Source organism: Nelumbo lutea, chromosome 8 (genome assembly GCF_056320005.1).
Source record: "Nelumbo lutea isolate HS-2025 chromosome 8, American lotus-T2T, whole genome shotgun sequence".
NCBI classification, from domain to species: Eukaryota; Viridiplantae; Streptophyta; class Magnoliopsida; order Proteales; family Nelumbonaceae; genus Nelumbo; species Nelumbo lutea.
In genome coordinates this window covers 23485784-23607226 of record NC_142691.1, presented here as the reverse complement: position 1 = coordinate 23607226, position 121443 = coordinate 23485784, and the positions used below count along the sequence as shown (strand labels likewise).

The following is a 121443-nucleotide window of genomic DNA, read 5'->3' as shown; positions in this document are numbered from 1 at the left end:
ATCACTAAGGCATGCCACCACCGGGTCAAATGACGAGGTACTTAGCCAAAAAAAATTTACATCACAAAACATTAGTACGTGGCCAAAAACGGTTACATCGGTTTCCAATACATGGCAAAGATGTACTGTAAGGCATTGTGGGGCGGAGATGTGATCTCATGTGACTTGCTTGGGCCAAGGTAAGTGTGGGCTCGTTGAGAGCTGTGAGGGATACCATGGACACGGAACAACAACTGTAGTTTGTAGGTACCACAACCTCTGTAATCAACAGTAGTAAACCTCACGCAGCCTCTTAACTCCTAAGGTTCAGTTTAGAAGGAGTACAAATGCAAATATGTAGAGTATAAATACATACAAAATAATAGAAAATGTAAGATTTTGCATTCTACAATTTTATATTTGTACTTCTTCCAAACTGAGCCTAATTTTCATTTATGGTGTTAAATCCATCAGTATCGGACCCGAACCCGGCCGGTGTCTGATCTCCATTGGTATTGGGTTGGGGAAGGAGCCATTAGTTGATGCTAAAGGTAGGCGTGTCAACGGTATTTGAAAATTCTAATTTGAATTCAATATAATTGATTTGAATTTGGATAACTCAAATATTTAACTAGTCAAATTTGAATATTTTATTCATACCGAACGGTTAATCGGATTTGAATTTGGATATGACCTTATTCGATTCGATAAATTTCCGAATTTGATCAATTATTTAATTCTTATATATAATATATAAAATATTTTATATAATTTACATATATATTAATTAAGTTATATAAATAATTTAGATATTTTATGTATTTATTAATTATCTAAAATAATTAATCAATTGAACTCGAATATTTAATTGGATTCGAATTCGGATATTACCTGATCCGATTCAAATTTAGATATTGCCTGATCGGATTCGAATTAGATCCATTTACACCCCTAGCTAAAGGAATCACTTGCGTAGGTATTGCATGAAGTGGATTTCCTTGGTGTGTTGATGTGGCAAAACCCATCTTAGCATTGAACTCAGTAATTGTTGGAGCCCTACCACAAGCCTAAAGGTGTCAATGGACCGGTTTTGGATTGGACCCCGTCTAGTCCAAAATCAATTTGGACAGATTGGACAGACAAATAAAACATATTGGATTGGACCAATTCGGTCCAAAATATTTTTTAAATTGGATTGGACCCAGTCTGTCCGTAACAAATTTATATTAAATTAGGTTAGATTAAGCAAATATCTGGTCCATTGATATAAGATAATAATATATGTGTCAATAGATTGGGTTTGAGTTAAAACCAATTTAAATCAAAATGAATTTGAACAAATTAGACGGTCCAGACATTGAATTGGACCGGTTCAAATTGATCAAAAACATTCATTGGATTGAATTAAACCTGACCTATTTATAATGGACTCACATTGGACTGAATCGGATTGGACCAAATCTAATGCAATTGACAGCCCTACGCAAGCCTCGGCTGAGGTAACGACTTTCGATGATAGGCCCTGATTTTCAATTAGGATGGGAGTAGCGCGCACACTTGCATTTTCGGTAGCATCAACTATCAATCAGTCATCGGCCGGCTACCGGCTACCGGCTTCAGTGACAACTAACAATGGTAGGGCATTATGAACTCCGGCACAGAATTTACCAGCGCATCAGATTTGGCTCTCGGTGGTGGAGCTACGCTTACAGCATGAAATTTATGTGTGATAGCTTTTATTTGTTTTGTCTTTATTAACAATAAAATTAAAAAGATGATTTCTTTTTAAAAAAATAAAAACCCGCACAAACCCTCTCTCTTGACAATGGAACCCTGTTCCATACAATCCTCTTCTTCTCTCTCCCCCTCTCCTCTTTCTCTTCCCCGAATTATGACATCGAGTCCCACACAATTTTTTCTCTCTCTCTCTCATGACACAGGGTCTCACATAACACCTCTCTCTACACTAATTTTCTTAACAAATAGAAAAAATAACATTAATAGCTTCAATAAATTTGTTAAAAAATCACTTCTTCTCCTTTTGCTTACATTAAGTTGTCATTTCTAAAATAAAAGATCTTTGAAAATTTTATCTCAAAAAATAGTAAAAATCATAAATAAATTAAAAATAATTTAAGAAAGGTTATCAGGAGTGAGGGATTGAAGCAAAAGGGTTAGCGGTGAGTGCAAACAAAAGTACCATTCATAAGGGATTGAAGCAGCTTATTAACTAGCTAAAGCTCGGAGAGACATAGCTCATAAACACAATTTGTACTCGGCCCTTGGAGTAGGATCTTCCACAAAGAATTCAAATGCTGAAATTTGAAGAACACGTTATTATTATATTAGCCGAAAGCTTTGCAACAAAGAGCAAGTCAAGTCAGATGCAAGAATAATATCGTTTAAATACAAGGGTTTAGAAGAAGAGGAAATAATAGAACCATAGTGATTAGTGATGAGGAATTTCCCGACCTATTCCATCGCCAATAATGATCTTGTCGAAGACATCATGTTTAGAATCAATTTGCTATGTACCCAGATTTTGAAGTGGTGACTGACACTAGAATCGGGCAGCCACAAGCATCAATGGATTTGGCATTTACCACAACAAATGCAGAGGAATTTTTTTTAGACCTGTTCACGGGTCGGGCTGGGTTAGGTTCGGGTCAGGTTTTGCTTCTTTATTAACAAAAAATGTCTAAGACTGAGCCCAAATATTATTATAATTAATATTATCCGTTTATTTGAGAAAGCTTAAGCTTGGCCTAAAAAATAGTCAAGTCCGGTGCTTTGAGCCTCAGCCTAAGCCTACGGGCCTGAAATTTTATCCAAGCTCAATCAAGAATGGGTTCAGCCTGGCCCATGAATAGGTCCAATTGCGACATATATGATGGGTAGTCTTTATTAAATGAAATTGAAGAAAAGTGAGTCTCATAGCATTCCCAATCGGGCCAAGCTGGTCTAAATCCAACCCAAGCTATATTTGCAGGGGATTCAGTTGTTTATGATGATTTTTATTGTTAAAATTTTTAATTTTTATACATTAATTTTAAAGCTAAAGTTTTAATGTTATTAATTCTAAAAAGTCTAAGATTTTATTAATTATAAAGTTTAAATCCACAAAAAAGAGAAAAGTCTTTCATGCTTGCAATCTCCAATTATTTGGTAGATTTCATATCGTTTCTTAGAGAAAAAAACAAAAGATAAAAAAAAAAAAAAAAACATAAAGAAGAACACTGCCAGTTTGGTTGTTTGGGCAATGTTGTTATATTATATATTGATGCTGCTCAATCCGAGGTGGGGCACAAACTGAGGAGAGCAACCAGATAGTCCTTGTTGGTAGGGCGGGGCTGAGCTACAATGACGAGGTTGCGCTTCAAGACCTATGATCAAGGAAACAAAAGTCAGAGGCCCGAGGAGTTATCTCCAAGTAAACACTCTGACGCAGGTCAGTAGGAGGTGGTAGGTAGTTGGGCTAAGCTATAAGGATGCTGGTCTGAGCTAAATAGCAGTGTCGGTCTCAGAAGTTGGGATCCCTTACCTCGAGCATGAAGTACCTTTTTATAGCCAAAGATCCGTGTCTTAGTCGGATTGGGCTTCCACGGTTGTCGGGATGAGGCTAGCCACCAATGTATTCAGAATAGAGTCCCATTCCCCAACGGAGTCGTCTTCCTTATTCCTCATCTGTAGTCGCGCTCATCCATATGACACGTAGTTGACGTGGCTGGAAGGATAAGATGGGGGGCCATAGTGGTAGCGTAGCTCGGACGACGTGGCCGAGCTAGGATGACGTGGTCGAGCTTTGATGATGTGGCCAAGCTAGGATGTCATGGCAGGGTGATAGTTGGGCGGCCACGTGTCTCGCAAGGTCAACTTAGACATGACCCGAACACCACTCCCCCAGTTCTGGAGTCGAGGAATGAAGTAGTCCAATTCGTTCTTCTGCTAAAGAACTTCAAGTTGATGTCTGGATGGGCGTCTGGCCCCTTTGGTGTTCCTCGATGCCTGTCGCAAACTCTAAGAGCTCTGACTTCGGAATCCGAACACCACTTCCCTAGTTCTATAGCCGAGGATGGGGAGTGTTTGGCCCAAAGTGTTGCGCAGTTGCGTAGCTCGGCAGAGAGCGAGGTGTCAAATTGAGCTTCCAAGTCTGTCCTCTTGGTGGAGCCGAGGAACGGCTCAGATTCCAAGTGGAAGTCGAGCTTCTGTGCCGTGATGATGCTCAGCCATGGCGTGCTGAACTTTGGAGTTGGGTCCGAATTTTGGAGTTGAGGCTGCTATGATGCTCGGGTATGATGTGTCGAGCCTCCGAAGTCAAAGCTTAGCTTGGCCATATGCTGAGGAAAGGTCTTTTGCGGTCGGTCGGAGGCCGAGCTCTAGAATTGAGGTTGTGATGCTCGGCCACAGGGTGTCGGCTGCAGAGACGGGTTCCTTGGTGTTGTCGGGCTATGGAATTGAGGTCGTTGCGACGCTCGAGTATGACTTTCCAAGCTCCAAAGTTGAGGGTCCCCAGGTGCCGATCTGTTGTGATGCTCGAGGGCCTCCAGGTGTCAAGCTTGTTGTAATGTTCGATTGTGGCTTACCGATCTTCAAAGTTGAGGGCCCCATCAGTGCCGAGCTATTATGATGCTCGGTTGTGGTCTACCAAGCTTTGAAGTTAGGGGCTTCACAGGTGCCAAGCTATTGTGAAGCTCGATTGTGGTCTGCCAAGCTTCGAAGTTGAGGGTATGCTCTTCGGCTAAGGAACTTGTTCTTGAAATTTCGGGATCTGAGCACCACTCCCCCAGTTCCGAAGTCGAAGACTGGGATGCTCGGCTGGGATAGAGCAAGACCTTCTTTGTTGTTGGGCATCCCGAGGAAATCAGGGTAGCTAGTTGACCCAGTGGGCCTGGGTGAACCTCTAGCACGCGCATCAGTGGTTGGACCACTGTTGCGGGGTGGACCAGAGCAATTAATGCATTGATCGTTGCTTGTCAAGGTCGTCGCTTTGATTTTCGAGGCTTCACGCATGAGGTAACAATTGCGTCGATTGGTCTTCCCGAACTTTGTTAGGGCAGCGCTTGACCTCTACCGTAGATCTGGCATCAATTCGCGTCCCTGTGGACTATAAGAAGGGGTGAAGGGCATTCCCCCTTTCCATTTGCGAGAGGAATTGTTGGGATAGCTCGGCGGGGTATTGTCATCGTTGCTCGATGCTTTATTTTTATTCCTTGACTTCAAGCTCGATAAGATGTCTTCCTCATCTTCCCATTCTTCTTTCGCTTCTAGCTCTTCTGGATCTAGTGGGTCCGATTACGAGTTCGAGGTTGGGGTTTTCAAGGATGCCAAGGTTGAGGGGGGCGTGGTAGAGGAGGCCGAGGTTGGTCCCTCTAGTGTAGAAACCAAGCTTCCGCTGCGAGCTGGTCGCCGGTTTGGGACCACACCCTATGCGTTGGACCTCGAGAATATGGCTCGGATCCGAGCTATGTATGGCATCCCCGAGGATTTCCGAATGAGGTGCCCGCAACACGGTGAAATGGCAACCGATGCTCGGCCTGACGAACTTTGTGTGTATGAGAATAGTCTGGCGGTCAGGCTGAGGTTTCCTCTGAACGAAGGAGTTGTCGAGGTACTTGCGTGGTACTGAGTACTGCTAGTGCAACTGATGCCGAACTCCTTTAGGTTTGTGGCCGGCCTTCTGTCCTACTGCGTCGTCCGTGATATTGAGTTGACCCTAAGTATGGTGAGCTTCCTTCTTCAGCTCAAACCTCACTAGCAGGGCTATTACTATTTCTTGACTAGGAAGGATGTCAAAGTGCTGGTCAGGGCTCCTTCCTCTGTGAAGCACTGGAAGGAGACTTTTTTCTTTGTCCATTCTCATGGGGGCCTCCCCTTCCCGGCCATGCTACAAGAGCCAAGAACGAGAGTGCCCCAACCTCAATGGTCGACGCTTACTTGGGAGGAAAGGTCGGCTTTGAGCATGATCCGTAAGATAGACATAACTATGTATACATACTAGGAGATGTTGATGCTCGGCGGGTTGATGCGCAAGGTGACTGGTCTATTCTTTTCGTTGCTTTATATTCTTGTACTTTCTTTGCATCTTTGTTCTCATACTTACTGTCGCGCTTCCGTGATGCAGGTGTATAGATGGCAAGTGAAGAGAAGATCGTACGCCGGATGAAGGAGAACCACCAGAGGAAGAGCCGGACTGGCGTGGTACCGTAGGTCCGTGCCGAGGTAGTTCCTCCCCCGAGGTCATCCGAGAGGGCACCTCGCCAGTAGAAGAGAGCTCGACGGCAGGGAAACAATGACGAGGACGTGGTGGTCGTGGAACCCAGGGAAGCTCGCCCGACGGCTTTCCCTACGTAGGTCGAGTTGGCAGCAACTCGAACATCCATGTGCCGCGCTGGATAGTTCATAGTCGGGACGAGCTAGAGACTACCAGAGTTCCTGAGCAGCTGCTCCGCGGGATTATGATGGCTTACATCACTGAAGAGGCTGGGAATACTGGGAGTAGCACATTAGAGTGCTCGCTCATCCGGGCTATAGCTCAAGTAAGTTCATACTTAAGTGTCTTTGTTGTTTTGAGTGTGCTTCCTCATGCTAACACTGCTTCTAGTGTCCGTAGAATACATGCTCGGTTGTTCTGTGGTTGATCACCTTTGTGAGTTGTGGCGGTGGTATGAGAAGGAACATTCCGAGTACCTATAATTGAAGGTGCAACTAGCCGAGCTTCAAGCAGTTGGGAAGCAATCTGTTGAACTGGAGAAGGAGGTGGCTGAGCAAGTAGAATTGGTTCGTGGTTTGAAGTACAAGATCACCATACTGAAGGCAGAGAGGGAATGATTGAAGTAAGAGGCCGCCGAGGAGGCAGTGGTGCGGTACAAGAACTTGGTGGAACATTGGAAGAATATGGATCAATATGCATCATCTTCCTACAAAGCAGGTTTCAATGTCTTCCGGCGGAGAGCACTGCACCACTGTCCCAAGCTAGCCGCTGTTGCACAGACCTGGGAGGCCTACAATGATGAAACGCCCCTGGCCTCGGATGAGCTTGTTGGCGAGGAAGGTGGAGGCGGTGATGATGAGGCCACCAACTTTCCTTCTGCGGATTAAGCTATTGTAGGTCCCTTCTTTTTCCTTTTGTTGATCTTGTAATGGCTCAGTATGTCGAGCTTTCACCTAATGTACTGGCTACTTTTAACTAAATGAAATTTTCTAGTTCCAAACTTGTGTGCAACTTTTAACTATATATATATATGTGACTGAGCTATTCAGCCTCTGGTTGGTGAAGCGGGAGTGCACTCCGAGTTCTCGTCTTTGGGATGCTCAGTTTTCGGTCTCGGGAGCCTTTGGGGCCCTTTGAGGGCTAGCCGTTGCTCGGCTAGCTTTGGCCGACTTAGTCGGTAGACGAGTTGAATTTGGTTGACCGTCCTCTGGCCCTGAGGGGCGGGGTCGTTCTTCTCCACTTTAGGCTCAATCCGTTCTTCGGTCAGCTAAGTCAGGTAGGTCGGCGATGCACTACCGAGCTATGCGTTGTGGGCTTAGACCGTTCGGAGGTCAGTTGAGTCAATGGGTTATACTGAGCTACATATGTGCAATGTGGTCATGTAGCTTGTGATCTGCGTGGTGTGCGTGCATGTGGTGTTGGACACTCAACGTTTTGCTTGAACAAGGTGCTCTTTATTAATACTGAATCATTGATTGTACATTCGAAGGTTTCCTGTGTTCCAACTCCTCAATATTGGTCGACCATCCAGGTCTTCGAGCTTGTAGGTGCCCAGACCAAGAACCTTGGTGACTCTATACGGCCCTTCCCAGTTTGATCTGAGATTTCCTTCTCTGGGTGTGGAAACTATGACTTTGTAGAGGACGAGATCGCCTGTCTTGAACTCATGTCTTCTGACTTTAGTGTCGTAGTACTTCACCATCCTCTGCTGCTGTGCTACCATCCTGACATATGCTCGGTCCTGGGCTTCCTCGATCATGTCTAATTCTACGCAGAGGTCCTCGTCGTTCTGGTCTTCATCGAAGAGCTCGGTCTGAAGGGTTAGAGAGCTAATCTCTACAGGAACCATAGCTTCGGCTCTATAGGTCAGGCTAAAGGGAGTCTCACCGGTGGTTGTCCGCGGAGTAGTCCTATATGCCGAGAGTATGCTCGGAAGTTCCTCGGCCCACCTCCCATTGGCCTGGTCTAGCCGAGTCTTCAGGCCATGCAACAAGGTTCGGTTGGTCACCTCGGTCTGCCCATTGCTTTGGGGTCGGTGTACAGTAGTGGTCCAATGGTCGATCTTTAGGTCGGAGCAGAGGGCTTTGAACTTTCGATTGGTGAACTGTGTCCCGTTATTTGTGATGAGGATGTGCAGAATACCAAATCGATAGACAATACTTTTCTAGAAAAGGTTTCGAGCATTATACGCAGTAATGCATGCCAGAGCTTCAACTTCCACCCATTTGGTGAAGTAGTCCACCGCCACCAAGAGGAATTTTTTCTGAGCAACCACAATGGGGAAGGGGCCGTGGATGTCCATCCCCCACTACGCAAACGACCATGGGCTAGTGATTGGCTTCAGGGGGACTGTAGGCTGGTGATAGAGAATGGAGTGTCGCTGACAACTGTCACATCTTCGAACTACATGGGTTGCGTCTTACTTCATCGTCGGCCAGAAATAACCTTGCCGGAGTGCCTTGTGTGCCAGCGTGCATGCGCCGGGATGGTCTCCACAAATACCTTTGTGGATCTCACAGAGGACGTAGTCTGCCTCGGATGGGGAGAGGCATTTCAGATAGGGGAGAGTTTGTGATCGGCGGTAGAGCTAACCCTGGATAAGGCAATACCATGTGGTTGTGGGTTCGTTCCTCACAGACGACACCAATCTAATGCTGCTCAATCCGAAGCGGTGCACAAACTGAGGAGAGCAACCAGATAGTCTTTGCTGGCAGGGCGGGGCCAAGCTACAAGGACGAGGCCACGCTTCAAGACTTGTGATCAAGGAAACAAAAGTCAAAGGCCCGAGGAGTTATCCCCGAGTAAGCACTTCGATGCTCAAGTCAGTAGAAGGTGGTAGGTGGTCGGGCCGAGCTATAAGGATGTTGGTCCGAGCTAAATAGCAATGTCGGTCTCAGAAGTTGGGATCCCTTACCTCGAGCATGGATTGCATTTTTATAGCCGAAGATCTATGTCCTGGTCGGATTGGGCTTCTAGGGTTATCGGGATGAGGTTAGCCACTGAGGTATTTAGGATAGAGTCCCATTCCCCAGCGGAGTTGTCATCCTTATTCCTCCTTATCTGTAGTTGTACTCATCCATATGACGCGTAGTTGACGTGGTTGGAAGGATAAGATGGGGGACCATAGTGGTAGCGTAGCTCGGCCGAGCTAGATCGACGTGGTCGAGCTATGTCGATGTGGCCGAGCTAGGATGACGTGGCAGGGCGATAGTTGGGTGGCCACGTGCAAAGAGTTTAAAGTTGCAATTTTACCTTTGAGCAATTGATATGATGAGTAAATTTGGAAAATACAACAATTTGGAAAACAAAAATTTCGGTCAAAAGTAACTACATGGGTATTTTGGACATTTTTGTGCTTTTTCCTAGAAGATTCTAATAGAGGGTCTACTTGTAATCATGTCAAAAAGTTCATGGGAGGTGATTGCATTTATCAAACTTTAGGGGGGGTTCAGCAATGATAAAAAATTTTACAGGAGGTTTTAGCAATTTACCCTTTCATTTATTTAAATTAAAAAAAAATTGAAAATACATCCTATGTTTTTAATAGCTAATGTTGAGCCACATTAACCACCATGAAGAGATTTCCATCTTGAAAATGGATGAGCAATTTATTCTTTAAACTATTGTATTGTTTTTCTAAAAATATATCTAACCTATTTTCATTGCTTTAGTTCTTGATCATTAAGGTAGCAAATGGTTTTCATTACCTTTAAGCCCACATCATTGGATGGAAAAACATATGCAAGAGTAAGTGATATTTTTTATAGTAGTTCATTATAATGTTTTCAACAATTGAAGAAGCTAAAGTTGGATTTATCAGAAGTTAATTCTTGCAAAGGTAACAAAAATTCAAATAAAATTCTGATGAAGGTAACTAGTAAAAACTATTAATTTTATTAGTGCACCATAATAAATAAGAATAATAAGGATTTTATTAATGATAAATAAGAATAATAAGAATGATAAGAATTTAATTAATTCTTGTTACCTTTGAAAGAATTTTATTTAGACACATCTTTATAATAATGAACCATAATAAATGTGACAAATAAGAATAATTTTGATAGATGTGGAAATATAAACAAAATTGTAAAAAAATTAGAAATAGATTATATACTATCATCATCACTAGGGGTGGTGTTGTAGCCATGGCCCCTGAAAATCCCCACAATCCCTATTGTGGATAGCTCTTTACAGATTTTGGATTTTTTCATGACTAAAGTACCCCTCTCTTTGAATTTCGTTACTTTCTATTGTGATGGCAAAAATTGTAATATGGTTATTACTTTTTATTGCATTTTATTCATTCATTAAGATCCACATTTAAGGCATTAACTCTCATTCTCTCTCATTAAATCCTATATTTAAGGTATTTTTGTCTCTTATGATTAAATTTCACTAATTAAATCCATGAATACTAATATTAATATCATAAACCTATATTTTTAAATCTATTAAAAAGCAAACCAAATTTTCTGGGTGGCAGGTAAATAGTTCTACTATTTAGGTCAAATAGGTAAATCCTTGATGCCATAATTAATTACTAAAAAAATAAAAAATATATAAATACGAATACTGAGAAAATTTTAGGAACATCACTAATATTATTTATATTTGTGATATTAAAAAAATATGTATGATAAATAAGAATTATTTTTAAGGTAAGTTACAGACACATACCCTGTACTTTGGGGGTAGTTATAGATAAGTACCTTGAACTTTCAAGTGCAACGACACTTGAGTACCCTAAATTCTCAAAAGTAGGAACTTGGGTCTATCCATTAGTATTCCATTAGTTAAACATTACATGATGTTAAAAATGCCCTTCTCATGTATTTTTGAGAACATTCTACAAAGTAAAATCATCACTAGAGAGTGCCACCATCGGAAAATTTGAATATGTTATTTCTTGTCCATGTGAGAATGTCATCGTAGGGAGATGTTTAGTTACCTGAGAATAATATTAGAAATATATGAGAAGGGTATTTTTGGCATTATGTAATTTTTTAAATGATGGAATACTAGCAAATGAACCTAAGTGCCTATTAATGAGGGAAATGGAATACAATATTTAAAATTGATCCATAAATAATGAAGCAACTTTTCTCCCTAAGTCGTCAAACAATGGTTCAACCATTCAAATTTGTGGATCAACCCATGATGCCATTGTTAAATAAGAAAATTTTTAAAAATAAAAAATTTAAAAAATACACAAAATAGAAAAATGTAGACACATAAAAGAAAGATAAGTGTGATAAATAAGATAATGATTTTTATTAATTATGTAATGAAATACAAAGTTTAAAAACAAATGGGTCAATTGTCCAAGAGATCATGTTATAATTAAATAATAATATTTAAAAATATAGAGATCCAAAGAGAAAAAATAAATATAATAAATAAAAATTATTTTTATTGGCATTGCAAATAGAATACAAAATTTAAAATTGTCTTGAAAAGGAAAATGTTTTCCATTTGAGGAATGGTTTAGGAATTTAATACTCTAGGTTCAAGACTTGTGATGCCATTGTTAAATAAGAAAATTTTTAAAAATAAAAAATTTAAAAAATACACAAAATAGAAAAATGTAGACACATAAAAGAAAGATAAGTGTGATAAATAAGATAATGATTTTTATTAATTATGTAATGAAATACAAAGTTTAAAAACAAATGGGTCAATTGTCCAAGTGATCATGTTATAATTAAATAATAATATTTAAAAATATAGAGATCCAAAGAGAAAAAATAAATATAATAAATAAGAATTATTTTTATTGGCATTGCAAATAGAATACAAAATTTAAAATTGTCTTGAAAAGGAAAATGTTTTCCATTTGAGGAATGGTTTAGGAATTTAATACTCTAGGTTCAAGACTTGTGATGCCATTGTTAAATAAGAAAATTTTTAAAAATAAAAAATTTAAAAAATACACAAAATAGAAAAATGTAGACACATAAAAGAAAGATAAGTGTGATAAATAAGATAATGATTTTTATTAATTATGTAATGAAATACAAAGTTTAAAAACAAATGGGTCAATTGTCCAAGTGATCATGTTATAATTAAATAATAATATTTAAAAATATAGAGATCCAAAGAGAAAAAATAAATATAATAAATAAGAATTATTTTTATTGGCATTGCAAATAGAATACAAAATTTAAAATTGTCTTGAAAAGGAAAATGTTTTCCATTTGAGGAATGGTTTAGGAATTTAATACACATTATGCCATAATTAAAAATATAAAAATAAATATAAAAATAGATACTAAAAGTTATAGAAAAAAACATGAAAAGTATATAGAAAAATTAGCAAGCATCCCTGATCTTCTGCATTTCTCATATTATATAAAAAAAAGTGTCATATATAGCTTTTATTGATGATGGCAATGGAGTAGAGTTTAAATTTACATAGAAATAAAATCATTTTCCTAGTTATGTCAAACGTGACAACTCATAATGCTATAATTAAATACAAATTTAAAGCAAGATAGAAATATAATAGATTATAAAGGAAATTAAAGAAAAGTCTAGACACATCTCTGATAATATAAAAGATTATCCATCCAACCAGGACAACTGAACCGGTGACATGCAACCTAGAGGCAAAAAATGGTTCAACTTCTAGGTCAGTTTTTAAAACACTACATATATATACTTAAAATAATAAACGGTGACATAGCATGGTCTGACCCGTTCGACCTAGATGATCGAACTGGTGGCGCAGGACCCGAATGCAAAATGGTTCGGGCTCCAAATTAGTTTTAAAAACACTGTATATATATTTTTTATGGCTCACCTGTAATAATTTCATATGTAACGATTAAAATTGCCATTTCTAAGGGACTATATAAGTTAATGGTGGGATCATATTGGGTTTGGTTGTCTTATCAATTCAGAATGGGAAGTATCCTCACCCATCCCAAGCCTAACCAATGTTCAAAATATTGTGATGTATATAGTTGAGTATGCTATGATATATGTATTGGTTTTTGAATTCTTCGAAACTCTAAGGCCATATTTGGGAGTGCTTAAAAATAAGTGCTTATTTGGGCCATAAAGCAATGGCATTTGGTAAATAAGATCGAAATAAGTGCTTATTTTAAAAATAAAAACTTATTTTTTAAGCCTAAATTTCCAGCATTTTTTTAAGTGCTTATGCTTTCTTCCAAAATTATCCCTAGTTGAATTTTAAAATATCACTTATAAAATTATCACTAGTTGAATTTTATAAAAGTACTTTTACGAAAGCATTTTTGTAAAGTACTTTTACAAAAGCACTTTTAAGAAAATACTTTTATGAAAGCACTTTTACAGAAACACTTTTATGAAAGTATTTTTATGAAAGCAGTTTTAAGAAAGTACTTTTACGAAAGCACTTTTACAAAAGTACTTTTATGAAAGCACTTTTACAAAAGCACTTTTATGAAAAACACTTTTATGAAAGCACTTTTATAAAAGTAATTTTATGAAATTATTTTTGTGAAAGTATTTTTATAAAGTGCTTTCCTATAAGTACTTTTATAAAAGTGTTTTCATAAAAATATTTTTGTAAAAGTGCTTTCATAAAAGTACTTTTATAAAAGTGTTTTTATAAAAATGCTTTCATACAAGTACTTTCTTAAAGTGCTTTCAAAGGGTATATTTTGAAAATTTGAAAATAAGTGCTTATTTTAAAAAATAAACACTTAAAAAAGTTGCGTGCCAAATGCAAATAAGTACTTATTTGAATAAGCACTGGTTTTTAAACACTTATTCAATAAGCACTTATTTTTAACTTAGCACTCCCAAACATGGCCTAAGTAAATTTAGTTTATATGGGGCACTTATGGAACTTAACATCCTTACCAAAGATGCCCTCGCTCATTTCTTGAAACTTGAAACATTTTTAATCTGAGTATATTTCTTTTGAATTGTGTGATTTGCAAAAAATTGTATGTTTCCATACTCTTGAGTCATGGTACCAATACAACCCATCAGTTGTGAATTATAGTTATAAAAAAATCACGATTAAAATGTTAGCAGCAATATATGGTAAAAAAGAAATATTTGCATAGAAATTCTCTATAGTTTCACGTATTTAATAAAACCTACTCTATAGTTTGCATGTTATAAGACATCACATATAGTTTGCAACCATTTTATTTATCACTACTTTTTTATTTTAAATAAAAACCTTGAGAGCATGTCATTTCACACTTTCAATTGATTTTAAAATGCTTGTCACCCAAACAAAAAAGCGGTTGCAAACTATTGGGTTTGTTTTAGTAAATATGTAAAACTATAGAGATGTCTGAATAAATCATCTTGAAAAGAATGCTTTTGTAAACTGGATCAGATCGGACGATTAGATCAGTTGACCCAGGAACCATCCAGGTAATAGGTTCCATTTCACCCTAAAACCGTTTCTAGCCCAAAAATTATTGATTTGGTCAATGAACTGCTGATTTGGGTAGTAAAACTGTTAACCCATTGACCTGGACAAAGGTTTTTGGCCACTTTTTATTTTAATTATTTTTTATTTTTAAAATCAGATTAGGTTGTCCCTTTGAATTAGACAATCGGACCATTCAACCCGGGAACCAGTGACCAAAACAGTTCTGTGTCCATTTTCATTTTTAAAACCTTGTTAAAAAGGTTTTAAAAATATATTTATTCATGATAAATATTTATTTAGATAAATATATTTAAAAATATATTTATTCATGATAAATATATTTATTCAAGAAAAGATCTTATAAAAATATTATAAGATCGAAGTTGGTCCATTTTGATAAGGTTTCAGATAGCAAGATTCAACCATCTATCCACAAATGTATCTATTTGGGTCATATCCAAATATAAATCAGTCAGCTCTCACTTTTAAATAGAACTAAAATCTTACTAAGGGCTTATTTAATAATAGTTGAAGTGACTGAATGGAAAAACTTATTGCTTTGTCTTTTAAAAATGATAAGATTTCTTAATGGTTGAAACTGAAGTGGCATATCTTACTATAATCAATAATATTTTATTATTTAATTATTTTACCCGCTAAAAAGATAAATAATGAGAACTCCAGCTGTTATAAGAAGACACCCTGATAGTTTGCATATTACTAAAACATCCCCTTCACTTTACACCCAACTTGCTTAATTAATGTTCTATTCTCTTAAAGCCGCACATAATAGTGAAAGTGTGAAACAGCACAGTCTCATAATTTTTATCCCAAAAATACCCTAAGCATACTAGCTAGCCATCTTCTACAAACTTTGGAAAAGGAGCAAGAGCACTATGCTTATTGATTATTGAGGGAATGAACAACACTATGCTCTATTAACAATAATGTCCCCATCATTTTGTTGAATAGATAAGTTGCAGTGGGGATATTGTTCTAAATTAAAAGTCCCTTTTGAGAAAAAAGAAGGGGTTCATTTTCTTTTTATTCCTTTTTTCTTTTGTTGTTTTCTCTCTTTCTTCCTCTTGGTATTTATACAATGGCGTAAGTTCAGATTTTAGAAGCACTCACCAGGAGCATGAAACACCTCTAAGAAATTTGGATGTCCTTCTGAGAAACCGTGGTTGAGAAGCTCTATTGATAAAATACAACCAAGAAGATTTGAGAAATCTAGAAGAAGAGGTTCTACTGAGAAATCAGGGACGAGAAGCTCTTTTGAAAGATCAAGTTTGTAAAGCTCTTTGGTTGAGTATACGGGTTCAACCAGGCATTACAGCTAAGACCTGATAATTGTCTCTTGATTTTAGGTTCACTGATTTACCTGCATGGCTGCATTATTGTTGATTAATCTACCTACAAATCAAAATTTCCTTGCACTACATCTTCAAGTTGCAATGAATATTCCTAAAGCTTTTTCTTTTTTGATGAATGGGTATTAATAGGTCAGAAGCTTGGAGAATCAAGAGAATCTTTTTGGGTAAGAAACTGTTAAGCAGAGGTTGCCATATGAGAATCTCACCACTGCTTCCAATAATTTTATTTTTTATCTATTTCAAAAAAAAAAAGTTATTTTTTAAGAATTCACATTGGCTCCCCCATAGAGTGTGCTTCACACAAGGATTAAAGTATCCGTATCAGGTATTGTATTAGACAACTTAGATATGGATATAGATACGGACATGCTTTGGAACCTATAGATATAGACGAAAAAGATGGAAATGCATGGATACGCTAGGAAAATACATACCAATTTTACAAATACATTAATAACAATAAATTTAAGATCAAAATGATCACAAAATAGTATATGAATACATAGAAAATGTAAATGTTAAGGATATATATGAATAAATATATTACAATTAATATACCAGGATGCATAATTTTGTTTATAGTGCATCAATCAAGAGCCCAAGACACTAAACATATGCACCTATTATATTTTAATTATTATATCAATTATTTTTTATTTTACTATTTTAATTTTTTAACATTAAGAAAAAAGTCAATTGAATATTAAAATTCCAAGTGCAAATTAAAATATAAACTAATAATTTATAAAAATATAATCTTAACTTAAATTATATCAAATTTGTTAAAATTTCTAAGATACATATCGTATACAAATTCATTGTTTTTAATTACTAAAGTAATTATTCCATTATTAATATTTTTATTTTATAAATTTTATGAAATAAAAATCATTTTTTGAAATAAATGTAGATTAGTGGACTTGATAGATTCAATTTAATATTATATTCATTAATACTTTGTATATAATATTATTATTTTTTGTAAATAACAAATATGTTGTTATTACTTATTAATGTAAATTAAAATATGTATATAAAAATTTTAAGATTTATATCATGTGCAAATTTATAAATTTTAAGTATTAAAGTAATTATTCTATTATTAGTATTCTATTTGTATAACTTTCTTGATATTAAAAATCATATTTTTTATATAAATGTGGATTTGATACATTATTTATTTTATTAGTTTATAAAATACTATTTTTAAATATTATTTTTAAAATTTTTAGTTAGAGTTGTCAAATATAAATATGTGTTTTTTACTTAAATTGCATGTAAACACAAAAAATTAATAATTTTTTTTATTTCACGTTATATCATGAAATGAAGTGGGACTTAGTGGTAAACGCAGCATGTATTGTGCGTATCACCCTGTATCGGTGCATACTGGTCGATACAATGCGATATAGGCCGATACATATCTGTATCTATCCGATACGAATTATTGAGGGATATTCTTGTATTCGTAGCATATCTCATATTGTTAGTAACCGATACCGATACGATATGCCTCGTATCAGACATACCGTATTGATATTCAAATCCTTGAGTATAGATATTGATATAGATTTGTGTTAATTCTTTTTCATTGTTCAAATGTTTTTACTTACCTTATACTAGTATATATAATGGGATGAAAAGGTATGGTGCTTAATTATAAGTACCATTCATATGTTACACTAAAAAAAAAAAAATCTTTGCCTTTTAAACTTAAAATTGTTGGTACATACAAGGATAAGCTTAGCAAATTAGAGAAAGAAACAACCTGAACTGTTTTGAAGCTTCATGTGCATAACGCATTATGACATCATGGGTGTGGGGTAAAAGAATAATTGCAATTTTATAAAAAAAAAACAGTTATAATTAATATTTTTCTTTTAACTAAAAAGACAGAAAAAGAACTAAGTGGGTAACATGTCATGTGTAAGCTACCACATAAAACATACACACACATAAAACAAGCATAGATATGTACACATTTACTTATAATTGAATTGGGTTGAAGTTAAGGTTAAGACTAGGATTGAAAAATATGAACCTAGTTTAACTTCAGGTTGGTTAGGATTGAGACTTTGGCCAACCTGACCTAACTCAAACTTGACATGTCTTCTTATTTGTATGTAAAATCTATATCTATTTACTACCAATGAGCTATAGAGATTGCGGATTTTTTCTTGAGAAAAATAGCTCATATTTTTTACTTTTAAGATATTTACGTTTGTGGAGGAAGGCAGCAATGTCAATTTAATTGGCTATAACACTTAATAGCATTGATTTTCTCAATAATTTTGCTGATAGATGTTGACTTCTAGCTTTTCAAGTTACCATTATTTATTGAAAGGAAATAATTCTTACAATGATAAAAATCGGATTTCCTGTCCACTACCCTTTACCCACACTCTATCTGCCTTGAATTGCAGGAAACCTCTGGTTGCTTTGCTTACATTAGTCCGGATCTCCTACTGACTTAAATCTACTCTCCTCTCTATCAATCCAATCAAGCAACACCACCTATCCCTAGTCATGTGATAAGAGGTTACTTCATTCTACACATCAGCAGTACTTTAACCTCTCCTTTACATACTATTTAAAAAAAGTACATATTTTTTATATATAATTTTTTTCTAAAAAATAAATTCCTATTTTCTTTTTATGCACCAGAGATTCATCTTCAGTCCATCTATTAGTAGAAATCTTGATCATACCCTAAATACCATTTAGTCCTTTTGTAGGTTGGTTGATGACGAAGATAAACAAGGATCCATCCAATTGAAATCGAATACCCCTAACAATTAACTTCCGGTGATGGGTTGCTCTCTGTTTTAATCTTTTGATTGATCTAAACAATGAAAACATAGCTTCCTTCACATTGATGATTATGAGGAGAAAGAGAGGTACCTTCTTCCCAAGAAGATTAGGAAGCAAGAGAGAAAGAAGAATCTTAAAATGGATCGGGACTGAACGTCTTCTCCGATTGGAGTGGCAATAGCATTGTCTGCCTACATGCAGACCCTCCACTACCCAATGCCTCACATTGGTCTGCTTCTAAGAAAGGGTCTAATTTGCAATCTCCCTTAGTCTCCAAGATTACAGAAAATTAACCATGGGTTTTCTTTCTGCATTTATTGTAGTTTTAGATATTATCTGCTTTTGTTCTTGGGTGGTCAGTTGTTTGAAGGAAGTTTTAAAAAGCTTTGCTTTGTTTTTCAACCAAAAGCTTTATTCTGGATTGTAGTTTTAGCAAAGCTGTGTATAAAAAAATATTTTTTAATAAGTATGTGTTAGGATTTACATGTAAATAATATATATATATATATGGAATTAATGAAGAGAGTCCTGTATTGGAAAGAAAAGAGAAGAAAGACTTATATGCAAGAATTACCCATAACATGTACTGTAACTTATGATTTTGGATTGTAAGTAGTGTCTATCTCTTTTGTGCAAGTATCGGCTTTTGTTATTTATGGATCAGTTGTAAATGGAAGGAGCTTCTTGGTGTCGGACTTCTATAACGTCCTTTACGGGGATACACAAGGAAGTACCCATCCCCTCCCTTAACCCCCAACCTTGGTGGCAGTGGGATCAGATTTCAAGTTTCTACTCCAACAAGTCAGAGAATCTACCAATAGAGGTGTAAAGTGGGCCGTGTGGCATGGCCCGTGGGTGGCACACACAGCGTGTAGGTCATGTCGCACTGGCCCGTGGGCCGTCACGAGTCATGTCACCCTCCCCAGTGAAATGTTTGGGGGTCGGCCTGGCATGACCCACGGCCCAAGCCCGTGCGGGCCCGTGCCGTGCCGCGGGATAGGTTATGGGCCAAGTCGGGTCATGAACCAGGTCAAAACTATTTTTGTCTATTTATTTAAAAATTTGAAAAAAAAACTTAAAGTTTTAATTTTATATGAACTTTGATATATACAATTACTTATATATATAATAATTAAATAAATTAGTATAATAAAATTAAAAATAATTGTTTATTTTATTAATATATTATATACTATATATTATTATATAATTATAATTTATAATATATTATATTATATATATATATATATATATATATATATATATTATAATATATATAGTATATATGGGTGGTGTTGGGCTATACCGAACCGAGCCATGGACAGCATGGCCTGCCTGATCATACTGTACTAGCCCGGCCCACAGACCTAAAACCTAAACCTAACACGGCACGGACCATCATATCAGACTTAGCACAACACACATACTATCGTGCCACGCCGTGCCGGGCCAGTCCAAAGTCAAACCAGGCCACGGGCGGCACGGCCTCTACTCACCAACTGAACCACTATTTGGTGGGACATTGTCAACTTGAGGGAGTACATTCCGCGTATGCGTATTATGGAAAGTTAAACACGACATACAATAACTCTCATAAAAAAGGAATTTCTCACCAACCATGAAGTACTCATAAAACTTCTAAAGCTCGTGGTCTTTAACTTCGTAGTCTTTGGCTAATACCATCCAATTTCCAAATTGACCATAAAGCCAAAGCATTCCCATGGACATGGACATAGATGGACGAGTCCTGCAAGTTAAAAAGCTTAAAAATCCAATCCGTTTCCATATAGTTGGATGGCCGAAGCAACCCCACCATGCAATTAATGGGTGGAATTGAATAGGAATTTGGTCAATTTGGAATAAAAAATGATTTTGTAGATGTTAAGCAATTAATAATCAAAAAAGTGTTTTAAGATCACCATATAAAATATCATTATTGTTTGTTTTATAGTTAAGTTAATTATTATGAGATAAAAAAAGTGAGTAAATGGTGATATATAACTATAAAAAAAATCCTATCTATCATTCTATCATAAATAAATGAATAAATAACTGTGAAAGACAAAACATCCTTCCTTGTAGATAGATTTACTTTGGTTTTACTTACAATTTCCGTCGTTGTATCCAATGCATCCAAAATAAAAGATAAAAACAAGAAAACATGAGTGAGAAGACATTCAAATTCACTCGAACAAATTGCCCAAGGTCAACCAATTAAACCCACCTGAGTCCATATCGAGTTGTATTGATTTGAATGGAATTTGGGTTGGTAAGCTTAGGTTTTTAACTTGGTTTGTGTATAGATCCAAGATCTATGTCTATGGTCAGGTTTGGGTTGCCCTCAACCAAATCTAACCCGTCCAGTGCATCACAATAGTTCCTATATTTACATTATGCATATTGCCAATACTTTTGAATTGACCATGTAGAAGATCTGAATGATTCTCTCCATTAAAAATGGGATATTACAACGAATGATCAAGCTAATCAGATTTGTCACATTACGTTTGATGCCGCTATTGCCCAAGTTATTTACATGACAATTGTCAAAATCACTACTGATGTAACTTTTTGGTCATGTACCAGTTTTTGTGATGTATAAATTTTTTGGCTAAGTACCTCGTTGTTTGACCCGGTGGTAACGTGCCTTCGTGATGAGCTACTTGGTGGCGAACTCCCTGGGGGAGAACTACTTGGTGACAAACTGCTTGGTGACGAACTGCCTGGTGGCGAACTGCCTGGGGGCGAACTGCCTGGTGGCGAACTGCTTGGTGGCGAACTGCCTGGGGGCAAACTGCCTGGTGGTGAACTCCCTGGTGGCGAACTCCCTGGTGGCGAACTGCCTGGTGGCGAACTGCCTGGTGGCGAGCTGATTGGTGGCGAACTGCCTGGTGGTGAACTGCCTGGTGGTGAACTCCCTGGTGGCGAACTGCCTGATGGCGAACTACCTGGTGGCGAAATGCCTGGTGGTGCTCCCTGGTGGCGAACTGCCTGGTGGCGCTCCATGGTGGCGAACTGCCTTGGGGCGAACTGCCTGGTGGCGAACTCCCTGGTGGCGAACTGCCTGGTGGAAAACTGCCTGGTGGCGAATTTCCTGGTGGTGAACTGCCTGGTGGCGAACTGCATGGTGGCAAACTGCCCGGGGGTGAACTCCCTGGTGGTGAACTGCCTGATGGCGAACTGCCTGGTGGACTCGTCACTTGACTTGCTCCTAGGCGGCCTGTAACTCAGAGGATGGTGGAGCTCCCTGGTGCAGCGCAACCCGACTACCCTCCGCGTGAGGTGATTTTCTCTCCTTTGTAGGCGGCGGGAGCTGAGGGACCTGCGAGAACTGAATCAGAGGACCCGGGGGTATTTTCCCGGCAGGGACTCTCCGATGCCTAAGTTAGCATTCTAATTACAGAGGGCTTGGAGAGAAATGAGAGAGCTAGAGAGTGGGGGTTACCATCCTTTTTTCTCCCCTTTGGCTTTGGGGGTCGGAGTCCTTATATAGTGGTGCCCTTGCAGGTTAGGTGGGAGAAAATCCTTCAAACGGTAAGACGTCATATCCCGTTAGAACCGGGGTACGGTGATGAACTCCTCGAGCTTGTCAGGCCGGCGCTTGTGTCAGGCGGCCAGGTCGGCGCTTGTGTCAATCGACGGGTTGGTGTCCGGGCCAGGTTGCTAGGCCGATGCCTGACTATCGACAGGTCAATGTCCGGGCCAGGTTGCCAGGTCGGCGTCTGTGTCTGGGCCAGGTTGTCAGGTTGGCACATGTGTCAATCGGCGGGTCGGTGTCCGGGCCAGGTTGCCAGGCAGGCGCCTGTGTCCGGGCCAGGTTGTCAGGTCGGCGCTTGTATCCAGGCCAGGTTGTCAGGTCGGCGCCTGTATCCAGGCCAGGTTGCCAGGTTAGCGCCTGTGTCCGGGCCAGGTTGCCAGGTCGGCGCTTGTGGCAGGCTGATCTGGCCAGGCTGCACGCAGGTCGCGCGCAGGCTGCGCCAGGTTGTGCGTAGGCCACGCCAGGTCACACGCAGGCCGCGCCAGGTCACGCGGGCCGCTCCAGGCCGCGCCAGGTCGCGCGGGCCGCGCCAGGCCGCGTGCAGGTCGCGCCATGCCAGCCAGACCGATGCCGGGGGGGCACCAACTTGGTAATTTGTTGGCTAGGTGTTTGCCCAGTTGTCACGAGGTGCCACGTGTCGCAATTTCACTGGAGGGCCAAATCTGCCCTCATCAATTGCCCCCCACTCCCGAGCTGAGAGTAACTCAGCGAAGGGAGTAGATTTCTTTTGGCTCGTAAGTCGACGAGCTAGTAAGTGTTGATCCAATTCCTTAGGCTTTGGGAGTTGCCTGTATGTGGCGAGCTGCTAGTAAGACGAGGGGGTCTCCGCCAGTTCAGTAGTGTAGCCCTTAGGCTCTGAGGCAACTTATAGTTCACTTTTGCTGATTTTGTTCCTACTGAGGAAGCGACTAGATATTTAGCAATAGTGTGGCCCGCAGGCTTTGGGAGTGACTTGTAGTCTACTCTTCTTTGACTTTTGCTCGTGCCGGAGAGGCAACCGGGCCTTAAGCAGTAATGTAGCCCATAGGCTTTGGGAGTGACTCGTAGTCTACTCTTTTTTGACTTTCCCATGCCGGAGAGGCGACCGGGTCTTAAGTAGTAATGTGGCCCGTAGGCTTTTGGGAGTGACTCGTAGTCTACTCTTTTTTGACTTTTGCCCGTGCCAGAGAGGCGATCGGGTCTTAAGCAGTAATGTGGCCTGTAGGCTTTTGGGAGTGACTCGTAGTCTACTCTTTTTTTACTTTCCCGTGCCGGAGAGGCGACCGGGTCTTAAGCAGTAATGTGGCCCGTAGGCTTTTGGGAGTGACTCGTAGTCTACTCTTCTTTTACTTTGCCCGTGCCGGAGAGGCGACCGGGTCTTAAGCAGTAATGTGGCCCATAGGCTTTTGGGAGTGACTCGTAGTCTACTCTTTTTTGACTTTTGCCCGTGCCGGAGAGGCGACCAGGTCTTAAGCATTAATGTGGCCCGTAGGCTTTTGGGAGTGACTCGTAGTCTACTCTTTTTTGACTTTTGCCCGTGCCAGAGAGGCGACCAGGTCTTAAGCATTAATGTGGCCCGTAGGCTTTTGGGAGTGACTCGTAATCTACTCTTTTATGACTTTTCCCTTGTTGGAGAGGTGACCAGGTCTTAAGCAGTAATGTGGTCCGTAGGCTTTTGGGAGTGACTCGTAGTCTACTCTTGTTTTACTTTGCCCGTGCCGGAGAGGCGACCGGGTCTTAAGCAGTAATGTGGCCCATAGGCTTTGCCTGTTATGTGTCAAGCTATGATTGTGCTGCATCTGCTTCGTAATGCCGGTCACCCACTCCTACAAGAAGCTACTAGGAGCTCGACCTTCGGGGGCAGCACTACTAACTTTAGGTCGCCAGTTCACACGGGAGCCTTGGAAGGCTCGACCGGTAAGGGTGCCTATGTAGTCTGTTGGCCGTCAACTCCCGCGGAAGCCACGAAGAGCTCATCTTTGTAGGGGGGACCTTGCGGAGAGGACTGATGAGGCATTATCTGAATTGAAAGTAAGGTTGGTAGAGCTACTTGGTCTGTTAGCTCCCTGCATAGTTTTTGAGTTCATAAAAAATGTAAACTATAAAGTGATAGCTTCGAAAAAGTGAGGACTTAGCTTTGGTAAGATGAGAACTTAGCTTTTGTAGGATGAGAACTTAGCTTTTCGTAGCGTGTTTCCACAGACGGCGCCAATTGATGTAACCGTTTTTGGTCACGTACCATTTTTTGTGATGTATAAATTTTTTGGCTAAGTACCTCGTTGTTTGACCCGGTGGTGACGTGCCTTGGTGATGAGCTACTTGGTGGCGAGCTCCCTGGTGGATAGCTACTTGGTGACAAACTGCCGGGTGTTGAACTGCTTGGTGGCGAACTGCCTGGTGGTGCTCCCTACTGGCGAACTGCCTGGTGGTGCTCCCTGGTGGCGAACTACCTAGGGGCGAACTGCTTGGTGGCGAACTCCCTGGTGGCGAACTGCCTGGTGGCGAACTCCTTGGTGGCGAACTGCATGGGGGCGAACTGCCTGGTGGCGAATTGCTTGGTGGCGAACTGCCTGGTGGTGAACTGCCTGGTGACGAACTCCCTGGTGGCGAACTGCCTGATGGCGAACTGCCTGGTGGCGAACTCCCTGGGGGCGAACTTTCTGGTGGCGAACTACCTGGTGGTGAACTGCCTGGTGGTGAACTCCCTGGTGGCGAACTGCCTGATGGCGAACTGCCTGGTGGCGAACTCCTTGGGGGCGAACTTTCTGGTGGCGAACTACCTGGTGGTGAACTGCCTGGTGGCAAACTCCCTGGGGGCGAACTGCTTGGTGGCAAACTGCCTGGTGGTGAACTCCCTGGTGGCGAACTCCCTGGTGGCGAACTGCCTGGTGGCAAATTGATAAGAATATATATATATATATCAATTGATCAGGTTTGGGTTGAAACCAGTCTAAATCAAAATAAATTTGAACAGATTGGACAGTCCAAACATTGAATTGGACCGGCCCAAATTGATCCAAAACATTCATTGGATCGGATTGGGCCTGGTCCATTTATAATGAACTCACATTAGACTGGATCGGATTGGACCAAATCCAGCCCAATTGACACCCCTATTTGCAATGACCATGTCAGTGAAGCTTTTTAGCCATCCAGGGGGGATACGGCAAGGATGCCCCCTTTCCAATTATCTATTTATCATGTGTATCGAAGTTTTGTCTTCTCTCCTTTTTCAGAAGTTAGAGATGGGGGAACTACATATGGTATTCATTTTGGGCAAACTAGAATCAAATTTGGCTGCACTTGGCATTTCTTATTTTAAGGACTTATCTCTTTTTTGCAGTTAAAATAGGGACCGGATCTAATAAGTACAACATAACTAAGCACGTTAAATGAGCACTTGATAAATATTTTGACAACTGTGAAAATGTGAATTTTAATCTTTTTCAAATGTGGGGTGAGGGTATTTTAAGGGATAGGTGTCAAAAAAATTTCAAGTGCTCATTAAACGTGTTTACAAGTTGTACCTATCTGATCTGAACTGATTAAAATGCCCCTATAAACAATGACTTTTTAACAGCAAAAAAGAAATAAATCCTTAAAATAAGAAATGCCAAATATAGCCTTGAAATCATTACCTGTCTATGCCATACAATCTTATAATTTGCCTTCTGCTATTACTGCGCAAATCAATATATAGCCTTTGTTGCAATTTTTGTGGGGAGATGGCTCCAAAAAGAAGGTGTGCACTTGCGATTATGGCAAAACATGCTACGTCCTAAAGCTGATGGCGGACCTAACCTTGTTGATGCTACAAAGTAGAAATCAGACTTTGTAAGCCAAACTCAAATGGGTTTCCTTACTGCTCGGGATTCTCTTTGGGCTATGATTACCTTGTCACTGATTCCTTTTGGATGGTTAGAAATTCCGGGTCAATGTCACCAATTTGGTCTAGTATGTTGCATGGGAGAAAACTTCTTCTGAAGGGTTGCCAATGGCACATAGGGATGGATGGGAGGTAAGTTTTGGAGATCATACATGTTTGATTGTGTAATATATCCATGGTTTTGAAAACTGGACCAGACAGACAGACCAGTTTATCTGAGAATCAGTCAGGTAATTGATTCTGTTTCCCCCTAAAACTGTTATTGAGCCAAAAAACTGTTGATTTGGTCAATAACCCACTGACCTATGTGGTTGAACTATCGATCCATTAACCAGGATAATAGTTTTTAACCATTTTTTATTTTATTTACTTTTTAAATTGAAGCAGGCTGTCCGTTCGGACCGAACAATCGGACCATACAACCCAAGACCGGTGGCCAGAATAGTTACATGTTCGGTCCGATTTTTAAAACCTTGGTTATATCAACATGTGCCGAGTTCATCAGGTGTACAAGCCATTAGTGATTGGTTCATTGGTTGCATCGTTTCTGGTCTATTTGATCACTCAAATATTAGAAGGCGGTGGAATCTTCTTTCAAGCTGTTACTATGTTATGGCGCCTTTTTCAAGGCAATCACTCTCTTCGTGATGTACTATAGAGCAGTGAATTACCCTGCTGGTTGAACCGCTCGAATCATTATCCGGTCAAAATTGTGGATAGAGGTGGCAATTTATCGGAAGCCAGGGTACCTAAAGGTGAGCCACAATTCACAAATGGCGGGGTTAGACCATATATTATTAACAAGCTAGGCGTTAAAGTAGAGGTGGCAACTTCTTTTAATTTTCTAAATCAATCCACTTGACCGGGAAAATCTTTAGTTGTTGGGGGCCAACAACCTATACTGTTGAGAGAATTTCTGAAAATGTCACATACTGCAAGAGTGTGTACTGCTTGACCTGCAAGAGATTGTAGGCCGTGCTTGACCTGCCATACAACATAGACTCGTAACAGAGAAGTGTGTGAAAATTGTGATGATGAAAATCCATTGTCAACCGGGGGTCCTCAGAGTCGTTTCTCCTCCATTAGTGCCATCGTCTTTGGTGTTTAGGGGTCTGTTTGGTTCATAATTAGAATCAGAATTTAAAAGATTTATTCTCATATTTTGTTTGATTCATACAAGAATAATGGGAATGAAAATTAAAATCAGCTGGAATGAGATTTCCTTCCTTCCCAAGAAAAGGGGGAGAGAACGGGGTATTCCTGGAGAATACAGAAAATGGGAATAGGATTTCAATTCCCACCAACCAAATGGTTGGAATTGGAATTATCCATTCCCATTTCAATTCCCGCAAACCAAACGGGTCCTAAGATCCTTCCATGCTTTTGTTTAGCATGTCAAGCACGCCTACGCCTACTATATAAACAGTGTGTTTTTTCCTCAAATTAAAACTAGCAACGTCCCTGGATATGCTTATAAATAGGAGACGTTATGGAAGTCCAACACCAACAGAGATCAACAGAGATCAGCTCCTTGCATTTGTCAGTTGCAGTCTGATGGCCCCTCGGGTTTCCTTTCTTCTTCTGTCATCTTTTCTTCTTCTCCTGCTTCTCTTGCTACCCAACAGAATTCAATCCAAACCAAGTGGTCAGCCCTTCAAGTTCCTGCACCATCTGGAGGGATGCCACAAGGGTCAAGACGTAAAAGGAGTCCACCAGCTTAAACGATACCTCGAAAAATTCGGATATCTGAACTATCCACCTGGCAACAAAAGCCTCACTCATGCCGACGACGAGGAGTTTGACGAGCTACTAGAATCTGCAGTGAAGACATACCAGCTCAATTACCATCTCAAGGTCACCGGGAGTCTTGACTCCAAGACGGTGCAACAGATGATGATGCCCAGGTGCGGCATCCCAGATATTATCAATGGCACGACCTCAATGCGATCAGGAAAGAAGAACCATCATAATCACCATGCCCCCAGCTCTCTCCACACAGTCTCCCATTACACATTCTTTCCAAACAACCCAAGATGGCCGCCTTCCAAGACTCACCTAACCTACCGATTCAGGTCCAGTGCCTCGGTCGTTGGCTTGCAGGAACTGAGGTCCATCTGCTCAAGGGCTTTCTCGAGGTGGCAGCAAGTGAGCCATTTCACATTTCAGGAAGTTCAGAACGGTGCGGCCTCAGACATTGTGATTGGGTTCCACAGAGGTGATCATGGGGATGGGTATTCCTTTGATGGGCGTGGGGGGACTCTGGCCCATGCTTTTGCACCAACCGTAGGTCGGTTCCATTATGATGCAGACGAGAGCTGGAGCACTAATCCCCAGCCTGGAGTGTTCTACTTGGAGTCTGTTGCAGTGCATGAAATTGGGCACCTTCTGGGTCTTGGCCACAGCTCGGTACCGGAGGCCATAATGTATCCTTCTATTCCTGCCGGAGCTGTGAAGAGGAACCTGCATGGGGATGACGTCCAGGGCATACGCGCCTTGTATGGTTTGTCTAAGTAATTATCTATCTTAAATAACTAATGAACAAATTAATAAAGGATGTGCTAGCTAGCCATCTCCCTCTCATACATATCGAGATATAATTAATGTATTAACTGAAGACTGAAGCAGTTTTGTTTTAACTATCAATGTTTTGATCAATAATTACTATTAAGACAACCCAATGTCAAGGTCAAGGGCACAGTTGATGGACAAGAAGATCTAGAGAGAAGCATCTATCTGTGTGTCTTACTCCTTATTAATCCAGAGGAGGAAATCGAATTGACGGGCTGGACGTAGATGGAAAGGAAGAAAATGCGGATGTGTTTGAGATAATTCTTCGATTCACACCAACAAACTTGCGAGTATTCATAGTTTGCTTTGCAAAACGAAGGGTAGATCCACATCAAATACTATTTTTCATGAGAGGACTTTGGCTGTCTACGTTCAACAGCCCGTGTTGTCCATAGAGCTCTCCGTGTGTGACATGTTAGCTTAGCCCATATGAATTCCATGCAATAGTAATGGTACTAAATAAGGAGTGGTTGTATGGACCAACGTGTCAAGCAAGTAGAGCCCTGTGGACAGCATAGGGTGTCAAATAATGTAGAGAGCCAAATTTTATTCAATATCATCCAATTTCCAAATTGACCATGTAGCTAAAACATTCTCCAAATTTTACTCAATATCATCCTGTATTTTCAGCGTTTCTTTTGGTCTGCAGAAAGCTCAAAAAGACCAAAAATGGTCTTTTCAGTTTGGTATTACATAGATCGAAAGACGTGAAGACGAGCACAACAAGGAAAGACAAAAAGATTTTCAAATGAAACTTTTGGGTGATGATTGGCATCGGTGCTGATTTTCTGAAAATCACTGCCATGTCGAGAGCCATATCAGTGTTAGAGGAATCGGTGCTGAAATTTCTGTTTGGTTGGTCGATTTTGGTGATTTTTAAGATATCGGCCAAAAATCAATTATTGATATATATTAGCCTTTTTTTAGGGATCACCTTTTTTGGTGATATCCAGATTTTTAGTTGATTTCCATTTTTTTAGGATGATATGCCATCCAACATGGCATTGAGTAAGAACTCTAATATAAAAATCGGCCCTTAATAATCAAATACCAAACAATTCAAAGCCAATTTCTCACAATTCAATTTACATGACACAAAATAATATTAAATAACAAAATTTACCAATTTTTTAAGAAACGCTGATTTCAAAAATCACTGATTTTTGAAAAATCAATAAGAAATAATCTGCATAAATGCCAAAGATCACCTTGGTCTTTCGGCGCTGAAAAATTGCCTCCCAAATGTTTTTAACAGCCCGATAGACCATGATACCGACCAAACGGTCTTGATCTTTAAAGAAAAGACCCCAAAAGTTCAACTCATCTTCTTTGAAAGGTTATCTGGATCAGGCAATATCCGAATTTGAATCCGATTAGAAAATCCGATATCCAAATTCAATTTGATATCTTACGGATATTGAAAATTTCTATCCAAATTCGAATCCGATTAAATATTCGAATATTCAATTCGATTCAAATTCGATTAATTCATTATTTTAGATATTAATAAATATATAAAATAAATATTTTTATTGATATAAAGTATATAAATATATAAATATATAAATATATAAATTATTTATATAACTTAATTATTATATATAATTTATATAAAATATTTTATATATTATATATAAGAATTAAATAATCGATTGAATTTGGATATTTATCGAATCGAATCAGGTCATATCCGAATTCGACCGATTAGAAATTCAAATTATCCGAATTTGATTCGATTATTTCGAATGTCGAATTCAAAATCGAATTTTGAAATACCGTTGACACCCCTTCTATTGGCTGCCCGAAGTAAACCATGCAATTATCAAAAGAAGTAAACACATGCAATTAATGGGATTGGATAGAAAAATGGGAAGAGGTCATGTGACATGGAAAATTAGTTTATATTTGCTATTTAATTAATAAAGAAGTGTTTGGTTGGGATTTTATTATGTTTTTATATTTTAATTCAAATATAAATAAGCCACATATATGAAAAGGGAGAGAGGAAGCTCCATGTTTCTACCAAAAAAAAAGAGAGAGAGGGTAAGCTCCATGCGAACGTTGTGGTGACAGAACTCCTTTATCTCCATTTTTCCCATGTATAATTTAGTTATAGACGCCAATACGTGCATTTATTTCACATCCAAACCACTTGCTACAAAGGTTTTTTTTTTTTTTTGGTAACCAAGGCCATGTTTGGTATACTACTCTGTGCCTCATTCCCTTAATTCTTGTTCATTTTAGGTAAGAATGGGCAAGAATGAATAACATTACAGTGTTTGGTTACAAAATTCTTGCCAATGGCTATATTCTTTTTAGAATGAAAAATCAGCCCCATTGCACAAAAATTGTCTACCTGCAGCATAAAAAATAATCATGCCCCATCTTGCTCATTTCATTCTTTAAGGAACCTATAAAACTGTTGTCATATATGTTTACTTTTGCAAAAGCACTTTTATAAAAGTACTTTTACGAAAGCACTTTTATACAAATACTTTTACATGAAAGCACTTTACAAAAGCACTTTTACGGAAGTACTTTTACAAAAGCACTTTTATGGAAGTACTTTTATAAAAGCACTTTTACAAAAATACTTTTATAAAAGCACTTTTATGAAGGTACTTTTACAAAAGCAATTTTATGGAAGTACTTTTATAAAAACACTTTTACAAAAGTACTTTTATGGAAGTAATTTTATGAAAGCACTTTTACAAAAGTACTTGTATGAAAGCACTTTTAATAAAATGCAAAAGCACTTTTATAAAAGCACTTTTATGAAAAGTACTTTTATAAAAGCAATATTAGGAAATAACTTATATAAAAGAACTTTTATTTAAGTACTTTTATAAAATCATTTTTACAAGTCCTTTTATAAAAGCATTTTTATGAAAGCACTTTTACAAAACATCTATGCAAATTGGTAAACATTGACTATTGGAGACCTAGGCTGGCGGTTTGTGAATACCAGCACCTTTTTTTTTATTTTTTGAAGAATGAAAATGAGCAATAAAATTTTTAAAAATAAGAAATGTAAAAAATACACAAAATAGAAAAATGTAGACACATAAAAGAAAGATAAGTGTGATAAATAAGATAACAATTTTTATTAATTATGTAATGAAATACAAAGTTTAAAAAGAAATGAGTCAATTGTCCAAGTGATCATGTCATAACTAAATAATAAAAATTTAAAAAATAGAGATCCAAAGAGAAAAAATAAATATAATAAATAAGAATTATTTTTATTGGCATTGCAAATAGAATACAAAATTTAAAATTGTCTTGAAAAGGAAAATGTTTTCCATTTGAGGAATGGTTTAGGAATCTGATACTCTAGGTTCACACATGATGCCATAATTAAATAATATAAAAATAAAAATAAATATAGATATTAAAAGTTATAAAAAAAACATGAAAAATATATAGAAAAATTAGCAGGCATCCCTGATCTTATGCATTTCTCATATTATACAAAAATAAGTGTCATATATAGGTTTTATTGATGATGGAAATGGAGTAGAGTTTAAATTTACATAGAAATAAAACCATTTTCCTAGTTATGTCAAATGTGACAACTCATAATGTTATAATTAAATAAAAATTTAAAGCTATATAGAAATATAAAAGATTATAAAGGAAATTAAAGGAAAATCTAGACACATCTCTGATAATATAAAAGATTATCCATCCAACCTGGACAACTAAACCGGTGACATGCAACCTGGAGACAAAAAATGGTTCAGCTTCTAGGTCGGTTTTTAAAACACTACATATATATACTTAAAATATATAAACGGTGACATAGCATGGTCTGACCTGTTCGATCCAGACAATCGAACTGGCGGCGCAGGACCCAAACACAAAAATGGTTTGGGCTCCAGATTAGTTTTCAAAACATTATATATATATATATTTTATGGTTCACCTGTAATAATTTCATATGTCATTTCTAAGGGACTATATAAGTTAATGGTGGGATCTTATTGGGTTTGGCTGTCTTATCAATTCAGAACGGGAAGTATCGAGACCCATCCCAAGCCTAATCAATGTTCAAAATATTGCGATGTATATAGTTGAGTATGGTATGATATATGTATTGGTTTTTGAATTTTTTGAAACTCTAAGGCCATGTTTGGGAGTGCTTAAAAATAAGTGCTTATTTGGGCCATAAAGCACTTATTAGTATTTGGGAAATAAGGCCGAAATAAGTGCTTATTTTAAAAATAAAAGCTTATTTTTTAAGCCTAAATTTCCAGCTTTTTTAAGTGCTTATGCAATAAGCACTTATTCAATTTTTTTCTTCCAAAATTATCCCTAGTTGAATTTTAAAATAACGCTTATAAAATTATCATTAGTTGAATCTTATAAAAGTACTTTTATGAAAGCACTTTTACAAAAGTATTTTTGTGAAGTACTTTTACAAAAGCACTTTTACAGAAGCACTTTTATGAAAGCATTTTTATGAAAGAAGTTTTAAGAAAGTACTTTTACAAAAGTACTTTTTTGAAAGCACTTTTACAAAAGCACAACACTTTTATGAAAGCACTTTTATGAAAAACACTTTTACGAAAGCATTTTTATAAAAGTACTTTTACGAAATCACTTTTATGAAAGTATTTTTATAAAGTGCTTTCCTATAAGTACTTTTATAAAAGTGCTTTCATAAAAGTACTTTTATAAAAGTGTTTTTATAAAAATGCTTTCATAGAAGTACTTTCTTAAAGTGCTTTCAAAGGGTATATTTTGAAAATTAGAAAAAATAAATGAAAGACAGAATAGTCGTAAATGCTTATTTAAGTGATTATTACAAAAAAAGACTACCAAATGTCCAATATAAAATAAGTGCTTATTTTAAAAAATAAACAATTGAAAAAGTTGTATGCCAAATGCAAGTAAGTACTTATTTGAATAAGCACTTGTTTTTAAACACTTATTCAATAAGCACTTATTTTTAACTTAGCACTCCCAAACATGGCCTAAGTAAATTTAGTTTATATGGGGCACTTATGAAACTTAACACCCTTACCAAAGATGCCCTCGCTCATTTCTTGAAACTTGAAACATTTTTAATCTAAAGAGTATTTTTCTTTTGAATTGTGCAATTTGTAAAAATTGTATGTTTCAATACTTTTGAGTCATGGTACCAATACAACCCATTAGTTGTGGATTATAGTTATAAAAAAATAACGATTAAAATGTTAGCAGCAATATATGGTAAAAAAGGGATATTTGCATAGAAACTCTCTATAGTTTCACGTATTTAATAAAACCTACTCTATAGTTTGCATATTATAAGGCATCATATCACTACTTTTTTTTTTAATAAAAGCCTTGAGAGCATGCCATTTCACACTTTCAATTGATTTTAAAATGCTTGTCACCCAAATAAAAAGTGGTTGCAAACTATAGGGTTTGTTTTAGTAAATATGTAAAACTATGGAGATGTCTGAATAAATAATCTTGAAAAGAATGCTTTTGAATACTGGATCAGATCAGACGATTGGATCAGCTGACCCAGGAACCATCCATGTAATCGGTTCCATTTCACCTTAAAACCGTTTCTGAAAAGAATGCTTTTGAAAACTGGATCAGATCGGACGATTGGATCAGTTGACCCAGGAACCATCCATGTAATCGGTTCCATTTCACCCTAAAACCATTTCTGGCCCAAAAGTTATTGATTTGGTCATGAACTACTGATTTGGGAAGTAGAACTGTTAACCCATTGACCTGGACAAAGGTTTTTGGCCATTTTTTATTTTTAAAATCTGAATGGGTCGTTCCTTTGAATTAGACAATCGGACCATTCAACCCAGGAACCAGTGACCAAAACAGTTCTGTGTCCATTTTCGTTTTTAAAACCTTGTTAAAAAGGTTAAAAACTATATAAAAGATTTGCCATGTCTATTAAATATTTTAACAAAGAAGGTTTTTTCATTTAAAGAATAAATTAACCAACATTAATTATGCACAATCACTTTCTAGTTCAATATCAGGAAAGGGTAAGGATAATATATTTATTCATGATAAACTATTAATTACTCCGATGAGAGAAACATCTGCTTCAAAAATGCAAGTATCATTCACCAGGAAGCCCTTTGATAGTTTGTTGAGAACACTCAACTTCATGAACTTGTGATAACCCCAGCCAGAAGGCTTACCAACGAACCATTGTTTAACTGCAATTAAGTCATTTTATGTCACCACTTCAAGAAAGAAAAAAAAAAACAAAAAACAAATAAATGTATTCCTTCAGATTCTAAGCAAAAGCTTTGCAATTTGCATGGAACCACGCATGCCCATATCAACCTATGAACGGACAAGTTTATCTTAATTAATGCTTTGTTTGCATGCATGTAAAAGTAGTAGAAAACAAAATGTTTCTCGCAAAGCAAAGTCTACAATGCAAAAACTACACCATGAAGTAAAACAATATAAATCAACGATAAAGGGAAACATTACATGTAAACATGAACCAATAAAAATTAAATTTAACTGATTGATTACCACCTTTTCGATTTATTATGCAACTTCAAAATTATAGTTGAACTCTTTGTCCTTAAAGGGGAAATTAAAATTAAAAATCCTATTAAATTTTTCTCAATAGAATGCATTGATGCATTTTAATTTACCTGGAGATTCATGGTGATTTTCATTAAACTGGTCCAAAACTCGCAATTTACCTTCCACATACACTCTTTCATCCGGAGACTTACCAACCATTAATAGGTACAAAGAAATGCTGTTGCCTTTCCCATTTGAATCACCTTTGGGATAGAGTTTCATCTTCCTAACACCAACATGCATGTACATATATAAAAAAAATAGATAAAACTATTTAATTGAAGTAACAAATTCAAAAAGAACCATTTGATGATGGCTGAAGTCACTAAACTAAATGATTTATTACTTTCTCCTTTGAAAGAAAAAAAAATATCACTCATTCAACCAAGGATAAGCATCCTTCCCTTCCAAGCACCCACAGACACATACCTAGTGTGTAATAGCCCAATAGAACTGTGTAGTGGCATGAGCCTCCTTGGTTTCAATTCTTTGTAAACTTTTACATGTGCAAAATATTTAATGCTTTGTATGTGGTAATTTTAGATGACGATGCTAATACTATATTTGTAATTTTTTATAACATTTTGTATTTCTATGTGTATAAAAATAATTCTTATTTATCAAACTTATATTAGTTTAATATGATAAATATATGATATTCAAGATGTCCCTAAATATTTTTTATAATTTTTCATTATGTTTTTTCTTTATCTTTATTTTTTCATTTTGATTATTCAATTATGACATCAAGAGTTGACATATTTGACTCAAAAAGTGGAATTGTTGACTCACCCCCAAACAAACAAAAATCCATTTTTTGGGTTGGTTTTAAAATTTGTATTTTATTTCCATCATCAATAAAAATAATTAATCTTCATCGCACTCATTTTTCTTTATTATGATTATTATAAATATTAGAGATGTGTCCAAATGTCTTTTACAAATTTTCTATATTTTTCTTTTTTCGGTGATTTTATCTTTTTTTCTAATTTTCATTATTTAATTTTAATACGAAGTGTTGACACATTTGATCCAAAAGGTTGACTTGTTGATCCACCACCAAATAGCAAAATAATTTCATTTTTCAATTGGTCTTAAATTTTGTATTTCATTTCTATAATCAATAAAAAATGATTATTGTTTATGCAATATAGATTGAGAAAGAATGAGAGATAATATAAACAATTCTTGTTTATGCAATTTACATCTTCTGGTCTCACAATTAAGGAGGGACCAACTTCAAAAGTAGGATTGCTTTAATCAATAATAGGACTCAATGAAATATAATGAGAGTTAATACTTAGTTATATATCCAATTTTTTATAAAAAAATCCTTACTTTTGTGCTTTTATCTTTTTCAAATTTTAGTATTTAATTATTACATCACGGATGGACTTGTTTGCCCAAAACACTGAACTACTTATCTATCTAGCACTTAAACAAACCAACTTCATTTTCAAGTCAGTTTTAAAAATATGGGTTTTATATTTTGGGTAAATTGTTTATACCTCTGCTGAAGTTTGGTAAGTGCAACCACCTCCCCTGAACTTTCTAACATAGTTGCAAATAGACTCCTTCTCTTAGAATCCTCTAAAATGAGGCATGAAAATGTCTAAAATACCCATGCAGTTATTATTGAGGCTGGTTTCTACAGTAAAAGTAACATAAACTTTATGAAAACAAAAAGGAAAGAAAATTTAAAATTGAAACTTTACTGTTGAGCAATTGATATGAAGAGAAAATTTGAAAAACAAATCAATTTGATTGGAAGGGTTTAGGGTAGTGGTTCATATTAGAGAAAACTTGGAAAATAAACATTTTGGTCAAAGTAACTACACGAACATTTTGGACATTTTTATGCCTCTTATTAGAGAATTCCAACAAAGGAGGTCTACTTGCAACTATGTCAAAAAGTTCAGTGGAGGTGATTGCAATTACCAAATTTAAGAGAGGTTTCACCAATTTACCTTTATACTTTCATATTTTATGAATTTAATTAGTGGATTTTTTAATGTTGATAAACAAAGATACCTTAAATATATGATTTAGCGAGAGAGAATGTGAGTTAATATCTTAAATATAGAATTTAATGAAAGGGAATTGAATAATTGAATAATAATATTCAAATTTACAATTTCTACCCTCAAAACAGAAAAGAGAGGGATATTTTAGTTGAAAAATAAAATAAAAAACCTTGGGGACATATCCCTAGCCACTTTTTATTGTTTATTATTTATTATATAGATAAATAGATATAGATATATCTTTCCATCAAAGAAATGGAAAGTCTTTTTCCAGGGTGACATAAAAATGTTTTACATGTTCAAGATTTGTGATTTCTAAATCTTAAGAGATTTTACTTCAGTGATTATATATAGTGTTTTTCAATAAATTCTTACTAGACGATCAAACCACCATTTTTGGCTCCATTTTGCTTTTCACGCATACCAAAGTTTGAAAGCAAATTAATTAAGACTTAACATTCCAACATATATAGCCTTATTCACTAAAAGGTAAAGTATTCAGTTCAGACACTTCAGCTATAAACTACCCCTAAACGTAATGGAAAAGTAGAAGGCGCAATACCATTTACGGTCTGCAGCACAGAATTCATCCGAATGATAAAATTCCTCTTCCAACTTTGAGAAGTTCTCAATCTTCCAAGTGCAATTGGGAAAATCTGATGGACTTATCAATGACAAACGTTCTCCTTTCCTTATGTTTCTCTCTTTACAGATGAAGACCTCCACTCCAAAACAGCAAGTGTCATTGACAAGGTATCCATTAGAGGGGTCCTTAAAAGTTTGAAGATCAATCAACTGGGCAAAATCCCACTCTCTCGTCACGGAAAGAAAGCACCTTCCTTTCCCATTTGCATCTGCTACACCCAAAGCAGTAAACTTTGTTCATGCATTTTGGCCATCACCCTCATACATTCTAATACAATCATTAAGAAATAGCTGGAAATTTTCATTGGAAAAGGACTCTTGACTGTGTGCATCCTTGTTTTCCATGGTCTCAACAAGAACCAAAATAGAGTTTGTCTATTATGAGAAACATATGTTAACGATGATCTTGGAGCAACTTTGGTGTTTAGAATAAATAAAAGAAAAATAAAACACTAATCCTGTGTTTGGTTTGAAGGAAAAAGCAGAGAAAGGAATAAGGGAAAGGTAAGGAAATTAACCTACATAAAGATTGTAAAGGTTTCCCTATCTTTCCATACCTTTTCCTTCAAACCAAATATAACCTAAATGGAGTTCAGTTTGTTTGATTCGTAAAAGTATGTAAGCAAAGATGTTAGCATTAAAATAATTTTTTATTTATATATTCTGAAGAATTTTTTGATGGATGAACTTTTAGGAAGTGTGCCTGAATTGAATAAACCATTCGCCATTTGCCATTCACCAATGTACGTATACATCATATAACGAGAATACACATATATAGAAAACATTTTCTGTGTTTTTGTATTTACTAGCGGGGACCCGTGCGATGCACGGGAAAATCTGAAAGGTTTAATAATTTTATTTACTATTAATTAATATTAAATTAATAATCAAAATTTGTTGTTAATTAATTAAAAGTATTCAAAGTTATTGTTAATATCTAAAATTTTAATAATTGTAATTTTCATTTAGTATTGATTTACAGAGAATAATTATTGTTAATTTAATATGAATAAACATATTTTTAATAAATTTAGTTTTATTAATAATTTGTACTAACTTTAATAATTGTAATGATTTTTATTATTTTAAATGAATTTTTGATTAACTTTAAATAAATAAACATAATTATGAAAGCTAACATTTTTATTAATTTCACTAATAATTCACAATTATATAGGAATCACAACGAGGTGGGTTTAGGGTGGAGCATCCCATTCCTGTCCTTGTCCTATAGTTAAGACACTCTACTCCATCTCCGTCACGTCCCTAGTGTCAGGCGGGTTCAGGGCAAGGGAACCACTCCTCAATGTCAGGCAAGTTCAGGGGTAAGCCACCCATCTCCTCATCAAGGATGGGGAATCCTCGAATTTCCCCTCCCCGTCCCCAGTATTGGGCGGGTTCAAGTAGAAGTGTAAATCGGGCGTGAGTGTGATGGACTGGATATCTATCCAATTTGATCCGGTCCGGTATGAATTCATTATAGATGGATCAGGTCCAATCCAATTTGTTAAATATTTTCCACCATTTTGAACTGATCTAGTTCAATGTTTAAACTGTCCAAACAGTCCAAATTGGTTTTAATTTAGATTGAGTTCAACTCAAACCTGGTCCATTGACACCTGTACTCTTATCTTATAATAAATGACAATTAAGTATAAACTGTTTAATATGCGTCGTTGGTGTCTCTAATCCGTTCAAATTGATTTTGATTCAGACCGATCCAGCCCAAATAAGTAATTTAGACAGATTGAATTGGACAAACATGATTACCTTCCAACGTCAAATAATTGCCGTGAATCTGATGGAAAACAAAGAACCAAAATAACGCAGTGACCTCAAACGATGGGGGAAGAGAATTGGTCTCCGACAACACCAAATAGAGTGAGATATGATCCTGCCCATTCCTGGCCTTGTCTCCATTTGGGTACAAACCCAGTTTCCTACAACCAATCCATTTTAATTTCTATGTTTTGTTTCCTCCTCAAATCAATCGTAAACTTTGCTTTAATTAAGAACCACTTAATTAAACTACTTACCATTTGTATCCTCCGGCTTCAAAATCTCCAGAGTCGTACCTCTCCATCAAAGATTTTGAAAGTAAAGAAAAGGATGGGAGGGATCTCTAATGTGTAGTGGGTCGGTGGCTCATCCCTGATTGATCTCCGGATTTCTGTGTCGAAATCACAAAGGAAGGAAAGTAAGGTTTGTACCCCCCTAGTAGCTAGGTCGAAGGTTACAAGGAATTAAAGCAAGTACGTACCTTCCATGACTTGGTCAACTATACCAGTTCCTCGTTTTCTTGATTTCTTATCGATGTGTAGGATTAGGTAATCTGTAAGAGGGAAGAAGGAACTAAGTTGCAGAGAAGCAACTTGTAGAGTGGTTTAAAATAGAACTACAGGATTCTTTTCTTCATTTCTTCTTTTTTCTCTTGGAAGTAGTTCTGATTTAGACTGGATACTTTGCCTTCACTCATAGTTATTCGTAGCTGAAAGAGAAGTAAATTGAATCATATTCATAGCCCTTCCAATTGTAACTGCATTTTTAAGGCTGCGTGAGTCTGGATTTTCTACCCATATGAGATCGCAGCCACACATTGAGAATATCTCATATTCTTACATGTTATATATTATGGATAGGGAGATGTTCCCAATGCAAGGGGATAGTATTTTGTGGATAGGAGATCCAAAGTCACACGTACAATTGGGGTAGCGCATCCCCGCCCAATCCTAGTGTAGTATGCAGGGTGATTCGATCCCAAGTCTTCCCCAACGGGCAAAAGACCTTACCAACTAATCAATTGGTATGATAAAAGAAGGAACCTCAAATAATTAAAAACTACAAAAGATAGGATGGTGCTTATGAAAGATAAAAATGAGTTTATTGATGATGTTTATTCTTTTGCGCAAAATGCTTCACCTTCACACCCATGGTGCTTAGTTGGGGATTTAAATAGTATTTGTTGCTGCCTTGGATGGGCCAAGGGCAACAAGGTAATTTTGCTTCTAGGCCGAGGGCTGATTGATGAGTCCGAAGTCCGTTGTGGCTGAGAGCCTGTAGGTCAGTCCTAAGGAGAAATAGAAGATGTCAGAGGCCCCGGGAGATAACCCGAGACAGGGACTCTGATGGTCAAATTAGTGAGGGTGTGATGAGAGGTGGATGAGGCCTAAACTAGGACTGTTCAGACAATGTCACAATGGAAGTAAATAAATTCTCAATAGAGGAGAGTCTAGATCTCTCACCTAAGGGGGGTCACTCCCTATTTATACTAGATACCACCTAGGAGTAGGTGGGCACAGACGGCCAGGATACGGTCCGCCCTTGTGTGTGCGGCTATCCGAGGTTGCCACGTGCGGCCGTGCCATTGGGCCTGTGTTGCACGCCTACTTCTACTCTATGCAATGCCAGTATTGGGTCTGCACTATACACCGTCCTCTACCACGTGCGGGCATGCTATTGGTCTGCCATAAGCGTCTACATCATTTGCCCTCCACTCTCGAGGCCGTGGTGGAGGTCTTAGTTGAGGACGTCGGCTTTGGCTGAAGGGAGTATGTTATCTTTGCTGGGAGACGTTGAGTGGCTTTCTTTGGCGAGGACCTCGGCCTCGGCTTCGGCTCGTTGAGGAGGTGCTTTGCCTTTGAACACGACGATGTTGACTTAGACTTTGATTCCACCTTTGAGGAGTGCTGCAGAGGACCGGTTGTGCAAAGGTGTTGGGCTCGGTCTTAAGGGAGTTTGGCACCGGTCGTGCGAAGGCTTTGATTCCACCTTTGTCTGTTGTTGTGTTGCTTTTGTTTAGTTGTATTTATCCTTTTTTTATAATGAAGATATTGTTTACTCAAAAAAAAATAAAAAACTAGATTTTTCAATATTTTCAGACATTTGATTAACAAGAAAAAGTAGGAAATACATCCATTTTTTTTGCAGTTGACAATAAAACTCATAGTTTTTCGTTTAGGCTGAGTTTAGGAGTACAAATGCAAATATGTAGAGTGCAAAACCTTATATTTTTATATGTATTTACGCTGTACATATTTGCATTTGTACTCCTTCCAAACTGAGCCTTAGGAAATTTATGGGCCATCTTGCCATTCCATTGTAGGATTGCATCTAAAAGCATCTAAAGATGATTCTCAAAATATTGAAAGAAAAAGATGAAGGGGTCTTCTATGTGAATTATTTTTCATGTGAGTTCCAAAAACAAATGAGAGCCATTTGGTTTGAAAATAAATTGGGTGTGCATGTGTTATTTCCAAAACTAAAAGATGAAGGGGGTGTTCTGTGTGAATTATTTTTCATGTGAATTCCAAAAACAAATGAGAACCACATGGTTTGAGAATAGATTGGGTGTACATGTATTGTTTCCAAAATTGAAACAAATTGGTTCTTGCTTGTAATGTTTTGGGTGGGCACTGTTATATGTTGGTTTTCTGCAAAATTTTAGGACGCCAATGTCAATGTACCCAACTGTTTTTGCTTTTCACTCAATAGATTCCTTGTTTTTTTGGTGGGTGAGCCTCCTCTATTAACTCTAGCTTTCCTCTGGTTTGGTTAATGGGGACAGTAAAAGAAAGTTGAATTGGATACCAAATCAGCCCTCCACAAGACTGCCCTTTACAAAGTCTCACAACACATCCCCGTGTATTGAGAACATCTCCCAATGATGATATATCATTCCTGGTATTATCATCTGAAAATGTTCTCAAGGATGTGCCATGGGACGTTGTGAGGGGCTGATTTGAACTCGCCGTATGGTGGTATGGGATGAAATGACAAAGCGCGTCTCACACGGATTTCACAGTTACATCCTACCCTTTATTGGAAACATCTTCCCGCGGGCGCCCTATTGACGAGCAGATCCGGACTCCCTAATAACTAGACTTGTGTGCTGTGTACTGATCTATCTATGAGCGTTGCCAAGCCAAGCCCATAAGATATTGTACGAGAGCCACCTTCTGCCCAAATTATTTGCCCACAGATAACACTGATGTAATGATGTTACGCAGAATTTACTCATTTTATAGATGCATTAAACATTCCGAATCAACGGAATCACTGAATACTACGATGTTATTTGATGCATCTCAACCAAAAAGATTCTATTCCAACGGTTATTAGAAAACTAAGAAATACTCCAAAGTGACACTGGGTGGTACGCCATCAAGGCTCTCTCGTGATATAGCGAGAGGAAGAGGGAGAAACACTCTGTAACTCCGCTCGTCACACTTCACTTCGGGCCTTCGGCAGCCGCAGCAGCCATGGCGTTCTCTTCTTCCTTCTCTTCTTCCTGTAGCGTCTCATCCAATGCGGCCACGGTGGCACACAGTAGCAAGAAGAATAGCTGCAACTCTGGGTGCCACCACCACTCTTTCTCCTCTTCGTCTCACATCTCCTTCCCTGGTGCTTTTCTTCAACGGTCTTCGATTCCAAGGTATCTTCCTTTTTCGTTACTTCCACCTGTAGCTTACTCTCCGAAAGCTTGTTTACTTTACTGGTAACATCGTCTGCAACTAGTTTTTATTAGTGTGTAATTGCTTTCTTTTGAATTCTGAGATTGATACAATTGATTATCTGTAGTCTGTCAAATGGTTCAGAATTTAAGAACTAGTTGGTATTTTATTTTGAACTGGGGTGGTGGTGGTGGTGAGCGATTCGAATGGGCTTGTTTTTATATTCATTGATAACCCATTTGGTACTCAACGCGAAATGACAAGGGATGTGATGGGTATTTTTTGGAACAACTTCTTCCCGTACACTAGGAGTGCAAAAATTATGTAGAGATGCATTGGAGCAGCCATTTTTGAAAGTGTTTGGGGGGAAAGGATTTAAATATTCTTAGACTATTTTGATTATCATTACAGTTGCGAATTGGGTGCTGATGAGGAAGAAACCCAGAAAAGTATCCATTTGTGCAGAATTAGTTGCTATTTTTTCTCTACACTGGCAGCGGGCTCTGCAGGGCTGGTTCCTCCTGGAGGAGTTGTTAAGCTCAACTTAGAAGGCTGTTCAGAAATTCAGGGTCTTGTTGCTAGTTTTTGCTTTCCTGAGGAATTTTTCTTTCACTTCTTACAGACTTCGCTAATTTTGTATTTATTTTCTTTGAAATTATTCTTTATAGAATGACTTATTTGCAATACTTAGTTCCATGACTGATTTGCTTCTCAGATTATTATATTTTTCTTTCCTTTATTCTTTCCTTTTCCCCTTATTTCTTTTTCCACCCTTTGTTGTCAATTTATCAATAACTTGTTATTTTTGTTCCCTTCCAGAATTGGTTGTGTTCCTGTTTTGGGAAGAAGACAGTCATCTTATGCCCACATATATTCTCCTGTTGCAGGTCCTTCTTCCACCTAGTATTGGTTAACAGTATTTGAAATCATTTTTACAATCTTGAGAAGGTTGCTTTTGTACATTTAGTTTCATTTTTTGAGACCTGGATGACCTTGATTTTGGCAGTTCTTTTGCACGAGGAACCTGAAGGAAAAACATCACTTCCCAAAGGCAATATGTGGTCTATTCATAAGTTTGGTGGGACCTGTGTAGGCACCTCTGAGAGAATTAAGAATGTTGCAGATATAATTGTTAACGATGATTCAGAAAGGAAGTTGGTTGTTGTATCTGCAATGTCAAAGGTGACAGATATGATGTACGATCTCATTGACAAGGCGCGATCCCGGGATGACTCCTACATATTGGCACTAGATGCTGTTTTAGAAAAACACAAACTAACAGCGATGGATCTACTTGATGGAAATGATCTTGCTAGTTTCCTATCACGGTTGCATGATGACATCAATAATCTCAAAGCAATGCTTCGTGCAATTTACATAGGTTTTTTATCTTGTATTCCTTGTCTTCAGTTAAATTCTGTAACCTCAACTGTACAGTAGTGGTACCCTTTCCAAATGACAACCATTGGTAAAATGCATGCTCACTTGTGAGCATATAACTTTGGGAGGACTATTCCACCTAAAATTGGGGCCTTCTGTTGGGAGATGTTACACATGAAGATCAACACTTGTGAGAATCTTTACAAGTATAGGCCAAATGATATCTCTCACTTGACATGTGTTTCTTATGTACAGCAGGTCCTAAAAGAGTATTATAATTTTGCTTCTTATTTCTTTTAATATGCAGAAGTTAAATTCAATTATCATGTAAATGTGGCAGCTACATAGAAATTTGTAATTTGTACAATTCATTGAATTTACCTCATTCTAAGTTGTCTTGTTGTAAGTTTAACTACACTACAATATAAATGTAATTTTTTCTTGTTACTTTGGCTTCTGATGTTGGCAATTTGAAGCTGTTAAAATGCAATTACTGACACTTTAATGTATTCCAGCTGGTCATGCAACAGATTCATTTTCAGATTTCGTTGTGGGTCATGGAGAATTATGGTCTGCTCAACTGTTGTCATCTGTTGTCAGAAAGGTTTAGCACTCCATTGCCCTTGAAGTGCTGAAGCACCTGAAAATTTTAACTTTTTGAAACTTATCTTAAATAATTTTTTTGGTGCAGCATGGAGTAGAATGCAATTGGATGGATACTAGGGATGTCCTTATTGTAAATCCTACTAATTCTAATCAAGTTGATCCTGACTTTTTGGAATCTGAGAGAAGACTGGAGAGATGGTTTTCTCATAATTCATCTAAGACAATCATTGCTACTGGTTTCATTGCCAGCACACCCCAAAATATTCCTACAACTCTAAAACGAGATGGCAGTGACTTCTCTGCTGCTATAATGGGTGCTCTATTCAAGGCCCGACAGGTCACAATCTGGACAGATGTGGATGGTGTGTACAGTGCGGACCCCAGAAAAGGTTTGAACTGACCCTTGTTTGTGTGCTTGGTTAATCATTGTTGGGAGAATTAATTAATTCCACGATGTGGTAATGTTCTTAGGGGAACCATGTTTTGAATTTAGTAATGGAAGGTTTTGACAGATGGAATTTAATATTCTGAAAAATTTGAATGAAACTTAACAAGGGTTTGATTGTAAATTTGAAAATAATTCCTTGTCTGCAGTTAGTGAAGCTGTGATATTGAGAACATTGTCCTATCAAGAGGCCTGGGAAATGGTGAAAACTTGACAACTCTTCTTATTTGTGTCAGAATTTGTGGGATACATATACCCGATCAGGCATAGTTTTAACCAACAAGTTTCCTGTTTATGCAGTCATATTTTGGGGCAAATGTTTTGCATCCACGCACCATTATTCCAGTAATGCGATATGACATTCCAATTGTAATAAGAAATATCTTCAATCTCTCTGCTCCTGGAACAAAAATCTGCAGGCTTCCTGATGAAAATGGAGATTGTCAGCAATTGGAATCTCTTGTAAAGGGATTTGCAACAATTGATAATTTGGCCCTTGTAAATGTTGAGGGGTAAGCATGCATACATGGTCTCAAGTTACATGCATATTTTTTTGCAGCTAGAAATATCATGTTTTGTATTTTTTTTCTTTGTTTCTTACTTTGAAATTTGTTTTCCAACTTATTATCATGCAGAACTGGAATGGCTGGTGTTCCTGGTACTGCTAGTGACATATTTAGTGCTGTGAAGGATGTGGGTGCTAATGTTATCATGATATCCCAGGTACATAAATCCTGTTGATATGCTTTAAAAGGAGCCCGGATCTCCTGCCCACGAGAACCCTTCCCACGTCTACCCACAGAACACTACCCCTGTGAATTGGGGACATCTCCCCCTGCATAATACTATGCAGAGGATGAGATGTTCTCCATGTGTGGCTGCGATAAACGTGGGTAGGAGATCTGGACTTGCTTTAAAAGGGGTTTGAAGAAGTGTTGTCTGATGCTTACTAATTTGATTTAATACAGGCTAGTAGTGAGCACTCTGTCTGCTTTGCTGTACCTGAGAAGGAAGTAAATTCTGTTGCTGAGGCTCTGCAGTCTAGATTCCGCCAAGCATTGGATGCTGGGCGTCTTTCCCAGGTGTGCTACTTTGGTCTGACTAAAGAGATAACTATAAAAGCTTATTTCTTAATGAAACTTTTATGTCTCAAGCCTTTTCCAGATAGATGGTTCTTAAAACTCAACTTTGATGTAAGTAGTAGGGAATTAGGGATAACCTGGGGATTTCAGGAGTTGGGGGAGATTTTTAGAAATGATGAAGGTAATATTGTTGCATCGTTCTTCGGCCTGATCAGAGTAGGAGATTCCTTAAGGGCTGACGTTATAGCTGTAATGGAAGGTGTACAGGAGGCAAAGGAGATGATGTGGAAAAGCTGATTATTGTAGGAGATTCAGAATTGGTGGTAGGGTGGCTGCAAAAGAGAGAGACTGCTTTGTGGTGTTACAGTAATGAAGTAAGAAAGTTCAGGTGGCTGACTAGAGATGTGGAGGTGAGGGTTCAATGGATTCAAAGGATAGCCAATAGGATGCGAATGCTTTAGCAAAGCAAGGGGTGGAGAGGGATCAAATGTTTTTGGAACAGTTGTAAAAAAATGAAAAGTGATGGTTGTTGATAAAAAAGTCCTTTTCCCATGTGCTTAGTTCTGGGGTTTTTCCCATTAATGCTTAGTATTAGTTTAATGTTCTAGATTATTGTCTGTCAAATTTCATATTTTATGGGGCCTTTTTTGGGACTTGGTTGTTGGCAAGACCTAGGAGATATTGGTTTATATCAATGCTTAGCCCCCTTTTCGATGCAGCTCAATTTGTTTTTTTTTTATTGTTTTTTTTTGAGTTAGGGGGGTCCTTCTTAATATAAAAGATTTTTATTAAAAATAAAGAAAAAATGAGATCCCCCCTTCCTCTTCATCCTCCTCCTAACCCCTTTCCTCTTAAGGAGGCTTACGCCTCCTTGTGTTTGGGAAGCTTACACCTCTTGCGTTCTGATCTACACCTCATGCCTCTAGGTAGTGGAATGCCTCGCGTCACGCCTCTGCATTTTAAAACATTGGGCTAAATTTCCATCATAGACCATCTAATAACCAGGGGTTTGAAACTGGTGTACACTTGTCATCTCTGTGGAGGTTACAATGAATCAGCTGGAACCTGCTTATTCATTGTAATTTTCTTATAGCAAATAGATTCATTTCTTACAACTATTCCACAGACAGGGGCCAATCCCAGGTGACCTTCAAATCTCTTCTTGGCCCGCCCAAGGTTTAGGCAGTAGAGCACTATTTTATGAAAGTTAGTTTCACTAGCCTTGTGTTGGGTCCTCTGGAAAGAACACAATAGCATTTTGTTAACAAAGAAATTTCAACTATCATGTACAGAGTATATAGTTGTACACGCTTTGTTCTGAGAGAAACTTTCCCTCGTAACCTTATTTTCTTTTTGATAGTTAACAGTGAAAACTTTTCATTAATATAAACAGTAGTCTACAAAGATTATAAAAGGGGTAAGATTACCCTAATCACAGATGGGCCCAATAAAAATGTTCCCTATCAACCCCTTGCCTAGATAGAAAATATGCTAGCCGATTTGTTTCCCTTGGAACTCACTGAAACATCACTGTTATTCCCCTCAGAAACCATAGGATTTCCTTAACCCCTTCTTGGTACACTCATGATGCCTTCTTTACATCCTTTAGCCAACTAATCACCATTGAGAATCTCCTTCTACAATCAGCCTTTCTAGGTTTACCTCTTTTGCTATTTGAGCTCCACACAGGACAACAAGCAATTTGGTTCTAATGGAATCCCCTAAACCAATAGAGCCTGAATAAATGGCTAATATATTCCCTTCTCTATCTCTAAAGACTCCCCTAATGCCTGAAGGGCCTGTGTTACCGGGCTGCTTCCATCAAAATAAAGTTTAATAAAGCTTTCCGAGGGAGGTATCCACGGTTTGGTGATTTTCTCTATATTGGTAGATGAAAAGGCCACTTCCCTCCAATTTCTTTTTATATCATCAACAGTATAAGGTGAAAATAGGTCTAAAGATTTAATTCAATATATCACCCTTATTAGGACACAATCTATAAGAGCTTCCAAATGTTTTTCCTCTTCCTTGAATATTCTTGCATTTCTTTCATCCAAAATGGTCCACAGTATAGCAGCCCTATTGCACCTCCATAAAACTTTTCCTCGCTTCCTTGGCCATCTGAAAGTTGCACCTGCAAACAAAGTCTCAGAACTTGTAGGTAAAGTCTACCTGAAACCAAAAAGAGAGGCACCAATTCCAAAAAGTGGCAACAAAAGGACAAGAGATAAAAAGGTGTTCAGCAATCTCACCTTTGCCTTACGGAGTATTCACCAGTTTGGGGACAAACACACATTTTCCTTCTTTTTTTTTGTAAAATATCTAGAGTATTGATTCATCCATGATAAACCTCCCAACAGAAAGCCTCTATTTTTAAAGGAACTGGTTTACACCAAAGCTCACACACGGGGAAAGAGGATCCACTAGAAACAGGAGAGACCAAAGACTGGAAAAAGGAAGCACAAGAGGAGGACCCTCTAGGGTTGGGGGTCCAAACTCTTTCGTCTGAAATAAGGGAATCAACAATGACAAATTCTAGGACTTAAAGTAAATCAGTTAGGGGACACTTAAAATCTCCTAGACCTCTTCTAAAACCCAAATCCCACACTTCTCCTTCAGATAAAGAGACAAATGAGGAGATAGGCTCATTACACAGAGATGGCATAAAGAGAAGGAAAAGTATCTTTTTAGGTTACATCTCCTACCCAAAGATCCTCCCAAAACCAAATTCTAGTCCCCGAGTAAAGATCAAACCTTACATGATTATGAAAAAGAGGTAGGGCTGCATGAATAGCTTCCCAAGGAGAAGCCAAGGTTGCTCTATAGGATAAACCAGTTCCAGTCATTTTGCATCAACCCATGTATACTTACTATCACCTTATGCCAAAGCATCTCACTCTCCAACAATAGCCTCCACAACCATTTTCCTAACAAAGCTTGATTCTTGCAAGCCACATTACAATTTTCCACTTCACCAGATGGTCCTTCTCTTCTCCAAGATCCCAAAGAAAATCCGTCATTATTTTCTCCAATAGGTCAACTATTTTCTTCGGAACCTTAAAACACTAAAAGGTAGTAAACTGGGAGATTTTCCAAGGTGAATTTGATCGAAGTTATCCAATCAATCAATCGATACATTCATAAATCATAACTTGTCAAAAATAAGAAAAAAAAGAAATGTGAAATAACTCCCAAGTTCATTCTCTGATCCATTTGATCAACTTGAGTGTTGGCTCTCTTGAGTTGCCAAGGCGCCAAATTGTCAAGCTATGGATTTAATGGATCAGAAGCAGTGGAAAATGTAATTGATACATGTAAAACAAAAAGACAAACAGGAATTCTGATAATGGTTTTTACCCCACTGCATACATTATGATTTTGCATTTTCTGCAATGTATTCAGCAGCAAAAGAATGCAGGTTGGAATGTGATTGTAAGTTCCATTCGATTAGTAGTTCTTGAGTAGCGAATAGGCATTGCTTTTTTGTTGATTTGTATGGATACATATTCTGTAAAGAAGTTGCAATTTAGTGGGCTTTCAAATATGTGCCTGAATTATGAAGACATGACCTTGTGGTCTTTTAGTTTCAGCTTTTTTCACAGGTTTTATGAAACACTTTTGAACCTTCTACTTTCTTTAGCTTTCTTTTATTGCAACTTTTGGAGAATATCATCATCATCATCCATGCCTTAACCGAACTATATGGGGTCGGCTACATGAATCCTGTTTCGCCAATGCATTCTATTTAAAACCATATCCACTGTTAAATTATTAGTGCTTAAATCATTTCTTACTACTCCTACCCATATCCTTTTTGGTCTACCCCTAGCTTTTATAGCCCCTTCCACTTGGTAATAATTTACTTCTTCTAAGTTCTAACTGGTGCTGTTGGTGGTCTTCTATGCACATGACTAAACCATCTCTTAGCCTACTCTCTCTCATTTTACCACTTATTGGAACTACTCCTAGGTTCTCCAACTTTTGGAGAAAAACAGTTGTACATTTTTTTGGGTATTTAGTTTAATAAAATATTGGTACTTATAAACTTTAGTTATTCTGTTATTCATTAATCATGCTTCTTTCAGGTTGAAGTCATTCGCAACTGTAGCATTTTGGCAGCAGTTGGCCAAAAAATGGCAAGTACTCCTGGAGTTAGTGCTACTCTTTTCAATGCGTTGGCAAAGGTATCTAGTGTTGCTTTTCCCACTCTCCCTTGTGGCAAATATGAAATTTATTAGTAAAAGCAAAATCTTACAAGAAATATTTCTCTCTTCTTGCATCTCCTCCTTTTATTGCTAAATATTTCTTTTACATATTAAATTAAAATAAAGAATGTTAAATACTGGAAAAACTATTTGAAAACTCTCACATAGAGATATGGTTCTAGTGCGTCTATTATGTGGTGGTCTCTTATGCTTGGGAATTTTAAGTGTTATTCTGCTCTTGATGTTCAAGTAGGTATTGCATTGCTAAGTAGGGATTTTAGTTTCTATGGCTTGCTCTACAATTAGTGACAGTTCTCTTGTTTCCTTTGCTTTTTTCCCCCTTTTGGATTCTGGCTACTAGTAATTTTTAGGGAATCTGCATATACTATTACCTTTTTGCAGGCTAATATAAATGTCCGGGCTATAGCTCAAGGCTGCTCTGAATACAATATTACTGTTGTGCTTAAGCGGGAAGATTGCATAAGAGCTTTAAGAGCTGTTCACTCTAGATTCTATCTATCCAAAACCACAATAGCAATGGGCATTATTGGACCTGGATTGATTGGTTCCACATTACTTGACCAGCTCAGGGATCAGGTGAAATATCACATTGATATTGCCATATGATTCATTTTTCTTTCTTCCCATGATCTTTTTGCATTCTATCATACATGAATTAATACTTTATGCTGGACCTAAACTTTATCTGATTCATACTACTGATAAATATTGAAAGGATTTTTGATTAATTAACCTTGCATTTGTTTTGGTGCATATATACGTGCTAATTTTAGTTTTACAAAAGTAATTTAAGTATTTAACTACATATCCGCATGTTATACATGAATTGTTTAAGCTTCAAATTGTCTCATATGAGCCTAGTTGATTAATGTTACTAAAAATATCTGCTATAAAACTCATATGCTATGGTTAAAATTATCTCCTTTTACGATTGTTTTCCTTTTCCCCAAGTTTATGTACTAATTAATTGCATATTGGTTTTTGTCCAGAACATGGTAATTTTGGTTCTAAAAACAAGGAAATGTACAGTTTTAGGATCTTTTTGTTGTAAACAGTATATGCATACATTTGACCCAATAGATACATATTTCAGTTTACAAATAGATTTAACTAGAGATGATCATATTGGTTCAAATGGTATAAGCTTACACTGGTTAATATTGCTTTCAAATTGCATTTGCTTGCATAGTTGTGAAGGCGCCAAGGGCTAGATGACAGGGGGCACCTTGTCACCTAGGCGGGTGCCTATGTGATGGACTTTTTTAAATAAAAACATGAAGCTGGGGTAGTTCCCTAGGTTCCATAGCAACATCTACCATCATTCATTAATAAATATATATAATTTTAATAAAAAACCATAAACTTCATATTCAAATCTAGAAAAATCAATATATTCATCATAAGAAAAAGAAGAAAGAAAAGAAAATTCAGAAAATACAAGGGCTGAGTGAGCCCCTGTTTTTGTCCTAGGAAAAGAAGCATATGTTTGTTGGACAAAATTTTATGTTCTTCCTAGCTTATTGGTTCAGATTTTTACGTCTTTGAGGCTTCAAGACAGCTACTCCAAATAAGAAAATAATAAAAATAAATTATTATATAAACCCACAAAATGAGTATTTTAGCTTAATCATCATCATCCATGCCTTATTCCAACTTAATGGAGTCAGCTGCATGAATCCTGTTTTATCTATCTGTTCTATTTAAAACCATATCCGCTATCAAATTAGGAGTGCTTAAATCATTTCTTACTGCTTGTACACTTGTCCTTTTTGGTCTACCCCTAGCTCTTCTAGCCCCTTCAATGTGTAACAAATCACTTCTCATTGGAGCATTTGGTGGTCTTCTATGCACATAACCGAACCATCTTGCTCTACTCTCTCACATGTTATCACCTATTGGAGATACTCCTAGGATCTTATGGATGACTTCATTCCTGATCCTATCCTTTCTAGTTTTTCCACTCATCCATCTTAGTATTCACATTTCTACTACATTCATTTTCTGGACATGTTGTTTCTTGACTGCCCAATACTCTTCTCCATAGAATGTTGATAAAAAGAAACTCTTCTCCATAGGACATAACTGGCCTTACAACTATTTTATAGAATTTTCTTTTTAATTTAAGTGGTATTCTCCTGTCACATAAAAGTCTAGAGCATGCACCTCCATTTTGCCCATCCTGCTCTAATTCTTTAGGTGACATCCTCCTCAATCTCACCTTTGTTATGAACTATTGAGCCAAGGTACCAGAAATGGTCACATTGAGTTATCTCTTGGTCTCCAATTCTAAGTGTATCCTGATGTACACTCCTATTATTACTAAATTTACATGTCATATACTTTGTTTCTAAGGCATTTGTCCATCAAATTAATTTTGCATTTAATCCTTCATTAGTTTCATTAATTAAACCAATGTCATCCACAAACAACATGCACCATGGAACTTCCTCCTAAATATGTTTAGTCAATTCATCCATGATCAGTTCAAATATACAAGGGCTAAGTGTTGAACGCTGGTGATGACGCATTGTAACTAGTTTATTATTTTATTTTTTAAATTAAGAATATAAAAATATTCCATACCATCATGTTCAAATTAGCTTGGTGATTAAGCGAGGCAACGCTCCATGTGCGTCTTATCAGCTAGCTGTCGCCTTGACAACTGTCGCATAGAGATGCTGGTTGTAGTATGTAGAGGGGTTGAAAACTCACCAAAGAGCATGAATGGATCAGGGCATAAGGTTATGTGTGTATGAAGTTCGGTTGTAAGGATGTATGATTGAAAAAGTTGCATATTTTCTGTCTATTGTTTATATCTAGAGGTGTAAAGCATGGCATGGCCCACCTGTGGCCTGTGCAAAGTGCGGGCCGTGCTGCCCTTCCCAGGGATAATTTGGGGGATCAGCCTGGTACGGCCCACGGCCCAAGCCCTAGCCTATGCGAGCCCATGTTGTGGGCCTGGGCCACATGCCAGGCCTTGGGTGTGCGCCGAACCAAGTCAGACTGTTTTTTTGACATTTTTGATTTTTTTATTTCTTTGCTAAGTAAAACTAAAATATTTAACTTTCAGAACTATTTGAAAAATAAGAAATCTAACAAAGAAATGAAAAAAAATACTTAACCAAATCTAACAAAGACTCAAAGTGAATAACAAATTGGAAGAAAAATAGGAATTTTATTTCATTTAAATTTGAATGATACAAAGCATACAATGGTTGGATGAATGAAATATGAAAATTGGAAAATGGAATAAATTAATAAAATAAAAAATACAATATAGTTATAAATTGAAAATAAAAATTATGTTATTAAAAAATCAAATAAATTGAAAAAAAATAAAACAAAATTTACAATAATTTGAAAAATGCTATACAACTATTTGAGTATACAAAAAATATTGACTTCATCATTTTCTTCTATTGTTCTTGATTTTGATCATCTACTTTAGGTGAAACATCAGGTGTAGTGTCATGCCCTCCTTTATTTTGTAATCTATCTTCAGAATCTAGCCAATCTTTAAAGCAGATGCACATCTCTAGACTTTCATTATTCTTACAGCTCTTGTCGTCCAACACCTTGGTACCTGCACTAAACAAGACTTTGATGGAATTGTAGACACCAGAGGGGTTAGTAGATCTCGTACCGAGGTGGTGAGAATTGGATAATTTTTTTGCATGTTCACTCCACCAGGCTAAAATATTAAAGTTATTTGTTCCCTCCTAGGTGAAGGAAGAATCACCTAAAGTAGAAAAAAATGCTTGTAAATAATAATTAAGTTCAGTAAATGAACTTATTGTCGAGGCAGTGGAAAATGCAACTGTAAAAGTTGTAGAATTTTTATTATTCCCTATTACTTTAGATTCATATAAACTATACATTTCAAATAATAAATTATTAATTTCTTATTTTTTTTCGATTTCAATATTCATATTGTCACAATATCTTTCAAGTAAAATATCTAAATCATCTTTCATAATCTTAGGATTTAATATTGTAGCTAAGCAATAAAGAGGAGAAATGTTCTCCCAATATTTTTTTAAATTTATTTTTCCATTATTTCAACAATACTTTTAAATTGTGGTTTCTTTCTATATTTTGCAAAACAATCACTAATCATCATTAATTGATAAGCTAAATTACAACTAGTTAGATAATAAATACCCGATAATTCTTTAGTTGCATCATAAAAATGTTTTTAAAAATCTCTTGTACAAATTGTCATTTCCCAATCTTCCTCAAATATAATATCAGTAGGCAATTTTGCATTATAAAAATCACTAAAAATTTGTTTGTGAGAAATACAACTTTCTAACATAGCATAGGTAGAACTCCATCTATGTTTAACATCTAATATAAAATGTTTATATTTTAGACCATAATTTAGACAAATATTTAAATTCTTGTTTTCTTACTCCAGAACTTTTAATATATATAATACAATTTCAAATTTTAGAAATATTTAAATTCTTGTTTTCTTGCTCTAGAACTTTTAATATATAATACAATTTCTAATTTTAGAATTATGAGTAGAAATAATATTTAAAGTATCCTGAATACTTAAATTTAATTTGTGACATGCACATCTATTATGAAATAATATACTATTTAAACATGGTTTTAATTGAGATTTTAAAATATTTATCACTGAATCATTATTATTAGCATTATCAAAACTAATAGAAAATAATTTATTATCAATTCCATAAGCATGTAAATTATTTAAAATACTTGCAGCTAGGGGTGATCATGGGTCAGGCCGGGCCGGCTTTTCACTTATGACAAGGGCTATAGCTTAGGCCCGGGCCTGGCCTGACCTTGGGTTCCGGGCCTGAAAGATAAGCCTAGCCTAGGTCTATACAAGCCTGGGCTCGGGCCGGGCCTGATTTTGAGCCAATGCCTTTCATATATAAAACATTACATATCTATAATATTTTATATTAAATGACATAACATGCATATAAACTTATTTTAAACATTATATAATATAAAATGTTACATATAATATAAATTATACATGCCATGTTATAATATTTATATATAAAATATATAATCTAATGTAAAATAACATGTATACATGTGCATATATTATACACAAAATGCGTAAGTTTAAATATATGCGGCCAGGCCGGTTTTGGGCCGGGCTTGAAGTTTTAAGTCCAAGCCCAACCCTTAAATTTGTGGGCCTGATATGGGCCCAGGCCTGGGCCGGGCCTGAACACAAAACCCAGGACGAAGCCCGAAACTTCCGGGCTGGGCTGAAATGATCACCCCTACTTGCAGCAATAGCTGGGCTAGTATGTGACAATTCAAGCCTAGTAAAACTTAAAATTCTTTTATTAAAAAGCCAATTTTCGTCAATAAAATGACCGGTAACACAAATACAACTTATGTTAAATTTAGAAGTCCAAATATCAGAAGTAATTGCAACTTTAGAATTAAGATTTGATAACATATAAATTAAAATTTGTTTATTTGGATAAAAAATTTGGAAAGCATTTGATCTAATATTATTGCGGTTCTTGCCGATAAGGGCAACTTTTGGCCCCTAATATCAATAAAAATAAATTTTGTAATAAAATTTGTGGAATAGGCTACTTTTTTGAAAAAAAAATATCAAATGAGGGCAAAAATACTGGTCAGCTTGTTCCTCCTTTGAACGACGAACAACGGTGGCAAACCTTTCCCAGCTCCGATCTCCCCCACCTCTCTTCTTCTTCTTTTCCCTCTCTGTAGAGGGATCTCACTGTTTTACTCTAAGTTTGGAACAACTCAAATGTGAAGAAGAAGAGAGAGAGAGAGAGAGAGAGAGAGAGAGAGAGAGGAAAGAGGGTATTAGCGGTTTCTACTGATCCTCTCGCTTGGCATCTCTTTGAAAACCCAAGCTTTGAATCTTGAGCTGAAGCTGCGCTGCGGCTGCTAAAATGCTCATAGTCTGAATATGGCTTAGTATCTGAATCACTTTGGTTGCAATGTTTGCTCGTAGCATGTCTGCACTCCCCGGAAAAATCTCGAACTCAGTTATCATGCTTTCATGCTAGAAATTGACATTCCCCTCCCCATTCACTGCCCTCCCTCCCCGCTTCAACAGTTCAAACAAGGGTGGCGCCACCACACTCTCCTGTAGCCTTGCCAATTCCTCCTCTAGTTGTCGCGCGGAATTGACATTCCCCTCCTCCCCATTCATCGTCCTTCCTCCTTGCCTCAGAAGTTCAGACAGGGGTGGCGCCACCACGCTCTCTTGTAGCCTTGCTAGTTCCTCCTCCAGTTGCCACTCCTCCGCACTTGTCTCAGCCCTCAGTGTTTCCATCCTCTGCACTTGGTCCTGTGACAGGTCACCAATGGAATTGGCAACGAGCCGGAACACTAGTTCGGGTCTGAATCCGCCAATCTAGAACAAGGCCCGCTCTAAGGAGCTGAACCAAGGGGCAACAACACGAGGAACACGTCCTTGTGAGCTTCTCTGGATTTCTCCTCCAAGTACTATTGGTAGTATGTCAGGACCCGCACGATGAGATCTCTAAGGTCTTGCTCGCGTGAGTTGTTCGAAGGAGGAAGGAGGTGAATAGAATTTTTGCCCTCATTTGATATATATTTTTTTAAAAAGTAGCCTATTCTAGAAATTATATTAAAAAATTTATTTTTATTGATATTAGGGGCCAAAAGTTGCCCTTATCGGCAAGAACCCTAATATTATTCCTAGAAACTTTTTTAAATTGTGAATTTATAGAATTACGTAACCACTTTTCAAGTTAGTATTTTTAGCTAACAAAAAATGGTTGTTCAACATGTACAATGTATTTTGCTAATTCTTACCTCATTTTTTCTTGAGAATATTTAAAAGTACCACCCCCCCACACGCCCAGTTAGTGTTTCTGTTGTTTCTCTCCTTTCTTCTTCTTCTTTATTCTCATGGGTGAGCAAAATATTTTCCAAACCGGGCTAATCAACTTAGTGGCCTTCTTTTTCTTTCCCCTAGTATCAGTACTAGGGGTGGAAGTTTCATCAATATCAATAGCATCCATATTGGTGCTAATACTACCATGCTACGACTAAATGTTGACATATTGTCGACATTGAACTTGCTGTGGATTTGGTTTTAGGAGGAGCCGGCCATTTTTTTAATTCTAAAAAATTAAAAATTAATTTATAGTTCCTCCTCCAGTTGCCACTCCTCCGCACTTGTCTCAGCCCTCAGTGTTTCCATCCTCTGCACTTGGTCCTGTGACAGGTCACCAATGGAATTGGCAACGAGCCGGAACACTAGTTCGGGTCTGAATCCGCCAATCTAGAACAAGGCCCGCTCTAAGGAGCTGAACCAAGGGGCAACAACACGAGGAACACGTCCTTGTGAGCTTCTCTGGATTTCTCCTCCAAGTACTATTGGTAGTATGTCAGGACCCGCACGATGAGATCTCTAAGGTCTTGCTCGCGTGAGTTGTTCGAAGGAGGAAGGAGGTGAATAGAATTTTTGCCCTCATTTGATATATATTTTTTTAAAAAGTAGCCTATTCTAGAAATTATATTAAAAAATTTATTTTTATTGATATTAGGGGCCAAAAGTTGCCCTTATCGGCAAGAACCCTAATATTATTCCTAGAAACTTTTTTAAATTGTGGATTTATAGAATTACGTAACCACTTTTCAAGTTAGTATTTTTAGCTAACAAAAAATGGTTGTTCAACATGTACAATGTATTTTGCTAATTCTTACCTCATTTTTTCTTGAGAATATTTAAAAGTACCACCCCCCCACACGCCCAGTTAGTGTTTCTGTTGTTTCTCTCCTTTCTTCTTCTTCTTTATTCTCATGGGTGAGCAAAATATTTTCCAAACCGGGCTAATCAACTTAGTGGCCTTCTTTTTCTTTCCCCTAGTATCAGTACTAGGGGTGGAAGTTTCATCAATATCAATAGCATCCATATTGGTGCTAATACTACCATGCTACGACTAAATGTTGACATATTGTCGACATTGAACTTGCTGTGGATTTGGTTTTAGGAGGAGCCGGCCATTTTTTTAATTCTAAAAAATTAAAAATTAATTTAATTGCACTTACCCAGATTGCTGGGTCGGAATCCCAATTTGATTTCAACGGTTGAAACCTTTCAACTCTAAGAATCCAAGCCTCCCAAATTGCTAATTTGAGAGTTGAGATACTTGAGCTGTTGAGCAAGCCTTCTTCTTGTGAAACTTCAATAAAGTTGAGAATTGGAGAATCAGAGAATGTACGAGAGATTGAGAAAGTATGAAAACTATAGAAGAGATTAAGAGAGTTGTTGAATTGGTGTGATGAGAATGGTGGAGGATAGGGCTATTTATAGGAAATAAAAATAATTCAATTGCCCAAAATACCTGAAAAACTAGCCGTTTTTAGTTGTTGGGAGGGGTATTTTGGTCATTGTAAAATTATTTATCACTTAAACCAAAATGCCCCCCACAAAATAGCTGTTATATAGCTGTTGGGGGCATTTGTGCCATTCTTTCTCCCCCCAAACCAAAATACATAAATACCCCCCCTATAGCTGTTTGGGGGTATTTTTGTAAAAAAACCCCAACAGCTAGTTCATCGGACGGGCCGAGCACGGCCTTCTATGGGCCCGTGGGCCGTGCTGGCCCATGGACCTGGAACCCTAGGCCTAGCACCACCCAGACCATTGTTCCAGGCCTAGCACAGCTCGGTTTACACCTCTATTTATATCTAGGCTGACAAGCAATGGAAAAGTATGAGGAACTGTTAAGAGATCTAGAATAATGTAAAGCAAGTTTCAACATTCAAAAGTTTGTAGGGGATGGTGATGGGTTGTCTCAGTACTGGTTGAGGTTAATTTGATCCCAATTGTTGAACTTCCACTGAACTTAAGCAACCTCATCCCATGAATGAATCGACCATCACAACCAAGGATCAAAATATTGGTATTGAGTATTGTATTGGTACGCTTGAATATGGATATAGATACATATATGCTTTGGAAACACATGGATACAGTTGAAAGATATAGATACACTTGGATACATTAGGGAAATTGCTATAAATCCCACAAATACTTTAATTACACTAAATTTAAGGTTGAAATAACCACAAATAAGGTATAAATATGTAAAAAAAAAGAAGAGAAAAAACTTTGTGGAGATGCACACGGCCAACAGTACCTTGGATGTTATGGGAGGAAAGAAATCAGAGAATTTTTGAGGGAAAGTAAAGGCGCAAGGAAATACTGATAGAAGGGATAATGTTAAAGGTGATCTCATGGGTAAAATTGATGGGCTTATTCTTAGATTTTACTGTGGATGATATTTTCAGAAATTGGAGGACTGTTGCATCTTTGTCATCTGCAAAAAAGAAGGCAGTTTTGGCAACCTGGGCATGGCTGGAATTGGTGGGGTTATTAGAGATGATATGGGGAGTGTAGTGGGGCTCTTTAACGGCCCTATTGGGTGGGGGGACTCCATTACAGCTGAACTAAAAGCAATGGTTTTTGGAATACAAAAAGACATGGAAATAGGTGTGAGAAAGTTGGTTGTTGAAGGCGACTCCAAAGTGATTATAAGCTGGCTAAAACGTGATGGAAAAGACTCCATGGATATTCAGAAATGAGATCAAGAAAATTAAGCACATCACTAAGGACATCCAACTAATAGTTCAGTGGACTCCAAGAGTACCAAATGGGTTTGCGGATCAGCTAGCAAAGCAAGGGGCTAACAGGGAACAACGTTTCTGGGCTCTATTGTAAGATTGTAAGGCAAATATTGGGTGGAATGCTATTGGGCATTGGGGTAGCCAAGGCTACCCAATCTCTGTACTAATTCTCATATCTTTTCAGTAACAAATTTACATTCACTGATAAAAAAAAACGTAAAAACTGAATTGGCGCAATGGTTGGGTTTTTCCATTGCAACCTTGGTGACTAGGGCTCAAATCTGTTTTTTGATCAGTAGATTTGGGTTCAAATCTTGGAAACTGTCTCTCTGTATGTGCAGGGTAAAGTTCTGTACATCTGTCCCTCCACACATCCCACATTGGTGGGAGCCTCGTGCATTGGTTTGCCTTTATATATGAAGAAATACATTACAAGTAATATAGTAGGATATGTATATATCATACACTTTTATTATATTTTAAATTACTTACTCAATTATTTTCTATTTTATTATTTTTACTTTTTAATATTAACTAAAAAATCAACTTAATATTAAATTCTCAAATATTTTTAAACAATAATTTTATATTATAAATAATAAATATGTTTTTATTTAATGTAATTTGAATAATGATAATCATTTATAAAACTGTACAATCTTAACATAAAAATATATCAGATCTATTAAGATTTTAAAATAATATTATATGCAAATTAATACATTTTAGTTACTAAAATAATTATTCTATTATTGGTATTTTTTATGAATTTCTAAAGATAAAAATCATTTTTTGATATAAATGTGTATTAGTGGATTTGATATATTCAACTTAATATTAAATTCTCAAATATTTTGTAAACAATAATTATGTTATTTGTAGACTATAAATATGTTGTTATTTAATGCCAATTAAAATAATAAATAATTGTTTATAAGATACATAACCTAAAAAACATATCAATTCTGTTAAAATTGAGATATATATCATATGCAAATTCATAAATTTTAATTACTAAGTTATTCTCTTATTAGTATTTCTATTTCTATAAATTTCTTGAGATTAAAAACCATTTTTAATCTAAATGTGGATTTCATAGATTATTCATTCTTAGTTGAACATAAATATATATTATTATTATTTATTTTGATTGCATGTGGATGCTAAATTAAATAAAAATTTTATTTCAGTTGTTAGCATGTGTTGGTTAGTTGGTCTAGTGGTTTATGAGCGTGCTTTGAATGAAGGCATCTTGGGTTCAAGTCTCACTAACCTCAGAATTTGTTTTTTAACAAAGAGATAAAGGGTACGATCTTTAACCAAGAGGAGTTCACCACAAAGGGAGGAGAAAGTTAAGGATTGAAGCAAATAGTTTTCTTTTGGAAGATACAAGATTCAAAGGGAAAGATGCCTTAAGGATTAAGGAGTTTAAGAAGTCGATGTTGCTGTTAGTGGAAGCAGTGTTTTAAAAGCGCAAGGCGAAGGTGAGGCATGTGCCTTTTTGAAGCAAGGCGCAAAAATACAAAAAAATGATAAAAAACCAAAAAAATGTCAGAACATTCAAAAAAATACCAAAAATGCAAAAATATTAAAAATAAAATAAATAAAAAATATTATATTTTAAAATAAATGATTGAAAAAACCTGTTATCTAAAATTAATATACATAATCATACATGTAAAGCGTATTCAAATGAAAATTTAAAAATAACATATAAAATATTTTCAAGCATGTAAAACCCACAATCTCTTTTTTTCCTCAATTGCATTACTTCAAGTAGCTAATGTTTTTTTTTTTTTTTTTATTGGAAACGGCAACTTCGTTATATTAAGTACAACTGTCAACCCCTAAACAGGTATTGAATCCCTAGTAATCTTTCTTACAAAACAACCTAGAACATATCCTCCCTCGTATCCCCTTGTTATATTGAGGATTTCCCTTATGGGTTCTAGGCTCCCAACTTACCTGATTGCAACCTATCAATTAACATAGAGTCTCCTTCTATCTCAACTTAGTGTAACCCCAATTGTTTGGCATATCTTACACCTTGAAGCAAGGCCATCACCTCCACTCTCAATGAGTCCCCAACTCCTATTGGGCCCGAAAACATAGCCACATATCTGTCGTTTCATCTCTAAATACTCCTCCTTTGAAAGAAAACATAGCTCGGATTTTTTGAAGTATAGGCCGACACCAAACCTCCTTTGAAGGAAAATTTCTTGCAGGGTTTGTTGATTGAATGAGCACATCAAAGAAGGAGCAATAAAAACTGAAGAGATCACTCTCTTTTTTGTTTTTTTGACAATGAATAAATAGTAGGGAACCTATCACTAAGGGGACTCTCTCCAACCCAAACATCTTCCCAAAATAACACTTTGTTTCCAGCACAAGCATAAAATTTAACACAAGGAAGGAAGGAAGGCAATATACCATGAATAGCTTTCCAGGGAGGGCATTGATAAGCCCTAGGGTTGACTCTTGCATCCCAACCATTGTCTTCGAATCCATGACTACTAACAATCACCCTATGCCAAAGCTTATCCTGTTCCAACAGCAATCTCCATAGCCATTTCCCCAACAAAGCTGTGTTTCTTACTCTGATATTTCCTATTTCTATACCACCTTCATCTTTACTTCTAGAAACCACTCCCACTTCACTAAATGGTCTTTTTTGGTGTCTCTTGGTTCCCAAAGGAAGTCGCTCATAATCTTCTCTAGCTGGTTTTCCACTTTCACCTGTATCCTAAAGGTAGATAGGAAATACACGGGTAAGTTAGCCAATGTTGACTTTATTAGGGTTATCCTATCTCCCAAGGAAATGTAGTTTTTCTTCCAATTCACAAGTCTTTTTGTAAATCTCTCAACCACTGGATACCAAAAGCTATTTGTATTTGGATTTCCTCTCAAAGGTAAGTCCCAAATAATGTAATGGTCAACCCCTACTTCACACCCCAGCAGTCCAGCTAGCAGCTTCACCTCTTCACTCCTTAAATTTACTCCTGCCATGCAGCTCTTGCCTCAATTAATTTTAAGGTTGGAGATCCTCTCAAAATTATGTACTATCCTTTTTAGGTTCATAAGTCTTCTTCTCTTCCTTCACAAAACAAGATAATATCATTTGCAAACTATAGATGTGTAACCACCACTTCCTCCCTTCCAACTTTCCAGCCTCTAATCATATTGTTTGCATCTGGTCTTATGATCAATTCACTCAACACATCGGGTACTAGAGTAAATAGGAAGGGGGGTAGAGGATCTCCTTGTCTAAGGTTCCTTTTGGCCAAAAAAAAATTTCTTGCTAACTCCACTTACCAAAATTGAGAAATGACATGAAGAAATGCAGATTGCAGCCCTTCACCCATCTACTCCATTTTGCTCTGAATCCCCTACACTTAAGAATGTCCATCAGAAACTTCCAGTCCACCATGTCATAAGCCTTTTCTAAATCAAACTTACAAACCAATCCTTTTTGCGTCTCCCTTTTTCTAAACTCTACACATTCATTGGCAATGAGAATTTGATCCATTATATGTCTCCCATAAACAAAAGCCCCTTGGTTTGGAGAAATCATTGAGCGAAGTACATTTTTTATTCTTAGGGCCAAAACATCGGAAATGATTTTGTACATGCTTCTTATTAGACTTATAGGTCTGAAGTCCTTTGGTTGGATTGCATCCAATTTCTTTGGTATCAACACAATGAAAGTTCCATTAAATCCCCCCCCCCCCCTCATAGAATTCATCAAAAACCTCCATCAGGTCATCCCTGATTATCTTCCAACAATCTTGATAGAATGCCATCGTAAAATCATCAAGTCCTGGGGCTTTCGATCTCTTTATCGAGAAAACTGCATTTTCACTTTCTGAATCTCAAAATTTTTTCCAAGGATTCCCATAGCTCTCTATTTCCATCCCTCCACTCCAGTCCCTCTAAACCTTCTCTTGAACTCCTCAGACCCTCAGAGTGTTTTCACATGGTTCACAAAGGCATTATCTATGTCCTCATCTCTTTTCAATACTTGCCCATTCCATTCCAATTTCAGTACCGAGTTTTTCCTCTTTCTCCCATTTACCAACATATGGAAAAAACTGGTATTACCATCCCCTTCCCTTAGCCATTGACATCTAGATTTTTGCCTCCAAGTAACCTCCTCTTTTCTTAGAATGTCTTCCAGATCCTTTTTCAACCCACATCTCTCTTTCCTGTCTTCTGAATTCAGACTTCTCTCAGCTTCCACCCCATCCAACTCCTCTATTCTACCTAGGATTTCCTGTTTTGTTTCTTCAATCCTTCCAAAAATCTCTTTATTCCAAATCTTAATTCTTGCTTTCAGCATCTGTAGTTTCTCATAGAATCTAAAACCCTTCTACCTGAATTCCACTTGATCCTCCTCCCACCACTCCTTCACCTTAGGTAAGAAATCAGGGTGCGGTAGCCACATATTCTCAAATCTAAAAGGGCAAGGGCCACCCCCAACCCTCTCTTGGGCCAGACTTATTGGGCAATGGTTTGAAACTGGTCTTGGTAGTGCTGTGACCACTAATCCCTGCCATTACATTTCCCAATCAGTTGTGAAAAGGAATCTTTCTAACTTGCAGGAAGTGGGGACTTCTTGAAAATTTGACGAAGTGTAAAATTTGCCTTTTGAATAGGTAGGTCCCGCAACTCAAAGGTTTCTACAAAGAGGTTAAACTTCCTCATACTCAATGTCATCCGATGGTTTGGGTAGTTTGATTCACTTAAGAATTTTATGGCATTAAAATCTCCCCCCAAACACCAAGGACCATCCCATAAACCTCTCATTGCCGTTAACTCCTCCCAAAGTCCCTCCCTTTCCTTACAAGGGGTGGGTCCATACACACTAGTGACTAGTTAAAACCCATTCCCAATCATCCACTTTCCACTTCAGCTTTATGGACACTGAGTACTTCCCAATTAACTCCTCAATACACTCCAATTCTGCATTTTTCCACAAAGTTATAATTCCCCCTGATGCTCCCCATGTTTGTGCATATGCCCAACTTACGTCTCTAGTTGATCATCTCACCCATTTCTGGACAGCTTAGATTCTTGAATCAACCCAATGTCCAGTTTTTCTCTTCTCAACAAATGCCTAATCAATCACTCCTTTTTCTCTTGAGCTTCCTAACCCTCTTACATTCCAACTTATCAATTTCATGGATTCTATGAGCTGCCTTTTTGCCATGCCCCTTGAGGCAAGCCTAAACAAGTCCATATTAGGGTCTTAAATTCTTAGTTCTCACATAAGAATAATGATTTTATAATTTTAATTGCTTGTTAAAAAGATATTTTATTAGGACGAATGAATGAACAACATTAGCAAATAGGGGTTCTCAAAGCCCCCAGCACGAGAACCCCCGAACCAGCCGCTAGGTTCAAAAAAAGCAGAAAAGCGTGAAATTTTCGAAAGGCGCACACATGGGCTGAGGCAAAGGCGCCTCACGTCGTTTGAAAGGACTGCACCTAGAACCTAGTTGAGGCACATGCCCTAAAATGCGCCTCACTTGTGTGCCTAGGCGCGCCTTTTAAATCACTAAGTAGAAGAAGCTGTTGGGTGGTTTAAAGGATTTTTAGATGGTATGATCTTTACAAAAATGGAAGGAGAATGGAGAGCAATGAAGTTGATGATAGGAGATGTGGTAAAAGGGAGAAGTATTTTGAATGGAAGGTAAATTGTGCTTTTTAAGAAGATATTTTATTAGGACGAATGAATGAACAATATTAGCAAATAGGGTTCTCAGAGCCCCCAGCACAAGAACCCCCAACCCAGCCGCTAGGTTCAAAAAAAGCAGAAAAGCGTGAAATTTTCAAAAGGCGCACACATGGGCTGAGGCAAAGGCGCCTCACGTTGTTTGAAAGGACTGCACCTAGAACCTAGGCACATGCCCTAAAATGTGCCTCACTTGTGTGCTTAGGCGCGCCTTTTAAATCACTAAGTAGAAGAAGCTATTGGGTGGTTTAAAGGATTTTTAGATGGTATGATCTTTACAAAAATGGAAGGAGAATGGAGAGCAATGAAGTTGATGATAGGAGATGTGGTAAAAGGGAGAAGTATTTTGAATGGAAGGTAAATTGCGCTTTGGAAGTTTTCTGGATAGGGCAAGACACAACTTGTTTGTTTTCTAGAGGGGAGGAAAAATGCAGGTTGGATGGAGATATATATGCAGATTCAGGCATTCTGGTTGTTTTTGGTAAAAAGTAAAAAAAGTACTTGATACAATATAAAGAAGCCAAGGTTCAACTGTTCAGGATTGCTGCAGGGTGGAGTCCAAGGAGGAAAAAAAGCTTTTGATGGCAATTCATGTCGTAGAATTTAAAAAAGGCCATTAGCAAGGGGAGAGAGAATTGGGAGAATAGATTAGTGGTATTAGAAAAGGAGAAGATAGATGATTGGTTTTCTATAGGTGAAGATTTGAGTCATGTGTTGGGCTGACGGGTTCGTTAATGCTAACCCCTTTTGAAACAAACAAAGCTTTATTGGATCTGCTAGAAGAGAAAGTGGATGTTGTTGCCTTCTCTTTTCAAATGAAGGTTGGACAGATCTTTTTATCTAGATGAGTAGAAAGGTTTAATTTTTAAATTGTGAATCATCTCAATAATGTGCAAATCGAATTTCCATGAGAGAATAAGTTTCTGTCCTAGGATCGGTCTAGAATAATCACCATATTTTGAATTGAAGAATGGGTTGATTGTTACCTGATCCGGATGCCACAATCACAGCTCCCAAAGTGGTGAAACATGCCCAAGAATTCAGCCAAAGTCGAGCTCCAAGATTGAAGATGGGACAATCAAGAATGAATGAAGATTGATTCAATCAGTTTTTAAGTATTAGATGATGATCTTGTGCACTCCTATGGGCAGATCGAATCTTCACTTGTGGGTAGCTTATAATCACTCAAAAGGTTGATGTTCTTGCTGGAAAAGCACTGAACAAATAGAGAAAAGAGTCTCCTTTCAGCCTTGGTCAAACTAGGGTTTTGGGAGAACTATTAATGATGTTGCAAAAAGTCTCTCAAGACTCCTAGCTGTATCCTATATCGAGCTGGATGCTTAAGAGTCCTAAAAGGAGTTTCCTAATCAGACTTCTTACTGAATTAGAAGTTCTCCAATTAGGAAATAATCCTAATCAAACTAGGATCAAGAGAGAATAAGTGATTTCCCCAATTTGACCTAAACTATCCAACTACTTATTTTCCTAGGCATACTAGGTGAGTGATTTATCTAATTAATCTTGTTGGAGTCCAAATCAACCACAAGAGTAATCTGAATTTTCTCACCTTTTGATTGGTCTATTTGACCTGAATCTTGCATGGCATGGGACCCACTAAGTTCCCAAATCAAACCATAAGGGTCCGACCCATGTAATAATACACATGGGCCGAATTCACTAGTTGAACATAGTGAACTTCCCACTGAATCTAATTTGGCTTAGAACTGGCCCATCACTTAAATATAACTGGGGTTTGGGTTTCAACCATCCTATGAGCCCAAACCCAATGGTTTAACTTGAGAAAAGTGCTCATTAGGTTTCAGCCCAAGTAGACACTTGCTTGTAACCTCTCAGCCAGTAATATCAATAAACTGTTCACAGAGAAGGACTTTTTCTCTGACTCGATGATGCAATGTCACGCCCTCTACTCATATGGATCTTGGGATTGAAGTCTTTTGCGAACCTTTTTTATAAAATAAACTATTTATAGAAATAAATATAAATACATTTTGCAAATCGATCTCAAAACTAATTGAAATCCACTACTGGCAGTTTTAGTTTTCCATTAGAGATAATGTATTTTAGGATATTCTCTTTGTCTGACAAAGTGGCTGATCCTATAACAATGATCACCCACTCAAGTGATATTCCAAAGTCTAGACTGCTCCAACATAATCAGGTATTTGACCCTAAGTGGATCTCGTTGGTTGGGTTGCCAAAAATAGCCTAGTCCAATACTTGGTGCAATATCATTATCAAGTTGGGGGATAAGTGCAACTTTCCAGTTTTGCCCATTTGGTTCCAAGGTCCAGGGCATAATTGGAAATGGCCCCTATTTATTGTTTCATTAAACACCCGCTCATTGTACCTTAGGTCTAACCCTAGCAGTTGAGACAGATTGCTCCACCAATTTGGTGGTACAATAGTGTCAACTTTGGCATGATAAACTTCCCAAGTTCATCAAATGGCTAAGAACGTTTTAAATTAACACAAGTCTCATAAATGTCCAATTTCTGGGGTAATTCACAGATACATACTAAAGCACACATGAAATAACAATATTCTAATTTTATAATTTTTATTTACTAATAAACATTAGATTACATCGGTCTGATTGGATCTGAAGGCATACACTGTTTAACAGTGTGGAGCAGTTGCCTTGACAGAATAATTTAGGTGAATAAGAAACAGACTAGACAGTGGTCATAACAAATTTACTGCATTATTGAACTTCTTCTAAATCTTGTTATCCAAAGGAAAATAAAGATGCGAATGGATTCTTAAAAGGAAGAAGAAAAATCCAAAAGCTACAGCCAAAAGAACACAATTAACCTGACAATTTTAGCTTGTTATAGTAGGAGGATACATGATTTTATCCAAGTTGTTGAATCCAGTGGCGTCCATGGCAATCCACTTGTCCATAAGGCATAATGTTGCACCACATTCTTTCTGCATCTAATAAAATATTCATGGATCTCTTTGGTTATCTTTCTTACATCCTTTATCTATGTGAATATTAGGTGTCTAAATCATCTAATCATTGCTATATTTTCTCTCACTTGCCACACTTAAATTTAATCATATTTAAAAAAATATTTTTCTGGCAGGCAGGGATACTGAAGGAAGAATTTAACATTGATTTGCGTGTCATGGGAATCACTGGCTCAAGGACAATGATTTTGAGTGACTTGTACGTCATATCTTATTTGTATTACTTTTTAACTCTTTTCTGTCATATAGATTATTATAAATACTAGAGTGGTTGTCTAATTGCCAAAATCACTAATGGATCTTTAAAAGAGGAACATGATAAATAATATTTTGTAGCAGTGCATGTTATTTACTGCAGATTTCTAGATTGATATCAATTGAGTACTGATTTGTTATTGCCTCTATGATTGAAAGTGGATCTAAGATCTTACCTTCGGTTTGTCTATTAGTAGCAATTGTATGGATTTTAATTTCAACCATGTAAGATGTTTTAAAAAATGAAGGCAAGGTAAAAGATGCAAGCTCTCTTTTTGATAATTTTAAAGGTGATTCCATGACCTGGTGTTCCCTATTCAGGAGATGTTCTGTGTACTTGCTATAGATTAGCAAGATTGTTGGCTGTACAGAAATTAATCTGGTATTTCCAGCACTATGCAAAATGTCTTTCACTACCCTCTTTCTTTCTAGGCCATCTGCTGGGGGTTCATTGAACTTAGAATCCCACTGAATGAGATGAATGGTGTTCATCCAGAACTCTTGTTCTTTTGCCCCTAAAACCATTCATCCAGAACTCTTGTTCTTTTGCCCCTAAATATGATGTGGAAATATCTAGGGGCCTCTTGATGGTGACCTCATCCTGCCTATTAGGTGAGTTCCTTATGCCTTGTAGAAAAGATACGACCACTGCTCTTGTGGTTGTGTCATTTGTCCAGAACATGCCATTGATTACCCATCCAGATGACCCCTAAATCCACCACTAATTCCTGATGGCCTCATGGCCCCAAGTTCCCTAGAGAGCAGCCATGAAAGATGGGCTTTATCTGACTTTTTTCAGGGCAGTCCATGCCTTGGTTGATATCTCATGTCACCACCTTCTGAAAGTGGAGTTTATGGGGAATTTTCTATACTTTTCACTCTTAGAAATCCAATGTGCCATTCTTATTGTGATCAATCCATAATGAAGTTGGCTTTTCATCCTTTTGCCTTGGAAGATTCTCACATTTCTTTCTCGTCATTGGCCTCACAATCTGTACATTATTTTCCTTCTCTTTAATCTGGGTGAGAGGAGGTCTCAAATAAGCCAACTATGTTTGCTGTGCTGGGTCTTTCTGTTATGGGCCCGAGAATAGGATCTCGTCACGGGTCGGTCCACGGGGAAAACCTCCTGTTTTCCCTTGTTCCTCCCTTTTCTTGAGGAACCTATTTTGGTGCCTTAATGGTGATTTGTTCAAGAGATCACCAACTCTCCTCACTCTTTTCTTGACTGAAACTTTCGATGCCTTTATTGAATAATATCAGCTCCTTAAATAGGAGATTACAAGAGATAAGGTCCTACTTTTAGGAAGGCTCCTTGCTAATTAGGAAGACTCCCTACTAATCTATCCTACTGAACTGATAAGATAAGATAAGACTGAACTGATAAGATAAGATAGATAAGATAAGACTCCCTTAATCTATCCTACTGAACTGATAAGATAAGAACTGTATCTAGCTAGAATTAGATAAGATGAGAATCAGCAAATCTTGCTCCCTTTACTGCTGCTGCCGGCGGTGATATGTCTTCCCAATAAAGCGTCCACATCACTTTCTACCTAACACCAGAGGCAGAAACTGTTTGTAAGATCCAACCAGTTGTAACACAGGATGACAGGAACAAGATGTTGGTGCATATCTGATTGTGGGGATAATTTCCTAGTCTTCCTTCTCCATTGTTGGTGCATATCTTGTAAAGATGGAAATGGATAGCTGATTACCCAGATACCTGATGTACCTGGCTCCAATTAGTTGGGTTTGGATCCCAAAATTTTGGACCTGAGCACAACTAGGTCCAAATTAGGCCTCTAAATTTAAGTTCTGTTAAGAATCAGGTTCAACCCTGGGCCCATTAGTTAATGTGAAATATATTTAAGTGATTTAAATTAAGTCTTTGAGTCTTAAAATTTATAGGAGGGGTAGAACATATCCACTTTTGTCCCTTCATTATTAATTGCATTCATGCAATAAAATTTATGAGAACGAACTTTTGGACATTCTTCTGTTTATTTCAGAAACCTCTGTTAAGTAATTGGACTAGCATTCCTAATGAAGTTATTTGAGGGTGGAAATTCTCATAATCATTCTCTGCAGTTAAATTGGAAATTAATTCAATTCCTTATTTCTTGCATATGTTGCCTCTGATCCCCAGTTTTTGAGTCACAGTGACATATTGGTAGTTCACTATCATGGTTTAAATGTTTTTGCTGCTATTTATCAAAAAAACGTGTCTTTGCTTCTAAGTTCTGGGAACATTTCTGTTATGGTTTTCCACAGGGGAATTGACTTGTCTAGATGGAGGGAACTTCAAAAAGAGAAGGGACAAATGGCTGACTTGGATAAATTTGTTCAACATGTACATGGAAATCATTTCATTCCAAATACTGTGTTGGTTGATTGTACGGCAGATACTAATGTTGCGAGCCATTACTATGAGTGGTTGTGCAAAGGAATTCATGTAATTACCCCAAATAAAAAAGCTAATTCAGGACCTCTTGATAAGGTAATTAACAATTTGGTGACTTTAGTTCTCAAAGGCTAGTAAGTAGCAACTCCCAAAGGTTTGTGCATATTCATTTAATTCATCAATATCTTTCAATTGTAAATTCATGATGGCATTGTTTCCTCTTGCAAGAAAAATAATTGGATCGGATGTAGATTTAACCCCACCTGATCCGATTAAAATCTGTATCTGATTATTGTTTTTGATCATTAACAGAAGCTTTTATTAATTAGAGAAATAGAAATTACAAGGGAAGCAAAGGGGAGAGACAAAATCTCTTAATCCCCCTGAAAAAAAAAAAAAAGAAAACAGAAAAACAATTACAACACAGCCCAAAATAATTGTTCCTGTCCCATCCCTTGTTTAGTCAGAGCATCTGGGTCTGATTATTATAAATACTATATATAAAATGTATAATTATATGTAAACATAATATATAATTAAAACATTATATAAAATTAATGTAATTATATACACATTAATTTGTATAATTTTATACTTTATACTACATATAAATTTAATATTTTATATTTATATTAATTTATTAAATATAAGTTAAATAAGTTTAAAAGCAATTGATTTTTTATTTTTTAAGTTTATTTCTTTATTTTAATAAATTTGAAGGGGAATCGGATTAAATCGAAATCCAATATGATTCAAATATGATTTGCGGTTCCAAAGTACAGACTGGATTTTGGATTGGATTTGTTGGGTTGAATATTATATTAGTTGGATCAGATTCAGATTTTGATGGATCCGGTTCAAATCTGACCCAATTATAGCCCTAAGTAGAAGGCTCTAGAAGAGCAAGGGGAAGAACCACCGAAAAAAAAGTTTAAAATTGTAAGGAATGATCTAAGGTCTTGTAATTTAACAGAAAAAAATGGCTCCTGATAGAGTAGAATGGCAGGACTGGATTAGTGTAGCTGAGCCAAATGGTTGGGTTAAGGCCAGTTGAGTTGTGTCATATTTGTCATGATTATATATACTTGAAATCATTTTTGTTATCAACAGAAAGGCACTATCTGGGATGAGATGTTCTGTTTGGCATGGAGGTGGGGTTTTAGATTATTGAAGAAATTTCTATTTGTTAAACTCAATGTGAGAAATTCAAAACCAGTAAGTTTTGGTTTAGATAGAATATCTAAAGAAAATTCTGGTGGACATTAATATTGGATATAGTGGAGTTTGAGAACTATAGATTGAAAATGATGATTGAGTTGATAACTTTTTTTTTTTTTTAAATAACTGAAAATTTTGTCTGAATTCAGAGAAATGTAACATTACAGTCAGCCTTTCGGTAGGGTAGCGATTACTACCCAACCACATTAATAGGAGACATAAAGAAACATATTAAAAACAGGGAAAACATAATTAACTTCTAGTAAACCCATGCTTAGCTGAAGTATCATCCAATCTATCTACATTTCTAGTAAACCCTTGCTTAGCTGAAGTATCATCCAATCCATTTACATATCTAGTCACCCAATTGACCTTTATATTTCTATTCATTACCATATCCAAAGTATCATCCAACCCATTTACATATCTAGGCACCCAACTGATCTTTATGTGTCTGTTCATTACCAACCATTTGATTTTCCTTAGTTCATTTCTTTAACCCCACACTGCTTTTTCATTATTTTTAGCCACCCAGTTACAACCTTGGAGTCACCTTCAATAATCAAGTTATTCAAATTCATTTCTTTAGCCTGTTGTAGACCTTGGAGACTTGGAGTACAGCCTGGAGCTTAGCCCTTGTAGAATTCCCAACACGGATTGGACTCAAACATTGCAATGTCGTTTTCTCTAAAAACCCCTCCCACTCCTAGGAGGAAATAGATGGTATAAGGTTAAAATGAGGTGTCCATGGGTCCTTAGAGGGGGCTTCAACACCCTTAGTTTTACACATGAGAAGGGTGGAATTAGAGGCCATGGAGGTATGAGGGGATTTGCTGTGTTTTTGAGATGTTTGGAAATGGTTGACTCACCATTGCAAAATATACATGGTCAAATACTAGGAAGAGGGCACATTGGTAAAATTGGATAGGTTTGTGGTATCAAGTGTAAAGACAAATTCTTGCAATTTTCATTTGGAGCACTCCTCATGTCACCAATGGATCACAACCCAATACTATTGGATGGTCGAGGCATTCAATATAAACTAGCCACCTTTTGCTCTGAACGTATTAGGACTGCAACTTGGGCAGGTCCAACTGAGATTGACTCGACCCAACCTGAGTTTTTGCACCAATTGGGCCTGAATTTTTGAGCTATGGGTTGGGCTTGGGCTAGAAAACTTGGGCATGGCCCAAACATGTGTTGGGGTTGGGTTGAGGCCTCAGATTTCCCGAGTCCATCTGAATAATAGATTGTATACACCCTAAATAATAGATTGTATTTGGTATGTAGATGATTAGCCTAAACTTACACCCATGCACAATACACATATTATGTCTTTTATTTATATAAAAATCTCTCTCTCTCTCTCTCTCTCTATATATATATATATATATATATGTGTGTGTGTGTGTGTGTGTGTGTGTGTGTGTGTGCACGTGTTTATATATATATGGTCATTTATTAATGAATGTATGCATATTTTTAATCCATTGGGTTATGAGGCCAATAAAAGATGGATGTGCAAAATATATGAGAAAAATCTTTCAAACCTGACCAACCTTCCTAGGCCCACATGAACTGACTTAAGTCTGGCCTGAGTTGTGTTGGGTTAATCTTGGTTTGGGCCTGAGTTGGTAAGCTTCTGCTTAGCCTTCGGTTGGGACAGCCCTTAGTCTAAGCTTTGAATCTTATGGTTGAACCTCAACCTGACCCAACTTGGCCAAGTTGCACCCCTAGAATGTATCTTGCTAGAAGGTGGTTTTATGAAGTTGGTACAACAATGTTGGAATGAGATGTAGTTGAAGGTTCAGCCAGCCTTGTATTAAGAAGCTCAAGTGCTTAGAGTAACAAAGGAGTGGAAGAACATGGTATTCGAAGGGGTGGGCGAAAAAAAAGGGAATGTTTGGGCATAATAGTAAAAGTGGAAAAAATAGAGGAGATAGGTAGGATGTCACCAATGGATAACAATAAAAAGGGAAGGAGGGAGGTTCTCTCCATTCAATGAAGGTATTGGGATGGAGAAACTCCATGGATGTCACTGACAAGAGTTAGGAAGAACAAAAAAGGTTGGTTCATTGTGGTAGTAGAAAAATTTGGAAAAAAAATAAATGATTGATGATGTGTTCCTGAAGGGAAGGAGAATAGGGGCTGGGTTTCTTTCATAGATAAACTACAAGCATTCCTTCAAGTAGACGAAGAGAACCCAATGAAATGAAAAAAATTGTAAGCAAGGAAAGTTAGGGTTGTGAATCACTTACCCGGTTGGATAGCCTATCTTGAAAAGAGAATGAGGAGAGAGTTGATAGTTTCGAAGATTAGGTGTCAATATCTTGCCAAATCTCAATTGCCAGTTTGTGTACAAATCAAAAGTTTTTGGTGGAAATGGAACAAGGGCAATGGGAACATTGGCAGGTTTTTATTGCATGTCTTTAGGATACCACCTAGGGAAGCTAGGAAGTTGGAGAAGTTAATGAGGGATTTCCTGTGGGAACCGAGACGAGGGAAAAAGGATCATTTAATTAACTGGGAAATTGTGTATAGAGGTAAATAAGAGGGGGGTTTGGGAATTGGGAGGGTGGTTGAAAAAATCAAGCTTTCTTGGGGAAATGACTATGGCAATGGCCATTGGAAAGCGGCAGGCTTTGGCATGAAGTGGTGGGAAGCATTCATGGGAGTTTGACAAGTGGGTGGGATGCTGGTGTTTCAAGGCAGGCTAACTTTCCAGCACCTTGGAAGGCCATTCATAACACCTTTCCTCATTTTCTTAGGGTCGTCAGGTATGAAGTTTGCCTTGGTAATGTTGTCCATTTTTGGGAAGATATTTGGATTAGAAACACCTCTCTAAAGGACCTTTTCCCTTTGTTATTTTCTGTTTCATTGTATAAAAAGAGGTGGTCTCAAAATTTATTTAATCTTCAGGAACACCTATGGCTCCTAGGGATTTTGGTTTTCGTAGGGGATTAAGGGATGAGGAAATTGACTCCCTCTCTGACTTGCTTTGTTTTCTTAATTAGGTTTGTTTAGATCCCTCCAAGCCAGACAAAAGGGTGTGCACTCCTAGACTCAAAAGGTCATTTACTTGTGCTTCTTATTTTAAATCCATTGCTCATTCCTCTGTCCAACAGCCTTTTTCCTCAATGGAAATTTGGTGCAGGCCAATTCCCTCAAAGGTTATGGCTTTTTGTTGGGAAGTTTATTATGGGAAAGTAACCACTCTAGATAACCTACAAAAGTGGAGACCCTTCCTTTGTGTTTCTCCCAACTGGTGTACCCTTTGTAGAGCCCATGGGGAAGATGGTTGTCATCTACTCTTGGCTACTCTCATTGATTGGGGATAATTGGAGCTTGCCAACAGAAATCTGCATGATCTTTGAACGGTCTACTTTCCCTTGACCTACAAAAAGAGGAGAATTATATGGAAGTAGCTTGGATAATCTAGGGTTATTTGGAATGGGGGTGTTTTGAGGAATGAGTTTGGAGAGGTGGTACTGCTCTACTCGGGTGCTTTAGGAGATGGAGATTCTATTAGGGAAGAGGTATTAGTTGCTGTACAAGGGGTGCAATTTGCAAATTGGGGGTAGAGTAGTTAATCATTGAAAGGGATTCCAAGGTGGTGGTGGGCTGGCTGAAAAACCCCGATGATACTATATGGTGTTACAAGAATGAAATTAAGAAATTTAATTGGTTGACAAGGAATATGCTGGTTTCTATTGTGGGTGGGGAGTGTAGAGAACACAGTGGGGACCCCAAGAGAGAGGGTTGATCTTAATGATCTGCCGACCCACTCTTAATATTTATATATGTTGACTAACTGTAAAAGGGCTGAATTGCCCTTATTGCTTACATGGCAAATAAACTAATAATAAAGCTGAAATAACAAGCTATAACAACAAATTGAAATAACTACCAACTAACACTAATATAACTAACAAAAAAAATATGCTATGCTGCCATACAAACACAGTGGGGTCCACATCAGTGTTCTCTACACTCCCCCTCAAGTTGGGAATAGATATTTGTCATTCCCAACTTGCATAGGTCTGCCTCTAATTTCTTCCTTGTAACAGCCTTGGTGAGAAGATCTGCGAGCTGCATGCTGGAGGTGATATACGGGAGACACACTTCTTGAGACCAAACCCTTTCTCTGACAAAATGTCGGTTGACTTCGATATGCTTAGTTCTGTCATGCTGTACCGGATTATGAGCTATATTAATAGCAGCCCGATTATCACAATACAACATTAGTGGCTTCTCATAAGCAATATCCAACTCCTCAAATAATGACTTCAGCCACACCATTAGTCATATATTTATATTTAGCTTCAGCACTAGAACGAGAAACAACAGTTTGTTTCTTACTCCTCCAGGAGACAAGGTTACCTCCTACAAAGAAACAATATCTGGAGGTAGACCTTCTGTCATCAACACTCCCAGCCTAATCAGCATTTGTATAGACCTCTATCTTCATGTGATCATTATTCTTGAATAATATATCTCTACCTGGACATCTCTTCAAGTATGCTAATATTCTCTCAACTGCAAGGAGGTGAGTAGCTCTAGGAGAGTGCATATATTGACTGACAACGTTGACTGCATAACTGATGTCCGGTCATGTGAGACAAAGATAGAGGAGTTTTCCAACCAATCGTTGGAACATAGCTTTGTCTTCAAGAGGCTCTCCACCCTCTGCACTGATCTTGTGATTTTGTTCAATAGGTGTATCTGCAGGCTTGACACCCAACTTTCCAGTTTCTGCTAATAGATCTAGAATATACTTCCTTTGAGAAACAAAAATCCCATGTTTAGATTTAGCAACCTCAATACCCAAGAAGTATCGTAGCTCTCCTTGGTCTTTCACCTCAAACTCTTGATGAAGGAGTTGTTTAAGAGACTCAATCTCACTGTTATCATTCCCTGTCACTACAATATCATCCACATATACCGCAAGCAAAGTTAAGGAAGAGTCCACTCTTTTAATAGGGTAATAGGGTACCTCCTCAAAGAAAGTAACATCCATCGAGACAAATCTCCTCCCAGAAGTAGGTTCATAGCAGCAATAACCCTTTTGAGTTTGTGCATAACCGAGAAAAATGCATTTGGAGGCCTTAGGATCAAATTTGGAACGATGAGGTCCAAGAATCTGAACAAAGCAAGTGCAACCAATGGTTTTAAGGGGAACAATAAATAATTCTTTATCGGGGTATAGAAGGGTAAAGGGAGGCTTCATGTCAAGAACTCGTGAAGGAACTCAATTAATGAGATACACTGCTGTAAGAATAGCATCACCCTAGAAACGGATAGGCACATTGGAGTTAAACATAATGCTTCTAGCCACCTCCAATATGTGCCTATTCTTCCTCTCAGCAACCCCATTCTGCTGTGGTGTATAAGGACAAGTATTCTGGTGAATAATCCCATGATCAAGCAGATAAGAGGCCAATGGCTTGGTAAAGTATTATTTCGTATTATCGAATCTGAAGATTTTGATTTTGACCCCAAACTGGGTTAAAATCATCTGATGAAAGATCTGGATCAGAGTAGGAACCTCATCTCGAGAACGCATAAGGTAAACCCAAGAAAAACGGGTATATTCATCAACAAACAACAAGAAATATTTGTATCCCCCCATAGAAGGAATGTAATACGGGCCTCAAACATCGGTGTGCACAACATGAAAAGAATTACTACTTTTTTTATTATTCAAGGAATAAGATGTTCTACAATGCTTTGCAAGCTCACAACTCTCACATCTCAAATTTGACATCTGAACAGACTCAAACAAATTTGGAAACAAACACTTCAAAGACCGAAAGGATAAATGACCTAACCGATTATGCCAAAGCATAACTTGACTAATAGACTGAGAAACCAAAGACTTCCTATCTTCATGATCTTTCCAATGAGAACTCTCTCCAAGCAGATAGGTCCCATTCGTCTCACGGCTAGTCCCAATCACCTTCCTTGTCTCCAAGTCCTGAAAAATACATCGGTTAGGGAAAAAAGTTACTGAACAATTCTGATGTTTTGTAATACCACTGACTGAAAGCAAGTTAGTATCAAGCTTAGGAACATGCAGAACTGAAGATAAGGAAATTGTATTAGACAAATTGATGTCTCCCTTGCTAGAAATGGGAACAAGGGAACCATCAACAATGGACACTTTATCTCTACCAGAAGATAAGTGATAGGTAGTGAACAGTGATGGCAAGCTAGTCATATGGTCAGATGCACCTAAGTCTATTACCCAACAATGTTCAGTGTTACCTGGAGCTGAAGCATGGTAAGTTGAGGCCCGAGTACCTGAATGAGCAAAGGCTGATGTGGAAGAAGCTGATGATATGATTGAGCTGAATTCCCAACTTCCTTTTCCAATTGAGTTAGGGCAAACCGAACAACAACTAAGGTGTCTAGAGGCGTGCCTTTTGTGCCCAATGAGGATGCATAATCGGTATTAACAGCCATATGGGCATTACCCCTTTTGTTCCTCAGTTTTGTTGGGACTAGATGAGGGTGCAACTTCCAACATGTGTCTTTAGTATGCTTAGGTTTCTTGCAATGTTCACACACTAGATCCCGCTTATCTTCCTTCTTTATATCCCTCTTTGTATCACCCCCATACTTAGGTTTAACTGCTGCCAAGGCTGGTGGGAAGGGCTGATGATGCATCATAACCTTTCTCCTAGTCTTTTCACTATGCACCAAGGAGTAGGCTTGAGATAAGGTCACACTGTCCCTTGTCAGTATTTGCTGTCTCACAATATCATAGTCAGGATTCAGACCAACTAGGAATTCAAAAACCTTATTAGTTTCAACTTGCTTTCTATGAGTTTGTGCATCCTTCTGACTTTCCCACTCAAGTGTTTCTAAGTGGTAAATTTCATGCTACAAAGATTTCAAAGTAGAGAAGTAAACCAAAACTGGTTTCTCTCCTTGCTTAAGGTTATTAACCTCACACTTCAATTCATAGGCCCTAGCAACATTAAGGGGTTGGGAGTAAGTCTCTTTCATGACATCCTAGATTTCCTTGGCTGTTTTTGCCCACAAATAGTTCCGGCTGATATGTGGTTGCATAGAGTTACACAACCATGTCATAACCAAATAGTTCTCCTTAACCCATTTGGTATACGTTTGGTCCTCCTTAGATGGTTCTTTCACATCTCCCAACAGATAGCTAAGTTTTCCTCTACCCCCAATGGCCATCATGGCCGATTGAGCCCATTCTAAGTAGTTGGATCCATCAAACTTCATAGTTGTAATCTGAAAGGCATTCTCAGACATGTTACCAGAATTGCTAGTCCCAAAAACACCTTCCCCCTGATTCTTGAACTCCATTCTTGGTCAAGAATTAACAACAAAAAACTTTTGAAGCTACTGTAATAGAAAACAACACCTAAACAACTGATAACAGCCAGCCTAGGTCTTCCAAAAATAAGGAAAAACAGAATTCTGTATGAAACCAGTTCAAATCTGATCTGAAACCAACAATAGTTCTGAATTTTAGGGTTTTTCTCTCGAAACCCTAGAAAGAAAAAAAGGTTTTCCAGCCGCACCTCTCAGAATAGACCAAGATGATTCTTTCAAGGTTATTCTCAAGCAAAAAAATAAACTTACTTTATGAAAGAAAATCTCTGACTGATGCAGAACCCAATCTTGGGGATCCAAAGCCTTTTCTAATTCTTCCTGACTACTGGAACTCTCCCAGCCTTTTACAATCTTCTTAGTAGTAGCCGCCACCTTCTGTTTGATGCAGAACCCAATCTTGGGGATCCAAAGCCTTTTCTAATTCTTCCTGACTACTGGAACTCTCCCAGCCTTTTACAATCTTCTTAGTAGTAGCCACACACTACCAGTAGCCTCCAAGAATCAGCCGATCCTCCTTCTTTGTTGAAAAACTTCTAAACCTAGGAAATTCTCATGTAGTCAATCTAATTAGACTAACATAAGACCTCCTTCTCTGCAACCAGTTTTAGGTTTTGAACAGAAATTCTGATCGCCACCTTTAGTCTTGATAAAGAAACTGATCTTGGACTCTTTATCTTCCTCTGATTCTTCCTGATTATCAAGAACACAATCCACTCTTTGGACAGCTGCTACAGTCTCTGATAACCTCCAAGAATCAGCCGAAAAGGGATCCTCTTAATCTTCCAGCCCTAGGCAACTCTCATGTGGTTGGCTGGATCAGACTCACATGAGAAACCCTAATCCTTGCTCTGATACCAAGTAATTGATCAAGACTACAATCAGTCTTGAATTCGAAAGCAAAAAAGGAAAGATTTCAGAAGAAAAGAAGAAGAGAGGGAGAAAAGAAAAAGCACACGAAGGGTTTTAGAAAAGAGAGAGAGGGTTGATCTTAATGATCTGCCGACCCACTCTTAATATTTATATATGTTGACTAACTGTAAAAGGGCTGAATTGCCCTTATTGCTTACATGGCAAATAAACTAATAATAAAGATGAAATAACAAGATGTAACAACAAACTGAAATAACTACCAACTAACACTGACATAACTAACAAAGAAAATATGCTATGCTGCCATACAAACACAGTGGGGACCACAGAAGTGGGGTCCACATCAGTGTTCTCTACAGGGAGATTAGCAAATGCTATGGCTGATGTGTTAGCCAAACAAGGGGCAAATAGGGAAGAATTGTTTTGGGGTCAGCTGTGATTTATGTAATTTATTACTAGCTTACTTGTGAGCTATTGGGAGAGGCTGCAGCCTGTGCCTCTCCATGCGATGTTGTATGAAATTACATTTCTAAAGCAGTTTCTGAATTAATAAAATTTCTATTATTCATCAAAAACAGAACAAAACCAATACATACCTACATATTTCAGTTTTGAATTGTCTTATTAATTAATGCTGCTTTATATATACATAAATTTGGTTGCTATGTCTCACACACAAGACACTCAATGGAAGATAAAAGTTCTACCAAGTATAATATCGAAGTTTGTCAAAATGACATGTGCTTTACGTTTGTGCTCTCATTTCTCCTATTTCTTTTTTCTTTATTAATAATGGTAATGCCTGTGCTGTATTGTCATTAGTATTATTCAAATGTGGAAGTCTTGTGCCTTAAGAGTGATCTGTTGCTCTAGAAATGACATTTAGTTAGGATTATCATCATCTCTCTAGGACATGGTTTTCCTCTTTTCATGTTCCAAAAGTACGTCAGACTACATACTTTAGTTTTATATGTTTATGACTAACTAGTATTGCTCTTGTTGAATCTTTCAACTATATTTTATGTAAGAAAAGATGAAAGCTTCTCTGTTAGTTTCTAGAAAACCTTTTTTCTAAGATTTCATTCTTTCAACTTGGTACTTCTATTTTAACATCTAATCATATTATCACTCTGCAAATTCAGTATTTGAAGCTGAGAGCACTTCAGCGGCAATCTTATACTCATTATTTCTATGAAGCAACTGTTGGAGCTGGCCTCCCGATCATTAGCACATTGCGAGGGCTCCTAGAAACTGGTGATAAGATTTTGCGCATTGAGGGCATTTTCAGGTTAGCTGCCCTGCCAACTACATCTTCCTGTTTTATTTTGGTTTCCTTTTCAGCAAGTCAAAACATTTGCAATGAAAGTCTTTAATAGGGTATTTGATCCATTTACCTTTCATGTACCCAAGTTGTTCTGTGTCTTTGATTGATTTGATTTGATTTTTTCTCTTTGTGATATGCTATTGCAGTGGGACTTTGAGCTATATTTTCAACAACTTCATCGAAAAACGAGCTTTTAGTGAGGTGGTGGCAGAAGCAAAACAAGCTGGTTATACTGAGCCAGATCCTAGGGATGATTTATCTGGAACTGATGTTGCAAGAAAGGTGATTACATGTTCTATTTTCCATAGAAAAATATTCACAGTTAGATATTTGTATGTTTAAAATGGGGATTTCATCTTCACTTCTGTTTCATCAACTGTTTTGTCTTTGATGGGCAAGGCCATTCAATCACCGTGCACATTGTATTGGTTATTTCCATCTAAAAGTTGAATATTTTAATTTAGAAAAAAGAAACACATTATTTTAGATGCTTGTCAAAGGTTTTTAAGCTCTTTAACATAGGGTTATAAAGAATCCCAAGGTTGTTTGACTTTCATGTGGGACACAAAAAAAAATGTAATCATATGGAAGATCCTTAGGTTGTCTGAATTTATTATGACATCTGTTCTTGTTGCAGGTCATAATTCTTGCCAGAGAATCTGGTCTAAAGCTAGAGCTTGAAGACATCCCAGTACAAAGCCTTGTGCCAGAACCATTAAGAGTAAGAATGAAATAATCACTGGTCAATGAACTTTGGAGCTCTTTAGCTTATCATGAAATTAATGTTCTGTTAACATGTTGCAGGCTAGTGCATCAGCTGAAGAATTCATGCAACAGCTTCCTCAATTTGACCAACAAATGGCAAAGAATCGGCAGGATGCTGAGACTGCAGGCGAAGTGAGTATCTCCTAGTATCTCTTATATAGTGAGACCATGAAACTAACTTATGTCCATACATGGGAGTCAATACTATTCACTGTGATGAATTCCTAATCTTTAATATGGAAATAGTTTGTTTAGTAGGTTAGCATGGCTTGAGGGATTTAGACCCCTCAGCAGCTTCACATTCTGAACCCTTGCTTATATTTTGTTTGTGTACGTGCACACATGCTTGGGTTGGAATTTATCTACCATCTAATGAGGTATTTGATATTGAAGGTGTTGAGATATGTTGGTGTGGTGGATGTGGTTAATCGAATAGGGCGTGTAGAGTTGAGGAGATACAAGAATGATCACCCATTTGCTCAGTTATCTGGGTCTGATAACATCATTGCTTTTACAACATCAAGATACAAGGAACAACCACTCATTGTCCGTGGGCCAGGTGCTGGTGCCCAAGTTACAGCTGGTGGAATATTTAGTGATATATTGCGGCTTGCCTCTTATCTCGGTGCTCCTTCATAGGTTATGAACTGTTTCACCCATCATCCTATTGTATGATCTGATTTTGTTCATCAAGAAATTGATGTTGCAGCTATCTTGGAAGGTGTTATTACTATGCTTGCATGTGAACTTTTATTTCTAGTTTCATTTATGCATCTATTTGCGCAAAGTTGTGAATTGAATATATCCTAGTTTTTAGGATTAATGAGTGAAGAAGGGTCGGTATGTTTTCTGTGAAGCTTTGTGAAACTCACTAGTTTTTAGCCTTCAAATGGGTTTGTTGCTCCCGTAATATTCCAAGATATTGTTCAATAGGATTGTTGTTTAAAAAGATATACTCATTCTGCATTAAAGAGAGAACAGTTGCCCCTTGTAAATGTCTCCCACGGGTGGATCTTTACAATCACCACCACCCAGTCACATTACGGAAGCCATTATCTCCTTGCTTTGCCATCTGTTATTGCGTTGGCACTGTCACCATTAAGGTTTTTCGTGTTTTCTTTTATTTATGTTTTATTATTTACAGAAGAACAATGATTTATAGTTTAAAAAGAAAATAGTAAAACCAAAAGATTGGCTTTGGAGCTATACTGTCTTCTCAGGTTATAAGCATATGAGTCTTTTAAGGGTGTCTCCTTCCGTTGGCTGGAGCTGGAAGCTGATATCAGATCAGATGTGGGTGTTCTGATTTAACTGTACGTACTGGACAGTGGCTGAACTATTATAAAACTTGGATATGAAATAATGAATAACATGGTCAATCATCTGACAATGCTGACTCTCATTTCATGCATTCAATTCTTAGCCATAATGGATTAATGGCTATTTGTGGTGTTTTTACTTTTTACTTTTTATTGAAAGCTGAAACTGTAAACAATTGTGCTTTTTTGGTGTTTGTTCGTCATAGCAGATGGGCCTTCCCTTTATGGTAGATAATATGAAATGGGGCACGCATTATAGATTAAAATCAGATGAATGTGAGATTGGGCTTTCACTTTCAGTTAAGAGTATGAGAGTTTCTACATAGTATGAGAGTTTGATCACATGAAGATGTCATGTGATCAAAATGCATAGATTGCAGGTAGAGTATGAGAGTTTCTATGAACGTTGGGAGTCTAAATTGGATTCTGAATCAAAGATGTGTAAGGACATTGGTTAGGTTTTTAGGAGGTAAGGGAGATGGCGCACATAAATGAGAGAAGACAGATAAAGCACAGAAATGGTAGCAAATCTTTGAGACAACAGAAATAAAAAACACTCCATTTTCTTGCGATTTTAGGCTTTTCTGTGTTTAAGAATTCAAAGGATCGAAGACATTATTTACTTTGTCTACGTGTTTAGCTCAAATCTTGATAGGCAAAAGTTTGTGACCTAGGGCTTGGAGCTATAGTAATCGTTAAAGCTTGAACCATAATCGTATTCGTCAAGGAGAAAGTCCCTCCAAGAGGATTAATGATGCCGGGTTGATCTTATTTCATATTATAATTAATTGATGTGCTTTGCTGAACATTCATTTGGATGTTGGAGAAAAAAATTCAAAACCCTTGAAATCTCTGAATGGTAAAGCACAAATCAAATTGCTGAATTGCATTCGACCAAGCTATTTTTTTAACGTAGAAACTCTTAGGTAGGGATCAACGTCAACCTAGTGATGTTCCTGATTTTTATTTTTCCAGGACCTGATTAGCACTTGGGAGACTACATTGAAACAAGTGATTAGTGAGATGCCCTGTCTGGGAGACTACAATTTTTTTTTGAAGCTCGTCTGGGAGACTACATTGAAACAAGTGATTAGTGAGATTATTTGGTGGGTTTTTAATTGGCGTTTGGAAGTTTGAAGCTCCAAAGCTGATTAGACCTTAGTGGGGTAATGGCTCTAAAGTCTGGAACAGTGAGCCATGAACATATTTGCTTCTAGTTAATTCCTAATAATCAGAAGACAATTTGCTTTCTATATTTATTTTCAAACGTTTCATTGTTCCCTGCCAAGTATAATTGTGTCACTAGCAGAAGCTTATAATTTCTGGAAACGAGACTGGTGCTTGACATATCATCCAGCTTCTTGAGGATCAATAGCATTTAGTTGTGTTAAGACTTCTGCCGCACTAATGTGAAGAAACACTGCATCCAGCAGGAATGGGCATTAGTGTCTGTAAGCCTTCAGTAGGATACATTATAGGAACTGAGCTTAAGTGAATGACTCCAAAGGAAGACCTCGATTTCCAGAACTTGAAAATGATTTTGACTTTTTCATCAACTCATACATGGAAGAAGATTAATTTGAGGTAGGATCTGATAATACATATATGAAGGTTCAAAGAATGCAATAGATTGAAATGCAAAGGCGTAAACATTTAATACCCATCAAAGGGTAGTTAAATCAAGGTAAAACCTTTCATGAATTAATAAACAATTATGGGGCGTTTTCCCATGCGAATTGTTTTTTCTTGTTATGAGTTCCAAAAACTAATCAAAACCATATGGTTTGATTAAAAGTTGGTTCTTAAAAAAAAATACAGAAAGAATGTTATTGGTTGTATGTGTTTGTTTCAATACTGGCACGACAGAAAATTAAAATGTATTCTTGGCTTTTATGTTTTGAATAATTTAAATATGTACAATAAAATAAAAAATTCACCTGCAATATTTGATGGTTTGGGATGTTGAGGACTGGTTAAGAGATCCATGGAAAGAATTCTTTTTTGTATTAGCCTGTCTTCAAAGGAAGTTGCAGGGACTCTGGGCATTCGCCGACCAACAATGCTTCAAATCCTCTCTGAAAGATAGTGCCTCTTTTCTTGAATCTGTTTTATCCACGGTCCAAATTTATGTTATGAAAAGTCCATCTAAATCTATTCCAAGCAATTTCTTAATGGTCATATCATCTTTCCACACAATAGCTCTCCAAATAAATCAGAATATCAGATGAATAAATCCGATTGGCAGCTGGCACACTACCAATCTCAGTGCAAAAGAATTAAAGGGAACTTTCAAAATGGAAAATAGTAGATCTTACTGACAATCGTAAATCTATTTTCTTGTCACATATTTAGTAATTAATAAACGTTTGATGATTCTCTTCTATGTCTTTCTTTACTAAATAAAAATTTTCCTAGACAGTGTCTAGAGCTAACTTTCGCTGAGGCTGTTTTTGGTTTGAAAGAAAGGAAGTAGTCTTTCCTTCCTTTCCCTACCTTTTCTTTCAAACCAAACACAGCCTAAGAGTAGCCAAATTTTCTCATACTGCAATTTCTAAGAGTTTGTAAGGGGAAAAAATGCTTATGTGGTTTTGCATTTCTTTTCTGATTGTAGAATGTTGGATTAGTTTAAAGATGGGATAAAAATATTGGCTTCAGAAAAGTAAACAAATAAATATACTACTGGTTTTCAGTCTATTTATATTAGTAGTAAAAAAATAATCTCAAGCAATGTTAATTAGAGACTTGGTCACTTGGGTTGTAATAAGGAAATGCAAGAATAAATGTAGTTTTTGTTGAGAAAATATTTAAAAAAAATAGATTCCCAACCTTGAAATCAAATGCCTTCTATTTAATGAAAACACAAATTGAACTAGGACAATCTATTGAACTTCAAAAATTTTGTTTCTGAGAAAATAAAAATGAAAACAAATAAACTTCAAGAAATAAATAAAATGATGAACCTGATTGCTGCTTTGATGTCAGCCGACGAGACTCCTTGGTCTGTACTCTGTAGTCACCATGGAAGTTGAGAAGTCACAATCATGAAGGCTCATTTAGCATTTACAGCCGTGGATTTGTGTAAGAGAAGTCTTGACTGAACAGTAGACATAAATGGTATTAGCGTAGATGGGATTGTAGAGAGGTGCGGTAGCAAATGTGTGAACAGGACTCACTTTTGTAAGAGAAGTCTTGGACAAGTTTCTCCCGTTGTTCCATTCACAGAATGTCCTAGAAGAGGACACCCACTGATTACTAAAAGCTCAAAGGGAAGTCCTGGCAATGACTCGAGCTTTGGAGCATTAAAAATCTTCAGTGTTTTAAGAGAGATAGGTAGCTGCCAGTTTTCATCATCTTTTGGAAATGACTTGAGACCTGAACAATCACATATAGACAATGCTTGAAGAGAAGTAAGTTTATGTAGGCCAACACCCTTGGGTAGGAGGAGTTCTCTATTGTCCTCAGCACATCCGTTGATCTCAAGCTCAATTAGTTGGGTGGGCAATCCTTCATCTGGAAAGGCCATTAGGCGAGGACACTCTCTGATGCTTAAACCTTCAAGAGATGTGATGTTGTGCATTCCTTTAGGTAGGGATTTGAGTTCCTTACATTCTTCTATGTCAAGATGTTTTAAATTCTTGGTTGGAAATCCTCCATTGGGAAAGGCCATTAGGCGAGGACAACTTGTGATATATAAAATTTCAAGAGATGTGAATAAACTGTGCATCCCTTCAGGTAGAAATTTCAGTTCCTTACATTCCCTTATCTCCAAGTATTTCAAGGAAGGAAGGGGATGGGTAACTTCCAATGCCTTTAGCTTGGGACAACTGGATATCTCAAGCCTCTCTAGACGAGGAAACACTACTTGACATCTCTTCGCATATGCAGAAGATGAGGAGGAGGATTGTTGTAGGCCAGGGTCACCTTCTACTTGGTCTATGTTTGCTCTACCTGAGCTTGAGGCTAAGGACCATTCTCCTCCTCCCCAATTGTCCATTTCACTTATTATTAGCTGTTGGAGATGGGGTAGGTTTCCAATGAGGAAATCTTAAACCATAATACCCCTTGATACTGAGAGTCTGTAGTTTTGCATTAGGTGGATGAAGACACTGGATTATTTGTTGGGCCACAGTTGCTGCTCTTTCTCCAACTTCAATCATGTTATCCCATTCTAATGTCAACTTCTCAAGGTCATGATTTCTTATCTTGAAATTGACATCTGCGATGTTGTTGACAGCAGCAACATTCTCTAGTCCTGAAATAAGAACTCTCTGTGCCCTGATGCACTTGGCATACAACTTCAATTCATCTCTAACTCCATTCCTTGGAATTCTACACTTGTACGAATCCATCTTGATAAGTCGAATGTGAACGAGCTTCTGCTCATGTTTTCAGGTAATGCAGTTGTCCAGAAAGACAAGCCATAAAGCAATAATATTTGTAAACGATAGAGGCTACAAATTGACTTTGGTAAACTTCTAATCGTAGACCATGAAAGGTCAAGGCATCTTAGTAATTTTAAGTTACCAATCGAGTCTAGCAACCCATCATTACCTAGTTAACATTGAGCAAGCTCAACACACGCAAGTATCTCCATGTATCATATAAATTACCAAGCTTTGCGACTTGGCATGTAATGATAGCTTTGCCTAGCAACAGAGATGTGCGTGGTGAACTACACTTACTCTTAACTAAATGGTCCAAAGCATTATCATCTATTGGCTTTGTAGCAAACAATGACAAATGGCGTGCCTTGTTAGGAATGTTAATATTTCTGTTATTCCTCAACCACTTATCATCTTCATCAACTCGAAAACATATATTCTTTGAAATGGATTGTGCTAAATCATGAATACGATCATGCATCACAAATGATTTGTTGTTTCCAGAATATTGGAAAAATGACCTGAAACATAGCTCATCAAAATACTCACTTCCTATGTCCTCCATTTGTTTTGTTCCTCCTTTGGAACCTACAATAAATCCCTCCCCCATCCAGTATAAAACCAACTGCTCCTTGTCAAATACGTAATCTTTGGGAAAGATGGAACAATAAGCAAAGCAACGCTTCAGATGCGCTGGGAGATGCTGGAAACTCAATCGCAGTGCTGGCATTATACCCTCACTTTCATTTTTCAGTTCCCACATTTCACTTTTCAACACATATTCCCAATCCTTCTCTTCAACTTTAAAACGTAAGAGGCCTCCCAGTGTCTTCACTGCAAGAGGTACACCCTTACATCTTTCCACTATTTTCCTACCGATTGCTTCCAAATTTGGATTTGCATTCGAAAGAGCATCATCTACAGCTGCCCTTTGCTTTAATAGTGACCAACAATATTTATCTTCTAAACCACCTAAATGGTAAGCAGGAAGGGTACCCTTGTTTAATGAAACCCTTTCAGTTCTTGTGGTCACCATAACTCTACTTCCTTTTTCCCCAAACTGGAATGGTTTCTGTAGTTCTTCCCAGTCCTCCAGTTTCTCGTTCCAGACGTCATCCAGAACGATTAAAAATTTCTCCCCGCTCAACATCTTCTTGAGTTTTCCTTGGAGTGCTTCTAGACTTGTGAGACTACAAGTTTCCATAGTGGCAGACTCGATGATAGCTTTTGTTATCTTAGCATTGTCAATTTCTTCAGACACACAAACCCATGCTCTGAGTTTGAAATGCTTCTCTACTCTCTCGTCGTCATGATATACAGACTGAGCAAGCGTAGTTTTGCCCAGCCCACCCATACCAACTATGGGAAGCACTCCATAATTTCTTTCATCACTTGGACCATCCCAACTCAACAGTTTGAAAATTATGTTGTTCTTATCAGTCTCTCGACCATAAAAACAAGATTCATCTAGAATGGAAGTAGTTGGCGTTCTCTTTGTAATTTCATCACTCATCCTCCCTTCTACATGGATCCTTTCCAATCCTAGTACAATCATTCGATTTTTAAGTTTCTCTAGCCTTTCGTTGATCTTCTTTATCTCAAAATTTATCTGATCTTTTAGTTCATGGGGGATGGAGCGGCGTACCTGGTACTGTTCAACATAGATTTCAAACTCGGCCAATGTGTCTTCGGCATCATAAGCCAGATCACTGAGTTCATTTAGCCATTTCTTCACTGCCTCCTTTTTGGTCCGTTGTTGCTCGGCATCCATGAGCAGAGTCTCGATCATCAGCAACGATTCCTCTAGTTTTTCGAGATCTGCATCAATTCCCCAATCAGGTGCAGAATCCTTGATAATTGGGCTATCCAATTTGTCCAAAACACCTTGAAAGAAGCTGATAGAATTGGTTCTCCCACTCAAGCCATGATCTTGAGTTGAACTTCGACAGAAGGAAATAAGAGATTCAAGAAGGAAGCAAAGATGGGTTGGCACTTGGCACTTGGCAGATTCGATTGGTGACATCTTCTCTCCCTTCCACGAAGGGGCATTAATAGTTGACTCTCGTGTCACTTCCCCTGTCTATTGTGTGTGGCATCGACTTTGTCTTTAACTTGATCTTTTCTTTGGATCACCACAAGTTAAGTTACCCAATCAGAATTACCAGGTGATATATCGCAACCGTTGATGTGGAATATGAAATTTAAGCCCAATTGAAAGCTTGCACGTAATCTAAAATTGTTCCAAACATGGTTGATTCAAAATTGGAGGGACAGATGTTTGAATTTTGGAGGCTATTAAACCAAGGTTTTAAAAAACCGTTTTGGGGACTGGTTCATGGGTCATTCGGTTCAAACAGACGGTCCATCTGATTAAATAAATTTAAAATAATTAAAATAAAATAATGGCCAAAAACCATTATTCGGGTCAATGGATCAATGGTTCGACCACCTGGGTCAATGGATCGTTAACCAAATCAATGATTTTATGGTGAACCAGAACTAGTTGCTTGACTGGTTCTCGAGTCAACTAGTCCGACCATCCGGTCCAATCCAGTTTTCAAAACCATAATTAAAACTAAAACAAACAAAAAAACAGAAGATAGTAAAAGTCAGGCACCTGATGTACTTGCAAAGTAAAATTCCTAGGTCTATAAATAAAAGTGTACATTAAGAAAAAAAATCTAAACACAGTAGTATTTGGTCAAAAAAACCATTAGCTCATCTAAAAACATTGAATTTTCTGTAGGACCACTTCTGCATCTGAAACAAAACAAATAGATCTCCATCCCTGATCTTTAGCAAATGAAACAACTTTCGAAACAAACAGATCTCCATTCAATTATTTCATTGAATAGATACAGATTGGAGCTGGTTGGTTGAATATACAATGCATGCGTACGTATGGATTGTTAGGAAATGGAGTTACTGTAATTTTTGAGGAGAAGCTCTGAGGCGCATATGAAGATACTGTCTTTAGAACATTATTTGTCCCCACTCAGTTTCACTGAGTTTGTTGTTGGGTTACAAGCAAATCCGTTCCTAGAATGCAACAGAGCCTTGGGCGAGAATCTACAACCAATAAAGTTGAAGAATCTCCGAAAAAACATTCTATGAAACTGTAGCAGACCGGACTAAGAGAGAGAGAGAAAGTGGATTTCGAAAAATGTGTGTTTTTGAAGTCTGATTCATGCTCCTTAAATAGTTTATGAAGAGGTATGAAGAAAATGTAAGTGTTAGTTCAGAAAAGGCACCTTGAGCAGTCACAGTTTCAAGCATTGTGACTGTTTAAAAGGTAGTTAACAGTTAATGACTATTAATTTTGAATTGTGCCTCTTGATCACACCCGATCGAATGGTGACCGTTGATCTCATCAACGGTTAGCATCGCACCAAAACCAAAGCCGCCATTCGCGAGCCACGCGGGCGCACGTTGCACGATATCAAACCCCCATACTCTCATCTACTATTTCTAAAGAGTGTAAATCAGCTCCTATTAAAATACTGAAAACAAAATTTATAATTTTCCAATGTAGGACAAGTTCAAAATTGGGTTTTGTAAGAGAAAAACTAATTTTCCAAACAAATGTGCAAGTGCAATTTCTCATGTAATTGACCAATCAAACCCATTGGATTTAATCTCTTATGAGATTAAAATCCAACATAAATATTGAATGTACAGTGAAGTTGGTTGGTTGCTAGTCACTTGTTTAGATACATATTGGTTGAACTTTCCACAAGTTTTTATTTATACACTACAAGAAAAATCAGTTTTAGCAACGGATAAAACCGTTGCTAAAATCCCCAAAAAAACCGTTGTTAAAGGTTGTAGCAACGGCTTTTTGTCCATAGGGGATATTTCCGTGGCTAAAAATTATAGCAACAGATATTGTACACCGTGGTTAAAAGTATACATATAGCCACGGTTTTAACTGTTGCTAATTGCAACATTTGTTGCAATAGTTTTATTTTGTACCGTTGCTACAAATTGAGATAGTAACGGGTTGTCCATGGTTAAATGTGTATGAATAGTTAGCAATAGCAACGGTTTTATTATGTACCATTGCTACAAATTGAGATAGCAATGGGTTTGTCTGTGGTTAAATGTGTATGAATAGTTAGCAATAGCAACGGTTTTTAACTGGTTGATACGTTTGGCAACGGTTTTTTAAACCGTTGGCAAAAGTGTTTATTTTTAACTCAAATGTTGGATGGTTAACATTGCAACTTTAGATAAACATTTACTTTCACTTGTATCTATATCTATATGATGGATGCTTTTACAAATAAAACCTTTACACATTTACACAAAATATCCATAATAATCTTTGTTTAATATTCACATTTACACAAGTATTTTCATTACAAAAAAACAATAAAAGAGAATTGACAAAATTATCCTCGTTGCATCTGAACATTTGCTTATATACATGTGCAACACACTCAAGACATTTTCTTTGGATCATAATCTTAGGTCTGCCAAAAAGAATAAATACATAAGGATGTTCCCAGCTTCCCACAACAAAATTGCCATCCCCAAATTCAGTCACTGAGGAGCAATTTGCAATTCATCAGTCTTGTGCCACTGTCAAATGATTGCTAGCTTCTTAGGATTCAAAAGTTTGAATAATTTCATAACTAAAAATGGGAAATAAAAAATTATTGTAATCTGATTTTTGAATGCTCAAAACAACTTTTGAATGTTCAGTAATTTGTTTTTGATTGTTGTAAATAATATGGAAAAATCTCCATTCCTAAGGGTGGATGCTTACCCCTAGAGAAAAGGACTCATCAGATGAGCTAAGCTGCCTGCGGTCAAAATCAATGTCGTCCCCACCCTCTTCTGCATACGCTTTCTTCAACAGTGGCTCCCCTTTAGGCTTAGGAGAGCTGAAGCTCAGCTTCCTCTTCCTCCAAGCCAGGATGCTTTGCTTTGAACTGGACTGATCAACTAATGCCACTGGGTCCTCAACATGCAAGCAGCCCACATATGATTTGTGGTTGCTGTAGTAAATCAAGTGTCCTTATAATCCCCATTGATCCTCTTGTCAAAGTAAAATGATCCCCCAGCAAAATTAGCAAATGCCAGTTTTCCATAGCTGAATGACTTCCTAACACTAGAATCTTCCTTCCCATCCTCTAGCTCTCTTTCATCAAAATCATCAAGGGAGTCTATGTCAAATGGGTATGTATATTCACCATCCTTACTCCTTGCAGAGCATTTCCCCTCTCTGTCCTCTTCCTCACAGCATGTCCTCTTCCTCATCTCTCTCCATTGAGATAGATTCTCTAGACTGAGGTGACAGTAAGCTGAGTGATAACTGTGACAAAAATAAAGCTCATGGTCATAATTGAAAGAAAAGAAGAGTATACAAATTGTGCAATGTTTAATAATGTTGTTCCAACAATAGGGAACCTTGTTCTTTGGCCCTAGTTTCAAGCCTTGGATAAAGAAGAAAACAAATCAAAACTAAATCAATCTAAGTTATCCTAAATTAGAAAAGAACTAACCATTTATACCATTTACATTATCAAAACCAAGCAAGACAAAGCTAGAAAAAGCACTAAGAAGCACAAGTTTGTCTATAAAAATACTTTCTTTCTAGATCAATGTAGCATTCAAAAATAAAACGCATGACCATTACTTCAAAGTTCAAACTTGAACTCTGCAATATTAACAAAGAAACAGAACTGGTAGTGTGGCACAAACAGAAAAGTAAAAGGGTGAAAAAACAGAATGAAAACATTAACCAAAAACAGAAAAAATACAAGTCCAGATAATACTTCGGAGTATACTTTTTGTTAGTTTTTGTTCAGACAGCATAGGTTTTTGTAGAACACATGCATTAGAGGTATCTTCCATATGAAGAGAGAAATCCCATGTTATAACACTAAATTTTCAAGGCAGTCATTGAGATTGTGACCACCAAAGTCATTCATTTGGTAATAAACATGGATTAATTCATTTGCTATTACTAGGCATGCATATCTGTCAATGGAATGATATTTACATGGGTTTGCTCCTTTTAATCAATAGATATATATGGACTTCCTAATAAAAATGTATTTTCGTCAATTAAAACATGAAACTTTTCTGGGGACTACATAGAAAAGACCCCAATATGTTGCATTGAGACCAATATAACACAACTGAAATATAAGTGCATTGGGCAGAAGTGTATCCTGGCTCTATTAAGAATAACCAACTATTGATGCAACATAGCCCATAACAGTATCTATGGAAAGCGGGCTGTAGACCATGATCTTAATGACAATAGAAATTAAACTAATACTAAAACAAAAAGGCAAATAATCCCCACATTTTTTCAAATAAGCATGTATTCAACACAACAAGAATGACAAAAAAAAGTGAATGAATGTTTCCAAAATCTACATGTAAAACTGGACAGTGATCATTATGAATTTTTTTATACCAAGTAGAAATTTCATGAAAAAAGTGATGAAAAAACTCTACTAAAAACTTTTGACAATACAAGCAAACAAGACTTCAACATAATCAATGCAAAGCAGCTCCCTTGAATTCAGATACCACACCTTATTTTCTTGTTGTTTAAACAAAAGAAGGCCCATGGCCATGTACAGTTTGCCAAACTGCACAGAATTCATATTAATTGCATGCAGAAGCATCTCCCTATACTCTGTGCATTTGACTGTCTTTTTTTTTTTTTTTGAGAGAGAGAGAGATTTAACCGAAGGTTGATATAAGTGCAGAATACAAAAATAACTCAACACATTCACAAAGCTTAATATAATGAAAGATTAATACATTTAAGAATCTCTCAATGATATTATGTCTTTGTTAGCTGGCCCCGAGGTTCTATTTTGACACATGGACTGGGCCTGAAGCACATAGGTTATTCCAGAAAATTGTACAGAATGATATCAAATCCATCATTTACCTTTTGTGTTCCTACTGCATCATCTCTTTCTCTTATGTTCCTTTCAAGCTGATTCCACTCCTCTTGATCACGTAACCTGGCTTCCACTGACCGCATGATAGAAAATTTGACAATAAATATTTATATTTAAAGAAGAATATGACCCTTAATTTCACAACAAATAAAAAAGTCATGTGTCAAGTGGAGAAGCCAAATTAGGAAGCAAAATCGTAAAACCATAAAGACAAATCAAGTTTGGAGGTCATCCAAATAATGCATTGAATGTTCTTTTCTTTAAACCTTTTTGCCCCCTCCCCCGTCTTGAATAATAAACCAATACGCTGAATTTGTGAAGGTGATTTCAGTGGATAGGTGAAGGTGATCCTAGGGTTCTAGCATATTTCAGTAATGTAAGTTCAGTTTCTATTATGAAGTGCAAAATAGTTATACTACAGTTCTTTTTAAACAAGTTTGCCATTTTGTTCTTTAGAATCTCCTTAGTGGTGAGCCATCAAACTTGTAGATGGTGACCAGACCCAGAAAACATTTGTGTACATCAAATATGCCATTGAAGTTGTTTTATTGATGATTGTATGTGAACAATCATCTAATAATTTTCTTTTAAATGACTGAACCCTATTTCTATTGTAAATTGACATCTGAAATTTTGATTATTTGATTATTACTCAAGAAAATCCTGCAAGAGATAACAATCAAATTTTCAATGTGGCTAACCCTGACAATGAAGTTACAATAAGGCAACTTGTAGACTTGATGACAGAGGTACTTAAAGAAGTTATTTTATATTTTTGTTTCTCCTCTCTCTCTAATTAGACTAATTTTCATGTGCATTAGTTTTGCACAACTCTCCAACTAAATAAATAAATAAAAAAAAAATCTACTTGTTCTCTCCAGGTTTACTCCAAATTAAGTAGACAGCCTCCTTTGGAGGTACCTACCATTGATGTAAGCTTTGAAGAGTTCTATGGTCATCGATATGAATGATCCCCTCCATTGCCCTAGAATTCAGGTTGGAACCCTAAGACGTCTCTATTTGTTATACCTACAGACTTCATTCAAGAGTGAACCCCTCCATTGCCAAATTTCGGATGGACATTCAAATCAAAGTAAAAATAATAGCAATTTCTGCAATATTTATAGCTTATTAGCAAGATCAACTAAATAAATCAAAGCTTTAAATCTTCATGGTTCAATTCACAAAGGCAGCCCAAGATAAAATAGATGGTTTATTTCCTTGAGCAAAGTTCCTTTCCACAACAAAATGGTTAGCATGGAAGTATCCATATTTTTCAAGCTAACAAATGATGGGGTTTAATCTGTTGTTTGATTTCTTCTTTGGCCTTTGATTTGTTTTGACTATTTGAATGTTTATGGTTGCTCTAAAGCATTCCAAGGTCATGGTTGAATTGATATAATGTTCTTCTCTTTTCAATTTAGAAGTGTTGTCTGGTGAAGTCAAATATTTGACTTATCTTCATGCACAGGTAAATGCACTTCAATGGCATGGTGACTGTGGTTAGGTGACAAATCAGGTTTCCATTTTGATTACTTTTTCAGATAACTATTGAAAGGAAAAAATTCTAGTTCTTGGTAATCCTAGGGAAGATGGTGGCAGTGGAAGTCATGCTAATGTTGGGTGCAAAGAGCAGTCATAGCATCCCATCATCAGAGAGAGCTTGCAAGGCTTGCAAAAAGTTAGTGGGCGTGAGCCAACCGGTATTGACAGGGACTCCCACTATAGTTTTCTGTCCTTTTTTCATAATAAAATTAAAAACTTATTTAATAAAGGCTGTATTAGTTGTATATGACTATGTTCCTAGCAACAACACCAAAGAAAAGGCACAAAGAAGCAAAACATGGACCAACCCTGCCAAGCTCAAACTATGAAATCATACAAGTTCTGCTATACAGAAATCATGTTGTAGAAGGATAATTTAATGGGAAACAAATACATTAAGTGCAAATCCATTTGTTCTGGAAAACAAAAAGACGTTGTTAGTAGTCTAACAGAATGAACAATATTCAGGATTATAATGAAAATCTTACACAGTTGCATATGTCCCATACAAACAATCCTGTAGTTGATCCAAGGCATCAGGATAAGTCATCAGACATTGTTAGTAAGCTACATACTACAGCCTTTTATAGTGAGAAGTAAGAGACTTTCTCAAGGCATCAGGATAAGTCATCAGACCTTCAAGAAAATTGTGCAGTCATCAGACTTGCAATACACAATTAAGTCATTGGAGATACATATTTTCATAGGGAGGCTTCATAAAAAAGAATATTTTCATATAAAAAATGGCACATGTTTAGTGAAGAGAGAAAACATGAAGATCCAAATTCTAACTACACAAAGCTACAAATAGTCCTACTACTATAAATTTTTGAGGGACTATAATATGATGACGCCCAACAAACACCAACATTGTAGGAGGAAAAACATCAAAAACTATATTCTCACCCTTGTAGTAAGGTACAAGCTCATAAACCCCTATGAGGATGCCACAGCAACTGAGACTTGTTTCGTATAAGAGGCAATTACATTTGTCTGGACAAATAAAGATGGTAATTCCATATGCAGTCAAACATAACATAAAAAACAAAGAATAAATAAACAACATAGCTTCCAACATGATATATAGTCATACATCTTAGACATGTTTCATGACATTAATGGAGAATATGGCATTCGTGTTCAAGATATACGGCTATAGATAATGTTGCAAGCTGTGTTGATAGGAGATCCCAACTCCTAGCATTGTACTGACAACTTATCATTGTTGAGAAATTAGTTTTGACTTCCTATGTAGGGGGTTTTCTGAATTTACCCAGATGGATGCCTTATAGTAGTAAATGTGTGAAAACTGCTTAAACTATAGGTTGTTGCCAATTTTTTTTTATTGGAAACGGTAAGGTTGTTGCCAAATGTCGTCAACAAAAGACTTACTTTCTTCTCAAGGCCACCCCCTCCACCACACACACGCATTATCTGGATTGGGAACTTTCCCATGACACCAAGAACATTAAATCCTTGGAAACCAAACTAAATATCTCGTTATCCGGATCCCACTGTTAATATATACTCTTGTCAGTAACCTAGAAAGAAATGGTGTTGCTACACCAAAGTTGGTTTGGCATCCCTCCATATCTATGTATTTTTTTTTCTTTTGATAGGTAAGTTTCTCTTGTGACATGGTCAATCTACTTTTGTTGATCCCCAGGCGGATCAGCAACCAAAACCAATATTTATTAATTCATTTAAAGAATAGTTAGATGTTACAATTTACAGTATATGGGAGATATGCCCTGCATCCACAACGGTAAACTAGGTCCACCAATCTACCCCAAGCATATCCTCAACCCCACTCTAAAATCAATCTCACTATGAGACTGAGCCCCAAAGCAGATGGCTTATACTGGTAAAATCATCGGCTAAACTGTTTGTTGATCTTTTAACCATTTGATGGCTGGCTGCTGGTTTCTCCTAATTTCAATAATTAGGAAACATTGTTTTGGAGTGAAGGAGAAGAAGTGGAAGCCAATGAAATTTGAAAAGTTAAGAGAGGTGCAGACTGTAGTGACTAAGTCACATTTTGTTGAAAAAAAAAATAAAGAGAAAAAGGAAACAGGGATCTGTATAACCATGAAGTCTAGCTTGTTCTGTTGGGAATGGAAACATATAAAAACCAAAACGAAAACAAAAACAGTAAACCTCAGACATACAGGCAATAACAAATATGTTAGTAACCAAGCACTTTAACAGAGAAGGGCGGGCATCTGGGAGAACCAGCTCAGTCTATAATCTATGCATAATAGTGGTACATCAACAAAACAAAATCGTTTGCACAAAATTAGACAGTCTAGAAATTGAGAAATGGAAATCTAACATCAACTAAGAAGAAACCATTTACTTACACCACCTTTTTTTTCTTTAGCGTTTACAAGAGATATCACTGCAAGCAACATCTCAAGCTCCTACTCATGGTTCGTGTAGAAGCTTTACTGGTATCCCAAGCTCCTACTCATGGTTGATTCTATCTGTGTGAGTGATTTTTCCTCCTACCGTTCCTAGTATTATAGCTTTCTTGAGGGCAACGAAAAGGGACGGTACCTGGAGATTTCTCTGGGAAAGGAAGAGAGGAGGTAGAAAAGAGGAGAGAAAAGGGAACAAAAAGAGAAAGAAATAGGAAAGAAAGGAGAGGAGGAAGAAAGAAGAGAGGGAAGAATCGAAAGAGGAAAAATCAAAAGAGGGAAGCATTGAAAGAGGAAGAATGAAAAGAGGGAACCAGAAGAATCAGAGGAGATTCGGCTTTTTTAAGTGCGATGGTCTTTGGGCGCACGATGGTTTTTGGGCGCCAAATCCAAATCAGTGACTACTTTCTTCATCCACCAAAATAGAGAAGCAGAAATTATAATTTCAGAGGCATTAAAAAGCGCCTCTAAAATAATCCAACCAATTTTCCGTGTTTAATGTATTATAGAGGCGGTTTTTTTTTACCGTCTCCGGCCAAGTGCCTCTAAACCTAAGAATTCTAGTAGTGTCAATCTGTTCTTTCTGTTACAGATTGTCAACTATTTTCTAAAAATCTATGCATCCCTCTAATCGATTACAACACCCCAGCCCGAATCAAGGTCAATCAAATTTATTTTATCAAAAATAAGTTTTAGAAGGATGCTTACCGGGAGAAGAATCTACAAGGGAGAAGGCCTACTCTGATTCCATTCCTTCCAACAAACCGGATGAAAACATAACTATCTTGTGAATCCTTGGACACCAAGAAATGAATAGCGTGGAGCACGAATAACAGAGTAGATAACCAGTGAGCAAGAAAGAGAGAGAGAGAGAGAGAGAGAGAGAGAGAGAGAGAGAGAGAGAGAAGAGATACTGAGAGAATGGAAGACCAAGAGAAGTGGAAGCAGTAATGAATGCGCGGCCGCGCGGGCTCCTGGTGCCAAAATTTAGAAAATACCCGCGCAATCAAATAGCAACGGTTCCAAAACCGTGGCCAGGGCTGCATATGAGAAACGAGCATATTGCCACGGATAATAAATTCCGTCGCTATACATGATATTTTAGCCACGGTTTTTTGTCCGTTGTTGGAAAAACCGTGGCTAGAGACCATTTTTCTTGTAGTGATATTCATCAGTTGTGTGTATCATCATAAATGGAGCTGGTTGGTTGCTCCCCGATGAGTCCACTTGAAGTAATAAAGAGCTTACAGCTTAATTAAGTGTCTTCCTCTTATGATCTTATCATCTCTCCTCTCCATCTTGCCAATTGTGTGGGAGAGATCAATGACCAAAGAATTTCAAAGGAACGTCTTTGTTTTAGTTCATGATAAGTGGGGAACAGACGCATTTATACTTCGAACCAGTTCAGAATTACTTCTAACTAGGGGTGTAAACGGATTGAATTCGAACCGGATCAAGTAATATCCGAATTCGAATCGGATCAAGCAATATCCGAATTCGAATCTGATTAGAAAATCTGATATCCGAATTCGATTCAATATCCGATGGATATTGAAAATTAATATATGAATTTGAATCTGATTAAGTATTCGAATATTTGATTCGATTCGAATTCGATTAATCAATTATTTTAGATAATTAATAAATATATAAAATAAATATTTTATTGATATAAAGTATATAAATATATAAATTATTTATATAACTTAATTATTATATATAAATTATATAAAATATTTTATATATTATATATAATAATTAAATAATCGGTCGAATTCGGATATTTATTGAATCGAATCAAGTCATATCCGAATTTGAATTCGATTAACTATTCGACAAGAATAGGATATCCGAATTCGACCGATTAGAAATTCGAATTATCTGAATTTGATTCGATTATGTCGAATATCAAATTTAAAATCGGATTTTCAAATATCGTTGACACCCCTACCTCTAACCAAGTGCTGAAAATTGGGTTTCCCATTTGAGGAATTTTAACCATATTAGTAAATGTGCACATTCGTTTACACGTAATAGTATAAAAAATGATGACGACAATAATATTTGAGGTTTTTATTAGAACTCATGGAAAAGTGATCAAAGCATGGTGTACTGGTGGATATATTGTCTTTCAACTCAAAGACCTAATTTCAAATGATCTTATAGTTTCTATCAATGTTTTTAACATGTGGTTGAATCATATAATTGGATTTATGAGTTTGTCAATTGGACACATTTTTTTTAGTATGTTTTAACCTAAACCACTTCATTGCAAAAAAATCATTGACTTGGTCTATAATCAAATGACCTCACTAGTTGAACCATTAACCAAAAATGAGATATGGTTAAGACATTAATTCATTTCTTTTGTATTTTTAACCATTTCTATCTTTACTAATAATAATTCTCATTTTATCAAACATGTTTTTGTTTAATATGTGTAAGTGGTGTGGTAACGCTGAGTGCAGCGGTCTCCTTGAAGGACAGAGAAAGGCTCGAAGACTTGGGTAGCAAAGGTAGGCTACAATCATATATTAACAGATTCATGTGTTTATAAGGGGAGATACCGAGGCCTTGATGAGAAGGAGCCAAAAGGGGTTTGACTCTTATTTAAAAAAGGGGATCTTTGATTCAATGTCGGTTGTTAGAGAGACAGTGCTAGGGGTTTGCCACGTGTCTCATGAAATCTTTTTAGGACGAAGTTTTCTTTTGTTTGAGGATTCTCATAGTACATGTATGCTACTTCCCTTCGCGGGTCTCCTGTATTGACGTGGTGCGAGTGATGTCAGGACTAGTCAGACGTGTCCTTGCTTAACCTACTAGATGTCCTACCACGAGTGACCTTGGTTGATAGTGTTTTCATCTATTGCAGGTCTGCGATGGCTTCGAGTTCATCAGGGGTGTTTGATGGGTTTCAGGTTCATTGCAAGCCCGTGGTGAGTTATGGGCTTCGTCACAAATTCGCATCGACCTATGTGTCGCCGTGGGTGTTTCTATGGCTCTGGTTTGGTACCTTCACACCAATTGCAGTTGTGGTGAACAACATGTACTTACAATATGAAAAATATATAATATTAATGCATGTTCAAATTTTTTTATAAAATTTATAAGAAATTCTATATTTTTACTATTTAATTTATGACATAATAAAAATTACTTATTTACCAAGAGGAAATGCAATTCCAATATATTGTTTGAACATTGGTATTTTATATTGAAATAAATCAATTTATTAGATTGATCAATCCACCACCCAATTCAAGATTATAGATTCATTTACCACCAAACCACTTGCCTATAGTGACCTAGCTAATTAAATCATTGAATCATTTGTCATATTTAGTGGGGTCATGTATTAGACATTAATGTTCTTTACCTTTTTCTCCTAATTTTTATCTCATTTCCACCATTAATGAAAATAATTCTGATTTGTCACACTTTTTTATATAATGAATATATAATATTATAGAATGTACCCAAATTTATCTATAAATTTCTACCTTTTTTATTTTCTTATTTAATTTTAACATCATGTATTGATCCATTTGACATAAACAGTTGAACCATTATCTTACCACTTGGATGGAAAAACCAATTTGCTTTTTCGTTTGACTTCAAATCTTGTAATTCATTTTCATCATTAATAAAAGTAATTATCGTTTTCATATTTATTTTTGTTTAATATGATGAATATATAATATTAGGACCGGATCAAAATGATTTACATGTTGGTTTAGAAACCAACAAAACTCTAACAATCAGCTATACATTTCAAATTATAAAACCCCCATCATGTCATCGAAGGCTTATGCGACTGTTTCCAACATGGGCCTCTTAATCCTTATTGAGCACAACAAAAATAAGACTCTTAATCCATGTTGCGGTGCCCCATATTGGACACAGGAACATGGTACTCTTAATCCATCTCTTCACTTATGTCCATCTATGTCTATTTAATGTGTATATTACTTTAATCCATGTATTTTAAATAAAATGTGAGTTAAGTTTAGCCCTTGTCATTTGTTTTAAAAATATAGGAATTAACCATCTACCCAACACATCCAAGTGTAATAATATTTGTAAAAGAGTATCACGTCATCATGGTTCGACTTCTGATTTGAAGGTGGTTTAACTTCTGGCCCATGAACTTCTCCCTTGCTAGTTATTGAACATTGGTAAAAGCATTTATGATGTAGAACACCCCTAAGTTAACGAGAACAATGATTCCTACGAATAAATAATTCTACTAAACACAAAAAACCAAGTGACAGAGAAACATGCTAACATTTAAGAGCTTATGGTGACAACTAAAACACACAAAATCACCTAGTAGATTAATTACTATAAAGATTATATATATTTCATTTTCAGAATATGAATAAGCTAATTATTAAGTAACAAGAAGTAAAGGTCATTTTGATATTTAAATCAAAAGCTTCAAGTTCCTCAACTATTTTTTTTGTGGATCTTTTTATTTAATAGAAACAAGCCTTCTTTCCACATTGTTTTTTATGGTTTTGAAGCATTTAAACATATATAATAAAATTAGAAAACATCTACAACATCTGATGGTTCAGGATGTTGACGACTGGTTAACAAATCCATGGAAAGAATCCTATTTTTTATATTGGCATGCCTTCAAAGTGAGATGGAGCTGGACATTTGCCAACCAGCATTGCTAAAATCCTTCCTGAAAGCCCAAACCTTTTGCAGCACTAGCCCTTCTTTTCTTGGATTTGGCTTTCCATTGTCCATCTCTGTGTTAAGAAAAATCTATCTGAATCTTCTCTTTGTAATTTCTCAAGGGTTATCATTTTTCTACAGAGATATTAATTAGTAGGGAGAACTACATCTTAGGCATACAATAGTTGTGCACATACTAGGTCAGGAACTTAATTAAGCTTTATGCTTTAATATTTAATATTAATATATAGAATGATTCATTTCTTATTGTAGAGAGAATAATGATAGTGACAATGGTACGTAGAAGTATTTATTTCCCGGTCTCATATTTAATAATTGAGACAAGAAAATAAATTTTCCTATCAAGTGGATATTGATTTGTCTAAAAGATTTTAGAGAAAATTTCTGATCAGAACTTTGTACTTGGCTCCAGAGACAATTTGGTCCCCAAACTTTAAAATGTGATAATTCAGTACTCAAACTTTTAAAATGTAACAATTCAATACCTGTCGTTAACCATCCGGTTAATCAGCCGTTAAGTGACATTTGAATAGTTAAAAATTCTCTAATAATATCATCTAATTCTCTTTATCAACTATCCAAACATTGGCAATAAAATGAACAGTCCCAAATTCTACATTCTTCTAAATAGACATCAATGTTTTTAAATAAAAGAGACTAGGATTTGGGACTGTTCATCTTTTTGTTAACATTTGGATAGTTGATAAAGAGAATTAGATGACATTAGAACAACATTTTTTTATTTTTCAAATATCATTTAACAGCTGATTAATAAATTGATTAACAGTAAGTATTATATCGTCACATTTTAAAAATTTGAATACTGAATTGTCCATTTTAAATTTCTACACCAAATTGTCACTCAATCCAAAATACACGAAAATTTTCTCAAGAATTTAATATCAAATGGATATTGACTCAGCTACAATGATGGTAGGGACGTGACGATGGAGTGGACGTAAATGACGAGTGACAAGCCATGTGCGTTGTCGAATGTATTGTGTGGATCAATTCAAACCTCGAGCTAGACTTTGCTTTATTCACTGTTTGGATTTCTGTAATCAAACTGCTTCCACTTGTTACACACTTACACTGTGCTGAAAACGGTAACATTTTGTGGCAAGGATGCATGAGATATATTTTTATTACTTCAAGTGGTCATCATTGGAGAAATCAACCGACCTCATTCTATGTTTAATTAATATATACCCATACAACACAACACTGTAAACTAGTCAAGATCCATTTGATAAAAACTTTGTGAGGACGAAAACGAAACAAGCCAGATACAAAATCGAAAACAACTCATCAATGTAAATGAAAAGGCGTTGAAGGTCCAAAGTTCAAATTAATTGCAGTCTTCCCAGCTTCAATTCCTCAACCCTTTGCTGGAGTTATGTGGGAGACGATGATAGAGTAACGTAGGGCTTGGAATGTATAGAGATAGAAGAAAATGCTCATCTAACTGCCACCATACAAAGATACACATTGTTTTATTTACGGAAAACCTGCCACAGTGAATGAAGGTATAGTGAAAATTGAGAATATAAAACACAAAAGCACTATCAAAGCAAAAGAAAGGTGGTTTTACAATCCTTACGTGATTATTATGTGCTGCAAAAGCTTATATTCTTCACCCATTCAGGTAAAATCTGCCAAGATATTGTACTTATTCTCACTGATTTAGGGCACATAGAAGAAGAAGGTCCACCGACGCTTGAATGGAAAACGTTTAGTATTTCTCTTTGCTGCATATGCAACAACCAGACTGAACAAAATTAATATGGTGTAGGGTTAGTAACCAACAAAAAAAAAAAAAAAAGAACAAGCAAAAATAATATATAGTGTGAGATAACAATCCATTTAATTTCTAAAATTTTTATTTCTCAGAAAAAGAAAATAAAAACGACAAGGAGAAGAAAGCCGGAATATAGAGAATTACGAAGATGAAAAACCTTGTTTGCTTGATGTCTCCCACATGACTTCCCTTAGTTTGTATTCACTACTGCCAAGTTGAGAAGTTGTCATCTGTGAAGAGTTAAGTGATCGATTTATGAGGGATGTGGGCTATCTTGTTCCGTTCTTTATATATTTTGCAGGATTTCCGTAGAAGAGGACAACCACTGATCCGTAAATGCTGAACTCGGGAAGGGAGTCTCCCTTCTGGCAAGGATGCGAGCCTAGGAGCATTTTGAATCTCCAATGATTTAAGAGAAGTGAGACCAGTAAACCAATTGGATGGTAGGGCTTCAAGTTTCTTGAAATTGTGGAGTGTTAGATCTTGAAGACTTGTAGGCAGCTGCCACTCCCTGTCTGGTGGAAAGCATTTGAGTCCTGAACATTTCTTGATAGTCAACTTTTCAAGAGATGTAAGCTTGTGCAGGCCAACACCTTTGGGCAGGATTTTCCGCTTCTTCTCACCGCATCCACTGAGCTTAAGCTCCTTTAGCTTGTTTGTCGGAAGCCCTTTGTTGGGAAAGGCCTTTAGGCGAGAACATCTATAGATGTTCAACACTTCCAGAGATGTGAAACAATGTGTCCATTCAGGGAAGGATTCCAGTTGCTTACAATCATCTAAGTTCAAACTTTCCAAGGAAGGAATGGGGTTGGGCACCGGCAACGTTCTTAGCTTGGGACAGCGGTGTATCAGAAGCCACCTTAGACAAGGAAATTGATTGAAATGGAGACCATTGTGCTCGTGACAGTTTGCTCTTCCTCCTCCTAAGGACCATTCTCCATTCCAATTGTCCATTCTTCTTATTTCCAGATGCTTGAGTGATGGTAGCTTTCCTAGAGGCGGGAGGACCTCGCATTTACAGTCGCCCAGATACACTTCCACGAGATTGGACATAGCTGCTATCCAACTAGGAAATCTATTACCGTAATACCCCACAATGGTGAGTTCACCTAAGGAATCGATATTTGGTTGAAGACATTCCATTAGTCTCTCGGCCAAATCTCTTTTTCCCACGTTATTCCATTCTAATGTTAATCTCTGCAGATATTTGTTTTTATTCAAAGTAACATCCTCATTGGCATCTGCAATATTAACCACAATACTCTCCAATCCTGATATGGAAATACTTCTGCATTCCGTAATGCACCCCCACAACTTCAATTCTTCAATTCCATTTCCATGTCCTACTTTGTAATTGAAGGTCCGGATCTTGACAAGCTGAATGCTAACCAGCTTTCTACCCATGCCTTTGGGTAGCTCCAGTATTCCCAAATGCTCAAGTATCAATATTTGTAAATGATAGAGCTTACAAACTGCTTTTGGTAACCTTTCAATATCAGTGCTGGAGAGGTCCAAGTATCTTAGTAGTTTTAAGTTACGAATCGAATCTGGCAATTCATGGATCTTAATTCCTCGCAAACTCAACACACGTAAGCATTTCCATGCAGCAAATAAGCTATCAAGATGTGTTCCAAGCCATGGGATCTCCATGCTGCACCATGTGTAAGGTCCATGCATTAGAAATGTGCGTAGGGAACCACTACTACTCTTCACAAATTGGTCCAATGTAACCGAATTTTCTAGCTTATAATTATCTATTAACTTTGTAGGAAATAATGACAAATGACGAGTCTTCTCAGGAATATTAATATTTCTTCTATTATTCCGTGATGAAAGCTCATTATGTGGTTCTTCTTCTAATCTAAAACATATATCCGTTGAAATGGATTGTGCTAAATCATGAATCAAATCATGCATCACGAATCTACTGAATCTATATTGTAAAAATGACCTGAAAAATAGCTCATCAAAGTACTCACTGCCTATGTCTTCTGTCTGTTTCCTTCCGTCGGGACATATGAGTCCTTCCCCCATCCATAATGGAATTAATTCATCCTTCTTAAATTCGTGATCCTTGGGTAGGATGGAACAATAAGCAAAGCACCGCTTCAGATGTGCTGGGAGATGTTGGTAACTCAGTCTCAGCGCTGGCATTATACCCTTCTCGTCATCATCATCTTCCAATTCCCACATTTTACTTTTCAACACGTATTCCCAGTACTCCTCCACTTTAACTTTGGAGTGCAAGAGGCCTCCAAGTGTCTTCACCGCAAGTGGCACACCTTTACATTTCCTTGCAATTTTTCTTCCAATTTCTTCCAGTTTTGGATTAGAACTCAAAATATTATCATCTATGCTTGCCCATTTCCTTAAAATTGTCCAACAAAACTCATCTCCTAAGCCATGTAGGCGGTGAATAGGAAGAGTGGCCATGATAGATGAAACTCTTTCACTTCGGGTAGTCACTATAACTGTACTTCCTTTCTCCCCAAACATTAACGGCTTCTTTAGTTCATTCCAATCCCCGAGTGTCATATTCCAGACATCATCTAGAACAATTAAAAATTTCTTCTCACGTAACATCTCCTCAAGTTTTCCTTGGAGTGGCTCTAAATCGGTGAGTTTACAATCATTCCTAGTGGCAGATTCAATAATAGCTTTTGTTATCTTTGCATTGTCAACCTTTTCATCAGATATAGAAACCCACGATCTGAGATTGAAATGTATCTTCACATTTTCATCATTATACACCGACTGAGCAAGCGTAGTTTTACCTAGCCCACCTATACCCACTATGGCAAGGACTCCAAGAGTTTCTTCATCAGGACCATTGGACCTCAACAATTTTTCAATTATACTGCTCTTATCAGTCTCTCGACCATAAAAACAGGATTCATCTAAAAAGGAAGTTGTCTGACGTCTTCCTTTTTGGCTGCTACTTCTGCTTGACTCCTTTCCGAGCCCAACAGTCTTTTCCAAACGAAATTTAGAAATCGCCCGACTGCTTAGGTCAGCCAGGCTTCCATTGATTTCCCTCATCCTAGATGCTACCATTCTTTTAAGAAATAGAACCTTTGGATTACAGTAAGAAGAGATGAGGCGGCGCACCTTGTTCGGTTTCAATTGCAGTCGTCCAACGTGGGCTGCATACTCGTCCAATATGTCTTCCACATCATATGCCAGACGATTGAGCTCATCTAGCCAAACCTTCACTTCCGACTTCTCATCCTGTTGTTTTGTGGCATCGACGAGTACAGATTGGATCGTCTTCAATGATCCTTCCAGCTTTTGAAGATCTTTGTCGATGCTCAATACGATTGAAACTTCGTTAATAATTTTGCTGGACAACTTGTGAAGTAATATTTGGACAAAGGTTGATACCACTGCTTCTCCCACAAACGCCATGGTCTTGCTTCAAGCTCTGAGCTAGACAGAACAAAACTAGAGATTCAAGTTGAAAGCAGAGGTGGACCTTTTTGCAAATTCATCTCACATTTATAACTTCATATGGTGACAATGGTGATTGGTAATATGGTCCCCCTCCTTCAATGAAGGAACCGAGTATGCCCCTTCCTACCAGCTACTGTCCACCAATTTCTTACCGTAAGAAATTATTTTTTTTTCTTAGAAAGTGCAAACTTTGACCTCTTCTGACATAAAATAACACGCTTAATCACCACGTTGATCAGAACCATTGACATGGAAGAAGAACATGTTCTGAATAGACCACCAGTAAAACTTAATTCCAATCAGAGGCTTACACATCATCCAGAACTTAACAAGTTTAATTTTTAGAGAAATTTCTAATGTTCAGTAACTATTACTGGACACTAGCTAATAGGAAAGGTGGGATCCCAATAGATGTTAGGCCAAAGGTTATTCCCTGATGATGAGTATTCATGCATGTAAACTGATTCAAATGCAAATTTCATTAAACCATTGGATTCAGATTAATTATAGTTAAACGACCACCATATATACTTTATAGAGTATCTATTTTATATTGAGATCGGCTTCCATTAGGGCAAATCTATGCCCACACCGATCTAACAGCCTTTCCCAACCTCTTGCATCGGGAGTATCTCCCTTTGAAATAAAGCACGTCAGTACGGAGATATTTTTAATAAAGACTGTTCCAATGGGCTTTGCCTTGATTAAAGCCGAACTCTTGAATAAGACCCTACGCTAAGGTTAATAATGTCAATTCCATTGCACTTAATAAAATCTCAAATTACATCAGTTTGGTTGGAAGATTGATCCAATTGATTGAGATGCATAATATATAGGTAGATGATCACACAACTAAGGTGTCACTAGACCGGTTTTTGATTGGACCCCGTCCAAAACAAAATCAACTTCGACAGACCAACAAAACATATTGAATTGCACCAATCCAGATATAATGTTCCAAAGTATTTATTGGATTGGATTGGACCTGATCTGTCCATAATGAATTTATATATTGGATTGGGTTGCATTGAAACAATATCTAGTACATTGATATAAGATAAGAATATAAGAATATAGGTATCAATGGACTGGGTTTGGGTTGAAACCAATCTAAATTAAAATAAATTTTAATAGATTGAATGGTCCAGACATTGAAGTGGACCGGTCCAAAATGGTCCAAAATATTCATTAGATTGGACAGGACTTGGTCCATTTGTAATGGATTCGCATTTGATTAGAGCAGATTGGACCAAATCCAATCCAATTGACACCCCCTCACACAACGAATAAAAGTTTTAGATTTTTCCTATATATTTTGCAATAATTCTTCCTTTTTTTTCAAAGTAGTATGTGGTGAAGGGTGATTTGACATGACCTAATAAGAAGGGGTCACATGGACGCGTTTTGCTCGAGGGGTGGCAACTCAACCAAAGGAACTTAGTCCGCAACAATCGGAGCTCAAGTATTCAGTCACTTCGGCCCAAAAACCACCTTGGCGTAGAGACACCTCGACACCTAGTCCAGTCGGAACTAAGGAACCAAAGTACCAATTCAGAGCTAAAGAGCCGAAACGCTACATAATCGACTCCAAAGGCCTCCCCAATGGACCCCAAATTTCTCAGGATCACGACGAGACTCATCCTAACTCCACCTAAATAAGAGAAAAACGATAAACTTTGTCAACTGACATGTTGCTCTCCTTCAAAAACAAAATAGATCTTATCCTCATACCCGAAGGTCCCATAGCTTTTTCGTAAGGTTTACAACTACTTTACTATATAAGGACATCAAACCCCAAGGCAAAGGTACGCGTGATTATTTACTTACTAGCACTCAAGCATTCAAGTATTCAGCTCGCATCCACAATATAGAATTGACTTAAGCATTGGAGTGACCTCGCCGGGTTAGTCACCCCGGGTTCTCTGATCTATTATTTTGTAGCTTGGTCCAACTCGCTGCACAATTGACGTTCAAATCATCTTCTGACTAGGAGTATCCAAATCGCACACCATCAATTGGCGTCGTCTATGGGAATTAATCAAAAGGTCATCCCAATTTCAATTGTAATTCTAGCTTTTGATTTATCTTAATGGATTCTTCTAGTAACATCGGGAAAAGCATCGAGATGAACATCACCAGGGGGTAAGATCAGCAACCAGCCTTCCCCCAAGGTCCCACGGTATGCAACAATCAGTTTACTATTCCCCTTACAGCTTCAGTGGTCCCGTCACTATTTGTACTATAGAGCACTATGCAAGTGAGTGCCCTGCTTCACCCAGTAGGTGTAACCTTCTTTGAGCCATATGTGGTCCCCCCTGGAATCGAGCACTCCCAATTCCATGATCTTGTTTAGTGCGTCTAGACAATATAGATCCAAATGCAACAGGTCCAATAGTTCTAATAGTATCAGTAGTACTACTTGTACCAGTAGTATCGGTAGCAGTTTCTGCCACTACAGCCGAACCAGAAGCCAATTCTACATCGGCACCCAGAGTTGCACCCGAACTAGAACCAGAACTAGCTAGGAACTAGCTAGAACCTCCACCGATTCCCCATCGGGGTGAAGGGACCTCGTGGGTGCTAGTTCCTCCTAGGGATTAAGTTTCACCTCGTGGGAGGAGAGATGGTCAGCACACTCTTCCAGTCTCACAAGGAAATTTTAGAAATAGGCTCGAGGATAGCCAGCTCAACAGGGCCAATCCGGCATGACACTCCCAAAAGGAAAACAACGGATCACAAGGAGATAACAACCAGCCCGAAGTTCGAGGTGCAAATTCGAGATAGGACCCCTCGATGCCTCGTGATAGCCAGTGCAAACTCCACAACGAGGAGAACCCCACAAGAAGGAACTAGAATCCACCTTGCAATAATGTCCGCAAAGATGCCGAGATACTAAATCAGTCCAAGGTGTGCAGCACCAACGCTGAGCTGGTGAAGAAGTAGCAATGGCGACGTCACAAGACACATTGCTCCTCGACCAAAAACCATCCACCAGCGAAGCCAAGCCAACAAGTAGAGCGAACTAAAGAAAAGGAAGAAGTGAGCTCGGTGGTAATGAAGACTACACCTCCCTTGCTTTGTTAGTTATCTCCTTTGTCTCCTGAACTCCTAGCAACCCCGATGCCGAAAGGCTTCAAGGTACCCCCGTTAGATAAGTATGATGGGTCGTTTGATCCCAATGATCATGTAGATTACTTCCAGTCTCAGATGCACTTAGTTGGGGCCGATGAATCCTACATGTGTGTGGCCTTCTCCAAAACTTTCAGGGGGGTAGTCCAAACCTAGCATCTGAACCTCACGCTAGGCTCCATCAAAAGCTAGGCACAATTTGCTGATTTGTTTACTATGCATTTCATTACCAGCAAGAAATGCCCAAAGTCACAAGAAAGCCTTTTGAACGTGGTTCTGAGGGAAGGAGAATCAATTAGAAGCTACATAAAGCGCTTCAACGATACTTGCTTACAGATATCGGACCTTGATCCAGTAGTACGGTTCATTGTAGTAAAGAAAGGAATTGCCCATAAAGAATTCAAGTGGTACGTGGTAGCCAAAAAACCAAAAGATATCACTGAGTTCCTTAAGTTGGCAGACCAGTTCATCGGTACCGAGGAGAAGATCAACCAAAAAATTGACAATCCACCGACAGAAAAAAGGAAGATAGAGAATGAAAGGGCGAGCAATGGTGGACAGAAAAGAAAGAAGAGCAAGTCCCCGCGCAGGGGAAGAAGCAAGTCAAGAAGTTGGTCCCCTTTGCGCAGGCACAAGTTAGGTCAGTGTTGTAGGACCCCACCCATGGAGACAACAAATTATACACCTTTGAATGCTAAGCGAGGATCTTAATGGCTATTAAGGATTCCTCATTCATCAAATGGGTTCCCAGGTTAAAGGGAGTCCCAACAACAAGAAACCCAAATGTCTATTGCCATTTCAACCGAGATCATGGACACAACATAGAGAATTGCAAGGATCTCTGTGATGAGATCAAGGAACTTATCCATCGCGGGTACTTAAACAATTACATACTACGAGAAGAGAGGAGGCAAGAAGACCGATAGGGGGACCAGAGGAGGAATGCCCCCGAGACCAGCAGGTAGGATGAGTAGTCACCTCAACAACTGCCAGAGGAAAGGCTAGTTCGTAGAGAGATCAATATAATCACCAGTTGGTCCATCATTGACAGATGTACATTAGTAGCTGGGAGGACCTCGGTCCGCAAATTGGAAATTGAAGGCAAAAACCTGCCAAAGATACCTTGGCTCAAAGAATCGATCTACTTCACAAAGAACATTGTGCACAAGATCCAGTACTCGCACGATGATGCTTTAGTAGTGAAGATAAGGATCAATAACTTCAAGGTGAAACGCATCTTAGTAGACTCAGGTAGTTCGGCAAACATACTCTTTAAGGAGACCTTCAACAAATTACAATTATAATAGAGTGACCTGAAATTGATGGATACACCTTCGATAGGGTTCATTGGTGAGGAGGTCAGGCCTCTTGGTCAAATCACAATACCCGTAGAAGGCGGCACATAGCCAAACATCATACGATTTGAGCACACATTCTTGGTAGTGATGACTCCCTCCCCCTACAATGCATAGTAGGTCGGCCTATCACTCATGTTTTGTGTGAGATAGTGTTTACTTACTACTTAGCAATGAAGTTCCCAACTGACTATGAGGTAAGAGTCATGCGAGGTGATCAGTTAGAATCCCACAAGTGCTATTTGGCCACTTTGAAAGGAAAAGCAAAGCTGGTAGAGGACATTGAACTCAAGCAACTAGCGGAGTATATTGATGAGCGAACTATCTTGAAAGAAGAAACAATCCACATACTAGCCTTTGCCATCAAACCAACCAAAACTCTTTTGATTGGTGCCTCGATCAACGAACCCCTTCAAACCCAACTAGTAAGTTTTTTACTTGAAAATTTAGACGTTTTTGCTTGGTCCATGACAAAGATGCCCGGGATTGATCCAAAAATTATAACGCACAAGCTTAATGTTGTCCCTTTAGTCGTGCCCGTAAAACAAAAGAAACACAACCTTGCCTCGGAGCGTTGGAGGGTAGTCTATGAAGAGGTCGGGAAGTTTTTCATGGCAGACTTCAGTAGAGAAGTCCATTACCCGAGCTAGGTGGCCAACCCAGTTTTGGTGAAGAAGGCCAATGGCAAGTGACACATGCGTGTTGATTACACCAACCTGAATAGAACCTGCCCGAAAGACTACTTCCCGCTGCCTAAGATCTACCGCCTAGTGGATGTGACCTCAGAGCACGAGTTGCTGAGTTTTTTAGATGACTATTCTGGTTACAACTAGATTAGGATAGATCCCGCTGACGAAGATAAGACTGTTTTCATAACTGAGCTTAGGCTATATTGTTACAAGGTCATGCCCTTTGGATTGAAGAATGTTGGGGCAACTTTTCAGTGCCTTGTAAACGAAGTTTTTGAGCTATTGATCGGACAAAAAGTATAATGTTATGTTAACAACATGGTCATAAAGAACCAGTTTTCAAACTCCTTGTTGAATGATTTAAATGATATTTTTTAAATTCTAAGAAGATATAACATGGAATTAAATCTGAATAAATGCGTCTTTAGAGTCACTTCGAGTAAATTCCTAGGCTCTATAGCCAACCAACGTGGCATCGAGGCCAACCAAAAAATATAAAGGCGATCATAGATATGAGACCACTCTAGAAAATAAAAGAAGTCCAAAGGCTAATTAGCCGAATAGCTGCCCTGAGCTGCTTCATGTCTAAATCGGCAGACAGATGCCTACCCTTTTTTAAAGCTATAAAAAAGAGCAAGAACTTTGAATGGACCGAAAAGTGCCAGCTCGCTTTTGATGAGCTAAAAATGTACTTAAGTACCACTCCAGTTTTAACTCGCCCTGAAGAAGGGAATGTGTTAAAACTATACCTCTCCGCAAGCAACGAAGTAGTTAGTACGGTACTGATCAAAGAATTAGATCAAGTCCAATGACCCATTTGCTATGTTAGTAAAGTTTTGTAGGATGTAGAGGCTAGGTATCCGAAGATCGAGAAACTAGCGTACGTGCTGGTCATAGTAGCCCGGTGTTAGATAATGTATGCCCTTAGCTCCACTCAGTATGATGTACATTGTAAATGAATAAGGTACATATTTGATTCATGTTATTATGGTGTGTTTCTGTGTAATACCCTTAAACTAGACACATATAAGACTCGTGTTAGTTTAGAATTTTCATAGCCGTTGGATAAATATGGGGAGATTTATTTTGCTAAGGCTAACACTGATGTACCGCCGTTGTTGAGAGTTGCAGTAGTGGTGGTATGAAGACAAACGAGAGAGGTTGAATGGGATAAGGGTATTTTTAAATTTAAGCCACCTTTGAGTCGTGCCTGAGCATGTTAAGTGACAGGGTTGAGTCTTAAAATTTAAGATTTGAAAAAACTTTTCAGATTTTTTTATTTAATAGAAATAAGCTTTCTTTTCTATTGTTTTGTTTTCTATGGATTTGAAACATTTAAACAAATACAATAAAATTAGAAAACATCTACAACATCTGATGGTTCAGGATGTTGACGACTGGTTAACAAATCCATGGAAAGAATCCTATTTTTAATCTTTGCATGTCTTCAAAGTGAGATATAGGAGAATAGAGTATGCAATTTGGATATTTACCAACTAGCATTGCTAAAATCTGTCCTGAAAGCCCAGACCTTTTCCATGCAGCATTAGCACCTCTTTTCTTGGACTTGGCTTGAACTTAATTAAGCCTTATGCTTTAATATCTAATACTAGCGGAGGGGCCCTGCTTCGTAGGGGCTGGAATGGAACCATCGACTCATTGACCCGTTCATCTTGTCCCTAGCTAAAAACCATTGAATCTGTTAATGATTCATTGATCCAAGTGGTTGAACCATCGACCTATTGACCCGTTCAATAGATTTTGGCCATTTTTTTATAATTTTAATTAGGAACCATCCAAGCAACTGGTTCCATTTTATACTAATCTCAGTCCCTGGCCAAAATTCGTTAAATCGGTCAATGACCCACTGACCCAAGTGGTTAAACCGTTGACCTATTCAATGGTTTTTGGTTATTTTTTTTATTTTTTTTATTTTTGCTGTCATAACGGGCAATCCATTTGAACCGAATAGTCAAACCATTGACTCAAAAATTGGTGGCGAAAATGGTTCCGTTTTCAAGTCGTATGAGTAACACGCTCGAATGACATAACACGTATGGTATTGCTTAATGTACCTCACACATTCAATTTTCCACTAGTAATTTTATTGTCAGAATGGGTCATTCATTTATTTTTTTTATTTTTTTAATTGGAAAACGTCCAAGCAACCAGTTCCTTTTTACCCCAATACCAGTCCTTGGCCAAAACCATTGAATCAGTCAACGACCCATTGACCTGAGTGGTCGAGCTATCAACTCATTGATCTATTCAATGGTTTTTGGATTTTATATTATTTTTTTTTAATTTTTGTTAACAAAATGGGCTATTTGTTAGAATCGGATGGTTGAACCATCGACCCAAAAATTGGTGGCCAGAATGGTTCCATTTTTGGGTTGTATGACTCACACGCTCGAATGACATAACATGTATGATATTGCTTGATTGACCTTACACATTCAATTTTTTGCCTGTAATTTTTGTTGTTAGAATGGGCCATCCATTCTAACCGGATGATCAAATCGTCAATCAAAAACTAGTGTTCAGAATGGTTTCATAATTTTTTTCTTATAATTTTTGTTGTCAGAATGAGCCATCTTTCGAACCGAATGGTCGAACCGTCGGCCCAAAAGTCAGTGGCTAGAATACTTCTTTAATTTTTTGCTTGTGATTTTTTATTGTCAGAACAGGTTGTCCATTCAAACCGAACAGTTAAACCACCAACCCAAAAATTGATGGCCAAAATGGTTCCGTTTTTGGTTCGTATGAGTTACAAGCTCGAATGACATAACACATATGATACTACTTAATGGTCCTCACAAACTCAATTTTTTTTTCTAATAGATTGCCTGTTCGAACTGAATGATCAAGCTGTCAACCTGAAAGTTGGTGGTCAAAACAGTTCCATAATTTTTTACTTGTAATTTTTGTTGTCAGAATGGGCCATTCGATTGAATCGGACGGTCGAATCGTTAGTTGTTAGAACATTATTAACAACATTTTTTAATAATAGTAAGTGATGAAGGAAGATTTGCCGGATTGCGCACCATCAGTAAGTAATTATACTATTTAATTAAGTAATCATTCATGATAGTTTTAATAATATTATTTAGTTATTTTTAATATAACAATAATTATTAAATTTATGAATAGGATTTATTAACAATATTTATTAAATTAATAATTACCAAAATTAAATGTATTTATCAGTAATAGTCAATAATTATAATATTTTATTAAATAGTCAATAACAATACTTTTAATAACATTTTTAACTATTTTTAATATAACAATAAATACTAAATTTATTAACAGTATTTATAATTTTAATTGAAAGTAAAATTAAAGTAAATTATATTTATTAACAATATTTATAATAACAGTAACTATTCATTATAATAACTAATTATATATTTATTAAATTACTGTAATAATCAGTAATTATTAAAACCAGGTTACTAAATTTGTTAACAGTATTTTTTAATAACAATATTTATAATTTTAATTTAAAGTAAATTTAAAGTAAATATCTAATTGTTAACAATATTTATAATAACAGTAAATATTAATTATAATCAATGATTATATATTTATTAAATTATTGTAATAATCAATAACTATTAAATTACATTAATAATTACCCTTACGTGGAAATAAATTCCATTTCCTGGACGAAGTGAACATCCATTTCCTATTATTAAATATATATATATATATATATATATAAGAATAATATATAGAATGATTCATTTCCTATTGCAAAGAGAATAATGATAGTGACAAATGGTACGTAGAAGTATTTAATTCCCGGTCTCATATTTAATAATTAAGTGTGACAAGAAAATAAATTTTCCTATAAAGTGGACATTGACTACTTGTCTACAAGGTAGGGACCTGTTCAACAAATTCTAGGAAAACTTCATCCAATTACGACTTTGAATTTTCAATACTTTTTATGTACATATTTAGGGCTTGACTTTCTCCAACCCCGCAACAGATTTTAATATCAAATGGATCTTGTCTAGCTACAATGGTGGTAGGGACGTGACGATTGAGTGGACGTAAATGACGAATGACAAGCCATGTGCGTTGTCGAATGTATTGTGTGGATCAATTCAAACCTCGAGCTAGACTTTGCTTTTATACCCATACAACACGATACTGTATAAACTAGTCAAGATCCATTTGATAAAACTTTGTGAGAACGAAAACGAAACAAGCCAGATACAAAATCGAAAACAACTCATCAATGTAAATGAAAAGGCGTTGAAAGTTCAAAGTTCAAATTAATTGCAGTCTTCCCAGCTTCATTTGTCACTTGTTCCCATTCATTCCAGGCATTTTTATTACTCATTTTTTCCTACACCGACAACCGGTCAAGATCAAATTTTATAAAGGCTTAGAAATATAGAGAAAAAGCTAACGAACATGAATGAAAACAATTTGAAAATTCAAAGTTACCAGTCAAGTAGCTAGGCCTCATCATCTAAACAACCAGCCAACATCACCTAACAACGTATTTACCAAGCCCAATACATTAACTTGTGATATAACTCTTATCATGGTTTTGAAAATGGGATTGGACTGGACTGCCAGACTAGAAAACTCAGGAATTGGTCACGTAATCAGTTTTGTTTCTTCACCTTAAAATGGCCTTTTGGCCAAAAACCATTGATTTGGTTAGCGATTCATTAACTCGGGTGGTCAAATCATCAAACTGTCGATTCAAACAATGGTTTTGCTCAATTTTTATTTTTTAAGTTAGCATAGGATGTTCGTTCAAATCGAATGATCAGATTGTTTGACCCAAGAATCAGTCCCAAAATGGGTTGGAAAAGTTAGGTCCCTATCAGGGATGGGAAAATTGTCATTCCTAAAAGAAAAAGGAAGGAGATTATGTCCATTGGGAGATACAGAAAGAGATCTTCAATGAGTATTTGAAGGGTAGGGCCTTAGCCCATAAAGCCCTATACTAAAGGTATTATTAGTTGGCCATGAAACAAGATGGATCTCATTTCGTAGAAAGGTGTGAGAGGTGCCAAAGACATGATGATTATATCCCTCACCAACCTATTGTTTCCCTAACACTAATTCACAGCCCATGGCCATTTACCCCGTAAGAAATGGATATACTAGGCTTATTCCCATCTGAAAACAAACAAAGGAAGTTCCTCATCATCGCCATTAACTATTTTATAAAGTGGGTGGAAGCTAGGAATCTATGGTGAGCATGTGGGGGCCGGGGGGTGGAAAAACTTAGCCTATAAAGCCTTACACTAAGAGTATTACTAGTTGACCATGAAACAAGACACAACTCAACCCATGGATAGGTGTGACAGGTGACAGAGACACTTCATATTCCTCACCAACCTTTCACCACCTTAATGCTAATTAATAGCCCATGGCCATTTACCTACTAAAGAATGCACATGCTAGGCTTAATTAATAACCCATGGCCATTCACCTAGTAAAGAATGCACATACTAGGTTTGTTCCCAACTGTGATAAAACAAAGTAAGTTCCTCAATGTGACCATTGACTAGTTCACAAAGTGGGTGAAATTGGAGGCCACAACTTAGATTATAAAAAAGAATGTGTAGGGTTTCTTTTAGAAACCAATTATCTATTGGTTTAGAATTTCATAAAAACTCATCACCGACAATAGTAAACATTTCAGCAATGGTCCTTCTAAGACTAGAATAGATCAAGAAAAGGACCTTTGAACAAAATATCTCCATAGCATCATTTGGGCATACCAAACTACACTTGGGTCAACCACAAGATAAATGTCCTTCAACCTAGCTTTTGGAGACTAAAGAAGTTATACCTGTGGAATTTGAGTTACTAAGGATTAGAGGTTTAAAGCCGATTTAGACTTGGTGGAAGAACTCCGAGAATAAGCTTAGGCCAAGATGGCTACCTACCAATAAAGGATGGAAAAGTAATACAACAACAAGATTCAGGGAAGGAAATTCAAAGGAAACCTTGTACACTGAAAAGTCAGGCAATCGGAGAACAAATTC

At 37.1% G+C, this 121443-nt stretch overlaps 4 protein-coding genes, 1 long non-coding RNA gene and 1 pseudogene across 8 annotated transcripts; 2 read left to right on the top strand and 4 right to left on the bottom strand.

Moving 5' to 3' along the window:
• Positions 1-27711: 27711 nt before the first annotated feature.
• Positions 27712-28671, top strand: LOC148843364 (metalloendoproteinase 2-MMP pseudogene; annotated as a pseudogene).
• Positions 28672-34644: 5973 nt separating this feature from the next.
• On the bottom strand, positions 34645-40307 carry LOC148843363 (uncharacterized). The gene is made up of 6 exons (XM_088959402.1): positions 40222-40307; positions 39998-40131; positions 39732-39901; positions 37876-38167; positions 35358-35515; positions 34645-34904 (listed from the first exon to the last, which is right to left on the bottom strand). The coding sequence occupies exons 2-6, from the start codon at positions 40042-40044 to the stop codon at positions 34747-34749; spliced, it is 825 nt and encodes a 274-aa protein (XP_088815528.1). The 5' UTR covers positions 40045-40131; positions 40222-40307; the 3' UTR covers positions 34645-34746.
• Positions 40308-42863: 2556 nt separating this feature from the next.
• Positions 42864-84701, top strand: LOC148843362 (bifunctional aspartokinase/homoserine dehydrogenase 1, chloroplastic-like). Its single transcript, XM_088957481.1, has 18 exons — positions 42864-43392; positions 44231-44298; positions 44418-44792; positions 45307-45395; positions 45483-45786; positions 45992-46044; positions 46143-46354; positions 46478-46565; positions 46811-46924; positions 51010-51108; positions 51532-51726; positions 69625-69707; positions 72038-72263; positions 82760-82905; positions 83088-83223; positions 83579-83662; positions 83746-83838; positions 84100-84701. The coding sequence occupies exons 1-18, from the start codon at positions 43220-43222 to the stop codon at positions 84343-84345; spliced, it is 2784 nt and encodes a 927-aa protein (XP_088813607.1). The 5' UTR covers positions 42864-43219; the 3' UTR covers positions 84346-84701.
• Positions 84702-86231: 1530 nt separating this feature from the next.
• Positions 86232-91479, bottom strand: LOC148843361 (putative disease resistance protein RGA3). The gene is made up of 4 exons (XM_088957480.1): positions 88199-91479; positions 87986-88119; positions 86963-87128; positions 86232-86445 (listed from the first exon to the last, which is right to left on the bottom strand). Exon 1 carries the CDS (start codon positions 91428-91430, stop codon positions 89577-89579), a length of 1854 nt encoding a protein of 617 aa, XP_088813606.1. The 5' UTR covers positions 91431-91479; the 3' UTR covers positions 86232-86445; positions 86963-87128; positions 87986-88119; positions 88199-89576.
• A 2226-nt stretch (positions 91480-93705) lies between these two features.
• LOC148843360 (uncharacterized) lies at positions 93706-101205 on the bottom strand. Its single transcript, XR_016103120.1, has 5 exons — positions 101007-101205; positions 98788-98874; positions 96324-96409; positions 94176-94724; positions 93706-93988 (listed from the first exon to the last, which is right to left on the bottom strand). It is a non-coding gene; the product is annotated as an uncharacterized LOC148843360 (long non-coding RNA).
• A 4909-nt stretch (positions 101206-106114) lies between these two features.
• On the bottom strand, positions 106115-110268 carry LOC148843359 (putative disease resistance protein RGA3). Of its 4 annotated transcripts, none has more exons than XR_016103142.1 (3): positions 109909-110268; positions 106603-106750; positions 106115-106510 (listed from the first exon to the last, which is right to left on the bottom strand). XR_016103142.1 is itself a non-coding variant. In XM_088957157.1 (3 exons), the coding sequence occupies exon 1, from the start codon at positions 110203-110205 to the stop codon at positions 107041-107043; it is 3165 nt and encodes a 1054-aa protein (XP_088813283.1). In that variant the 5' UTR covers positions 110206-110255; the 3' UTR covers positions 106115-106510; positions 106603-106770; positions 106958-107040. The 4 variants fall into 4 exon arrangements, 2 of the variants coding, with proteins under 2 accessions (XP_088813283.1, XP_088813284.1); XR_016103143.1 differs by having other exon boundaries at positions 106603-106770; positions 109909-110019; XM_088957157.1 differs by having other exon boundaries at positions 106603-106770; positions 106958-110255.
• Between the last annotated feature and the right edge of the window lie 11175 nt (positions 110269-121443).

What these genes read in the sequence shown, in the direction of transcription:
- LOC148843363 (XM_088959402.1), bottom strand. Translation starts at nt 40,044, where the DNA reads ATGGAGAGGTACGACTCTGGAGATTTTGAAGCCGGAGGATACAAATG. An exon ending in GAAGCCGGAGGATACAAATG is followed by an intron (nt 39,902 to 39,997) that starts GTAAGTAGTTTA and finishes GATTGGTTGTAG; the next exon opens with GAAACTGGGTTTGTACCCAA. An exon ending in TGTGCTGCAGACCGTAAATG is followed by an intron (nt 35,516 to 37,875) that starts GTATTGCGCCTT and finishes TGTTGGTGTTAG; the next exon opens with GAAGATGAAACTCTATCCCA.
- LOC148843362 (XM_088957481.1), top strand. Translation starts at nt 43,220, where the DNA reads ATGGCGTTCTCTTCTTCCTTCTCTTCTTCCTGTAGCGTCTCATCCAAT. An exon ending in GCTTCGTGCAATTTACATAG is followed by an intron (nt 44,793 to 45,306) that starts GTTTTTTATCTT and finishes AATGTATTCCAG; the next exon opens with CTGGTCATGCAACAGATTCA. An exon ending in ATGTTATCATGATATCCCAG is followed by an intron (nt 46,566 to 46,810) that starts GTACATAAATCC and finishes GATTTAATACAG; the next exon opens with GCTAGTAGTGAGCACTCTGT.
- LOC148843359 (XM_088957157.1), bottom strand. Translation starts at nt 110,205, where the DNA reads ATGGCGTTTGTGGGAGAAGCAGTGGTATCAACCTTTGTCCAAATATTA.
- LOC148843361 (XM_088957480.1), bottom strand. Translation starts at nt 91,430, where the DNA reads ATGTCACCAATCGAATCTGCCAAGTGCCAAGTGCCAACCCATCTTTGC.